Below are 137,809 nucleotides of genomic sequence, written 5' to 3'. Positions count from 1 at the left end.
TGCGAGGGAAAGATGGAGAAAAGCAAGAAAGAAGAGCACATTGGGCGGGATAGAAGTCAGTGGGGACCGATACCTTCCCATATATCTAAGACTTTTGTTTCAAGGGAATTGTCTACCCTGAAGAGAAGGATGAGGTACAGAAGGAAGGATGAGAGGTTGGACATCAATGCCATATCGCGGAAGAAAGGGTGGAAAGGAATTTATCGGGCATTCGTCCTTACGAACCTGGAAGTGTTTTGAATAACTGGACTGCAGAAGAGATCCCTGTAACATTTAGAACTAATTCAGAGTAATATTCAGAACACTTGTTGCCCTAAGCCTGGGGGTGATAAGAATCTTTGTAAAAGGCACATGTCCAAATCTAATTTCAGTGAAAACTTATCATTCAGTTTCATCTTGAGCAAATATTCTTTCATTCTTTTCATTCCCTTTATAATCATAGTATGCATACAAGTATTCTTAGATTCTTTTATTTGGGCCTCCATTTGTTCCAATAACAGGTCTTCAGATATCAACGAGATGAGCGACTCTGTTACTAATTCAGAGTCTCTATTTGAGCAAGACATGAGTATAGATAATCCTCAAGATTTTGAAGTGACCAAGACAGCGTTTTATCTCCGGATTTGTTAAGAATGATGGAAGAAGAGGAAAAACAAATTCTACCTATAAGAAATCAGTAGAAGTTGTGATCTTAGAAGAGGCAGAGAGGTAAAGTTGGCGCTTGCATTGCCAAGGAACAAGGCGAGACCTTGTTGAGTTGCTTCAAGAGTTTAAAGATGTCTTCGCATGGTCCTACCAAGATATGCCAGGTTTAAGTACTGATATCGTGGTGCACCGATTGCCTATAAAGGAAGAATGCAAACCAGTCCAACAAAAGCTTCGAAGGATGAGGCCTGATGTCTTGCTAAAAATAAAGGAAGAAGTCAAGAAGCAATTCGATGCTGGTTTCTTACAGGTGGTCAAGTACTCAGAATGGGTAGCCAATATAGTCCCTGTTCCTAAGAAAGATGGGAAGGTGCGAATGTGTGTGGACTACAGAGACTTGAACAAAGCCAGCCCAAAAGATAATTTCCCACTGCCTCATATCGATACCTTGGTAGACAACACGGCCGAATACTCACTGTTCTCTTTCATGGATGGTTTCTCCGGGTACAACCAAATTAAGATGCTTTCTGAAGACAAGGAAAAGACACATTCATAACGATGTGGGGACGTTTGTTATAAAGTGATGCCTTTTGGATTGAAAAACGCGGGAGCAACATATCAGAGAGCCATGGTAGCATTATTCCATGATATGATGCATAAAGAGATAGAAGTTTATGTTGATGACATGATCACAAAATCCAGAACAGAAAAGGAACACGTGCAAGTTCTGAGAAGACTGTTTCTGAGGTTAAGGAAGTTCCAGCTAAAACTTAACCCAGCCAAGTGTACTTTCGGGCTAGATCAGGAAAACTGCTAGGATTCTTAGTCAGCGAAAAGGGAATTGAAATTGACCCAGACAAAGTTAAGGCCATACAAGAATTACCTCCGCCAAGTACTCAAAAAGAAGTTCGGGGTTTCCTAGGAAGACTGAATTACATCGCTCGATTCATTTCACAATTAACTGAGAAATGTGACCCCATATTCCGCCTTCTTAGGAAACACAATCCAGGTGTATGGGATGAGGAGTGCCAGGAAACTTTCGAAAGAGTTAAACATTACTTGTCCAACGCCCCAGTACTGGTGCCACCTTGCCCTGACAAACCACTGATACTATACTTGGCAGTATTTGAGAATTCCATGGGGTGCGTGCTCGGCCAACATGATGAGTCAGGACGAAAAGAAAGAGCGATCTATTATCTCAGTAAGAAGTTCACTGAATGCGAAACGAGATATTCGCCAATTGAAAAATTATGTTGCGCATTGGTTTGGACTACTCGGAGATTGAGACAATACATGTTGTACCATACGACTTGGTTAATCTCAAAGTTAGACCCTCTGAAATACATGATGGAGTCAACTGCTCTAAACGGAAGGATGGCCCGATGGCAAATTCTACTATCTGAATTTGACATAACCTATGTGAATCAAAAGGCTGTAAAAGGGAGCGCGATAGCAGATTTTCTAGCAAGTAGAGCCCTGGACGATTATGAGCCTTTGAACTTTGACTTCCCAAATGAGGATCTGATGTATGTGGCAACTACTGAGCGAGCACACAAGAAGGCAATACTTGGAAATTAAATTTTGACGGAGCCTCAAATGCCATGGGCAACGGGATTGGGGCAGTCTTGGTATCTCCAAACGGTGATCATTATCCTTTCACCTGTAAACTAGATTTTGATTGCACAAATAACATGGCGGAATATGAAGCATGTATCATGGGAATCCGCGCGGCTATGGAACGCAAAATCAAGGTACTTGAGGTATATGGGGATTCGGCATTGGTAATTTATCAGCTCAAAGGCGAATGGGAAACAAGAGACCCTAAGTTGATTAGTTACCGAAGGATAGTCCTAGAGCTGATTGAGGAGTTTGACGATATCACTTTTTGTTATCTCCCACGAGACGAGAATCAGATGGCCGACGCTTTAGCTACATTGGCTTCCATGATCAAAGTAAATAGACCAGAGGATGTGAAGCCTATCCAAATGAGCATTTATGATGCTCCAGCCCACTGTTGTAATATTGACGAGGAAGAAGAAAAGGACGACAACCCTTGGTATCAGGACATATTGCGATACGTGAAAAATTGTGAATACCCAAACCAAGCAACTGAGAATGACAAGAGAATGTTGAGGAGGCTGGCCAGTGGCTACGTCTTAGATGGAGAAATCCTGTACAAAAGAGGAAAAGATCAGGTGCTGTTAAGATGTGTAGACGCTGTGGAGGCTAAGCAGATCTTGGAAGAAGTCCATGATGGTATTTGTGGAACACACGCTAACGGTTTCACAATGGCCAGACAGATCATGAGATTTGGATATTATTGGTCTACCATAGAAGGAGACTGCATCAAGTATGCTAAGAAGTGCCATAAATGCCAGATTTACGGAGACAAAATTCATGTGCCTCCATCACCTCTTCACGTCATGACTTCCCCATGGCCTTTCTCCATGTGGGGCATGGACGTCATTGGGCCGATATCGCCAAAGGCTTCAAACGGACATCGTTTCATTTTTGTAGTGATTGACTACTTTACTAAATGGGTAGAGGCTACTTCTTACGCCAACGTCACAAAGACAGCTGTCAGCAAGTTTTTAAAGAAGGAAATCATATGTCGGTATGGAATGCCTGAAAGGATCATATCAGACAACGCATTAAATTTGAATAATAGCACGATAGCAGAGGTTTGTAATCAATTCAAGATCAAGCACCACAACTCATCGCCATATCGTCCGAAGATGAATGGTGCGGTGGAGGCAGCCAATAAAAATATCAAAAGGATTGTAGGGAAAATGACTGAGACCTATAGAGATTGGCACGAGAAGTTGCCATTCGCCCTCTATGCTTATCGAACATCCGTCAGGACTTCTACCGGGGCAACACTATTCTCTTTGGTTTATGGAATGGAGGCAGTGCTACCAATTGAGGTTGAAATTCCCTCTCTCCGAGTTTTTTCAGAACTAAAGTTAGACGAAGCAGAATGGGTCCAAGCCCGATATGATCAGCTGAACTTGATTGGAGAAAGGAGGTTAAGAGCTATCCGTCATGGTCAAATGTACCAGAAACGAATGATGCGAGCTTACAATAAGAAAGTTCGTCCTAGAAACTTCCATGAAGGGGACTTGGTACTGAAGAAGATCCTTCCCATACAAAAGGACTTCAGAGGAAAGTGGATGCCAAACTGGGAGGGACCTTATGTAGTAAAAAAGGCTTTTTCAGGAGGGACATTAATTTTAACTGGGATGGATGGCAAAAGCTTGCCCAATCCTGTGAATTCGGATTCAGTGAAGAGGTACTTTGCCTAAAAAAAAAAAAAAAAAAAAAGGGAGAGGCCAAGGCGAAAACCCGCAAAGGGCACCTTGAGACCAAAGGGGCTTTGAATTGAAAACCCAGGAATGGGCAATTCGAATTTTCGATCAAAGTTGAGGCATAGAGTAGTTTTGTCTTCTCCGAATTAACAAGAAGGAGAGATGCTACATCTTGGGGCATCAACAAAGTCTTTTAGGATTTCTAAACACAGAGTTTGTGCGGAGAAGCTCACGCTGCGATATCTGGGGCACCTGTTTTTTTTTATCTTATTTACATCTTAGCAAAATTTGCTATTTGTTCATTTAGAGCTCTGCTCTCAATAAAATTCCATCTTATTCATTGTGATAATCTTTTTCATCATATATCAGCAAAATTTGCTATCTTGATTGATTTGTTCATTTCGAGCTTTGCTCTTAGCAAAATTTTATTTTGTCCATTTTGATAATCTTTCAAGCATTCTTCTTTGAAATAACGATTAATGGATTGACAATACACATGCAGAAGGAGTTCTGCATATTACTCTGAAAGTTTCTAAATAGCACGAGGACCTGAAACAGGACTGTTGTTTAGAGCTGACCAAACTTAAGGGTTAGAAGCATTGGAGGAAGAATAGTCCAAATTATATCTATTTCTTTAGGTTTTCTGTCAAAGGTACTGGCTGAACAAGAAGACATCAGTGATAGAACCTTGATGAACAATGAGGAATGACAACCTAAGCATTAAAAATGGATCATTCTCATGACATTCTACAAATATAATACATACACATCTAGTTAGGAGCGTTTGATTCATTCTGATCATGTCATCCTAAACACTAGGCATAAATAGGTCCATGAAATGGATTTTGCAGGTCATGTTCCCCAGAGAACAGATCAAAGAGACAAATCCTATACCCCTGAAGTTACAGTGGGATAGATTGAAGTCATTAAAGTAGATCTTGTCTTCATGTATTGGCGTGAAGTAGATCGAATGTAGCAGATCCTATCTTCCTATATTGGTAGGAAGTAGATCGAAGAAAGCAGATATTGTCTTCATGTATTGGCGTGAAGTAGATCGAAGATAGCAGATCCTATCTTCCTATATTGGTAGGAAGTGGATCGAAGAAAACAGATCTTGTCTTCATGTATTGGCGTGAAGTAGATCGAATGTAGCAGATCCTATCTTCCTATATTGGTAGGAAGTGGATCGAAGATGCAGATCTTGTCTTCCCATATTGGTGGCGAAGTAGATCGAAGAAAGCAGATCTTGTCTTCATGTATTGGCGTGAAGTAGATCGAAGATATCAGATCCTATCTTCCTATATTGGTAGGAAGTGGATCGAAGAAGCAGATCTTGTCTTCCATATTGGTGGCGAAGTAGATCGAAGAAAGCAGATCTTGTCTTCATGTATTGGCGTGAAGTAGATCGAAGATATCAGATCCTATCTTCCTATATTGGTAGGAAGTGGATCGAAGAAGCAGATCTTGTCTTCATGTATTGGCGTGAAGTAGATCGAAGATATCAGATCCTATCTTCCTATATTGGTAGGAAGTGGATCGACGATGCAGATCTTGTCTTCCCATACTGGTGGTGAAGTAGATCGAAGAAAGCAGATCGACAATGGCGGATTTTACCTCCCTGACTACAGTGGAGTACATTGAAGCCAATAACTCTATCTCCCTGCATTCAACAGTGGAATAGAGTGAAGAGCACAAGTCTTATCTCCCTAAGCAGTAGTGGAGCAGACTAAAAACACAAATCTCATCCCCATAGAGTCGTAATAGAGCAGATTGAAGCTTAGATCTTATCTTTATGAAGTTACATTGGAGTAGATCGAAGCTACAAGGCATATGTCAGAAAATGTAGTAGATTGAATCTAAAGCTACAAGATGCAGTGGATTGGAAGAAGATTATCTGAACCAGAAGAACACCAATGAAGTCAAGACCCAGCAAGACCAGGCAAAATTGTCCTTGCATTATGTCTTTGCTCCATTCCCGTTACACGACAATGAGCAAAGAGGGGCAGCTGTACAGGCCAATTTTGGGCTAAACCCAAAACCCAACTAGCCTAAACCCAAACTACCCAAAATTAACCCTAAACCCAAACCAATACCAAAACCCTAGCCCAACTATTCCAAATTTTTTTCAGCCGTCAACCCTCAGCCGCAACTCAGCCCCCCAGTATGCTACCGAACCTCTAGGCCAACCATTGGCCACCTTGCGCACTACCACCGTCGCACGCCCCACGCATGCCCCTCTCCTCCATGCGTCTGACACCCCACCACCAACACCGGCCATACCCTGCAAACACAAACAACAAGAAGGCAGCCACAACAGAGGAATAGGGCATTTTTTATTTGTTATTGTAATCGATTATAAAACGGGGGGGGAGAAACTTTGAAAGGGGGGACGGTATTTTGGCAAAGAGGGGATTTTTTCTTGGTAAAAAACGCATATCAGAGAAAATTACAAAACAAAAGGTTGTTGTTTTCTTCTTTTTTCTTTGATTCATCTATTTATTTTATTTATCTTTTTTAAAGAAAAAACTATTAATAAAGAGGATAAAAAAGGGAAAGGAAAACTCACCTGAATCGGCCCCCGAAGCCGTCGTCGTCGTCGACCCTTCGCTGTCGTCGGACGCGAGTTTAGGAAGGGGCGAAGACTTCCCGTTTTCCCCTCGTTTCACCGTTTCAGAGCCTTGGTCTCTGAACGCACTCCAAAGCGCTGGTGGGAGACGCCCTCGCACGGCTCCGGCCACCGGGCAGTAGGGAGGCGTGACGGCGGCGGGGCTTCTAGCCCTAGAACCCTAGCAGAAAAGGATTCTCCCTTTTATTTTTTTGTTTTTTTGGTGATATTCGCAGCAAAAATGAAACTGCATAAAGAAGTAAATTTTTTAAGCTTTATCTTAATTGAAACGGCGCCGTTTGAGGAAGGGAGACCCGCGCATTGCCCTAATGGGTAATTTGCGCACTTGGTCCCTCCATCTTGCGCTTGAAGCGCAATCTGACCTTTCATTTTTTTGATTTGGGGTTGCAAATTTTGATTCCGTTTCAATCTGGTCTATAGACCATGCGCAGTCCCTCACCGCGTTTAGGGCTGTGGAATATTTCCCTATAGGTCCCTCACTCTTTGAGCGCACCCCAATTCGGTCCCGAACTACCCTCTTTTATTTATTTACAGTTTGGACCCCAAATTTTGGTTTGATTTCAATTTCATCCTTTAGTTCATTTAATTTATTTATTTATTTTTAAAAAAGAAAAAAGGGAAAGGGGAGTTCCTTTATTATTTATTTTAAGTTATATATATATATGTATATTTTATTTACCTAATATTTTTTATTATTTGTATTACTTGATTTAAGTCATTATATATACATACATGTTTTAAATACACATACACGTACATATTTTTCTATAATTTATATATATACATACTCATATACATTTCTTACTATATCTTATAATTTATATATATATGTACATATTCTTTATTCATTTTAAATATATCTTTTATGTTCTATGTTTTCTACATGCATATATATATACTCATATATTTACATATTTTAATTCACATACTTATAAATGTATGTACATACTTACGTTATTTTATTTTTTATAATATACACATTTATATCTTTTGTTGTCTTTATGTAATATATACACATATATATATATATGTATAGACATACATATTTTCATTATATATATATACCTATATAGTTTTTTTTAAAATTCTTTTTCATACATACGTTCTTAAAATTTTTTATAATTTTATTCATTTCTTCATTATTATTATTGTTTTGCTTTATGTTTATTTATTTTTTTTGTGTCCATTATTATTTTTAAAAAAATGTTTTAGGTTTTTTTATTTTGTTTAGTTACTTGTTATTGTATACAATTGATTTTTCATATATCCATTTTTGTTATTTTCGCTCGTATTATTTTTACTCGCATTATCGTAATTGTTATTCCGTCATATCAATTTTTACCCAAATTCGTAAAAAGGGGAAAATTTTGGAAATAAAAGCAATACTCGGTACTTGGGATCTTCGAGAGAATTGGGCCCTAACGTGCTGGGTTCTAATTTTCTGTTGAATCTAAATACTCGAGAATGCTCTTTAATAAAAACATAAATAAAAACTCATTATCGGAATTTCAATATGTTATGTCCTAACGCATTGGATATGACACGTGGTTTTCTCGATATGAGGATTTTCCGAAAGATAAGGCAATATTTCGTATTTAGAAAATTCGAGAAATCGTGCCCTAACTTACTGAGCTTCAATTTTTCTCGTTGATTCTAAGTAATCGAATATCCTTTTAAAATTAAAATAAATGAGGTTTAAACAAAAATAAAGGTAAGCTTACTCTCGAAAATACGATGTGTTGTATCCTAACTTACTGGATGTGGCATCTTGTTACTTCGAGATAAGAAGGCATTTTCATTTTGATTTATTCGAGTAAATTTTAAAATAACACAATATAAAGAGGGATCGTATTTTTAAATTCTTTTCGAGTTTTTATTTTCGACATCAAGACATTAAGTAATCAACTAGGTACCAATTTTGGGCGTATCGAGGGTGCTAATCCTTCCTCGTGCGTAACCGACTCCCGAACTCATTTTTCTAAATTTCGTAGACCAAAATCATTGTTTTAATAAAAATTAAATCGTTTATTAAAGACAACCACTTTTCAAGGTGACCCGATCACACCTCATCAAAAAGGATTGGTGGCGACTCCCATTTTTCGTTTTATTTTCAAAATCTAAGTCGACCCCGTTTTCATCAAAAAAATGGTGTCAACATAGTTAATCCGATGTCCCCTCCTCTCCTCTCTTTGCTATATAAATATTGTAGTTTGGTTAGACAAACGTGACACCAACCAAATTTGATAAGTGTTGTGGGAAATTAAAGCTGTTAATTGGATAACAAGTATTGAATTCAAGAGCACGGTTTTGAAATGTTTGGGGGAAAAGAAAAGCAAAAAGGGGAGTTATATGCACATGGACGGCGTTTAGGGTATTAGCAACAGTCAATTACCCATAAATTATTTGCTTTCAATCGAATGATGAATTTAGAAATGTTGACTCTAATTCGTGATAATTAAGCCACTTTGCTTTAAGAGGATTATCTCATGCTAAAAGATATGGTTATTTAAATCCCATTTTCATGTTATTTTATTAAAAAAAATTGAAAGTGTTGAAATAGATTGTATTTTGCTTTTTGCGTTTTGCATAATCATCTCCCCCTATATTTCAAAGAATTCAACTTTTGCTTTTATAATTTGATTGCGAGTCCGACTACCATGATTAAGAGTACAACAGGTTTTTTAATTTAGAAATGATTCTTACAAATCAAAATTCACCCATGAAATAACAGCCAAAATATCATTCATTAATTGAGATTATATAATATTGTTTTGTATTATGTTTAGTGAAGTTTTGTCTCTTGATTCGAGTGCTTTATTGAGTGATTAAGAAGACAAACCATGTGCAATCATACATGATTTAACTTAAACCCATATCCTATAATTTATGAATTAGCTAAATATATTTAAAAACTACTTCCAACCAAAAAAAAAAAAACTTTGTAGTTTCAGTCTCATTATAAAGCTGACGAAAATTTTCAGAAAAAAACAAGTAGTATTTTATTGTACTAAAGCTAGGTTATAAGTTTTATGGTAAGCATACTAATTACTCTAAAAGAAACGTATCATACGTTAATATATAAGATTAAGATTAACAATCCATATGGCTGAGCATCGTATGTGCAAAATATTAGAATCAATTCATGTTTTAAATACTAGTTTTTCACATTTAATTCATTCATTAAAAAAATTGAAAAATTTCCCACTCATCAACTTGTTTAGGGATAAGTGTTGGAAACCTTTTTAACTCAACCATGGTAGCTTGTGGATCGAACTATGTTTAAAAGGCATATAGCTTTGCTTAGTGCTGAGTGTTGACCCCATTGCCAAAGTGCAATATAGAGAGAGGGTAGGCAACACCAAATTCATTTGGATGGGATCCATATGAATTAAAAATGGTAATTCGCTGTATTGAAATAATTAATCTAATGACCTCCCATTTTGTATGAGAGAATCTTCCCTCCATCCAGCCAAGGTCCCCTTCAGACTTGAGCTACATATGCTGACTTCGTTTCTGTTTATTTATTTATAGAAAGGTCTTATGGTTATTGAGTGTTTGACGTGTCCCAGAGCTATTCTGTTATTTAACAAATAATTTTATTTTTCTCCAAATCAGCAGCAATATTTGAGTTGGGTGTCTCTAAGTCACGCTGTTGTGGTTGTGCATTAATTAGTAGTATTATCATTAATAGCACTATATTATTCAAGTGTTGTATATTATATTCATTTACACAAGTCAAGTGCTTATATAATAATCTATTGAAATTGGAATGAAGTATATTCAATATTTTTAAAAAATTAGAAGATGAAAACCCAGTTGAAGTGAAAGGGAAGGCCCAGTCTATGTCCAATCTAAGACACCGAGCATAGGTGCATTGTTTAAGATCACCATCAATACAGCTGTTTCTCATACACATATAGAGAGAGAGAGAGAGAGAGAGAGACTAATATCATCTAAACTTAATTACCAATGTCCCGACCATCCAACTCCATCAATGGGTCGTATGTACGAGATGACGAGAGAGTATGTAATAAACTAGTGATCTCTCATTTTATGATTTTCTTCTTTTTGGTTATGAGGAGTACATAAATATAGTTTATGTATAATTTAAGAAGGTTCCTAAGTAGCTTTCCTGTATGATCATATAATTCCCAAAGTGGGACAGACTAGAATACATGGTATCACGTGCCGGTCCCTCTCCACTTGTTCTTATAATAATGATATTATTTGTTCCCTAAAACCAAATCTATTGTCATCATCCCCAATCAATTTGTAATTTCTTTCATTACAATTAATGCCTTTCATTGTACTACCGATCTCTCTTAGTTGCATGCAGCCTGTTTTCATTGTCAAACACACAATTTTTTGTCTCTAAAATCATTGAATTTTTGTAACTCATTAACATGGGGGATGTAGATGTGTGGTATATAATCTTAATCTTTGTAGGACATTTTACTATAAGAGGACAAACCTTACAGCAGATATATATATAAAGATATCTATCTCTACCTCAAAAATTATTGTTCCAACCCAATACGGTGCAGCCACCACTGTTTTCCAAGGATTAACTTCCAAATTGGCTCCAACCCCACAAACCAAATGCTAAAGTTGACACTGTTTTATCTAAGATAATGTTTGATTACCTACTTGTTTAATCCTAGATCCTCGCCCAAAATATTTTGATTTCCTTCTTTTGGCTTTTAAAGTAAGTGGTCTAGCTATGATTTGCTAACTTCATTTTGTCTTTTATTTAATTCCTCTATAAAAGTGTTGTCACATCAATATTTAAAAAAAAGAGAGAGAGAATAATTTCAATTAAGACTAGTGTCATCCAATCATGCTAATAAAAAGTTTGACACATAAATTTCACCTCAATTTCTTAGATGGGTTTTATTTTTTCCAGCATGTTATTGATTTTTTATCCATTACTAATGGAAATAGATGAAGATAATATATAGTGAATTGACATAATAAAATTTCCCATTTAAACCCCTCCTTTTTGGTACGTAAAAGAAAGGTGTGGGGAGGGGTAAATGGATGAAGGAAGGGGCATTGTAAAGTGATGGGGAATGGAGGATGGAGTCGCAAATTGAGGCGTAGTTGAATCCACGAGACAAGGGATTAAAATGATAGCTCAACCTCAGCCATCAGCTACAGTAATGAAATTTGCTTTGGTGGAATATATCACGAGATGAGAAGTTGGAGAGACGTGTTGTGTTGGATGGTGGGGGCATTTTTTTTGGGGGGGGGGGGAATTTGATTTGATATAAAAAAGAGGTCCAATGACACCAATTCTCATTCCCCTCACCTTAAACTTTTGGGCTTTGGTTTTTCGACAGAGTACTCACTGTCCTCTCTCTCTCTCTCTCTCTCTCTCTCTCTCTCACACACACACACATACACAACAAATACCATTCCTTTTGGCTATCTTTTCTCACACCTTCAACAACAACAACAAAGTATCTCATTGAAGCAAAATCATAGTGGTTTGAAGGCTTTCCTATCATGGAAAATCAACAACTCCACCTCCATCATCATCACCTTGAGTACCAGCAACAACAACGTCAACCCAATTCCATAAAGTCAAGATTCAGACGTGTCTGTGTCTTTTGTGGTAGCAGTCCAGGCAAGAATCCTAGCTACCAGCATGCTGCTATTCAGCTTGGCCAACAACTGGTACAATAACACACTATAACCTCCTTACCATACCTTATCCTTTTCATAAACAAACAGGGACACCAAAAGCCTTGTTCCTTTTCATTTGTCTTTTAATCATCATCATCTCTTCCTAGGTTCGAGCAGTATGTCTGAATCAAATTGGCATTCAAGCAATTTATCCCAATTATTTTAAGTCTAGTCTGCCTAATGAATAATATCATATTCAGACAATGACCAATACTTGCTTCAAAAGCTTCTTTTTTTTTTGTAAAGGACGTATAAATTCAAGAGTTTTACCAGTTTGAGCAAAGAAAAGATTATATTGATAACCCGAAGTTCAAAGCTATCCTTTGTTTGCTCTGTTTTTGTTTTGATTAAAACTTGGAGCTTGAATTGAATAAATTCAAAGTCTAAAACTTGAAAAGGCTGAAACGAATAAAATAGTGTGTGATGTAATATGGAAATGGAGTAATTTCAGGAATAAGTTTAAATTAGACACGTAAAGTTTAATAATAAAATAAAACCTGCAGGTTGAAAGGAACATTGACTTGGTTTATGGAGGAGGAAGCATTGGCTTGATGGGGTTGGTCTCTCAAGCTGTCTTTGATGGTGGTCGCCACGTGTTGGGGTAACCCATCCCTCTCTTTCTCTTTCATTATATCTGGTCTGGTCCTCTCCAAGTAATCTCTAACTTTCTAACCCTTTGCTTCCATTTCCTTGTAGGGTAATTCCCAAGACTCTCATGCCAAGAGAGGTAAATAATAATAAGCATAATTTCAGATTCATGTGAAAACTGCCATTGCATGAAACTTAGATAAGTTTCTCCTCCAAAAAGTTTTGTATTCAACTCCCATATGAGGATAATTTAAGATTCAAACAACTCCACATTCTACCTCACTGAACTAGGGCCCCATTTGTTTATTAGCAGATAAATAATAAAAAATTGAATTATTTAATCTTAAAAACTGGAATGTGGGGTTAAAAAATTTCAGATCACAGGCGAGACAGTAGGAGAAGTAAGAGCTGTGTCAGGAATGCACCAACGTAAAGCTGAAATGGCTCGCCAAGCTGACGCCTTTATTGCCTTGCCAGGTTCGTTTTTCTTTACTGCTGTAATTAACTATTATTTTAACTTACAATATCCTAGGTTACTGTAGGAAATAACTGTCAACCAACTTTTCTTTACTAATAATTGAGATGATGAAATTTCAACACACAGGTGGTTATGGAACCTTGGAAGAACTCCTGGAAGTGATCACTTGGGCTCAGCTAGGAATCCATGACAAACCTGTAATCTACTTTCTTTTTCTCCAACTTATTCAATTTTTGGGTTTGAACACAATTATTAGAGAGGTTCACATGCAAAAAACGTGGATATATAATAATAAGCCCAAATTGTAATTTTTGGGTGAAAATTACAGGTGGGACTGTTGAATGTTGATGGGTATTACAACTCGCTTTTATCATTCATAGACAATGCGGTGGATGAAGGTTTCATAGCCCCAGCTGCCCGTGACATAATTGTCTCTGCCCAAACTGCCCAAGAACTCATGTGCAAGCTCGAGGTATACTTACTTTTTCATCTCTCCACCTGCAACACTGTTGATCAACAGCCTCAGCCCTCCATTAACCCTCTTTCTTTTTCTTCTGACGTACACCAGGAGCATGAACCTAAACATTCAGGGGTGGCCTCCAAGCTCAGCTGGGAAATGGAGCAACAATTGGGTTTCACTTCTAAATCTGACATCGCTCGTTGACCCCACCACCAACATTCACACATGATCAACAATTTTATGACCGTAGATTCTTATTACAACAACAACAACAACCACCTTGTAGATGCAAGCACCACATAAAACCCCACAGTTCTCTTTTATTCAGCTGTGGATCCTGCTGTGAATTTCCTTTTTTTGTATTGTTGGTTTGATTTAATTAGAATATTCTGACCAGGACAAACAGTGTGAGTGACTTTATTACCTTCCCAAGTCGGTGATTGCTAATTGTGAATATTTTATTATGGCTTTACTTTGTTGAAGTGATGGGTTGTTACAAATTGCTTTCAAACAAAAAGAGATTGATAGGGATAGGGATAGGGATAGGGATGTTGGACAAGGAAACAGGGCAGAAGCTGCAGATTAATCAACACTGCAATATCTCCTGCATTTGGATATTCTCTCTTCCTTTCCTTTATTATCTTTACTTGCATTGATTCTACTTTTTTGAATCATCAATCCAATTTTAACATCCCATACCACACCATCTAAAACAATCCATTTCCCCAAACTAAATCATTGCCCCTCATCCCATCATCATGAGTTATTCAACGAATCATCACTTTCAATTCTTTACTGATAAATTCTGATCTAGAATTGAGATAACTTTCATATTAACAAACCAAAAAACAGTATTTGCTTTAAATCCTATCTTTTAAGAAAGAAGACGACACAGTCTATATTGTTTATAGGATAATAAAAAAACTGCTCTTATAAAACGATTATCACTCTCTACATCTGAGTGTTAAAAGGGCATATGGATCCAATCTCAAAATGGGACTTTCATCGCGTGTAAGGCTTAGCTTAGCAATATTAAATCATCTAAATATAATTTGTTTATGCAAATTTTTTCTAAATTTCAATTAGTATTCAACATTCTCCTTTCTCCATTATTTAATAAATTACTTAATGAATTAGAACATTTTTAAAAATAAAATATTAATAATTATAATAAAATAATTCATAATATTAAATAATATAATTATACTATCAAATTTAATTTTAAAATACCTCATAAAATCATTTCATCTTAACAATAATCTTATTTTAATAATTTTAAAATTTGTAAAAGGTAAGTATTTGATAGCAGCTGTGACTATTTCCTTTGCTCTGAGAATTCTCTCCGGAAATGTAAACGGCTCACCAAAAAGCAAAGGTTAACAATCCTTAAATCCTCTTCCCAGTCTGCTCCCAAATGCAACTCTAAGAATCAAGTCGACAACAACAAACATATGCCAATTTTTTTCTGTTATAGTTGATACCAGTCACCAATCACTCTTTTCTTTTATCTTAATTTAGCAATGTGTAGCTATCACGGGATGTGGATCAAAATTTGTGACAAATGCATACAAAACGTCCGATAGAGGTCAGCGGATTAAATAGAGCTCATTTGATCCACTTGAACTGGCCCAATCCGTAGAACATGTAGAGAAATTTATCTGCTTGAAGCCTTAATTGCCTAGTGAAACACTTAATAAAACTAGAATTACCATGATTAATATTTTGTAACCTTAGAGGATCTTGAAAAATCCCTTCAAGAATCTCAATTTCTAGATTATCTTTGATCTCAGTTACGTATTTAAACTAGACCGTTGGATTATTGAGAACTCAACTATAAATAGAGTTATTTCTGTTTTTTTTTTCTATTCGCTTTTTGCTTCTTCGTTTTCTTATGACTTTTCTGTTCATTTTTTGCTTTTCATTTGTGAATTTGTTTTCACTTCATTTTAATTTTTAAAAAAATTTTCATTCGGAATTTTAATCTTTCAATAGTAATTAAGTAGAATTAAGTAGATTTAAAGCTAAATTTTTAGCTATGACCGCACAATTTGTGAAACTTAAATTTTAAGCTCGTGATATAGCAAATACTTGGATTCCTATTAACCACATGGTACTTGCATGGAAGTTAGTATCCAAATATTGCGTGCCTGAAATATTAATGATAGATTGGTAAGAGTGGCGTGCAAATAGCCAAGACGCTAGGCACAATAATTATTCATCATAGATTGTTTTTAACGAGTAAATAGGGGGGTTTTGACCAAAAAAGAAAAGGGGTGGTTGAAACTTGAAAGGATAGATCAGAGGGTACATTGGGTGATTTTCGACAAAGGTACAAGACACCTGTGCTTGACCGTACTGCTAGGACCGGGGACAAACTGCTCTGTTGGCTAAAGGGTGAGTACGAAAGTTATGGTGCTGGAGACTGATGACAGAGGGAGTGGGACTTTCTTTATCAAATTTTGGGCGATGCGTAGCTTTTGATGGTTGTCGGTAGATAAGACTGAAAGCCCTTAGGACCCCCTGCGGTGGTGACTGATGAATGGCCTTTTCACGTGGGCCATTTCCATACCATACTTGGACTCCCAATCGCATTGTTGTGCCACTGTCTCACCTCTTTTGCCTTGCAACATTCCAGCTTTGGGTAAACATAAAACATGTCGAAAATCAATTTGTTTTGTAACTTTGAAAAATATGTGAATGCTTATCCCAAGCCCTTGGATCATATATCTATGATGGCCTGAATTAGAGCAAACATGATAACTCTGCTCTGGATTTTGGATTAATAGTAACAATTTAAGTATCTCATCTTCACTTCTGCTACATAATTGAAACATGGAGGGAATTTAACTCTCACATAATCACCAGTTGGACAAAAAAAAAAAAAGAAAAGAAACGATGCGGCCATGCCTCTAAGATACGACAAAAACTTGGTGCAGGCGACCCGCATCTAAGTTCACCTGTGTAGAACAAAATACTTAAAGAACAAGTTTTATAGGGAAACGTGGTATTGATACAACTGCATATAGGTACAAAAGTGTAATCAGTTACAGGCTATGGCTACTTTTACTTTTAGGTGAAGGATTTAACTGCAGATGAGGTAGTGACCAAACTTGAGAGAAGGCCAACAATGAGGGCACTGTTATATGTGGTCGGCTCGGCTTGCATTGAGTTGTTCCGGGAATCGATGTATGTTTCATTAAGGAAAGGCCCACCCACAAGGCCTCCAACAGCCACATTAGGATTCGGTTCAGTTGAATCAAGCCACTTGAAGCCGTCGGTGCAACCAGTAGTCGCATCAGCTGGAATTGAAGCTCCTCTATGATGCACATATTGTGGGTACTTATCCCCATACCCCACAAGAAAGCTCATTTTCAAAGGGTTTTTGCCCAATACATAATCAGCCTGGAAGCAAAAATTATTATAGTATGATTATTTAAGTGAAATATGAATCAATGCTTTTCGAGGAAAATTTCAAATCTTCAGCTGCCTCTTTTATGCAACACGTTTATCCTACAACATAAATGGCGTACCTGTGATTTGGCAAACTTTCTAAGATCCGACGGTTTGAATGAATGGTCACCACAGGTTATTTTTGCAGTCTGTGATGTAAGCATGTAATCACTGTAAAGAGCAGCTAAAAATGCAGAGGCAACAGGGTGCTGCAGAGCATTCCATTCACTGATCCATACAAGACCACCTGCACCAGAAAGTCTGACCGGTGAGCAAAAAGTGATCCCAAGGTTCGAAACGAGTTCAGTTCATATGCAGCTTTAGTGATCTGAGAGGCATGTGTAATCCCCTTAAAGAATAGCTGGAGTAAGCAAATAAACATCTGGAAGCAATATTTTCAGTCCAAATTAGGGTATGAAATTGGCAATCTAGACATACCCTGGTATCCAATCTCAAGCCAATCAACTTGGTAAAACTAGTATTAATCGTTTTACTTGATAAGGAACTTTCCCTTAACCCATTTCTTTTTGTTGAATCAAAGATCTACATATCACATGTATGAACCTAATTTATTTAGCTTTAAAGAAGAATTACCATCTGTTCTGCTGGATGTGGCTGAGGGAGACTTTGGCAAAAGACCACACATAACACCTTCAGCAGAGCTCCTATAGTTTCTGAGGCCAGAGTTCCCAGAGACTCCTTTGGCACCAAACAAGCTTAACCTGGAAAGCAAGACCTGCATAGATGTAGCACCAAACAAGTTAATTCTAACTACTTTCTCAAAAGGCTCACAAAATGTGCGCAACTTTCAAGAACTCGGGGTTTCTTATATTATCACAATGCTTGAAGCATGTCTATGTCTGTAAAATGAAGGTAAAAGAAAAACAAGAGAGGATAGCATCTTTCTTCAAAATTTTGCTAAAAGGGAATCTTACCTGGGTTCCTGCATTTTTATTATCCCAGCTAAACCAGGTTGGACTTCCCCATGAAGCAAACTGTTTCCCATTTTCACCAGTCGCATAGTCAAGGTACGATCGATCACCTGTTGCATGATAGAGCCAGCTTGCTGCCCATAAGAGCTCATCTCCATACCCTGTTGAATTGTAATATGTAGCAACTTCTGGGATGTTCTCACTATAAGAAGCTGGATATTTGTCCGCGAAATTAAAAAGTTGCTTGGCATGCTTAAGAAGTGTGCTTGAGTATGCCGAGTTAGATGTCTTAAACACCAGAGATGCTGAAGCCATAGCAGCAGCAGTCTCAGCTGCAACCTCTGTCCCTGGAACAGTTATGTTCACCTGTGTGAGAGGCCTCTTCTCTTTCATGTTTTCAGGCCTTTCCCAACATTTATGATCTAAGTCGGGATCACCCACCTGCCATAATGTTGGAAGAGAAAAAAAACGTTAGATGTAAGTATACTTCATCAGCTTTTTTATTAAAGGATTGTGCAATTAGATTCCAAATCAAGTACGGTTTGCAATACAACCATGGAAATGGCATGAGGTTTCTCACTCGGTGAAACAAGACTATGAACAAAAGTATGCTCATTATAACATACAATCCAGTCATATTTTCAATGCAATCCATCACAACAACATGAGAAACAACAAGCTATAAGGTAGAGAGACTAAGAAGCAGATGCTAAAATAAATATCCCAGATACTCCTGATCTAAAACCTTTGGTTAAAGCCCTAAGCGATTTGGATACTTCATAATATAAATTTCTAAGGCAAAACCAACAAACTTAAATGCAGTGGTGCATGCAATGACTCGTGTACAAATGACATACGCATAATCCAAAAGAGTGGGTTGCAGTTAAAGACAGAAAATAACCTGAATATAGAGAACGTTGTCTTTAGGATGAGCATTTATAAGGAAATCAGTAATCCACTTGAGAGATTGTTGAGCAGGTTCCAGTTGATTCACTGCCGCCATCTGATCTCCATACTCGAGGATAGCCCATGATAACACAGTAGCAGTAAATGCCATTGGAAAACCAAATTTCATGTGATCTCCAGCATCATACATCCCCTTGGAAAGATCCAAGTTCGCTTCATTTCCATCCTTAAGTCCCGAATCTCCTCTCCATGATATCTTATTATTCACTAACTTACCAGCTGCAACAACCACCCCATCTCAGACATAATTATATACCAAATTAAAGCAGTAGCAAATTGCTAATACTATAATGAAATTAAGTAACTAAATACTGTTGCTACTTTAAATCAGGGTCCATAGGTTAACGGGTATCCTTAAAAAGAAGCAAATTTCAACCCAAGAGAGTAGGAAACAGAGTAAAGTGAAAGAAGGTACATTTTTGAATGTCAAAGAATTGCATTGCGATTTTGAGAGCATCGGCATACTTCTTGTCAATAGCGCCTGGAGGACCTGGAACGGGAGATGGCTTATTATCATTGGCGTGATCGATTTTCTGCTTCACTGCATAAACAATGGCTCCCACAACCAGAGCCAATATTACTATCGCCAGTAACCACCCCAAACACCCTCCTGACTTTGATTGTTTCCCCATTCTATTTTTGTCACTAGAAAACCCCCACACCAAAGCACACACAGAGACTCCGAACCTAAGATCTATAGATCAAAACAAGCGCATTGAACGATGGATGTGTTAAAAGAGAAATGCAGGGTTCAAAATGCTAGCGGCTGGATCTGGTTCCAAAGCAGCAAAAGAAGTGTTCTCATCGGACAGTCGTAAAAAAAAATTTTAACTGGTAACTACTTGCAAGGACAGAGGTCACCGACACTAGGAATATATTTTTCAAGCGAGATACCAATATGAGTAAAGATAATTATTTTTACTTTTATTGCCCGCTACCAGCTGTTTACTTTATGTGTGGATTACGAATATGCCCCCTTTAGTTTGGTTGGAGATAGATCTCATTGCCTCCGAACCATGTGTGGTGAAATGGCTTAATTCCACAATAGACAACTGGCTTACAAGAATTGACGGTTGATCTTCGTTTTGTTTCAGCTCTGATTGTTATTTGGTGGGTAAGTATGTAGTGGGTTAAGCGGCTCCTTTCACTAGTGTTTCCGCCATGCATTGGTCTTATTCATTATATTGTAGATGAAGTGTCCATGTCATGTCTGGGCCTCTGGGACAGACATCTCATGGGCCGAAGATCCTTTCCCCTCTCTATTGTCTTTGTCTTTATGTCTTTTTTCACGACGACTTCAAATTTAATTTTTATTAAAATCCATTTGCCATTTGGAAGTCAGCAGCTTTTCATCCCTTCTATAATTACTGAAATTAATATCTATAAGTTTACAAGTTATTAAATTTCCAACTGCTTACTTAAAAAAATGTCACTAATTGCTTACGATTTTGCTGCTATTGGGGACAGAAATCATGGAAATGTTCTTTCTTTGGACAAAACAGCTTCTTTTAACTAATACCAAATGGAACCTAATTTAACTTAGGAAAGGGAACCTTCTATACTTATTGTTGGGTTTTCGTGAAGTCATATATTGACACTTTAGTCTTAAAATATACATTGTTTCGGCTTTCTTATATTAAGTTTACGTCGTCCAACCCATTAAAAAACTCTTCTTGCTTTCTAGTTGGAACCTATTCGGCCCATTTTCTTTTCATGCTTCCGCTATGGGCTTTAGAAGGGCTGCTTCACAGCTTAAGGTACATAATAATAATATTCACATTTTGATTTGCTTTTTCTTGGCATCAATCTTGCTGGTTTTTTATCTTTCGTTCTTTTTCATAACGTAAAAGTTTGTGATGCGGTTTTCTTTTCAGGGTGAAGCGGAAGAGAAAAACTGAAAACGAATCAAAGCTACTTATTGTCATAAATTTAACAAAAATAAAACACCATTTTCTTTCTCTAGTAGCAATTAAATCATCTTTAATTCAGGATCTCTTTTCATCGCCACTGTCACGTGCTTAATGCTTTCACCTAACACATGCAACCTAATTCAATTTTGTGCGGGAATAGAGTCCATCTTAATCAGCTTTGGTGTAAATTTGTTTAAATTAATCTACTGACTCAAAGCTACATAAAAGATAAAGCTGCGTGGTTTAAAGGAGACCGATGCAGCAGGCAGAGTATTCTTGCCAAAGGGACTTTCCATCCCTAATCCTAAAACCTTTTTAGTTCTCTTTCACCAACTCCCAAACAACTAAGCACTAAAAAATTCAAACAAATGGGTACCACAAAAGGCATCAAATAACGGTACTTGAAGACTCTGGAGAACTTTTAAATCAATTGGCCCCAATACCCCATGATATGCAGTTGTTTGAAAAATAATAATGAAGCAACGAATGAAATAGAAACTAGAAAACAGGGAAATTTACATCAATGTCAACAACGATACGCCTACCAATTCAAGTGCTAGTTCAGTAAACTAAAAAGAAAAGGAATTAATACGATCATTTTAACGGGTTCCTGAACGGCTTTTCCTCAATCTACCACGTGTGACTCGAATGCTTTCTTCCATGAGAGTCACTTTTGGGGGAGGGTTTGTGACTTCATTCCGTGTAGAAGGCAACACCGGTTCAATTTGCATTGCTTCTGCTTCGGTATCTGCAGGCTGACTGGTACTTTCAGATGCAGGATCTGGTTTTTGGCTATTTGAGGATGCTGATGGGGTAGCTGATTTAGCCACCTGTGAAGCCACCTTTGAAGGTCCCACCTCTTCAGCTACTTCCTTTGGGTTTTGACTTGAAAATGTGCTTGATGTCGGGGAAGGCGGTTCTTCAGCCTCAGGATGTGCTGCTTGTGCTTTACTAGATGATTGGCGGATTGGCACACCAGAGGGTTGGCGAGCCCTATCAACTTGTGCCTGAGAATTCTGAAGTTATGGAGAAAAGAAAAATTTCAAGATGATAGGCTCGTGTATGGCAACAGACAAATCAGAACAAAAAAAAAGATTAATCAATTGCTAAAGACATTCAATTAATATAAAAACATTACATCTGTACAGAGTTTTGGATGCATTATAGTGAGAGGCCATTTTCTAACTCCAGGGCAACCATTTTCACATAGCATCCAATTTGTGGTTTCATCAAATTAAGTTTGTAGCAAAAAGAACTCATATGTAGGTGAAGGCAGCACAAACTACAATTGGTTATAATCTGGTAATTACCTTAGCATGGTGAGGTCTTGGGGTTGACTGTGAAGCAACATATTGCAGGATCTCAAAAACTCTTGTCTGGCCGTAGCTAGCAACTCTTTGCCAGTAAAGAACTGCCATATCACCAGCTCTAGTCCTTAGTTCCAACAAGTTACAGTCAATTTCATTTTCATGCTTTGCAACATATGGTCTAAAGAAGGAGTCATACACATAAGAAGTTCCCTGACAAAAGTGAAAACACGGGCAATTAAAGCAAACATCAACATGTAGATGGACAAGTAAATGTTCCTTGCTTCTTTAAAACTGATACACCTACCCTTGTTTTCGGGTACCACAAGTAAATAAAGAAAGCCAACTTAGCTTCACTGTACATTGGAACCCTAAAAAAGAGAGCACAGAAAAGAGCAAAGTGAGAAACACAAAAACACAAAAAATTCCTCGTGCTAATTCTCTGTTTTATGATTCCATACCATGAAACAAAAGCATCACCAATTCTCTCACTAACCGTCAAAACAGCCACCAATATCCTGAAACCAGAAAAGAAAAGGGTGGAAATAAAAGAAATTACATAAAATTAGCAATATCTGAAATGAAATGAATAACAAATGAATAACTACCAGTACTGGCACCAAAAGCGCAGTTCCTCAACGTCAGGCTTATTCATTTCAACAGTTTTATAACATTCATATGCTGGAAAAGCATAGGCAAAAACCGTCCTACCAAATCAAAACTGAAAGATTAATTTCAAGTAAAGTAATAAATTAAAACTAAAATGAGAAACAGAAACAGTTGTAAGGTAAAACATACACTAGTCCTCTGGTAAGAAAGGATCCAATCATTTTGTCTATTCCCTGGTGAAAGATAATACTCCCAGGGTTAAAAGCCAGCAACAAAATCAAGGTTATCAATCCCAGAAAACAAGAACAGTCAATACATATGCTAATTAAAGCAAAAGATCAGCCACAGACACAATATTATATTTAGCCCTGTCTTTCAGCCTCTATACATATCCAGATTCCTCAAAAGATTAACAATCCACTTCCTCACTGTCCATGGCACATTAGGAAAGTGATGATTTCTAATGGAAAATGTAACTTTGAGTTCGAAAGTAAAGAAAATTAGTAATAGTTTGTAGCATCTCCAAATCTCTTCAAAAGAAAACCTAGAAAGAGATTGTTACCTAAGTTTCTCCTCCTCTTTATTTATTTCCCTGATGAAATACAAAAGAAGAGGAATTCCATCAGTTCTCTCAATCCAAATATGTTATAATCCTAGTCAAACAAGGCCTAATCAGGTTGGAACTTAAAATTTTCTTGGCCCCATAAATCGACCGAGTAAAAGGTATACCAAAGGGTCTAAAATTTTGTCCTATTCACGACTTAATGGCAGAGATCCCCTTAAGAGCTTATGGAAAGACTCAGTTGAGCTAGAATTTTCAGATACCGGAACTGAAAACAACATAAAACCTGCTTAGATGTCAATTTATCATCTTTTTTTTCCCTTACTAACCAAACAAAGGAGTACGAGTAACGTAACGTTACAAGTTCAGAAACCAGAATGATTTAGCTAATCAAACCCCAAACCTTCCTTAGTACGCAAGTCACAACAAGCAACATACTAAGAATTAAAAACACTAATTAGATCCCAAAAGTATAGGACACCGTACGGAACTATTTCAAGTATTCAAAATTGAAGCAACATAATCGCACCGAGAAGCAGTGAAAACGAAGAAATCATCGAGAAAAACGCAAACACCGTTGAGTTCAAAAAATAGATAAATAACAAAATTGAAGAAAATCATATACAGGAAATACAGGAAAATTTTAAAAACATGTTCAAGACCCAAAAGAGATCCTTAGATAATATCGTTATCAACATTCAACAATGTAATGTCAGATAAATCTCGACTGCGATGTGCGGAATCAATCACCGAAAAAGAAGGTGGAAACGGCAGAGTGATTGGTACCTTTGAAAGATTATTTTCAATAAGATAAAGCAAACAAGAACGCAACACTATTAAACTCAGAAATGATAGTTAAAACCAGAGTTCCAAAGCGATGCACTTGAGGAGGAAATAATAAAAGAGTACTTTCGGAGAAGATCGCCGGGAAACAGGAAAATCGGCGCCGCCAAAATACGACGGCTAACCGTTATGAAGTCGGCGGTAGCAGTGAGAGAAGAGTGAAAAAGACTTTTGAGGAAAAATAATAAAAAATATTGAAGAGAGAGTCAGAGAGAGAGAGAGAGACAGCATTACAGACTTTTCATTCTTATCGTTAGTTTTCAAATCCCCATTACGTCCGGCTTTGTTTTTAAACTTTGTTGCCTATTATACCCTTTAGAGAAAAGCAAAACTCTATCTAATTTCCAAGGGCGGAATACACTAACATTTTGAAGAGGATAAGGATTAATAAGGAAAATAAAATCAAATAGAAAGAAGAAGAATCAGTAGCCGACTAAACTAATGGTTTAAAGTAAGTGATCATTATGGATAACGATCAAAGATTTATTACTAACACTAATTATGTTTATGCTTCTGCGACACTTTAGCCTACAAATAGCTAATCAGAAACAGATGAAGGAGGTTGTTAGCTTTGGAAGTGGGTGAGGCTTCGAAGAAATTTGAGTTGCCAAATTAGCAAGCCCCGTTACCAGCCTCCGACTGGGCCTCCAAAGTCAAAAGGATTTCCGAAAATTAAAATTATATTTGTTTTGGTAAATTTCATAGAAAGTCCCTATACTATATGTTTTTATTTTTATTATAATTTAAATATTTCTTTTTCTTGTTCATTAATTTCATCATTTAATTAAATTTGATTCTTATTTTTTCTAAATATACAATGACATGACATATAAACATCAACTTTTTTTTAGTAATTAGATAAATATTATACTTTTCATGCAAAAAAAATTATCTGACCAAAGTGTGTATGTCATATCTTTCAAATTATTTGATGAGAAAAGAGACTAGAACTAATTAATTATAGTACATAAACTAAATCTACCAAGGGACCTTTTATAGAATTTGACATTTGTTTTTATTTGTATTTTGCGTTCAGTCCCCAAAATACTTTTCAAGGGACTTAGCCCTTCAACTTTTCATATTTAGAAATGCAAGTCCTAATTGTGAACACAGTTAAAACTTTTTTGCTAAATTTAAGTTTATTACAACAGTTTTTTTGGTATATGGTTACTTAAGTAATTTTTTACAAAAAAAAATATCATGGCGGCAAATTGAACAGAAGAATTTGAGTGCGTTAACAATTAGACCTAAATTTTAAAATATGAAAAATAGAGAGATTAAATTCCAAAAATACAAAGAGCACAGGGACTTGGAGGATTCTTTAACCTTTTCTAATGACGTTTCCTCTGTTTTTAGTTGCTTTCATATAAAGAAGAGAAGCCACCCTTCAGCAGTTCAGCTGATTCTCGACTCTGACGAGCTCTCTCCCTTGGGAGAGGGGGCAACCAGATCCAAACCGGTTGAGGAAGATGAACTGTGGTCACCGTTAACCAAATGAATGTACATACGTGCAGTTGTAGCCCAATGCAAAAGGACGATTCCACTATCTGCAAACTTACATAAATATACACGTGCCTGCGAACATTGGTAACCCTACAGCTAGAACATCTCATCTATCAATCTGTACTATGTAACTACTGTTTGACCAAACTAGCTCCCTAAGATTAAACAATTGCAGTCAAGATCCTAGCACTTACAAAGTAGCCAAAGATTCACCCTTTACCTTCGACACAGGTCATTGCAGGTTTCTCACACTTCTCTTGCAACCATGTCAGCCTAATCTTGCCACCTTCTAAAGAGATAAAGGTTTTCCTTAGGGTGGGGTCTTCGAAGAGGTCAAGAGATGCAAAATAGAGCCACTCTTCAATGTCTTCTATCTCATCCAATGCTTTAATGCAATTAGTTATGCTAAATTTCTCATCACTTCGTTTTGTGGCAATTGTACTCCTTGACCTCCAAGCCGCAACCATATCTAACAAGGCTCCAGCCATAGTCTCAGAGATTTCTTCATCCTTTCTGCTCTGATCTAAACAAGATTGTGCCTCAGATGGTCGTCTTCTTTTTCTCTCTGCAATACTCTTAGTCAACTTTTCAGACAATGAACCGCTTTGGGTTAACCTTGAGGTGAGTGGATTATCATCTGGGCATGAAATTAAGACACTGGTATCATTTCCAACAGTTTTTTCTAGTCCCTCAAAGTGACTTGATTGGGCATACTTCCCATCAGCAGATGAATCAGTAAATATTGTACATAGTTGCTCATATATGGGGCAGTCCTTGATTTTGATTGGCTCAGGCCTAGGCTGTGCCTGTAAAGTATAAACACAATCTCTCAGGAACATACAGTAAAAGTGTCAGAAACAAACATTCATTACATTGAGAGGAAATTTACCCCAATGTCTTCCCACAGGTCAAACCCGATGCAACAAGAGTCCTCCATGGATGCAAAGTCATTTTGATCATAAGCTGACTTGAGGTTATAGAACCGTATTCTCAGAACATCCAGGTGCTTTCTCAACTGATTGTTATTGAAGTTAAGATCTGTTTGCTTGTTGAATTCATCACGTATGATATTCCATGTTTTCTTGTCAAAAACATTGTTTGGCCTGCTTCCCAATTTAATTTGCTTCACTACCAAGTCTGCAAATATCCTATCAAGGGACGCAGTCCACCTTGTTCTTGAGCGCTCCTGTTTTGGCTGACCGGCTTCATGATCCATCTACAACTACCACACTGATAATGCCATAAAGTTTCAATTCATTGCCAGTGCTTGGCTGGTTGCCAGAAACAATCTCCATACTTACCGATTCACATTGATGAACAAAATGGTGGTTCGCTAGTCATTGAGAAATTTTAAGCAAAAAATAATACTACCTAAAATTTATGTACCCTTTTAGAAAGAAATATGTTAATATTCTTGTAAATGTTAAACAATGGGGGGGGGGGGGGATCATATATTAATAGCGAGCCTAAAAGCACTACAATTTATCATGTATATATAATTGCAAGTCCCCTCAAAAGCCAAAAAAAAAAAAGAGAAAATTATAAATAAAATGCATCTGATTTTCAGCTAATATCACCCGGCAAATAGGAATCAAATAAGCAGTTTAAAACCTATTGGAACAAGGATAATCTTCAGTTACTGCCACTCTGCCACCTTTCTTTTACAACTTACAGTCAAGTTAATCAACATCACGACCTTCTAACAACTTTGGATGATGTTTCTAACACTAAAATCACGAAGAATACCAATGGGGAAAAAAGGAATAGAGAGATATTGGAAATGATGAACAAACTGTGATTAACTTAGATTATAGAACAACCATTTGTCAAACTAAATATCAAGTCAAACCCGTACAAATTTTACTCATCAATACTTGTTCACTAGTAAGTCGTTAGTTTTGAGATCAGTTACAAACCCAAAACCCAAATTGATTTATCAATAACTTCAATCATGAAATTGAAAAGAAAAGCGATGCACAAGAAGCTCTGTAATATTACCTGACAAACTCAATTCACTGAATCTGGCTGTTACCGGTTCATCGCAAAACCTAAAATGAAGAATGAGGAAGAAAACCCAGAAGACTTTTTTTTTTTCTGAAAGAAAGACGATTCAGTAATCGTTCGTTTTGTTTGCTTATTGGGCTCTTCCAAGTTCCAAAGGGCTTCGTTTCTCTGACTCATTTCAACAAATATTTCAAGCCCATTACAACTCTAATTATGATTTTCTTGGGATGAACTACAAATTTAGTAGTATATGCTTTGTGTAAATTCAAGATTTCCTCACTCAACTTTAAAAATTACTATATTAGTAATATCAATTTATGTTAACATCTGTGAATTCAAGAACCGTGCGAACATAAATAGAGAGTGGATATCAAGCAGATATTAAGGGTCTTTTATGAAACTCTTTTAATGATTGCTGATCAGATACGGTTAGACAAACATATTCGATTGTCTACTCCTGCTGCTACCGTTATTTCTTAATTGATAGTTCTGATGTAATGTCAACACTCAATAGGAGTTAAGAGTGTAAATATAAATAACCAATTTTATAATTTACCTTTTCTTTTGATATTTTAAATAAAAACTGTAATACTAGAAGATTAAATCAAACTGTCAACACGACAATCTTACTTCAAGTATGACATTAAAAGATGCATGAGCTTAGTATGACGTTTGAGCTGCTTCAGATTAAATTAAATAAAAAAAATAGCTCACTGAAATTGAGCAGTTAATAAAATTCCATTTGGAATAAATAGTTTACATTTAACATTTGCCACAATAGCATAAATAATGGTTTGTTAGAAATCGAAACCTAAGTAGCAACACCAAAGAAAACCATATAAAATAATGATCCAAGTTATACACATGATAAATTTGGTTTTAGGCGACCATTTTGGGTTACTAATACACAATAATTTTCCTTAATTAAAATTTAGGAACTAGGATTGACTTGTATTAGAATACGCCCGAGTACCACTTAGGATGTAGCCGCCTGATCCACTCATCTGCATGCAGGGATGGGTTCTTGATGGAAGTACCTGCATGATAATCATGTTATTCTCATAAATAAAGCATTACATATTCTACAAGTTTATAAAGAGGAATAAGAAGAAGACCTGATATTCCCGTAACCAAGGTTCTGAAAGTTGCAACCCAATTGCCATTTTCTCAAGTTGTAGATTGTTCATGCATGTTGCAAGAGGCTGTATTTAGACATATAGTTTGATCGAGTTAGTTTTCTAGGGGAATGATTGGTTCCACATTTTTAACAACAGAAATACAAAAGATCGTTCAAAACTACCAACTCAATTATTAGTTTTATGGAACAAATAGAAGTCTAAACTTGGTTCCTTCCAAAATTTAGAGCAGTAACAAGGGATGAAACCAAACCTGCAGATACTGGTGATAGATTGCAAAAGGAGCTGAGTATGTTAGAAGGGGCAGCAAATCCTTAACTAAGCTCCAGGCATCCTGCTCCGGTGCAGCAATAATTAGGCTACACACACACATTGGATTTAGGATTATGGATATATATATATGGTTCTAATATTAATACAGCAATTGTTGAACTTCTGTAGATTACCTGGAGAAACCATTTTCTTTCCATGATTGAATTGCTTCTTTTGGTGCTTTTTCCCCAGCTTTTGGGGTTTTGCAAGTTTTGCCTGTGGTAGAAAGTTCATTCTCAGGAACAAGATCCGAAACACCATTCTTGGATGAAAGATGAACCTCTTCGGTGCTAACTGATAAGGATATTTTCTCCTATAAATAAAGCATCACAATACATTCAGGGTGATTCAGAAAAAAAGAATAAACTTAATCACAAGGGAGCATGACTAACATCAGATTGACTCTCCATAGTACAGACATCTTCATGTTGGCTGACTTGCTCACTGGTTTCATTTTGGACTGCACAAAGGTCATTGACTGAACACCGCAAAACTCTGAAACAAATAAGAAGAAAGAGTAAATATTGCATGGCATGATTCAAGAACATAACTCCGTATTTATACCTGAACTCCATGTAATCCTCCTTGGAAATGAGATTACAGTGCCCAGCTTTTACATGAGTTTGTAATATGATATTTCATGTAAAGTGAGGAAACTCAAAAAATAGCAGCATACCTCTTGCAAATTTCATTATTGAAGTTGAACATCCTTATTATCTCCATAGGATAGGGTTTCCCCCCAAGATAAGTATTGCACACACTACCTGTACCTGTTCACAAAAAGGTATTGTGAGACAATGGTTCCAACATTACTCTTCCATAGATACTTGAGAACATTTAAAATATTTAAAATACCACTATATTTTATTAGAAATGTTACACTGGCCGTATTCATTATAGGTCTTCTTGTTTCAGTTACAATATCAAATAACTCTTAAAAACATGTATCATACCTCCTAAACGCTCTGCCACAGCACCAATAACAAGTCCACCAACCATATCCAGGACAAGGACATCCGAGTTTGCAGTAACATTAGCCATTGATAGCAACAAAGATAAAGCATCCACTCGCAAAAATCTGAATCATAGGAAAGGAGATTACAAATTATTTCTAATCTATGTCTGCAGAAATAAATGATCAAAAACACAGTTAACACAATATGATGATTACCCGATTCGAGCTGGATATTTCTTAAAGTATGCCTCACATATACTGATACAATAGTAGTAGCAAAACACAAGTCAGCAAGCAGAGAGATAAAAACCATTTAAAAACGACATCCCGAAAAAGCAGCTCAGATATAGAATCATTGACATACCTTCTAGAAAATGGTCGTCTAAGAAGCACTCTGGGCGCATATTTCTTTTGCTTCTTAAGCCTATATTTTTCCTACAGATACAAACACAAAAACACTTACGTTACCCTTTCATTCTTTTTCTCCTCTTGCTCTTTTATTTGTGTACCAAACCAGCTTATGTTCGAGATTGTGAACCATAAATAAATGTCAGACTCTTAAGTGTGAAATTAACTAACTTGTGAGAACTGTGTTTTCTTATCGAAAGTTGCACTGTTAGCAATGAGGGCCTCAACAATTTCATTCCCCGTTGCCCCCTCTCTGCATCATAAGAGAAAAAAGCAACCAATGAAAAATATTGTACACAAAAAAGGCTATAAATAACCACAAAAAACACAAAGTCTAGCACCTCCGCATTGCATCTATATCATCACCGGTGAGGCTTTGAGCTTGATTATTATCAATTATTGCTCGGTTGTCACGGGATTCTTCTTGTAATTGACAACCTCCTTCATCTTGAACATTATTCTCTGCAAAAATACACCAAAAGAGTATCATATAGAATGAACTTGAAATCAATTAAGCCACAAAAAATAAGCTTTCAAGGAAAAAATTAAACCTTCGGTGGGTGGAATAAAGCGGGAAAGGTAAGGCTTTTCCTTTCCGCTTTCAACTTGAAACAGAGACCCAAAGGGACATCCAATCAATGGCTGCAAAGAGAATGTCTTATTCCCAATTTTCAAGGTCCTGAAACAGTTTTAAACGGCATAAAAATTAAAATTTGATAACCAGTAGAGCGAACTGTTAGGAGAAATAGGAGCTTACGAGCCGGCAGAGAGACGAGCGAAAACAAGACGATCGCCGTCGTTAATGTCGAGCAATACGCTGCAACCTTCCCAGGTTACTCTAGGATTTACAGTTGGACCCGATTCAGGTTTATTTTCGGACATGTTAGATCCTTTATTGAACAATATATTTGCTCTTATTCCGCGAGTGTTAAAAAAAATTGCACTTTACGAACCAGAATCTGAAACAACTTGAGTTCACTTAAAAGCATAAAATCTTAACGTCTAGGGTTTAAGATTAAAAAGTTCAAACCGCCACAACAGAGCAACGAGGAATGTTTTGTTTATCTTGGATCTGAATCCTTGGGCTTAGCCCAAACCGTAAAACAAAAGGAATGTTCAAAATGGACCATGAAACCGAGCCCATTTTAACAGTCCCTTGCGTTTGATGATTTTATAACATCACACTTTTGAATTATTTCAATTTCCAAACGACAGATAAAACATGAGATCAGCTGTGAAGTCAGCTTCTTGTTCCCACTCTATGAAAAACGCAGTAGTGAGAGGATGTCTCCGTAAAACATCACGACAACCGCAATCCTTGTAACTTTAGTTTTTGTTTTAGGTTTTTTTATCTATCTCCAAATGTGAGAGGGGAACATGGTCGGCCAACTCATATGAGCCAATTAACCCCCACAAGTTGCACATGGGTTTTTGTGCTAGATTTACTAACCCTCTTGCATTGTTATAGCTTCAGCATCTTAGCCATTAATTTTTTTTTTTAAATCTCTGAAGCTTGCACATGTAATTTAATATTGGGAGTTTCTTTTTTTCTTACAAAATTGGGATATTTTTCATTAATTTTTAAGATACAACAGTGTAGAACATACGTATAAACTTCTCATTACTACCCAATATAATAATAATAATAATTAAGATATAGTTCTAAATCTCATATCTGGTAAGTAATTTGTGGTCACATAATAAATGAAATATAGAACTAAAACTTAGATGTTATATATTTACTTTAAAAAGTATATTAACTACTTTTGCATTGAAAAAAAAATGAAATATATAAGGTGAATTGTATTTTAGATATTAAAATTAATATATATATTCAACTTACTTATAAACTATAACGTAGTAATGTTTCAGCTGTACTTGCAAAGAATCATTTTTTTTATTAATAACTTTCATGTGAGATTTATTAGTTGGTTTATGTTTGTTTGTTTGTTTGAAATCAAAGGTTCCCATGATAATATCCGATGAAATACTGTAGCTTTGTTTGGTTGCACACACCATTTTCTTGTGGATGACAATGGATGGTTTCTTTTCACACTAGCTCCAGGATTTGTCTAACTAAGAAGGCTAAATGGATACCAAGTTCTTGGTTATTTTCAGTTTTATATCTTTTGTTAAAAAAATTTCTCTAGTTATTCTCAATTTTGATATTAAGTAAATTGAGTCCTCTCAAAAAAATGGAATAATTTAGTCACTGCCAAATTTAAAATTAAGCATATAAAGACAATTAATGACAACATTAACTTTTTCCACCCAATTATCCTACTTTTTGGAATCAAGATCAATTTGACAGAATACGTAAACGTTGAGAGCTAAATTTATAATTATGCCAACTAAAAGTAGGATAATTTGATGGAAATTTCTAACACCATTATTAATTGTCACTAGTTGCTCACTTTCGATATTATTAGGGGCTAAATTGCTTCGGTTTTTTAGAGGGACCAATTTTGCTCAATATCACAATTAAGAATAACTAGAGAGGTCTTTTTACCTATTTTTTTTTAATTTTAAAATTTCATCATTTACCCAAATGGTAACCGTTACATTTGATAATTTAAGGGTAAACTAGATAGTTGGTCACCCAACTTTTAGAGTGTTTTCATTAATCACTAAACATTAAATTTCTAACGATGGTTAATGGTACACGCCACATCATTTTTACACTTTCATTTTGGTCACCCAACAAATATCTTTTTTAAGTATTAATTGAGGTAAAAAAATATAAGATTAAAGTAAAAAAACAGTAGAAACTAAAATGTCAAATTGTCAAATTTGTTGATACCATTGTCAAAAATTCTATTTTTTTTAATACTGAATTTTTAAATTTCAAACATCAAAACAAATTAAATAAATTGTTGAATTTTTTTTATGATCGCTTAATAATGTCAACCAATTTGTTACTGCTATAATATTGAAATTAATTAATTAAATCTCCTTCTAAAATTTAATTTAAAAAAGTGAGTTATTTGAGTTTATTTTAATTTGAAAACATAAAATAAAATTTAAAATATTAGAAGGAGATTAAATTATTTAAATTAATTAAGTTCAGTATTATAGTAACAAAACATTTGACACAATCAAGGATAAAAATTTTCAACAATTTATTTAATTGATTTTTGTGTTTTGAAATTTCAAATTTAAATATTGAAAAAAAAATAGAACTTCCGGCAAGGAAGTAAACAAGTACAATTTGACAAATTTTTAACGCATTATTTTAGTATATACCTTTTTTTACCCCAACCAATATTTAAAAAATATATTTTGTTAGTGACCAAAATGACAGTGATGTAGAAGTTAGGTGACTAAATAAAAGTGTAAACATGATGTGGCGTGTAGAGTTAACTGCTGTTAGAGATTTAACCATTGGGTGACGAAAATGAAAACGCCTTAAAGTTAGGTGACAAAATTGTAAGGATTTCATTTTGAATGACCAAAATGAAAGCGTCCTAAAAATTGGATGACTAATTAAATAGTTTACCCTTAATTTAAATTAGGCTTAAACTTTAAAATGCTACGTAAACTATATCATTTTTCCAAAGTTGGCACATAGACATTTTTATCACAATTAGTATCTAAACTATATTCTTCTATAAATTATCTAAAAAATTAATAGGTTAAATTAAAATTAGATTAAATTAAATTAAAGAATATAATTAATCAAAATTAATCAACTTGTGGTAATTTGGTAAGTTACAAACAAAATTCATAACTTACCCTTAATACTCATTATTAGAAGAATATAATTAATTAAATTTCCGAAAGTAGAATAATTAAAATTAATTAAATTAGAGCAAATAAACAAAACTTATGCGCAAAAGGTATTACATTTTCGGGGAAAAAGAGCTCGTACATGACTACTCTTGCTGAGCCCTACATTGCCAGTACTGCATACTGAACTTAGTCATCACTCATTACGAGGTACCGAAAGCAACTAGGGTTCAACACCAAAAGAACAAATAAGCTTACACCAGAACTCATCAGTTCCACGATCAACATTCTTCGTGAGTGAGTCAACTGGTGAGCCCTACTGCCTGGTTGTGAAGCATATGTGTTGACGCCTGGGGCTACCTAGTGATGGCAAGTTATATAACCTAGCCCATCCATCTTGGATTCGTTGAAAATGGGATAGAGATAGACATTTGTAGTCATCACCAGCTCAAGCCGTATTAGGTGGATATTACATGGAGCAGGTTGTTTATATTTTTTTGTGCACCGCAAGGGAAGGGACATGTCAAATTGGCAATTTAGCCAAGAGACATTGGGAAGATGCAAATTTGGCGCAGAGAGTTTCCTATTCTTTCTGTGTGTCGTATATGATGTTCTCTTTAGTTCATGCACTTTTTTCTTTTGCTAATTTTTAGAATCTCTGGATCCCACTTTCAATATTAATAATATTATTTATTATCATACACTAAATAATCTCATTATTCACCTTCCATTTCTCCCTTAATATTTTAACACAGTCCGGGCTGTTAACCTCACCATTTAATCCAAAATTATCGTTAAAAGGAAAAACGAGAACAAAAAAAACTTATGTGCTTGTTAAAAGAATACTACCATGAAAATGGATGGATCATTGACTCAAGCAGTGGTTAGCCGTTTGATGAAATCAAACTAGTTTTTGCATTCACGTCGGGATTTATATTAAGTGGTCCAAAAGTACGAAAGTAGGGGAGGGAGTTAAATCATAAAGTGAAGAAACGTAAATGCAATAAATAAGCTGAGACCCCACTCCCACCATCCTCACTGTCCCTCCTCCGTCTTTAGTCCGTATTACCCGTCTCGGATCCCTCTCCATTTCCCCACCCCCAAAAAATAAAACTACCTCGCTTCTCCAAGTTTTCTCAAAAGCTCTCATCTTTTATAAAAGAGAGCTAAATCTGCTCCTACTTTTCCTTTTTATTATCATTGTCTCCTATTGCTTTGTTTTTATTTTTATTTTTATGGCTCTCCTCACTTTCTTACCGGAACCGGCGGCCGAACCCATGAAAGTGGAACAGCCGTCCAAGCGTGGAAGAAACCCGGTGAAAAAGCAAAAGGAAAAGCAACCATCTTCATGGGACCAAATCAAGAATCTGCTCAGTTGCAAACAAATCGAAGGGTCGAAAGTTCATGACCCTTCGAAGAATAACCAGCTGCCTCATCATCACGGCTACTCGAAGCTGGGTTCCTCTTGCAAATCCATCTGTAGCTTCAACGACGTCGTTCACGGCAACACCAGGGTTGTTCACAGAGCCGACAACTCGCCTGAGAGTAGCACAGTGGGTCAAGAAACCGGGCTGCTGAGACGCAAAGCCGGGAATAGCTCGTCAACGCGGTCGTTGTCAGGGTCAACAAGAACCAACAACAGCAGCACGACTTACACGACGTCATCTTCATCAAGAGCTATGCAATTCAGGAAACTTTCTGGGTGTTACGAGTGTCGTATGATCGTTGACCCCAGCAGGTATATTAACATATAGTTTAACTCAATTTGTTTTTTTCTCATTTTTTCCAAAAAATAAAATTGGCTTCTTTACCTGAAAAAAAATGAAATGATCAGGTATCCATCCTCAAGAACAACTATATCTGCCTGCTCACAGTGCGGAGAGGTATTCCCAAAGATTGAAAGTTTGGAGCTCCATCAAGCTGTTCGCCATGCAGGTACATTAATTTCTATATCTATGGAGTACAATTTACTCTTAAGCTTATCTTCTAATTTTAGACCTTACACACAATTTTTTTCCCCAAGTACTGTACAATAATTTCGTTTAACAACAATTTTTTTTTTGAAAAACTACTATTTACTTGATTGTATGACCGCTTTTTTTAATCTTTTAATATCAATTGTTTGAACTTATTACAACACAGAAAAGCTAATTCTCCATGTTTTTCGCGTCATTTTGTCTCAACTATATTAAACTCGAAATAATCCAAAGGTATGAACTTTTTTTTTTGTCTAAAAAAGTACACATATTTTTTCTCTTTATCCGAAAGAAAACAAGTACAATATTATTAACGACCACTTATTACTGTCAAATGGTTTTACTAATTATTTCGTTACCACTTTATTTTCACTTTGCAAAATTTTGACTAATCATGTTCTCATGCTTAATTTACAACTGCTTTAACACCTATTAACTGCACCAACTGGTGTTAAATATCACAGCTGTCACTTTTAATATTTATAGTAAACGTGGTGCCTTTTCATTAGTGCAATACTATCCCTACTTGTGAGGCTAAATTTGCACGGTTTGTGAGGACCCTGACCCTACCGACCACGACAAGTCGAATTAATTTTCCCATTAATGCATTTGATTTGATGCTTTCGGTGCTGCAGTTTCGGAGTTGGGCCCAGACGATTCGGGCCGAAACATTGTGGAAATTATCTTCAAATCGAGCTGGTTAAAGAAGGACAATCCAATCTGTAAGATCGAGCGGATACTGAAAGTCCACAACACCCAACGCACCATCCAACGGTTTGAGGACTGTCGCGACGCAGTGAAAACACGTGCTCTCAACAGCACCAGAAAGAACCCCAGGTGTGCGGCTGATGGCAACGAACTCCTCCGGTTCCACTGCACCACATTGTCGTGCTCCCTCGGAGCGCGCGGCTCGTCCAGCTTGTGTGGTTCCATCCCCGGCTGCGGCGTCTGCACCATAATCAAGCAAGGGTTCCAGAAAAAAGGTGGAGGAGCCGCGGCGGCCGCAGAATTCAAAGGGGTTTGCACAACGGCTAGTAGCGGGAGGGCCCACGACTCACTTAAATGTACGGACGGACGCAGGGCCATGCTGGTTTGCCGTGTGATCGCGGGGAGGGCGAAGCGAGTGACGGAAGATGCGCCGCCGTTTGAGGAGGATAATAGCGGCGTCGCAGCGGCTGCGACTGGCTCATACGATTCTCTAGCGGCGTACGCCGGGGTCTACTCCAATCTGGAGGAGTTGGTTGTTTTCAATCCAAGGGCCATCCTTCCTTGTTTCGTAGTCATTTACAAAGCCCATGAATCTTGACTCGGCTGACAGCCAAATATCAACATCAATTTCACATAATTACCAAAATCAAACGATCCACCTTAACCGTGTACATATATTTTGATCTTACGTCGTGGCACATGAGATCAAAGCCTCGGTTTGTTTTGTTCTTCTTCTTTTCTTTTTTTTTTTTATTAAATAAATTGGATTTTAATGTTTGTTACCGCATGCATGGCTGATAAATCTAAAAATTTAATTTTGTTGGATGAATGTTTAAATTAAAGGCATTGAAATCATTGATTGCTCGTTTATGATGAAGACAGGTAGGCATTATGTGTAAGAAATTTACATAGCAAATAGCAAGGGGAAATTTCTATTTACCTTTTGTTTTTGGAGGGGGTTGTCATCTTCAATGCGCACCTTTCACCGTCAATTCGCTCACCTACAACATTGTGCTTTCTTAGTGGAGCAGTGGTACCATAAATAATTCGTATAATAACACCCATGCCATATTTTACCCCACAATCTAATTAAAGTAGTATCTACCACCACACAAAATGGGGATAATTTGGATGTATATATCATTTTAAGATTCTTTTAAGTCAACGAGATTTTAATTTAAAAATAGAATCACAAAATTTCCAGAGCTTCAATGAATTCAAGATTATCTCGAATTAAAACGAAAGGAAGATGATTTTGAAGGGAGTTGGAGCAGAATTATGAACACTCGCCCACCCACCCACCCACGTGAGATTATCTTGGAATAATTGCAAAGGGGAAGTGCGAAGATCTTGGTGGACTTTTGACCATGCAACTAAACCAACTAGAGGCCAAGGCAACCTGCCTGGCTGAGACGAGGACTGAAGGGTGGATGAAATCATGAAGGGTTTCTGTAACAAAGTACAATGTGGGCATTTTATAATTTCAGCAGACATCATTGCATATGCACATTCATTGCTTTCTTCTTGTTTCAAGTGTTTGGATTTTATATTATAATGTTTTGGTTTAAATTATACTAAAATACTATACGACTTCCCTAAACCGTATTACTTAATTAATGCAATCTTTGTTGAGATTACTGAAAAATCTTGCACCATATTAAAAACTATATTTTAAGTTTCGGGTCATCCATGCTTTAGTCATAGGAAGTTTCTTAACAGTCAAAATCAAATCTAATTTCAATGTAAAGTTTGCTAATATCGACGGGTTCGTTTTATTTTCAATGAAAAATATTTCATCGCAATATTAGAAATTATTATCCTTTTATGATTCCATCGTAACCAAACACCAATGGAAATGCCACCAGGCTGGCTCTATCGAATAGTCGATGATTGCTCAAGGTTCCTAATCAAAATAGTTGGTGAAAGATACCATTAAGCTTAAATAGAGTAAATTGGTTTTATATTTGATGAATTCAAGATTTATTTCTTAATATTGTTCATAGATATGAATTTGAGTCGAATTGTTAGGTCATGAAAGAAAAAAATAAAGAGAGAAAAATGAACTATGAGAGCATTAAAATTGATATTGATACTCTTTGATGTATAAATCGATTATAGTTTTAAGGTTATGAAAAGAGTAAAAACGATAATTAATAGGCTTAACCTAAAAGGATGCCTCATGCTTTTTTATCCTTACCTCCCTTTTACTTCTCATATGACAATGCTCTTAGCCGTGGAACTCAAGATGCCTTGGAATTGGTTTGACTTCCTGCTTTTTTTGTTTGCTCCTTTGGTCTTGTTTTGACAGTGTTAGGTTTTATCTCCATTTGATCCTTGGAGACGTCAAGTTTCTTTTGCTTCCTTGCCAATTTGTCCTTAACAACTCCTTCTTTTGCTATTAGTTGTGTATTAGACATTTTTATAATATAAATTTTTTGGACCTTCACTTTTGGCAAGTCAATCACAGTTTTAGGGTTATGGAAACTTAAAAGGATTCTTCATAAAACTTTGTATGCTTACTTCTCTCTTACTTCTCATATGACAATCCTCTTTGCCTTAGGATTGATTCATCCTCTTGCTTTGTTCACTTGCTCTTTTTATCCTATTTTGACCATGTCAAGTTTTGTCTCAGCTTTGTCCCCGACAGTGTTAGGGTCTTTTCGCCCCTTTCCCATCCGTCCTTAACAGGTCATTTTTGTTGTTATTTTCTATTAGCTGTGTATTACATTTTTAATAATAATTTTTTGGTCCTTCAATTTTGGGCTTTGTGGTAATAGGGTAAGATATAGGACATGGATTTGAATATTTAAATTCGAGTTTTTCTATATATAATTGTGCTGTGTGAATCTTCAGTCTCAACATAGGTGATAAGGTGATAAGAATGAATTTGTATTTTTATTTATACTATACGTGTAAATATATTGTATTTGTAAAAGTACTATAACATTTAAAAGAAAAAAATTACTAATTATCAGGCCGGTAGCTCAATTGTGATTTGTTTGCCAGCAACGTCTATAATAGTTTCGGAATTGCTTCTGCAAATGACATAAAACTCAAACAGACTACCCACACTATGATTTGGAATTATATTCAACTTAATAATATTATTATTAGTATTAATAAATAGGCTATGGATAAATTTAATTAAGGATGGTGTAGGTTGAATAAAAATGCGAGATGGGTTTAACCTAACACCAAAATTAAAAATAAAATAAAATTCATAATCTCATGGACATGCAAGCTGATAAGCAGGTGACACCATATTATGTTTAAAGTATATTATATCGATTGAATTCAAAACTATAACAATTGCAACATTAATTATTAAGAAGGAAAACAGGGTGTAGAAGTTTGTTGGTTAAACACCCGTTCAAGTCCTAATAATATAGTACATGAGTCATGATGAATGGTACAGTTCTAAGTTCTATCTTTTAAGTTTCAGTTGTCAAATTTTGCAACCAAGTAAAGCGTTTCCATTGTTACATGAGAGAAAAGGGTGGTTGCCTTTTTACCCAACATGCTGATGTTTTAGCAGGTTCTCGACGCCATATCCAGTCCATCAAGCAGGTTGGGCCAACTAAGCTTAAAGGTCAACCCATAAACCTGAGTTCAGTTCCTCTAAAGGCAACGACCGAAATATGGTCGGGTAGAGGTCCAATTAGCCTGCAATTAAATAAGAAAATCTGTTGAATTCTGATGTAAAAACAAAAATCTCTTCTGTTGCGTTGTGTTCATTTTTCCACTTTAAACAGCAATGTGGTAAACCTCATGATTGCTTCACTTGTTAGTTTAAGATGTCAGTGTCAGACACAATGATGTTTGTCTTAAACAAATCCTTATCCTAGCCTTCCACAGATCCATTGTTAATGATGTCATCTCCTGTTATTATATTCCCTGTGATTGGTCCATGTACGGGATGATTTTATCTTTGTTAGGACCACAAATTGTTCGCTTAAAAAATCTCATTAACTGATTTAGTTTATTTAGCTTTACACACGTGTCAATAATCAATGAAATTATCATTGCTTTGCTAATACAGGCCGCCAAACAACATGAAAACATGGTACAATTTTTATGTCTGGCTCCATCACTTTGGATGAAGATAAGAATTTGTGAGGGGGAAAAGATTTAGCTTAAAATTTGAACGACGGGTTTCAAGTGCTTGGTCCATTATAAATATGTAATGACAGTGAAAGTGAACCAATGTAATGGCAGGCAGAGACAGTATTATTCAAGTATATGAGATTAATAGTAATACCTTCTATATAGGCCCCAGAAATGTTCATTTCATCATAGGTTAAACATCCTTTTCTAGGGTTTTTTTTTAATGGAACAATGAGGGTCACTCATTATTCACCAGCAATATTCTAATTTATACTTTACAAGTTCATTGCATGGATTGACTTACTTCAGACTATAAATTTCTTTTAATATAGAGTGGGCAATAATATACATACATTTAATATAAATTAACCCAATACTCTTTTAGCACCAAAAATGAAAATTCGGATGCATTTTATTGAAATAAACAACTAATAATTACTTAGAAAAATAATATATTTGAATAGAAGAAATGATTTTTCTACGCTTGCAGAACCTAATTTAAGTAAATTTATTATATTTAATCTAATACAATAAGTGATTTAAATTACACCTTACTATAGCAGTTTTATTTTTATAATTAAAGTTATAAATCACTCACCTCTAAGATATTAAATCTATTACACTGATAACTGTTGATACTTCGCAAGACACTTTCAACACTTACCTCAACATATTTCAATATTTTCTATTTGAGTTATTTTTGCCTTTTACCGAAGAATATACTTACATGTATTTATATATAGTATATTGGATTGCTGTTTCTAGTTGAAGATAACCAATCAAATTAGTGGTATAAATAAACTACATATCGAGGACAGGTGAAGCCCAATACGAAATGATTTGAGCATATGGTCTTTATTACCAACCATCTTTTCTTTTTTTGCCTTCAAAATATGCTATTTGAGCCTTCCAAAACAGAATAAAAACACGTAAGATTCTATTGAAAACCTCGATCTTTCTATATCTTCACACATGATAGCAATTACACTTCCCGGAGGGCATCTAGCTAGTAAAGTTCAATTACTTCGTATTTACAAGATGCGCATTCCACCAAGTGACAGCTTCGTTATTCAAGTAAGAGGCAGCAGCACCCAAACCCTACACCAACACCCAACCCTTGAGCCTCAACCCACTTCTCTCTCTTCCAAGCTAAACTTCTCTGCAATGAAGCTCTTTAATCGGTTCCGCAAGATCCTTGTGCGGCTCTTGTTTTCTCTTCCTTCCGCTGGATCTTCTGGCACGTCGAGTGTGGCTCCCAAGCAAAAGAACTGCGATTGGTTCGAGCCACCCAAGACTTCGTGCAGCTCATCGTATTACTCGTCCCACTCGCATTACACCGAGGCCATTTCTGATTGTATTGAGTTCTTCAACAAGTCATCGCAAGAGGGGAGTTTGGATGGTCCAAAATCTGATGTTTCGGTTTGATTATATAATATATATACCTTTGTTACTCAAAACGTTAAATTATAAATCTTGGGTGTAACAGTACTCTCCTTCATTATATTTTCTTCTCTTTTCCTTCGGTCATCATTTTGTTAATACAGTTTCCTCAAAGCACTTGATTGGTCTCTTCCTTCTTGGGGTGTTGGTTCTTTTGTATGTACAAATAATCTAAAAATATGTATACGTTTGTTTATTTAATCATTACCTGGACTAAACATTTTAATGGGCTAATTGGGCTTCTTCTTTCCATAGAGGAAAAATCAATTATGTTTTTTAATTATTTTATCAGTTGAGCGTAAAGGCTTCAAGCCCAAAGCAATTAATTGATCCTATAATCCAAGTCTCATCGAGTCGACAAGTGGCATGAGGCGATTAAGCAATATGACCTTGACAAATGTCAAACAATAAGACTAACAAAGAAGCTGAAAATATAGTGCAACGGCAGGGCAAGGACATCCAAATGTACTAGTCCCCACGAGCACCCGACCCATTGCTTCAAGGTACAAAGGAAGACGGAGGCCTTAATCTCATGCATGAACACAATATTATTGCCTTTCTTGCCTCTATCAAAGTATTCTGCCGCATAATTATTTGCAAGCCTCGTTCATATTTAAGCCAGAATCTTTTTGATTCATCGTCTCAAAATAAATGAAACATAAATAAAATTGTGAACTTAACGAACAGAAACAAACAACACTCAATAAATTAGCGTGAATTGTGATATACAAGTTGCTTATATCTTATGAATTCTAAAAATGTAAACGGAACTTGAGTCCAACCTAAATTCGGAAAACTAACTGTGGTGGCAATGGATGAAGGCTTGTATTTTATTTAAGTGCAAAAGATGCTTAAAAGAATTTGTTGCAAAGCTTCTTGCACCTGAGACATCGTATAAAAACTTTGTAATAGAGTAGAATTGGGCTTGTTGTACAAGTAGCTACAAAATCCAAGTATGACACCACAATAGATCAACCTTATAGTAGTGTTGATACTAGAGAAAATGGTGGTGTCTTAGGACGGTTCACCCCATCCGAGACATGGACGGGGGAAGAGCTGAATGGTAATCGGAGATACTCGATTTTAGGTAATGTTTGAGATAAACTGGAGGAGTACGGAGGGCCTTTAGTTAGGAAGTTGCCTCTTTGGCTCATCAGGGTTCTAGCTCAAGTTTCAGTGTATGCAGGAATTTTACTGTTCTTTAACTTCGTTTCGGGTAAGGTAAGCCTTTTTGCAATAACAAAAAGATCTCTTCTTGGTGTTTTCTCAGATAAACTCCATGATGAGCTACCCATCCATTGAGGCTTTCTCCTCTCTCGAGGTTCTATCCTATATTGAATCTTAACCAATAAGTACACTTTATTTTTTTATGTCCAACACAACTCTAATTTTTGCTACTTGATTTTTTATTTTCGTCACCCTGGTTATGATTTCTACTATTGCCTGATTCAAAACCTCAAACTGTTAATATCAGACTAATAATACAAAATGTCTTACTAATCATTTCCCACATACCCAATGGAGTCCTTGAAATGATACTTTATTAATATTGGATTAAGCTTTCTATTTGTATTTGTTTTTTGTTTCGAGGGAACTGGTTTGCATGTTATTTCTATGTCCTACATTTTTTTGCTTCAAATTGACCAATAATTAAGCAAATAACATAACTAGGGGGATTTGAAAGAAAGATGCTTTTATAATAGAACAAAAGAAGGAAGAAAAGGTTAAGTCTAAACATACACAATTAGCCATTTTTAAATCTTTTCACTATTAAGAGGTGATAATGAAGCAATGGACATTAAAATACCCTTTTCTTACTAATTATCTTATCAGGCAGTGTCTCATTATATTTCATACAGTTGAAAGAATAAAATAGAGTTTACTATGCATCGTATGTGGAAGAGAGCTTCTAATTCAGACGCGTTCGTCGCAAGGTAACTGCAAAGGCAATGGTCTACAAACACGAAATCTATCACTGCTTTCCTCATAAATGGATGAAAGATGTGTTAGAAAATTGATTTAAAAAATAGTGCTTTTAGGCACAATGAATGTTTAAATTTTTTTTCTAGTGATATTTATAGTAATAAACCCTAATTAAATTATTACTTGTACTTTATGCGAAATAACCTAAGTTGTTTCCTAATATTCTACCAAACGATCTTCTCTGCTATCCTCAAATCTCGAATTGCTTTGAATATGGACTCAAACAAAATGAACTGAACATATAGATTCAAAACTTTTATTAACTTTTACTGGAAAAGTTAATTTCTTTATGTGAGAACTAGATTAAACATCCCAAAAAAATTTCGATTTGACATGTGGCATTATTTTGATAACAAATACAGTGAATTGATGAGAAAATTTAAAAAATGAGTTAGATAAAGTAACCTTATGGAAACACAATTGATAATTGAGATGAAAAATTATGAAAATAATTTTAGAAATGAAATGTGATAAAAGGACTAGATCTCAAATTTCGAAAAGTTGGAGTAAAATGATATTCGACCAAAAAGGAAAATAAGAATTTTTATTGGTTGTTTGACTTGAGAGTAAATTGGAATATGAATTAGTGAGATGAAAATCACCTTTGAGATCAAATTAGAAATATTTGATAGTATAGAGATTAAATTGTAAATTTAGTAATTTTATCGAAAAAGGATAATGATATGATTTTTATCGAAAAAGGATAATGATATGATTTTTAGTACCCAAAGAGGTTACCAAGTATTAAATGAGAATTTTGGAATTTTGGTTTGATTAATGATGAATTATTGTAAAAGAATTGAGCATTGAGGCAAAAATGGGTAAAAGAGAGTATTTTTATCATTTCAGACTATATTATAATTGATTTATAATATTAAATTGATGTTAAATTATTGAAATTGAATTTATTGAAAAATGAATTAGCGAGAATGATTAGAAATATGAAGTTACGAAAAATTAATTAAATTGGGTGTTTGAAAAACATACGAAGACTCAAAGCGTAAATATTTTACAAAAGGATATTTTGGACTTTTGACAAGAGATTGAATTTTTATTTTAATTAAGAATAATTTGTAGATCACCCAACAAATCAAGTTTCAATTTTTTTCTTACTCCTTGCAGGATTGGATGTTGGTAAACTTGAGGAATGCTTTTGGCTTAGAATATCAGGATGTGATGTGGCAATCTCTCTTTAGTATTATCTACGGGAAGCTTTGGAAACAAAGGAATCTCATGATTTTTCAAGGGATCCCTTGTGATGCTGCCAATATTATACAATCATGTGGTGTTAGATGAGTTATATTGAGTCAAAGCCTTGCAGACTTGGTGGATCTATGAGTAATCGATGTGCAACTTGTAGGTGGATCCCACCACTTACTGGTTCTATTAAAATAAATGTTGATGGTGCCCGCAATCCGTCTTTAGGCCTTGCATCTTCGACAACAGTGACAAGAGATGAACATGGTAGATGGCTTTGGGGGATTGGGAGAAATATTGGAAGATGTAAGGTTAAAAAACCGAACTTTGGGCTATTTATGACGACCTTGATCTTGCATGGGGATTTTAATTGGAAGGAGGTTATTCTTGAAACTGATTATGCTCAGACTATTAAAGGTATTCATAGGGGTTTTAAAGGAAAATAAAATAGAGACTTGATATTACATATCCAATAATTATGCAGGTGTAATTGGCAAGTGGTCATTAAGCGGATTCCAAGAGAAACAAATTTTGCCTTCCATATCTTGGCAGATCTAATGAAAGGGTTTTCACTTGGGTTCCGTGTGTCTCATGATGCCTCTACTAAAGTTGCTTATCAGCTCCGACTAGATAATATTTCTATAATTCTAATGTTGTTGTAATTGATTCTATTTTTCTATAAAAAAAATCAAGTTTCAACTTCTTCTTCTTCTTCTTATGTTTAAAGAAGTGTATATATATGTATGTGTGTGATTGGTGGGGCATGACTTTCACTATGGCCGTTTAGGCCATAGAATTAGAAAGCTCGATTGGCTTTTTGTTTAAGGGGTCATTCGGCCATTAAGAAAAAGAAAAGAAAAATTATATGTTGATTCGAGGGGGGAAGCAAGAGAGTGCTCTTTCCCTTCCCGCTAACTTTTCCTATTTTTCTTAAACTTAAGTAAAATTCAACCCAAAAATCAAGTGGAGAATCAATTTTTAAATTTAGTTCTTTAATTCATTGCACAATTTCAAGTTTAGGATTTATGGGAAAGAGAAAATTTAAATTAAGGAGAAAAAGCTTTTATTGATAAGAAATTGTATTTTTTTTAATATTGAGTTCTATTGTATGAGAGAATTTGGGAGTCTTGTATGTTAATATTTGATTGAATTTTGGTGTAGTAAAAATGACGAAATGATGAGAAATGAAACTTCTAAACTACTGTGAGAATGATTTTAAGTGGATGGAGACTTGATTTTTGAGAAAATGTATAAGAGGTAAGTACTATTGGATATTCATACTTGCCTATATTAACAATTTTACGTTTTAGGTTTAGGGTTACATCGAGCAAGTGAAGGGACTGATTAAATTTATATAATTAGGACTTAAATAATTTGTAATTAAGTTCAGACTCTTTATCTATTAATTACAACATTATTTAATCATGGAATGATTAATATGCAAAAATTAAGCTCCCGTGTCACTTAACGAGCTTGTTTTTAAGCAATTTAAGTGATTTTTAGTAATTTAGCTTAATTTTGGTTTTTACAATTGAATAAGTGTAAATATCTCCTTTTCCTTATTTTTGTGATCCAAATTGGCCAATTATGTCATTGGGGGCCCTAATGGTTGATTGAGTGTTGTAAGAGCTTGTTTGTGGCCTGAACTTAAGCTAAAACATCACCAAAGGCAAGGGTATCACGACATCGAAGTATGGAAGTTGCAACACCTCAGACATGCCTAAAATGAAGAGAACGAAGACCACCTACAGTGGTATTGTGGCATCCTCTTTGAGTATCATGATATCCAATATCAAGGAAACCCCCATTTGGGGACTATCAGTGATATCGCAATATCCGAGCCCGACGTGACAAAAAATGATTGTAGGGGTAATTTTTGTTCAACACCTACACCAATCAAAATTAAACGTTTAGAGGCATTTTGGTCCAAAATTTTGAGTTGTAATCAACTGTTTAAAGTCATTTTTGGCTGAGTGAAAGGGGGACTCCTTTTGATTTAGTTTTTATCAACTTTTCCTTAGTTTTAGGTTAGGGTTAGGTTAGATTTTTTTTCTTTTTCTTTTCATTTTTAGTTTAAGTTTTCTTGTTTCTTTTTAGGTTAGATCTTAGTGTGACAATTTTCTTTCTTCCTTATTGTTAAATATTTTGTAAATAAGGATGAACAAACTCTTGAGTTTCAATTGATGAAATCAATTGAATAAGCATTTTCTTAAACCCTCTATTTTCATTTTATGCTTACAATATGTTGGATGCTTACAATAAAATGCTCATTTGGATTCTGAGTTAGAGTATGTGCTAAATTTTTTGGATGGTTGGTTGATTAGTTGTTTGCTAGCTTAAGTTAGTGTCTATACTTAATTGATTGGTTGTTCGGTTATATCAGAATGCTTAATACGTTAGAATTGACGCCTCTAGCGGAAAATCTAGATAAACAAGACCGAGAGGAGAGTTTATCCTTAGATAGTTTGATATAATTGTGCCGAGTAGTGAGATTGAGAGGTAATCTATATGCCTAGGTGAGATCGAGAGGTAATCTTAGGTGATAACTTTTAGTCTAAGATGAGACTGAGAGGAGATTCCTAGCTAAGGGTGATCAACAATATAATCAGTGTAGGTTCATTAGTTTAATAGCACTCAACTAATTAATCGACCATCGTTTAATCATTTACATTATCTAAAACAATAGGAAGAAGTTTTAGCTTAGTTATTTTATTTAATAGGTTAATTTTAGTTAATAAACAATTTAAAGTTGAGTTTGCACTAATAATTTCTTATTCGATTAGATTAGTAATTACTCACTTGGAAATCCTTGGGATATTCGAGTGTCCCATTGACACTACAAATATTACAACTGACACTGTACGCTTGCAATTAATACCACACTTTTAAATTGCTTTGTAAAATTGTTTGTTTTCTATGCACGCGCACGTGCGGGTTAGTCATTCTACTAAAGTACCATGATTGAACTTTCCCTATTACAAAAGCAACTTAATAAGTGCTTATTATCTAATGATATTGTCATAAGTGTGTTACCATCATGGGATATCCTTAATCTCTTTGGATTAAATTTGTTTATCAGATATGATTTTATTTGATCTTATAATAACTATTACACCTTCTTTCATGAAAAAAGCAATTACTAACAAATAGTAATTAAATTATTTGTGTTAAACAAATGATCCATGACCACGTTACTTTGTCATTTATCATGTAATGTTAATGAGTGAACACCATCTACCCTTTATTGGGATATAAATTTCACTATTGTAAATGAAACTACGTCATACAGAAGTCGTATACCTAACGTACCAATTTTTGAGTCTTTAGTTATTTAAATTCAAACCTCTAATACTTCAAAGTATACAAGTAACACACACATAGTTACTTATTTAGGATTGAGGTAAGTTACATTAAAAACATCACAAGTGAATTAATCTATAAATTGATCTAGAACTAATTTTACTTGTATCTAGAATTATTAGAATCAATATTGACAATTATATTTATGTTTCTATCTTCTGAAATTAACCACTTTGATACTCGAAACAAGGTATCTACTTATTTAGATTTGATAGACAACATAATAATCCTTTAACTAATTTGCTCAATTTCAATTTATCATATTATAAACCTTTAAGATTACCTATTGATACAAGTTATCTGTTTGTATTACTATTCAATCACGTAATAAAATTTAATTTTAGTTAAATATTAAGTAATCAAGGAGTTAATATTTACGAATAAAAAAAGCGACCAACAAATTTTCAGTAATTAATGCTGACTCTGCACTCTCCAAATTGTTAGTGCTTCCTCCATTCAATACTACTAATAAATGCTTTGTTATCGTTGGGACAGTAATCCCCAGTAATCCTACGCATTCCATCAGTAGTGGGGTCAAAAAACATATTTCCGACACACCATATATATATATAATCCAAGAATCACTTGTAATTAAAGACAAAAGGTAGCGAGAAACATATGTATCTTCACTATAATTAAAGCCCAAGTAGTTACAACCATGCCTTATATTGTGATTCGTTATTATGATCATCACATTCTTATTATATAATTTACTACGAGTTTGAAGCACGACAGGCTGATGAAGAGGAGTTTTAGGCTATGGGCATTTGTGTCTGCCGCCATGGGTGGTCATGTCACGGTAGCAAGGACACACATCATAGTTATCGTAGGTGCCCGGAGGAACACATTTGCAACGAGAACAACATGTCCCACATGCTCTCTTGCAAAGGTTAGGCCTTGACGATAACTTGCATCTCTCAGCACAAGCCCTACCGCAATCTAATTAAACCATAAACATATGCAACAATATCACATACTTAAAACTTAAATAATAACCGAATTGTTATTATTATAAGATGAAGAAGTAGGTTATGATGATTACCTATTTTCTTATCATTGAAAGAGTTCTCCTCCACCATGTTCTCGATCACCTGTAAACTTACTACAAGTGAGCCCACAGTCTGAAACTTCATTCAATGGTGACTGTAAGCACATAATTTAGAAATGCTAGTACTTTCACTTACCAGTGGATCGGATGACTCAGCAAAGCGAAGTAAAAACAGAGAAAGAAGCAGGGAAGTCAAAAGAGACTTGAAGATGGCCATTTGCAGTTGGATTTCAAAAACAACAGCTAACTTGTAAAACCACAAGTAGGTGGGTAGATCCACACGGCCTGGCCTGGTATTTATAGCAAGAGAAAGGATTGAATATTAAGCGGTAGTGAAAAAGTTTTGTTGGTTTCTCACCAAAGTTATAGCCTTAAAAGGAAAGGTATCACACTAGTGGATCAATACGCATGGTGTGAGTTGTGTGTAAACATGGCATGGCAGAGTGATGAAACAAAAAAGGGTAGATCAACATACATCATGTACAATATATTCCATTCTCGACAAGATTATACTAATAATATCAACATATCAAACTTGTGTTTCGCTTTGAATTTTTCAACACATTCCCTTACGGGTTCCAACGTTGATGTCAAGTCATGTGAAGAAAAACTCTCAGACAAGATTTCTTTTTTTCCCCAAATAACACGACGCCCATGTGGAATGTCGTCTAAATAAAACTTCAGTTATTACTTGCTTGATCGTTCAAGAATCTCATTGTTTTAGGGGATGTCTTGTTCGCATGAATTGGTTCAATTCAATCTGTAAGCTGTCACATTTTTCTTCCACACTTTTTTCGTAATTATATGACATTAACAACTACTATAATAATGTGATTCATTTTTATCCTAATAAGATGCCTCTGAATTTGAAGTCAATCATAGTCTTTGAAGGCCTCTGACATGCGCAGGAAAAAATCCCAATGGAGCGGAAGAAAATTCCAGGTTCAGGTTTGCTGCTTAAACTTAAAGCGTATGTATTTTTGAAGTGGTTGACATGGCAAAAGCAAACATTTTTCTAGTGATAAGTCGTGATCATACATTTTTGCTTGCTCCACCATATACGTATTTTTAGATATCTTACACGTGCTGTTGTTAAAATGCGACATCCCCAGGATTTTTTATCATAAATCCTTATCAGTTCTTTTTTTCTCTCACTGTACTCTTTCTTTTGTTTTCTCGGCAACAAATCTTTTATTTTTCTTTGAGATAACTCAACATCCAAATTTCTAATGACAACATTTAACAATAATTTCAATGCTCTTCTAAAATGATTTCTTAGTTAGTTTCCACCTTCCAAGTATCAAGTCCCAAGCTAGCTGGTCCAAAACCCATGAAGAACACACGTATGGAATTTAAATTCAAGGTAACATAATCGAAAGCAAAGAGAATTATACAAACTTCTTTATTATTTCACTATTATATACTCAAACTTGATACAATACAAGCAATCATCAATCATAGTAATATCACGCCAAACAAAGAAAGAAAGGAAAACAAACCATTAACTGAATGACTTTAGCTTTATATATATATATATATATAGGACGTTCTTTTATTCATTCTTACCCCATGCATGCATTAATTTATTTTACCACGACTCATTTAATTATCATTTAATTAAGGAGAGGCTCGTTTCAAGTCGATATCAACTCAAGGGCACTTGCGTTTGCCACCATGGGTGGTCAAGCTAGCATAGCAGGGGCACATTTCTTGGTTACCGGCAGTTCCTGGAGGAACACAGTTGCAACGCGCGCAACATGTCCCGCATGCCCTCTTGCATAGGTGTGGCCTTGATGATAACCGGCACCTAGCTGCACATGCTCCACCACAGTCTGAAAAAACCAGACAAAAATATAAATATCAAAAAAGGGTCTTACTTTAATTGTTTCACATCTCAGTATCTTATTAAACGTGTTAAAACATGTACCAATTTTCTTCGGGGGAGAGGCTCCCTTCCTAGCATCTGTCACCTGTATTTCACAAGAACCTTTCATTATCGAAGAGCCAAAGGAAGTGAAAACAAAAGAGCTTAATAATGATCCAAAGTGGTCAAAGCTTTACCAGTTGATGATCAGCTTCAACCAGTTGAAAAAGGAGAAGAGAGATGAGAAGTGAGGCAATCAAAGCTTTAGAAACAATAGCCATGACTGAAACCTAATTATAAGAAAGAAACAGATTATTGTTTACGTTTCAAGTGTGAATGCCTTTTCCTCAGTGTTACGTATTTATAGCAAAAATCTTGCAGAGAGAAAACAAGTACTGATAGTACTTAATAATTGAAAGGGGTTAGTTGTTGCATGTTAACACCCGAAACAATCTGATAGCAAGTACGCAGAAGAGCGGAGAAAAAAGAAATGTGCGGTGCTGAGTTGTCAGTTTTCACGTTTCAGGGAATATCTGTGGATCGAAAGGCCCCATTAGAACCATCTGGATCGATTAAAGAAGCAATTTTCTCACAGTTTTTTGATAGATGGTGTTTCGTCTATCTAGTAGTGGCTTTGCCAAGCATGGTTTTTGGTGCTTTTCTTACTATCGTTTTTCTGTGGGGTTAATGAATAGACCATAAACTTAGATTCTTTTGATAATCTTAAGTCGGTTGGCTTAGCTGAGTCTCAGAAAAATTATTGGAGGAGTAATAGAAGCATCTATGATTGATTCATGAATCATGATTCTTTATGTTCATTGGCAAATTGACTTCCATTTCTCTGATCCGTAAGTTCAAGAGACAGAGCCATCTTTTCGAAGCTTGCTTTAATTTGCAATTAAGTTGATATTGGCCTGAGATGACAATTGACAAAAAGGTCTAATTAATTAAAGCATACATGCATGCATGCATTCTACTTAGTACCATTATTGTTCAAAGTCGGTAAGATTATTCAACATACCCTGTAAACTATAGATATGAATTATTGTTCTTGTTTCCCTGTATTAATTAATTGACTAGTTTTCGTTAAACCAACCTTTATGAAGTCCCTTCTCGTTTTCATTATTTTTTCTTTATACAATTATGATTTGCTACCTAATATAACCGGATTATATGTCTACAAACCAAACTTGAGGGGAAATGACATGCAAATATCGGAGGCATGGGAATGTAAAGCCAACATGTCTTGGAACTTAAAAATAGGAATAATTCAACCACCGTAGCCCCTCGACGGCGAATAGTAGGCCGGTGGATTCAAAGATGGCTTCCACGAAAACTACTATATATATTATTGGGATATTGGGAGAAATAAACTTGTTGGAATATGGTTTACCCTTTATCTCTTGAAACGAAAATATCTGTGTTTAAAGTATATATCTTGTGCAAAAGAACAGCATTTTCCTCCTGATTTTAGGATTAAGTCATTCAGCTTGATTACATGTCTATATTTGAAGGTCTATGTTTCATTTAAAGATTAAGAGATAGTAACTGTGAAGGAAAGAAAGGGGTTTTGATATTCTCACATCGCAACCAAAATGAAAGTGAAACTGAGAAAAGCTGACAATTTGATTAACTAGATTACAATCCTCTTGATGTCCCACAATTTCACTAAACATGGACGTATTAGATTTGGAAGCTTGAAATTATGTAATTGCCTAATCACCAATTGTTCAGTCGGAAAAGGATGGCTACTTTGTCACTTTGTCCACATATTCATATTAAACATGAGTCCAAGTACCCAGCCTAATCTAAATCAACCAGACAGCTGTTCGAAAGCCACTTTCCGACAACAGCTGTACCCTGCTCACACCTCACGCACCTATTGCCACAGTGCCTCATATCCATCATTTCTGCATTTTTCAAAGCCTTTGCAAGTGTTTGAATTCACTGAATTCTTGCTTGCACAAAAAATGAAGGGTTATCAATGATCTTCATGCGTTGTTTGACAATATGAAAGCTAGTCTTATCTTTAAGCATATTTACATATTATCATTGTTGAATTACTACCAACAGGGCAACAGCTAATAAATTTGATTCCCATGTCCCACTAACGAATGCTACACATCTAATTTGAAAAGCAACCACGCAAGGAAAGTCCCAATGATAATCAAAAGAGAAAGCTGATGTTTTGGAGAAATTATTTTATGGACGGTTCTCGTCATATTATGGTTTTTTTCAATTATTTAATATTATATTAGTAATTTATTTCGATGTTATTGACATATAATTTTGATGATTTTTTTAATTTTAAACTCGGAACCCTGAACCTCGAACTTTGAACCCAAAATCTCAAATCCTAAACCTCGATCCCTGAGTTCAAGGTTCAAGGTTCAAGATTCAGGTTCAAGTTTAGGGTTTAAAATTCAGGGTTCAAGATTCAAGGTTTGGATTCTAAGTTCGAGTTGGGGTCCAGGGTAAAATATTACCAAAATTATGTGTCAATGACATAGAAAAATTTCGGTTAAAACTGAATTAACTGGTCGAACCGATCTAATTCGATTAATAAATCTAATTCGGTCAGAGGTCGATTAATGATTTTCTGGAAGTTTGGTCATCGATTAATTCAGTTCGAAATCGTGTAATTAACTGAATTAACCAAACTTAATAATTAATAATACAAATTATATGTAGTTTTAATTCGGTCAAATAAACATTATCAATTTATTTTTTGATATTTTTTATACTTGTTTTAACCAAAAATATATAAATTTTAATTAACCAACCGAATTAACCGAAATATTTTGGTTCAGTTATTTTTTTTTAAAAAAATTCAGTTTAATTAAAAAAATTAAAAACTTTAATTAATTCAATTTAATTAACCATTGGATTAACTATTTTAACACTCGAAAAGATACATAAAATAATTCACAATGTTTGATTGTTTATAGATTACCGACCAATCAGCTTTAGCACAAGGAAAGGTCCAAACTTTTTGGCAGTTTATCCAATTAAGAAAAATATTTTATTGACCAGTGCTTTTAAAATATATTTTACGATTTCTTTAAAAAAAAAGATTAGTTGACTAATCATTTATAATAATATTTTTGGTGTTAAATATAACTGTTGATAGATAATGTAAATGAAGAGATGTTTAGATAAAATCTTGTTTAAAGTTAAAAAAAAAAAGAAAAAAAAAGAGGAGTTAACTAATGAAATCTTTAGTTTAGTTGGTTGAGAGTATTTTAAGTTTAAATCCATCTAGGGCCATTTTTATTTTTTTATTTATATTGTTTTAAGAATTAAATCTTGTATTATTTTTAATTAAAAAGCATCTTTGTGTTGAGTCCCATAGTAATAAATTTTATATTAATATTTACATATAATTATTAATTATTGATTATAAAATATAAATTTATATTTATATTAAATAACAACTATTAATTTTAAATATTATTGATAATTATATATTAAAAAATTAATAATTTATATCTATACTTATCACTGTCATGCGTTCAACTAATTTTGAATGGAAAAAAATAATCAAATTAAAAAGTAAAACAATTTATATGTGAAATTATATCAATAATTCCATTTGAAAGAAATGAAAAACAATTTTGCTTGTTTTTCCATTTAAAAAAACAACTCTTTTATTAAATATATCGAAAGCTTTTATAAAAAATAAAAGGAATAATAATAAATTTATTTCTCAAAGCTTCTTTTTTTGTCAATTTGTCCTTATTCTTTTTTTTTCTTAAATTTGGCCGTCAACCATTCAAAAAGTATTAATTTTTAACGATGTTGGCATGACAATTTACGTGACAATCTACGTGTACTTCATACTTACATGATACTATTTGTCTTATATGGCACGTCAACAAATAATTTTAAATTATAAAAATATTAAAAATTTTATATAAACTTCATAAAAATTCAAAAAAGTTAACTTGAAGTAAATGTGAATTGCCATATGGACTGTTGTATTTAAAAATTTAATGATTTAGTCAATATTTCTATTAAAAAAACAATTCGATTTGTTTTGAAAAGTTATTGGTCAAAATTGACTCTTTTTAAAAGGTTGAAGGCTAAATTTGGCTCAAACAAAGAATAAGGGTCAATTTGACCAAATATGTAAATGTTAAGGCTAAATTTTGTATTATGTTGAAAAGGTTAGATTATGCTATTAGTCCTTGTACTTTGCAAATTTTGTGGATTTAGTCCCTATACTTTAATTTGATTAAATTGAGTCCCTGTACTATGGGTACATTTAGTCCAAATTCTCTAATTAGATCATTCTAAGTCCCTATGTTATTCAAATTTTGAATTTTCAATGTTGGCACGAATGACAATTGTTAATTCATTAATTGGATTTTTAGGGAGAATATGTGAAAATAACAAGTTGACATTGTTGGAAAAATATGAACATCACATATTTAACAAAAATAATTACATTTTATTATTTTACTATCATAAAAAAGTTATCCCAGATTAAAAGTGATCTAGTTTGATTAAAGTTTTATTATGCTTTAATTATTAAATAAAGTATGGGTCAAATATGTGTACATACTCTAATTACTAATTTCTGATTGATGATGAATTAATTAGAAGTTCAGATTAACATGCAAAAATTATATATTAGAATTATGGTCTCAAATTACACATATAAAACTTTTTTGACATCGCATCTTCAAAAAGAAAGAGTCACATTCTCTAAAATATTTGTGTGTTAATTTGGAAGATCAAAATCACAAGATTCAATGTTTCAATAGATTTCAAGTAGGCTTCCGCATTTAATTTTGTTTTTGATGATTTGACTTGACAGATCTTATTTATTAACTTTTGTATCAAAATTTTACAGTTCTAACAAGTGACATTCGAGCCTCTTCATGTAGGATTATTTAAAATGACTTAATTTATTATTATTTTTTGGATTAATTCGTTTTTAATATCTTATGAATTTTATATAAGAATTTGATATTTTGATCATACAAATATTAAAATTTTTAATTTATATGAAAGTTTTAGGGTTTTGTTTTTTAATTTTCAATTTTGATTATTTATGATAATATATTTATATAATTGAAGATTCCCAACATTTAAGCTGTTTGATATCTTGATATGATATTATATATATAATAATATATTTACTGTATTAAATTTTAAAAATAGTAGAATTTAATTTTTATCATTTCGTGAAAATTAAAATTTAAAAATTAAAAATAATTACAGCAAAAGTAATAATCAATAGTGGAATTAAAAAAAAAAACTATGGAAGCCTAGGACCCCTACCCTGGCAAAAAAGGCTCAAAAGCCTCAAGATACGCACGAGTGAAATCATTGTCGAATTTGGGATGGGACTAAACTTGAGGATTCAGCTTGGAACCAAGCCTTGTCGGGGCTTGGGACAAGACAAGGGTTTGAGGATAAGAATATAGGACAGCTGGCAGGCTACTCCACCAATCAGGAATGTTTTATGCGTTTCAACCCCCTGATGATGATCCCCCAATTCCAAAGCCACGTGTTTTATTTAAAATTTTGCAACCTATATTTCAGTGTTATTATAGATAAGTAAAGAAAACTTTCAAATATATCCAACGTCACCGGTTTGTCTTAACTATTAAAGACATTGATTGTTTTAATCCTTTATTTAATTTTTATCTTTTATAATTCTTAAATTTATTGTATTATTTTTTAAATCACCTTAAAATAGATAAAAAATTTAATGTCCGTTAACTTTGTTGACGTAGTATACACTTGAATTGTCACGTGAATTCCATATCAACAATTAATTTTTTTAAATTTAAAAAATTTAAAAAAATATAAAAATTATTTTTAAACCATTAAAAAAGTATAAAAATATATATTTTTTAAAATTTTAATTTTAAGAAATTAATTAATTGCTAACGGACATACATGTAGACTGCACATCAGCAAAGTTAACATGTATTAAGTTTTTCATTCATTTTGAAGTAATTTGACAAACAATGCAAGTTTAATGGCTAAAAAAGGCAAAAAAAATAAATGGAGAGCTAAAATGACATTTTTTTGTAAAGTTGAATGGCCAAATAAGTGTAAAAGTACTATACAGACCCTTGTACTAGAAGTTGAATTGCATTGTGCTTTTTGTACTAAGAAAAGGGGCAAACTAGTCCTTGTATGTTAAACCAAAAGGTAAATTTGTCTTTTTTGTTAAAATTTCGTCCATTTATACTGTTAAAAACTGACGTAGCTAACGAAATAGCCAGATAATTATATTTGGTGTGCCACGCGTACCTCAAGCTAATGTATAGGGACTAAGTTTTAATGGTAAAAATAGATGAATTTTTTAAAAGAATGACTAGTTGACTAGTTTCTTCTTTGATTTAATGTATAGGGACTAATTTATCCCTTTTTTGAGTAAAGAGACAAAATACAATCTGACTTCTAATATAAGAACCTCCATAATATTTAAAGTTAAATATTATTTACTTAAATACATAATATCTGAAATTGATTATATTGCAATGCAAAAATTCTATATTTCAAAAAGTAATCTCAAATAGATTATGTATTGATAAATATTGTTTCATCCATTATTTTATATATAAAGAACCTACCCCACCCCTAAAAATGCACCATTGATGTGTGGAAATGTGAATAAGGGTTTCTACGTGATTCATTGAGGCCCCCGGGTCCTTTCAATGCTCAAAGCAGAGTTTCACTTTGAAGACGCAAAGGCACAATAATAATTGTGTAATGCTTGGAAAATGGGGGGTACGTAATCAGATAATAGACAAGCATGCAAAGCTAATAGGGCCATCAACATAGTAGCAAACAACCAACTTTTATGTATTGTTGTTTTACAGCTTATTCATTCATCCATTCAAAACTAGTTGCCGGAAGTATGGGTCGTGATAAAGCAGAAAACCAGCCAAATCAAAAGCCCCAAAATGCGAATACTAATTAACGCTGATACGAAACCTGGTGAACCAACTCTAATAAATTAAACTACATATGTTCGGAGGTGGCGGAGCCTCCAACAAGTCAGGGAGTTTTGTTTAGAATTGTTCATGAGTCAGGTCGGGTTCTAACAAATTTTTAGCCCCGATTGTTAAATTTTTACTCAAGCCCGACTTAAATTAAGATACTAAAATATGGGTCCAGCCCGACCCTTATTAAATTTTTTAACTTTATTTTTTATATAAAAATTTAAACAATCTAATACATCAAATACACTAAAATATTAAAACAAATAATTCTCAACTGAAAATAAATTTTTTTAAAAAATCTTTATACTTAAATAACATTAAGATAAGTGCAACTTCAAGCAAATGCCTATAAAATAGTAGCAAAATTAATAATAAAACAAGTGTTATACAATATCCAAACATTAACAATAAAATAGTAGCAACATAATAATGAAATGGTAGCAAAACAATGACAAAAAGTGGAAAAACAATAGCAAAACATGGAAAAACAACAAAAACAGCAGGGTTTTTTTATTGAAAATTCGGGGCGAGTCGGGCATGGGCCAAAAAAACTTAACCGAGGCCCGGCCGGTTTTCCAAATGGGCCTTGTTTTTATGCCCGAGCTCATTTTTTGGGCTTATGTTTTTGCCCAAACCCTCCCATTTTTTGGGCGGGCTTTCGGCTCAAGCCACACGTCCTAGCCTATGAGCAACTCTAATTTGGTCCCAACATCTTTGAAATATTAGCAAGTAAACATTGCTTTTTTTTCTTCTAATTTTTAAATTAAGGTATAATTCACATCTATTTTACAATTATGGAGACTAATCCTTTCAGAATTTATAGCTACATCTTTCAACAATGTTATTTCTAAGATTTAAATTTAAGTTCTCTTCATGTCAGTGCAATGTACCTTACCAGTATAATATCATCTCTAAGATTTGAATTTGAGTTCTCTCCAATATTTTTTTATAGAATTAAGGTATCGTTCATGTCTGATTTACGGTCCATGAAAATTAATCCTTTCAGAGTTTTTGATTGCCCCTCCCAATAATATCATCTCCAAGATTTGAATTTAAATTCTTCCCATAAAAGTGTAATGCATCTTACCATAGCAATTTCATCTTCAAATTTTCAACCTTTGGTATTTTCCAAAGTTATTGATTAATTCAAAATATATTACGTTAAATTGAAATCGCCCCCTCCTAAATAAATTTTATATATTGGTTTATAACTTAATTTTGTCTGGATTGAAGCTTAGTTCAATTAGTATCATATCATTGTTGAGGTAAGATGACATAAGTTTGAATACGATAAAATATATTTATTCTCTTATTTAAGAGTTGGGAAGAGATTAAAAAAAACTAAAACACCAGTTATTTATATTTTTCATTTTACTAACCAATCATTATTTTTATGCTCTTCAAATTAATTGAGTTATCATATCAAGTTACAATTATGTCGATTTTTAAACTAAAAACCGAATCAATTTAACGACATCGATTTATTTCGGTCAGGCTTTTAGTTTTGAAAATAGCTTTGGGCCGAATTTAACGGACAAAAGGTTTTTGTCGACGTAGTGTTACAAAAATAAAGAACCCAATTCAGCCCAAGAGGCTTTTACGTACTTTTGTAAGTCAGCGGTGCAAGTTAGCTTCAGCCCGTATCTGCTTTCCCTTGTTAGTCAGAAGTCGACCGTTTGAAAATCCCTCTTCTCGAACTGCAACGATTCTACTCCAACACTGAAACTGAAACTCAATCTTCTTATACTTTTAATTCTGCTCGAGTTTCAACAATGCCCACGAAAACGCGGTCTCAAGTCTCATCGGAGCGTCAGAAATGGGATCAAATCTTTGAAGGTTTAGTTGGTATGCTTAAAACACAGCAACAACAGCTTGAAACACTTACTAAAGAAAGAAAGATCCTCGGAGATCGGATCAATATGCAATATGAACGATGGACCTCTGATGTTCGTCTCTATGAAGATCACATATCTCAGGTAAAAAGAGTTTTGAGTTCAGGATTTTTAGGAGTTTCGATAAATTTAGGGTTTTTTTTTAAAATTATTTTCTTTCCTCCTTAATTGGAAGGCGTAAGATTGGGTTGTTTTGATGTCTTTCGTTCTTTAGATGAGTACTGATCTGGAATCGAAAGAAATGACGCGTTTGCTTGAGGCTGCTAAAGCCGATATGATGGTAGGATTGAAGCAAAGAGAAGCTTTTCTTTGCAAGTTGAAATTAGGTATGCGTTTTGGAATTGAATTTTTCTTTTTAGTAATTGAGTATTTATTTGACGTTTACATTTGCTTGTCTTTGGATTGTTGCAGAGGAAACATCGGATGAATTGACTGATTTCAGAATCTGGTTTGACATCCTCTGTAAAAATTCAAATGTATGTTCCAATAAGTTTTCTTTTCCTTTTCCCCAGAGTTTATACATATGACCATTTGTAAGCAATTTTAACCATTTCACTACATCTAGGATGTTTCTCTTAGGGACCCCAAAGGAACCAAAAAGGGAATGTTGGGAGATGAGGATATCGGTTCAAAGTCTGTTACTTTGAAGACATTGGAGGGCAATTTAAGAAGGCTAAAGCTCAAATATGAAAATCTTGCTTCGGAAAAGAGTTGTCAAATTGCTGCACTTATGGCAGAGAATAAGTTCGCATGGAACCAGTTCAACATTATGGAAACTCAGTTTACAGATAAGTTAAACAGCAAGAATTTTGAACTTGACAAAGCTAACAGGAAAATTGAGGCACTTATTTCCAATATGGAGGAGCTGAGGTCATCAAATGCCGAAAAGGATGAAATGATCCAGATATTAAAATCCGAATTATCTCAAAAGGAGGCTGATGCAAGTAGATTTCATGAAGTTTCTAAAATGTCGAGGCAGGTAGAGTTCTTAAGGAAGCCTAGAAGTTCATCTCATACGCCTGTAATAAAACATTGTACAGCTAGGGAAGGAACTGTTTTGGGAGACGAGAATGGCGGCGGCAACAAATGCAGCGTAAACATGAAGAAAGGAAGCTCCGCTCCACATGTTCATGATTCTCTGAAGGACAATGGAAGGGTAATTTTTAGTCAATCTAGCTTAAAGCTGGATTCATATGTTTTTGAGATGATTAATAATTAGTATGTTTTTGGATTGTTTAATGCACTTGGTTGTTTCTGCCTTTGTCCAAAGAAAAGCATTTTTGTCCCCTTGTTTCATCGTATTATATAACAGGTACATTGTGGCCATGAAGGAACAGCTACTATTAAGGGTCCAAAGACCTTAAATGTTCTTCGTTTTTGGCCTCAAGGATCTTAAATTTCCCCAAAATAATTCCACCGAGGAAGTTCTTGTTCTAGATTTCATATATTCCAAGAATTTAACACCAAGGCTATATACATTATATATGTTAGCTTGCTGGTCTAATTAACAAATTACTCTGATGCGTTAGTAACCGTAGTAAAACTAATGTTTGTTTTTAGGTAAGATCCATTCACTGACCAGATTGTATTGTCTTGTTGTTTAGGGAAGCAGAAGTTCGAAGAGGAAAAAGGATGATGAAATTCGTATTTCTGAAACTCCAAATCTATTCACTTCTACGTTTAAAGTTCCCAGATTGAGAGACTCCTCTCCCAAGTCAAGATGATCTTTCTTCTAAATCTACTCATCCATTTGTATCTTTTACCAATGATTGAAATAGTGTCTGTGATCGTGAATTTGTAAATTAGAAATAATTAACTAGGTGGTTTTGAAAGATTATCATAAAAATTGGTATCCAATCTGACCGTCCCTGTCTATTTAGCGGGTGTTTTTAACTTTTGAAAGTAAAACTGAAACTGATCGTTTCTTTATTTGAATGTCTGAAGAAAACCAAACATCATCATTGTCGGAATACAAAGGAACGAACAGAGCAGAAAATTTAGACACACACAGATAGCCACACAGCAGTATATAACTAGGCAAAAGTTGCTGCTATTCTCGAACTTCACGCAGGTTTTGATATATGGTAATTGCCAACGCATTTTAGGTCTCATAGTTCTCATCAAGACCCTCTTCCCCCTCGTACTCTTCCTCATCTTCCACAGTTGCGTCCTGATATTGTTGATACTCTGCAACCAAGTCATTCATGTTGCTCTCTGCTTCTGTGAACTCCATCTCATCCATTCCCTCACCAGTATACCAATGCAAAAAGGCCTTGCGACGGAACATCGCTGTGAATTGCTCGCTTACCCTCCTAAACATCTCCTGGATTGACGTGGAGTTCCCTATGAAAGTAGAGGACATCTTCAGACCCCTTGGTGGGATATCACAAACACTGGATTTCACATTATTGGGAATCCACTCCACGAAGTAAGATGAATTCTTGTTCTGGACATTCATCATCTGTTCATCAACCTCTTTGGTGCTCATCTTGCCTCGGAACATGGCTGACGCTGTCAGGTAGCGACCATGGCGAGGGTCAGCAGCACACATCATGTTCTTCGCATCCCACATCTGCTGAGTTAGCTCTGGGACAGTGAGAGAAACGTACTGCTGAGAACCACGAGATGTAAGTGGTGCAAAACCAACCATAAAGAAGTGAAGACGTGGGAACGGGATCAGGTTCACAGCCAACTTTCGGAGGTCAGAGTTCAGCTGTCCGGGGAACCTTAGGCAGCATGTTACACCGCTCATAGTAGCAGAAATCAAGTGGTTTAGATCTCCAACTGCAAAATTAAAAGTGCAGAGTTAGCTACACTATGTTAAATTGTATCATATTAAAGCAAACCATCGGTCAAGATAAATGTTTTATCACTTACAGCTTGGAGTAGTGAGCTTCAGAGTTCGGAAGCAAATATCATAAAGTGCCTCATTGTCAAGAACCATGCATTCATCAGCATTCTCTACCAACTGATGCACAGAAAGGGTGGCATTATAAGGCTCCACAACGGTGTCAGAGACTTTGGGTGAAGGGAAAACAGAAAATGTCATCATCATTCTGTCGGGATACTCCTCTCTGATTTTTGATATCAGGAGAGTTCCCATGCCAGAGCCTGTGCCTCCTCCGAGTGAATGACATACCTGGAAGCCTGGTCCAGAAGTAACAATGTAAGCAAGTGAGCTTCATCAGACAATTCAAGGGGAAACCAGGAAATTGCCATTATTTAACCAATAAGGATTATTATTGCTGAATACTAATAGTATGACGTAAATATCATGCTCTAAAACATACTTAATAAGAGGATCAATAAAGGTTGAATAAATAAATAAAAAGTAATTTAGATTGACCTGTGACAATTTACATATTTCCTATTTTTAGCGACAGACCACTAAGTCACCTACTTGAAACTAGTCCAGATAGTTAATCGAAAGTAAGAAAATCAGTTATTCAAAAAAAAAAATTTTTTTGTGGCAAATCTGAACTCATTGGAAAAGTTTCCAGAACAACTGAGCCACCAGAAAAGGATATTAACATATGACGAAGCCATTATCCTTCCTTTACATTAAACCACAGAAGGTATGGGTTCCCTTAATGTGGAACTTAGTTCAATGATCCACCATTATCATAATTCATAACATAAATATTACTATAATTAGAATAGAAACAAACTAATTATTTGTCCTTTTCATATAGATCTGGATCTAGAGTCATGGTTTTCTCTTTCCATTTTTTAATAGGTTTATACCTACTAGTCCTCAATTTTTGGATGGTATATGGTACTCGAGCCAATGTTACAGCTTACTGTGTGATTGTCATAATTTTTAGATAGATACTGTAATTAGAATTTTTTTGGTACATTGATACTATAATTAGATAGTTGCATGTTAGTTATCATTTTCCATGCTCCTTTAAAAATCTTTTACTTTTCCTATAGGTTCATGTATTAAAATATTGATAAAATCATCGTAATAATGCAAGGATTCATATATATGCTGATGAGCTGGTGAGGGCCCCCAAGGCTCCACCTTATTCATCGAAAAGTTTATCAAGTGGTGTAAGATCTAACTTTTTGTTAATTTTTGGAAAGAAAAATAGAATACAGAAAAAGATTGTCGGTATAAGGAAGATAAAATGAAAAATATCATATAGAAAATATAGATAATCTTCTATCACATGTCTATAAAACCACATGCTCACTGCCTCCATACCAGATAAAACGAAGCTTAATAATTGAGCAAATTGGCAGACCTTCCATGCCAGTTTCACAGTGAATTATTAATCTTAACATTCAAGATCTTTCTCGTCTTTATTGCAGTTTATTGGATAGGAAAAATGAGATTATTTCACCTTGGTATTTCCATCCCCGAAAAGAAAATGAAAAGATGAACAGCAGAAAAGGTTTTATATCGTTATCATGAAATTGACATGGTAACTCAAATGGATTGGAGTTTCAAACTTCGAGGTGAAAAAGAATAGAGCGGAGTAATTATGTTGGAATGGATCAAAGAAAAATACCGCATTAAGAAAGTACAGATAGAACAATTTCACGAAAACCAACGCAGATTTAGATTACGAGGGAAACATAAGTAGAGAAAACAACATATACCTTGCAGGCAATCACAATTCTCGGCCTCTTTACGAACAACATCAAGAACAGCATCAATCAACTCAGCTCCTTCAGTGTAATGACCTTTGGCCCAGTTGTTTCCGGCACCGGATTGTCCAAACACGAAATTATCAGGTCTAAAGATCTGGCCAATGGGACCGGATCTGATACTATCCATGGTACCGGGTTCAAGATCCATGAGAACCGCACGAGGGACGTACCTTCCACCGGAAGCCTCGTTGTAATACACATCGATCCGCTCCAGTTGGATATCGGATGATCCATCTCCATTGTACTTTCCGGTAGGATCAACACCGTGCTCGTCGCAGATCACTTCCCAAAACTTGGATCCGATTTGGTTCCCGCATTGGCCTCCTTGCACGTGAAGGATTTCCCTCATTGTTATTTCGTCGAAAATGAAACGAAAAAAAAAAGGCAAAGAGGTTTAAGGGTTTTCTTCAATCTTGTTTGGAGTGGAGAGAAGGAAATGAAAGGAGTATTTATTGAGGGGAAGATGTTAAAGAAGGAAAATGCGAATAATAATAACAATTAATAGAGTGGCATGATATTTTTGAAGGATTGTCTGTTTGTCTGTTCTGTCATGAGAAGGACAATTGAGAACCAGAGTTAACAACTAACCGCCCATACGAAGCAATTGAAAGGGTAAAAGAGTGAGTCAATCGAGCGTGGTGAGGCGCCATTTTACCAATTTGTTTTTCAATTGAGCTTGTATTTAGGAATTTCTGTTCTTATTTTTAGTTTTTACCCGCCGTGTTCGTGACCCTGAGTTGGATAATTGTGGTCCGGTTATTGGGTTATTGGTTAGGTGTACTATTTTGTTGTTTTTCGATGAAGTGTATAATTCCGTTCTAACCTAATAAAAACTGAATCAAGATTTAATTAATTTCGACTAACCGTTTAACTAACAAAATTGTCTAGTTTGTAATTGTAGGAAATAAAAACTCCTAATCCTGATTAGTTTGAAGGGATGCAGATTAGTTTGGAAATGGCACTTTGGACAATAGGTCTGCAGCCTCCGGATTGCTTGATTGGCCCTTAGTTGAATATCAGGTAGAACCATTGGAAACTCGAACCTAACTTTAAGGAGATTCTTATCTTGAAACTTTTTTTTTAAGTAAAATCTAGTTAAATTGGATGAATCGGAGGTATTGGTTTAAAGTAAATTATTAGGTCGGTTAATCGGAGAATCGACACTTACCGTTTGAATCGAAGAAAAATTTTGGTTAATTTTTTTAAATATTTTATTTATTTATTTATTTATTTATTTGAAATGGTGTTCAACCACTGTTTGGTTTTAAAAACCTTGACAAAAATATTAAGCTTAAAAAATAAGTTTGAGTAAAAAAAGTTAGATCCATTTAAAATATAGGTCATGCTTGAACTCTTAAACCCGACTCAACCTATTTTCAAATTTTATGTTATATGATGTTAAGTTATTTTTTATTTTAGTTTATATGTTGCGTAATCTATCATATGAAAATTAATAAATATTAAAATATGTTAAATTGTGTATGTTTAAATTTAATAAAAAAATAAATATAAAATCAATTAAGCATTTTAATAAATATGAGCCTAAATAGGCTTAGGTTCGTCAATTAGAAATATTATGAGTGGACTTGGGCAATTTTTGAAGCCCGAGTTGAGTTGTGATTGGACAATTATACATTATATTAATAACATTCATAGGCTTGATAAGAATTTGGTTCAATCTATTCAAACTTAACCTATGAACCCCTCTAATTAAATCTCTATCCAATTCAAACAACATGTAATTAACAAAAATAATTTTGCTAACAAAGCATGGTAAGATTGAAGTCCTCAAAAACATGATGTGTCTTGTTTGAGTCCTCACCATTCATAAATATTATGTGATAACCTTATTTGATTATATTTTGATTTTCAAACTAAGTTTGTTATCAACATAGTACTATCTTACATATACAATTGATTATTTTTAGGGTAAACTATGCTAGTGGTCACTCAACTATTACTATTTTTTTTCGGTTTTATGAAAAGTTACAAAATGTCACCAAACTATTAGTAAAATTCTTTTTTGCTCACTTAACCATGAAAAGTTACAAAATAGTCATCCAATTATTCAATTTTGTCTTTTTGGTCACCAGTACTTCGTAGACTTGATCATGGGTCGAGCCACTCGATCCGGCCCAAAGGCTCGCCCAAAATATGGAAGGATTTGGGAAAAAATATAAGCTCGAAAAATGAGCTTGGACAAAAAAATAAGGCCCATTTAAGAAACGGGCCGAGGTCGGCCCAAATTCACTAAATGACAAAAAATCTGCTTTTTTTTGTTTTTCAATGTTATTTTCTTGTTGTTTTCACCCTATTTTGCTACCATTTTTCTATTATGTTGCTGCTATTTTGTAGTTATTGTTTGGATATTATATAAAAACTATTTTATTGTTAATTTTGTTATTATTTTAGAGGCATTTACTTGTTAAGTTGCATTTATCTTAGTGTTATTTAAGTCTACATATTTTTAAAAATTTATTTTCAATTTGTTGGGAAATATTTATTTTGATATTTTTAGTATTTTTGATGTATTATATATATTTAAAAATTATATAAAAATTAATACGGGTGGGCCAGGTCGGGCCCGGGTTTTAGCATTTTTATTCGGGTCGGGATTGAGCAAAATTTTAAGCCCATTTTTAGGCCCAGGCCTAGTAAATGAGCCTGAATTTTTAGTTGAGCCCCGACCCGAACCCGGCTCGGCCCATGAGCACCTCTACCAGTTGGCTAATGGTGACAACTTTTAAAATTGACATAATAGCAACTTTAACCCCCAACATTTATAAACTATATGAATTTAGTCTTGAATCTAAAAGAAAGACCTTCAACATTTATAAATGATATCAATTAAGTCTTTTTTTTTCTGTAGTTTTTGTTTTGGTGACGTTGAGGATTTATTTTAAAAGAATGAGGAAACATGTTTTTTTGTATATTTTCAATCAAATTTAGTTGATAAATTTATTTTTTTAGCTTTTTAGGTGAAAGGGTCACAAAGAAAAAAAATACAAAAAAAAGACCAAATTACACAATGAATAGATGTTTAGGATTAGATTTTTTAGAATCAAGGCTAAATTAACATAATATAAATGTTGAGGATTAAAGTTGTTGCTATTACGACAATTTTAAAAGTTGTTAGCTTTCGAGCTAGTGACTAAAAAAAAATAAAACTGAATAATTATATGACTATTTTGTAATTTTTCATAATTAGTTGACCAAAAAAAATACTAGTAGCTGAATAACTACTAGTTTAATTTACTCTTGTTTTTATCCTACATAAAAGTAAATAGATATAATTATATTTTAAATATATACAATTAAATACTGGCAATAGAGAAAACAAGTTTGAATATTAAAAATAATATTGTTGGATGGAAAATCACAAATTCTGAAAAAAAAAGATAATCTTCGTAGATGGTAAAACCAACATAAATGAAACTTTAATTATTTACAATAAAATAAAAATAAAAATTTTATTAATGAAAATTAAGAAAACCCATCAAGTGTCAAGTTTCGATGAAAGTCAAAATCCCAAGTCAACGGGGAATCATTTAAAAAAAATCTCTCGGCGCCTGCAACAACGAATAAGAAACTCACACGCGGGTTTCATTGTTTATAACAAACTTTACTTTCAACCCCCAGATGGCAACAATTCGTTCCTCCTCCTCTTAATACTTTTCCTGTCCCATTGTAGTTGATTTATCCAACTATAGCCATTGACTAGTCTTTCTTCTGTCTTTTAAGTAATCTTCAAAATGTTGGGTCGGAGAGTGAGGAATATAATATATCAAATGGAGCCTGTGCTACTACTTTTCTATTCAAACAACATTTCATTTTGCATTTCCTAAAGGATTATTTTTTCTCCGAATTTTTAATGTTTTTATTGAAATAAACATACTTTCTCTAACTCAGTTAACAGGACCTGATTAATAATTTTCTTTGACGGTATCCCTATGAATCCGTCATTAAGATAAAAACGAAAGTAATTTCAGTTAAACATTTTAAAATCAATGGCCTTGGAATCTAGTAGTACTGAATTTTTTTTTAAGCAACAAAGATAGGTAATCTCTAATGATCTTAAACGTAACCAAAAACAAAAGAATATCACATAAAGAGCAAGTTACTAACATCTCGCTATTATCTACTACTTTTTTAAAAAGAAAAATTGAAAAAGGGCAAAGAAATAAACGAGGGAATATAATTTAGGATTTGATTTATTTTAAATGAGAGAGAGAGGGAGGGGCAAATCAGAGAATGTGAGGGAACCAAAGAAATCAAAGCCCAGACGGGTCGCTTCCATGCTTTCCAAGGCTGCATGTTTCATACTAAAAGTCTAATTCCAAAATTCAATTCTCAGTCAAACTACAAATCTCCTGGAAACACCACCACATTTCCATCCCTTGCCTTTGAAACTTATTTACGCGTCTTTTCGATCTTAAGGGAAAATATCGCCTTGATTCTGTGGAGTTTCGTGTCAATCAGAGTAAATCTTTTTCAGTCTCCTGTATAACCCTGACTCTTATCTGTTTCTTCTTCATTTTACCATACCAAATCTTATCTTTGGTTTTTCTTCCATCTTCTGCAGTTCCTCTCTGTTTAGCAGGTTTGTTATTATTGGTTTGGAAACTGTTCCATATCATCCTTTATTTGATTGTAGAATCATCTAGTGGACACGTTTTTTTTCTCCCGTAAAGTTTGATTGGAAAAACCCAAAGATTCTTTGGTTTTATCTAATTCTAAATATTGGTTTTAGCTTTTGTCAGGCTTTTATACAGAAAATCTTTGATTGCAAATTTCCTTCTTTTTTATTTTATTTTTTATTCAGAGATTCATCACTAACAAACATAGCCTGGATTAAGGATGATTCTGTTTTTTTTTTCCAGTTAAATTCTCTGTGAGATATAGACTCGGGTATTGTTTGAGATAAAACTAAGTGCTTGAAGAATAATGGGAGGTGTTTGTTCTTCTGGAACAAAGGAGCGGAATACAAAGCTTGAACAAAAGACCACAACAGGATTTTCAGGGAAGCTCAAGTCCAAAAGGAGCTTTGGTAAGCAAAAAGGAAATTCAGATTCACATTCCCATGCAAATGGCAGTGGTTCCGACAAAACGCGACAGTGGGACGATTCTGGTGACTTGGGATTACAATTTTCCCGGGAATTGAAGTCATCGACACCCGCCAGGATTGCATTTTCCAAGGTATTGCTTGCTTTACCATATCGTTTCTAGTTGTAATGAGCTTTCAAGGTCGGAAATGTATGGACTGCAACGATTTAAATATTGACCGAAAGAGCAGCTAATGGGCAAATAAACAATGTTGATGATACAGTGTCCAAATTCACGTGTATCCATGGAACCTAAATATTCCTTTGTTGCAGCACATAAGATGTTATCAGCTAGAATCTTGTGCTGGCCAACTGAATTGCCAGATAAACTAAAGTTTCAATTATATTGGGCTTATCTCTAAGAATGCTTTTTTTTTAGAAGAACAATGGCATGAATTAAAATGCCGAGATCAATTTATGTAGGGAAAGTGGCTTCTATGCAATTCATTTTTATTTTTCTTTTTGTAGGGTTCCCAGAGGAACTCATATCTTGGAAAAGCCGGCATTGTTGGATTAGAAAAGGCAGTCGACGTTCTAGATACACTTGGAAGTAGCATGTCATATTTGAATGCAGGGAGTGGCTTTGTTACGGGCTTGGCTTCAAGAGGGCAGAGAATATCTATGTTGGCATTCGAAGTGGCTAACACAATAGCTAAAGGAGCAAGCTTATTGCAGTCACTTTCAGAAGAAAACATTCAGTTCCTGAAAAAGGAGGTCCTACAATCAGAAGGGGTGCAAAAGCTAGTTTCTACAAACATGAATGAGCTGCAAAGTATTGCAGCAGCTGACAAGAGGTAGGTTACTTGTTAGAGAAAATGGTTTCTTTTTCTCTATATGTTAGTTCTTGCTCTTTGGTCTCTTTTCATAACACTCAATCGTTTGGGAATTCTAGGGATGAATTGGATATTTTTTCGCGTGAAGTAATAAGGTTCGGAGATCGATGTAAAGATCCACAATGGCACAACCTCGGCCGATTCTTTTCAAAGTAAGATAGTTTCTTTTGGTAGCATTACTTCAGCTTGCAATGCTCTGATGTTTACTGACAGAGAAATATATCTCTTGCTACTGTCATTATCTGTCAGACTGGATGTAGGCAATTCACTTCATAAACAAGCTAGAGCTGATGCAGAGCAGACAATGCAAGAACTAACTTCTCTTGCTCAGTATACCTCTGTAAGTTTATCCTCCTTTTAATTGTTAGCTTTGCCTCTCTACCTTTTATGTTTTTCCTATTCCATGCATTAGGACTTTTAGATGCTTTCGTTGTCTTGTATGAATGGTTTGGAGTGCCATGATATATTCTACATGAAAGAATGTTTAACTTTCTTGTTTGCAATAAAGCTTTGCCACGTAAATGGGACCTTGAGTATCTCATTTTTAGGAAGCCTGTCTGATACCTTTGAGATATTATCCTGCATCGTGTATTATGTTAAAGCTGTGATATCAGAGTTGTTCATCTATGGGAATGATTTATAGCTGTATGTTGGTTTCTGGTTTTGAAAATTTCTTATTACGTGAATTGTCCACCGAGAATTTAACGTATAATTACATATGTAGGAATTGTACCACGAATTGAATGATCTGGGCAGATTTGAACTAGAGGTTAAGCGAAAGCTGGAAGAAGCGGAGTCCTTAAATCTCCCTAAAAGAGGTTAGGCTTAGACAATCGGTTTCTCTTTCCAGAGCTTTCTTTTATGTATGCAGAAATTTGATCCATTTCCAATTTTGTTTCAACATTAGTACACCATCCAAATGATTTAAATATGCTAACTTCAGAGTGGTCGAATTTCTCTTGTTAACAGCTTCCTATTATTTCTGTGTTTCTGATATTAGCCAGGGAGCTGCTAACCTGGATTGCAGTTGTTGTATTAACAGCTCATTCTTTTGAATTGTAGGACAAAGTCTCATGATTTTACAAAGTGAGTTAAAACAACAAAGAAAGCTTGTCAAGAGTTTGAAAAAGAAAACACTTTGGTCTAGAACCTTGGAAGAGGTATATAACTATGAGTTGAACTGATATTTTCAGAGTTCTCAGTGGATCTGTAACCCTTAAATATTCTGTTGTTCATGACTGTTATGTTTGATTCACTACTGCCTTTTTTTCAATGTTAATCATGTCTGATTTTTATGACTGTTAACACTCGCAATGGTCTGAAATGCTATGGAATCTATTTTGCTTTTTGGATTATGCATATGAAATAAATTTTGCTTTGTTTCAGGTCGTAGAGAAGTTTGTGGATATTGTTACTTATATGCATCAAGCAATCTCTGAAGCCTTTGGAGGTAATCATATAGACCCGACTACTATCAAAGTATTAGTGAGGGCTATGTCAGTTTACAACGTTAACAATATAATCTTCGACATGTTACAGTACCGGCGTCAGTTACAAAGGAGACCACTGAAAATCCTCAAAGTTTAGGTGCTGCTGAACTTGCACTACACTATGCTAATGTAATTCATCAGATTGATAACATTGTAAGTCCTTCTCCATTTCCTCATTTCTGCTTTATTATTTGCACACTTAAATATCGCATTTGTTTAAATTGGATTTATATGTTATAGGCAGCTCGCCCAGCCTACCTTCCACCTAATATCAGGGACACATTATACCGTGGGTTGCCACCCAGTGTTAAGACATCTTTAAGGTCCAGGTTACAGTCCACTGACACCAAGGAAGAGGTATTGTTTAAACAGACTTTGATCTTCATTTCTTTAATTCATTTCTTTTTTCCTTTCCAGCATCATTTGGCTTGAGGTTATTTGTTACCCTAAGTTCCTGATTAACATTATTCTTGATTCCTTGCTTTTTCCTACAGCGCTCAATTTCACAGGTTAAGGATGAGATGGAAAAGACACTACAGTGGCTTGTTCCGGTTGCCACAAACACAACCAAGTATGCTAAAACTAAAATGCTTGCAAAAACTTATTCTGTCTTATTGATGTCATTTCCTAAGTAATGTTTGTTTCCATGTTTTCCTTTTGCTGTAATTTATTGCAACAGAGCACATCAAGGCTTTGGATGGGTTGGAGAATGGGCAAACACTGGGTTAGTCAAGGCTTCTCTTTATCATTTCTATGTGCACATGGTCATATGCAATGCAATGTAAAAGTTCATTGAATCACTGGTATTACATCATAAATATGAGATTTCCCGGTTGTTTGTTCTTTTTCCACAGCATTGAATTTGGGAAAGGTGGAGCCGCAAATATTACCCTGACCCGCCTTCAGACACTTCATCATGCAAATAAACAGAAGACAGATGCATACATCCTTGAATTGGTGACATGGCTCCATCATCTGACCAGCTTAGCAAAACAAAGAGATCAGAGCTTCAAGCCAAAGCCAGTTCGGTCTCCGACTTATAAAGGCTGTGTTTTTCACTCTAAGATGCAGCGGTTTCTTTCCCTCGAAGATGGTACTAAAGTCCAGAGGATTGAACTTTGTGAAGAAGAAAGAAACTTATTAAACAAGGTGACTGCAAGGAGATTGATTCCGGGTGTTAGCAAAAGCCAAGAACTTCCTTTAGGCAAAAGCAAAGGGATCAAAGTTTGGGCATTAAGCAGGAGTACTGGGAACTCTCCTGATAGGAGTTTTAGGGCAAGAAAACTTTTGAAGCATCCCCATTCAAACATATTGGATGTTATGGATGGTTTAGATCTAGCAACTTGAGAGTGGCATTAAAAACTTTTCACCCTAGCTTCTTGTCATAAACTCTTACTTATTCTATTGTATAGGTTGTCATTTTCCTTGTGAGTTTTGTTTTAGATGTATTTAATAAGTAATAAATTTCAAAAAGTACATTTGCTCCTATATCCATAACTTGATACAAGAAAGGTTCAGGACATTATCATATGAAAAAGTGAATTAGTTTACAACTTTTGAATTGGTTAGGCTAAGTGATACATTCATTTACTATTTTTATATTTAACTTATTAAAATAAGATAAAAAAATTCACATGGTAATGTTTAAAGTCAATAAAATAAAGTTAGATGTGAGTTGTAATAATTAATGTGTAAATTAAATATGTAAGATTTGATTTTTAGTATTGTTAATACTTGAGAAGGAGATAGGAAGAAGCTGGTGGTAGAGATAAAGAAGCCGGTTTACTTGTGACATAACGAGAACCAAAATAAAAGAAAGAAAGATTGACCATTGACTTGGTTAAGGAAAGAAGCTCCTTTCATCCTCATGCTCCATAATTAAATTGAGATAGGGTATAACAAGTATTAATGATTAGACATTTGTTTAATAATAGTGAGGTCCTATCATGCTTGGTGTAAAGATTGACCATTGATTTGATAAATGAATTGTTTGATTCACTAGTGATTACATAAATCCGATGAAAAATATTGTCTCTTGGGCTAGATGATCAGGTAAAAAGTGTAGTGATTTTTTTATTTGACTTCTTTTTATTATATAATTTTGTTAACTTTTGATTAATTTTAATAGCAGATATAAGTTTAATAATTTTTAATATAATATCAATATTCTTTGAAATAGATAATAAGTAGGTCAAGACAATCAAATTATTATAGATTTTAATAACCTTTAAATTTTAAAAGAAAAGAAAAAAAATATCAGCCTATGATCAATGACTTAAGTGGTGGCCGGTGCTCGAATTTAAGCTTTAAGTTGAGAGAGATGAAATAAAATAAGAAAACGAAAAGAGATAAATGAAAAAATATATGTATTAAAATATAATAAGAAGTGGTATTTTTGCCATGGTGAAGAAAATGAACACCACCTGCCTGCTGTCTTTTAACAAAAGCTATAATGATTTTGTATAATAATATTTTTCTCTCTCTAATTTTATATAATAAAAAAAATCATTTTAGTTTTTTATTTAAGTTTATCCTTTGAATTTATAATTTTGTTTTAAATCACCCAAAATGAATGGCTAAAATAATTTGTTAACTTTATTGGTGTGACATAAAGATTTGATTAAAATTTTAAAATTTAGAAATATTAAAAAAATATTTCTTTTATAAATTTTAATGATTTTTAATTTAAAAAGTAATTTGTATAATTTTTTTTAAATTTAAAAATTTAAAAATATTAATTAAATACTAATGTGTCATCTATGCGTAAGTATGTTAACTTTTCCATCCATTTTAGGGTGATTTGACAAAAATATAATTAGTTAAAAAAACGAAAAATTAAATGAAAGACTAAAATAACTTTTTATATAAAATTAGAGGTTCAAATAAGTCATTATGCCTGTGGGCTAAAGTCATAGGTAATTTAAAATTTAAGTATTAAAGGGAGAAAAGAAATAAAAGTGGACGGAATGATCTGGTTTAAGAAATTTATCATGTGGCAAATGAATATGGTGAAATGTACCAAGCACCTAACACCGAAATAAAAATATTAATGATGTGCAAATTAAAAAGTGGAGGTTATAATTTTAGATGGAGCAAATAGAATTTGTTACTATTTGGATTGAAATTGAGAGCAATTCGAAAAAGTAAAACTTCATAGGTCAATTATAATTTTGAGCAAATAATAATGGAGGACCGATGTTGCAGAAAGCTAAAAGTACAGGGACTATTTGTACAATTATGATATTGAACCAATATAAACTACTGAATTCCAGAAAACTTCATAGGTCAGCAGCTCTTCCACATTTGATGACATTATCAGGGATGGGAGCTTCATCCCTTGCAGAAATGTCTGATTGCTCATCCAACCAATTCCAAACACCTTTAACTCTTATGTAAAGCTCTTGCCCTAGATACCCGTTCTCTGCATTCTGAGACCTCAGATTCCACGTCCCTAGGTTGTCCAATTCCATCAATATCGCTGTCCATGACAACGGATAAACCTGCTCGTTCACAATTAACTTTCATCAATCAAAACACGTGTACAAGTTTATGAAACATACATCAACTTAATGTTTTTGTCGGACACAAAACCTGAACTGTTGATCGAGAAACAGCATCAACAATGTTATATCCTGCTTTCTTGCTTTCATCCCACAAGCCCCATCCCATTCTGCAAATAGCAGGATTACATCAGTTTCATTAGATTTACCGATGATTTACCCAACACTATGAGACATGAAAAAGGACCGGTTTTACCCAACGACAAAAAAGTTGTAGCCATCAATGTGCCACGATTGCACTTCTAGCAAAGGATTCTGGAACACAATATGGAAGAAGTCACGGTAAAAGGCATCGACAACGGAAGTGGCTGAAGATGGAAGGGCAGCAGCAGCAGCATACTTGGATTCTTCATTGAGCTGGAAGTAGTCTAGTAGCTTTAATGGTGTATCAGAATGCATAAACGATATTCCATTTATCGTAAATCTTCGTTTCGATCCAATGACCATCACATTATTTTCAAGAATAAGCGTTCGAGTGATAGGGATGGTGCCATAGTGATACGAGCCTTGTGGATTTGGCCTAGCGGCTGATGCTATTAAATCCCACCTATTGAAATAAAAATAAGTCAGAATCAACGATTTGGCCAGTTTTTGGGAGCAAAGCCTGTGTGGTTTACCTCATGGAACGAGCCTGCTCGATCGAGAAATTGTAATTGGACAGGCCTGGTCCTAAAGGAAGAGGACCGACAGGGTCTCCAGCAGCATCTGGATAATGAATGACACCGATGCCGGAATGTTCGAGAATAGTAAAGCGAGAACTTGCAACCATGTAGTAAGACTTGCCATTGGCCTGGTTCTTTGCTGTTACCAATACAGAGTAAGACTGCCCAACATGGATGTCCAGGCTATCATAGTATTGCTGAATCAAGTAAGAACCTTCAGTTTCCACCAACAACATCGGATGGTCCTCGATTCTGAAATTCAAGGATGTCTTCAAGCCTACATTTGAAATTCTTAGCATGTATGTGGCACTTGGTTCGAACTCAAATCTTGCTTGATTAGGCCCTAGTCCATTGATGAGAATCCCATCAGGATGGGGCAAAAAGACACCATTTTCCAGTGATGCTCTCAGGTCCTGCAAAAGGTCACAGATTCAACAACTCCCTGGAATGAAAAAAAGGGAACCAATTCAATTTAGCATACCCTATAGTCGGCATTGAACCAATCACCAATCAGCACTGCATAGTCTTTGTATGGTTGTGGGAATGGAATGGGAATGATAGGGAGATTATTCAAATGAATGGCACCATACCCACCAGCAGCTTTGTGTAGGAGAAGTGAAGGAAAATAAAAGAAACTTCCTATCTGATCCTTAAGCTGAAAGCTGTACGTCCAGTTTTGCCCTGGCAGTATAGGGCAATTCGTCTCTTGCACACCATCTTGCCATGAATTTTTTCTCATTTGAACCCCATTCCTATAATAAAATAAAAAACTCATTCCACCACAAATTATATTCAAAGATCAAGTATTACTAAACATCAATGTCTCCAAGGGGAAAAAGTAGAAAGACTTTGATCTTGATTTTCCACTTTCTAAACTAACCATGTCATGAGAAAGGGCTCTGTCAAGTAATTATGAATATTAACATTCACAACGTCATTTGTTGATGCATACAACACTGGCCCTGGGAACATACCATTGATCACAATCACCTAATTGTCACACAAACAACAACAACATTATAACCAGAATCAAATAGATACTAAAAACTACAACCAGAACTTCTAAGACAATGGGGAAAAAAAGGAACCTGTTTATCAACGCCAAGAGGGGCGAGTTGAGAGTAAGAAACAGTCCAATCATAGAAAAGTTGTGACCAGCCTCTATAAATTAACACCAGTAAAAAACAAGTGCAAAGACAAAGCTCTGACGATGTTAACAGCCTGATGGGGTTCATTGCTTGGAGGTTATAGCTGATCACAAACAAAGCAACCCTAGGCTAGATTGGATAAAGAAGAAGATTTCTAGTTTGGGTTTGATGCGCTTTTTTTGGCAGCAATTCCATCAAGCAATGGGATACATGGATTCAAACACTCGAGTGATATAGGGATGAAGTGAGAGAATGATGGAAAAAGGTGTCTTACTTTTGAAATTTGAATTGTTATGCATATCTTTACTGGTTTAAATTAAAATTCACTCTATCCTTGTTAATATGTTATCATTTCAGTTGTAAAATTTAACATGATAAAACGGTATTAGTTGGTGGATTTAGAAGTTAAACAAGTGAATCATAGGTGACCTAAACTTTGTAATGGTTAATGGGTAAGCCTAGCCATATAACTCAAGTGCAATTCTTTTTTCTTTACATTTATTCAATTTATAATAGAAAATGAATTCCTAAAAAATAAATAAGGAAAATAAGTTTTATTTATGACAATGAGATGAATGGATAAAAAATAATATAAAAAAACCTCGAAATTTTAAAATTTTACATGATAAAACAACATTAGCCGGTGGTTTTAGAAGTTAAACAAGTGAACCATAGGTGACCTAAACTTAATTTTGGTTAATGGGTAAGCCTAGCTATATTAGTCAAGAAAGGGGCATAAAAAGGATAAAATAATTTACATTATAGTCTTTCTGGTTTGGGGTTTTAATTACAACCCATAAAATATTCAATTGGTTTTATTGGGTTTAGGCCTTCCTTCACAGGCTCTTAGACAGCAAATTCACCCAGGACATAAATATCTAACCTGAAAGCTAATGGGCTTCATAAAATTGAGTGGTTCCCAAATGGAATCAACATCTTTAGGAGTTTCCCATTGGCAATGAAGGCCACTTACACCACAAATGCATCTCCCAAGAATCTAAACCGAGAATACTTTCCAACCATAGATACTAAACTGCCACTGAATTTGTCCTCCTCTCTCATCCAACCAATCTGTAATCCTTTCCCATACTTTTTTTGTCTTTTTTATTTCCTTTTTCAATTTGGTTCTACTTGACTTAAGTTCTTCCTCCACTTGAAGGCCTCAATTCAGTCTTCTCTTTTTTTCTGTGCGTGTAAACAATGGCGATGACTGTAAATGCAGCAGTATCTCTCCCATCTTCCAAGTCATCTACCCTGTCATTTAAAAACTCAGTCACTGTCCCTGAAAGAATCAACTTCAACAAGGTATGGTTTCTTTAAGAAGATCCACTCATTTATTTGCATTGACTCAACCTCTTGGTTTCCTCTCCAGAGTGTTTTGTACCCAAAAAATGTCAGCCTTGGTGGAAATGTGGTTTCCATTAGAGCTCAGGTCACTACAGAAGCTCCTGCAAAAGCACCAAAAATTTCCAAGAAAGATGATGAGGGTATTGTTGTGAACAAGTTCAAACCAAAGGAACCCTACATTGGAAAGTGCCTCCTCAACACCAAAATTACCGGAGATGATGCTCCAGGAGAGACTTGGCACATGGTTTTTAGTACCGAAGGTGAACTTTTAACGACTTAGGAACTTGCTTTAGTCATTGAAAATGAGGTGACCTTGTGTCAGCTTTATATGCATTTGATCATTTCAAGTTGGATGGCACAGGGGAAGTACCATACAGAGAAGGACAATCCATTGGTGTCATCCCAGATGGTATTGACAAGAACGGAAAACCCCACAAACTTAGATTGTACTCTATTGCTAGCAGTGCTTTGGGAGATTTTGGCAATTCTCAAACTGTAAGGATCTGATCCCTTCAAATAACATGTTATTAATATATATATAAGGTTTTTGTGCCTTTATTCAGTGTGATATCTAATCTGATCTTGATGAGCTTGTAATTGCAGGTTTCCTTGTGTGTGAAAAGGCTTGTCTACACCAACGAACAAGGAGAGATAGTGAAAGGAGTTTGCTCCAATTTCCTGTGTAAGGATTTTAAAGTTTTTGGTGTTTTTTTTTATTTATTTAATAATTTCAAGGAAACCCTCACTTCGATCAATCTTGTAACATATTTATAATGATCTTCTAAGCTTGTTGATTGTTTAATATGCAGCATGTTGGCTTCTTAGCTAATAGCTACCTCCTTTGTAAAAATGTCTAGCATTATAACAAAGGTTTATCTCTATATATAGATATAGTTCTTTCTAATATTTATGGAATCATCTCTCAAAATGTGGATTGACAAAGCACTGCACGTATCGTTTATATAATGATAAAGCTGGCCAGCAAGTTACTGCAGAAAAAAACATAAATAAACATCTTGCTTTCAGGTCTGTCCATGGTAACATCTTCTGGGTCCTATGTTCAACAGCACCTGACATATTTTGTCCCGTGTAACTATAAGAAACCATTTACTGGTTCAAATTAAGGCATGACAGATAACCGTAATATTTTCCCAAATTTCTGCCTTGGATAAATTTTTCATCTTTTTCATTTTTAATATAATCAACTATAGTAGAAATTGCAATTCTAGAACTTTACATCATTTATCAGTCGTAATTGTTCCATTCAGGTGACTTGAAGCCTGGTGCTGAAGTGAAGATCACAGGGCCTGTTGGGAAAGAGATGCTCTTGCCAAAAGATCCAAATGCCACCATCATAATGGTGTGTTTACATCACAATGGTATCTTTACTATCTTGTTATCTGAGAATTTACTAAGTTAATTTGTGGTTTCCTTGTTGCAGCTCGCAACTGGAACTGGAATTGCTCCTTTCCGTTCATTCTTGTGGAAGATGTTCTTCGAAAAGCACGACGACTACAAGGTAGGCCTGATATCGAAAGCTTAACAAAAAAAGATTAGCCTTTAGCAAGTTATGGAAAGTACTTGACCTGTTATTGGCATGAAATGCAGTTCAACGGATTGGCTTGGCTCTTCTTGGGTGTTCCCACCAGTAGCTCACTGCTCTACCCAGAGGCAAGCAAGCTTTCTTAACTTTCACATCATTCTGTCTTGGTACTGGAACATATTGGCTTAGCCTTTCTACATTCAACCCAGGAATTTGAGAAGATGAAGGAGAAGGCACCAAATAACCTCAGGGTGGATTATGCGATTAGTAGAGAACAAACAAATGAGCAGGGTGAGAAGATGTATATTCAAACCCGAATGGCCCAATATGCTGAAGAACTTTGGGAATTGCTTAAGAAAGATAACACCTATGTCTACATGTGCGGGCTGAAGGGAATGGAAAAGGGAATCGACGATATCATGACTTCTTTGGCTGCCAAAGATGGTAATTTATATAATGGGGTTCAGCATTTGCAAAAATATCATCTCATCTTGTAACTTTTTGTATCTTCCAGGTATTGATTGGATTGAATACAAGAGACAAATGAAGAAAGGAGAACAATGGAACGTTGAAGTCTACTGATCTAGGTGGGATTTTGCCATTCAGTCATTTCCTTGCTTCTCTCTGCACCATCTCTTTTTGAACTTGTTTGATGCTGTAGAAGTTGAATTATCAACTCAACTCATAAATTCTTGCCTCAGAACAGGTTGTATAGTGCAAATTTGAAGGAGATAAGTTCGTATCCTGTAATATCCTTCTTTTTTCTTTTGGTCTAATTATTGTTTTTGTCCTTTTACAATTTTAACATTTGTTTTTTCCACGTAATTTGATCTCCAAATTGATACATTAAAGTGAGTATATTGAAATTATCATTTTAATAGTCAGTTTAACATTACTTCTTAGAAGTATTTTTGGAACAAAAAAAAATACTTTTGAAATAAAAGCATTGCTAAAGAAAGTGTTTTTGGGCTTTTTAAAAGTGCTATTGGGACAAAAAAATACATTACAAAAACACTTTTTTAGCCTAAAAGAGCAGAAAACTCCAACTTTTAAAGTATTTATTGGGCCTGGCTCTAAAACTACTATATTTGGACCCGTCAAGCCCAATGATTCAATACCTCATCTAAAGTCATTAAATGGGAAAAAGCCTAACATGTGAGAAAAGGGTACACAGAGAGTAAAATGGGCTTACGTTCTTTTTTATTTCTTTGGAGTAGTCTGGGGTTGTCCTCTTGTTTGTTAGTGCAAATCACCAATATCTGTAACAAATAATCTAATCAAATTTTCCGAATGTAGTACATCACTTGACTAATGGAAAGTGTATTGCCAATAGACGGCAATGAGAGACAACAACACATTTTTCCTATTAGTAACCAACAAATGCTTGCTTCTTAAATTAACTAATCTTGATAACCTCATCAATAATTGGTGTTATTATTTTTCTCACCACAGGCCAACCTTATTGCATCAGCTGATTTCATTTGATTCTCTTTTTATTCTTATCACCACCTCCCATTGTTGGAATATTACGAATAGCATGATGTCATCTCTTTTTCAGTGCTTCTCATCTTCTCAAATCATATAATATGACAACAACAACAAAAAAAACCATCCCATTAAATGTCGGGGCCTTCAGCATTTTGTTCCTGCCAAGTCTAAAAAATTCAATGTTTCACATTTATAAAAACAAAAACCCTACTTTTCCTTCTCTTTTCCAATCATTCATACAGAAAAACAAGACACCAATGATATACACCTTTTTCATGCTTCTACTCTTGGAATTCTTCTTTGAATTTTCACGCCATTATTTCAACATCATTTGCCCAATCCCTATTCATATTATAGTTCAACGATTCGCATCATAAAAAACCTATCGTATCTATGCGTTATAAGTTAAAACTAGCAATTTCTTTCCTCTTTTTTTCCCCAAACGCCGACGAAGTATTGACGTTTTTCTAGAATGTGAATCTAATTTTATAGCCCAGCCGTGATAGATTTGTATTCACTGATCTTGCTGTGGCCTGTGGTGATAAAAAAACATGTCGTTAATGTCGTTGTCGTTGCTTATCGATACATTTTATCCATAAGCCAGCTGTTGAATACTTTTGACGTTAATAAAAAGAGTATCACATCATTAAAAATAAAGTTAAATTAATATTATGTTATTATTAAGTTGATTGACTGTATATATTATGATATCAAGTATAATTGTATAGCTATATTATTTGAGCACAATTTTATTCGGGTGAAAATAATATCTACGTAAAATTTTCTCAACAAACATATATTTTAATATTCCAACTTGTTGATTCAATAAATTAAATATTAATTTATTTATACGAAAAAAATTATATTTCAATATTTAATTTGTGCTCCAAAATAAGAATGAGAAACCAATAGTTACAATTTAATATTGTACAACTTAATTACGGTGTAATATGTTTGTTTAAATGTCAGTAGCCTAATCATTACCGCTAATATTCAGTTCAATTTTCTACCAAATACCAAGAGGAGTAGCATTTGGATTCTACCTCTCTCGATAAATCACTGTCATTTAATTTAGACCCGTTCATTTGTCTTGTAGTCATAACCAAATTTCATAAATAAAAACTGAGTGATTCAGTGAATATTTCCTAAATATTAATAAAAAAAAATGTAACACAATCATGTAAATTTTAGTATGTTATTAGCACGTTGGCGCCTTTGTTTGTTGTTGGGATTTTTCTGGGTTAGGGGAGACAAACTTCGACGGTTACACGATTGGCCTCACTGAGAATCAAGGTAAATGAATTCTTTTATTTCAGAGGCTAAAAGAATGCGCCAATGCAGACATGTTGATAGCTTAAAATGTGCTTTAAACAATTTTAGTGCCTGCTTTAAATTTATTTGGATTCCACTGAAATTTTGACAGAAGATTTAGATATATATATCTGTCAATGGGTAATTTTCTTTTCGGTAAATTGTTCAGTTGATCACTTGAATTTTTTAGCGTTTTCATTTTAATCACAATTTTAATTTTGATCATTGCGGTTACAATAATTTGTAAGATGATTAGAAAAGTTTAAAAAATGCACTATGAATGGGCATCTTGTTGGTTGTAATTAATTACATTGCTTTCAGAAATCTCAATTTTAGTTTTTAATTTGAAGGGTCTTAGGGCAATGAGTGTGCATTAGAAGCAATCCGCTGTAAGCGAAAACGAGCAACACCCAATAACATAAAAAGTGATGAATTTTGACCGTATCTGGCGTGCCCACCTTGCTAACTGCAAAATTCAACCACACACCTCCTGGTCTAGTGGTTTCAAGTTTAAAGCCGACGGCTGCGCACGAAATACTCCCGAGGGAAATTTCAGCATTTAAGCGTTGAGATATTTTAATTGGGGTAGTTAGTATTAAGATATTTTCGAGGGCAAATATCTTTAAAGTGGTTGCTTTCAGGTTATACCATTTGTGTTCATGACACTTCATTATTAGAAATTGACTCATTTATACTTATTAACTTCAGAGTTCAGACTATTGTTGGTTAATTTTATTTTATCTTCTTCTTTTTGCTTTACCGTGTAAACATAGTTAACATAGAAGTTGCTCAACCAACGCCATACTCTGTCTTGGAGGGGCCAATGGGTTCTACTCATACAAATATTAGTTTAACCAAAAATTGGTCAGTGGGGTTCGTCTTTTAAACAAAAATTTAAATTCAAATAAAACACAAGCCATCAGGATAAAAAATTGTTTCAAATGATAAAATTTTGAACTAATTTTTCATTAATTTTAAGTGAACTTTCTTGTCTGCTCTCTCCTTATTATGCCTGTAGAATCAAGTTAGGTTGATTTTTTTAATTTCTTTGTTCAAATTTTGGGAAATTGAAAATTAGTGTTTTAATTATGAAAATATATTATATTGCAAAATTCGAAACAAATGAAGATAATATTTCAAAATCTTGGTTTTAGACTTGCTGCGACCTTTATGGGTCTAGAAAAAGCTAATCTATGATAAACTATTTTCCCTCGTTGATTTTCTTGTTTATTTTATATCAAAACAGTTCTAAACCGTCTAATTAAGGGACCGGAGCAAGTGAAGATGTAAGGGCTGTAGCCAGCCGCATTTGACTTGGTGTTCTGCATCATCCTCCGCAATGATTTGGCTCTCCCTGTTCATAAGTTTTACCATTCTTCCGGCTTCGAAATACAGTACAAAAATAATTTGTAAAATTTGAGCGAATTAAAATTTTAAAAGTTATACTGATTAATTCTCCCTATTTCTAGTCATATCTATTATGACGTCTCTAACTAGTAACTTTGCACGGCAGATTATTTCAGCAAATGGAGACTATTATGGTTTCATTGTAGTGGAGCCTCGAATTTGTATTTTTATCATCGAAGTTGTTTTACATGCAAAGAAAGCCGAAGGAAGGAAAATAAATTCTCGACTGAGCACTGCAGCTCATCTCAAAACTCGGTGAGGTAGACAAAATAGCAACGTCTAGTTGGGCCCGCCCATCATCTTTCTGACTGTATCTGACGTTAGATTTTTTTGTACATATAGCTCAAGCTCGATTTCCCTTTATAAATACCCATGCTGTATCGCCATTGCATAATCTCACCTTTTCCCGACCACCATTTCTCAAGAAGAAGAAGAAGTGTTGTGTTGGATTTTGGCCTTCCCCAAAACTTCTTCTTCTTCTTTCGCATTATATAAATGGTTTTCCTTGCAAACTTCATGGCCCAACTTCCATTTATTGCTTCGATTTTTGTTCTTATTCTATCACATTCGGTCATATCAGGTACTGATTTGGGAAACATTCAAACATATTTAATCAATTCTATTGTTAAACATCGAGATTTGGATTCTAGTTTGGGTTTTTCTTATAAATTTAGATTTTTCGCTGCATTGTAAACAGGTGTACAAGCAACAACCTTTACCATAGTAAACAAATGCGACTATGTTGTATGGCCTGGAATTCTCACAAACGCAGGTGTTCCACCGCTTCCCACTACAGGTTTCACTCTCCAAAGAGGTGAAACCAAGACCATTGCCGCACCGACATCATGGGGTGGTCGTTTTTGGGGTAGAACCCATTGCTCCCAAGATTCCACCGGTAAATTTTCATGTTTGACCGGCGATTGTGGCTCGGGCAAGTTAGAATGTTCGGGGAATGGAGCTACTCCGCCTGCCACTTTGGCTGAATTTACTTTAGATGGCGCTGGCGGACTCGATTTTTTCGATGTGAGCTTGGTGGATGGTTATAACGTCCCTATGTTAGTAGTTCCTCAGGGTGGCACAGGGCCGAATTGTACCTACACCGGCTGCGCGGTGGATCTTAATGACTCGTGTCCTTCAGATCTCAGGGTGATGAGCGCAGACGGCGGAGACGGCGTCGCTTGCAAGAGTGCTTGCGAGGCCTTCCGCCAGCCTCAGTACTGTTGCAACGGCGCGTATGCAACACCAGACACCTGCAAGCCTTCTTCGTACTCGAAGATCTTTAAGACAGCTTGCCCTCTCGCCTACAGCTATGCCTACGATGATAAAACCAGTACTTTCACATGTGCCAATGCTGATTACACGATTACTTTCTGCCCTTCGCCTAACACCAGGTAATTTACTTTACCAAACTGTTTTTTTTCTTTTTTTGTTGGTGGACTTTACCAACCTTTTCCAACTTTTTCGCACGTTTAACGTCAAAGGGTAATTTTTATCATGAAAAAAAGGTTCTATCCCCAATGGCAGTAAATAATAAATGTGAAAGTTGGCGTTCCATGTAGGCTGTAAAATTGGGTTATGAGAATTAGATAGCCTGCAATCATGTATTTTTTTTTAAAAAAAATTAGGATGCTGATATATTGATGGTTGATATTTTTTATCTAATTAAAAAATAATTTTTTTAGGGGTGTAGTGCTAGCCAATAAATGACCAAAATTACCCAACAAAAGAGGTTGAGAATATTGCAACATAATCCCTCCTTGTTTTCTCATTAATAATAATGTGAGTGATGCAATAATACTTAAAAAATATGATAAGTATTTTAATATTATTTTAAGATATAAAATATATAATTAAACATGAGAAATAAAAAAGATGAGAAAACAATGAGGGATTATGTTGCAATATTCTTAATATCTTTTGCTGGGTGATTTTGGCTATTTGTTGGCCAATATTGCATCTTAAAAAAAAATTTAATCAGATAAAGGGATGTCGACCATCAATGTGCTAACACAAAAAAAATTTGAAAAAAATACATGAATGCCAACCATCTAGTGTCTAAAACCACAAAAGTTATTTTTTTTAATAAGAAAAAATAGTGGGGTCGATCATCTACTTCTCATAACTCAATTTTACTGTTTATTTCAAATCATTTGAGTAAATGTTTTTTAATCAGAGTTATTTTTGAAAATATTATTTTTTGGGGGGGTCAAATGGGTAAAATAACCTTAAAAAAAATGAAGTGAAGAGTCGCTGCATGGCTGCCTCCTGTAGGCATCGCTTTTTGATACCAAACCCTTGAAACCATTGCTCTGCCAGACTGAGCAGTGCACGCCTATCATCAATATTCTATTATTGCAATACTCAAAATAAATGCTTCAATTCCAAGGGTTTTTCAATATATTTTACTCTGACCCAGAGTTCTTTTTTTTTTTTCCTTCTAATTTGCAATGTTTTTAACGTTTTGTTTTGGCACGTAAATTTGCCAGCCAGAAATCATCAAAAGGGGAAAACGGGGAACCCACAACAACAACAACGCCAACGTCACCTCTTATAAACAGCACAATGGTATACGAAGGTGCCTTGAACGAAAATGCAGCATCACCGTCCACGTGCACCCACGTGTTCGTCGGCATAACATTGTTTATGGCTTTTTGGTGGTCATGGCCTATTTCACTAACTTCATCCATATTAGAGGCCATATAGGGCTATAAACTTACGAAAGCCCCATCAATATTTGGGCCTTGTGACCCCAGTAGGCCCATGATCGTGGCCCACTATGACGTGGGATCCGGGCAGGACTTAAAAGCTCATCCGTCAAATCAACGGAAGTTTGCCCAACCATTTGCTTTTCAACTTGCAACGGTCCAATGGAGCACTTGATGGGTGGGGCTGGGGGTGAAGAACCTAATGAAGGAAAGGGAGGCTTTTAGGTTTATTTTAAAGTTATTTTAGGATGAATATTTTTTTATAGTATATATTACAGGAGGGGATGGGATTCTTTCGATTGTTGAATTCATGGAATGTATGGACTATATTAGTATTATCATGTACGCTGCCACTACCAACAACTGCAACATTTGCTTCCAAGCAAAATGAAATTATTTATTTTTATTATGACCTGTTTTATGTCGTATCCATTGGGAATTTGATTAAATTAATTTTGAATAGGATAATGTATTAAATTAAATTAAAAGGATCGAGTGTTAAAGGCGTGCAAAGTGACTACTAATAAACCAGCTAAATAGCAATTATATTTGGGTACTGGAGGGGTTGCAATTAGTGTGGAGGGTGATTGTCAATTTTATCAGTTATTTTCCCACCCGCAATTTTATTTAATTTCTATTATTAGTATACCTTTTCATCGACAACTAGCATGCAGAATATGCAACCTTTTTTAAATTTCCTAATCAAAGCAATGGCTGTGAAGATAAGATCGTACAAATAATTGTTGCTTAATAATTCAAATGTTTGTATGCGCGTAGATGCTCTAATTGGCTGCAACATGTTGACGTCAATTAATCACAACCACAGCGTTTTGGTGGCACAACATTGTTTTCCCTTTTCCACCAATGTTATCTAAATAGGACTAGATCGTCATTCAAATTAAAAATCGATTGAATTTGTTGAGTTGAAATATTATTTTAACGAGATGGATTAAATTGATTGACTAGCAAAACATTTAAAACTGGATGGCTAAATAAATTGAATCGTTTTTTATTTTTTTTAATAATTTTTTGTTAAAAATTTTATGATTTTTATTAACTTATAAAATTAAACCAGACGAAGTAATAATTAATGATTTGAATGCATGTTTTATCCATTCCCCCAGGGCTACGGAAATTGTAGAACTGTTTGTGTGCACTAATTAATTATAATCAGACAGATAAAACGTCTTAGTCAACTAAGCTGGCGAGGGAATCTCCATTAATTTAAGTGGATGAGATCCTTCGTGTAAGTAAACAAGAAATATGAACAATTAATAAATTTTATTGAGTTTCAACCGTCAAATTCAAGGGATGCAATTCTTTTTACATTTTATCACACTGTTATTGTCGAGTGCGAGAGGAGACCTGTGTGGATTATATTCATCTGCAAGTTTCAAAAGGAACAACTAGTTAAAAGTGGTCAGGTGTCTGCCTAACCGTGTTGAACTTTCGACAATCGAATCGATATCCACTGTTTTGAAATGTATAAAACGACATTCCCAGGTCATGAAAAAAAACGACCTCTTATGTTTTGCTGCATTGAACCTTTGACTGTCGCCTTTGATAAATGCATTTTGTCTGTCGAAGTCAATGACACAGCAATTGGCTTGCAAGTTGCAATGGCAGTTGATGAGAAAACATGTTGGTCCATCGAAAAAATCAATAAGGTAAGTAAAACAATACAGAATTTCAATTTCGTTTGGTGACAGGTTTAATTTTAAAGGAAATTATTGTTGATTTGGTATTAATTATTTAATTTACTTTGTATAATATACAATATTTTTAAAACATTTATAAAAATAACATTATTATATTAATTACATTCATCATATAATTAATTTATTTATATGAAGAGTAGAAATATGGTTTTGCAATATGTCTGCATATTAAACACAGTACAAATATATATATTTCAATATTGTATCATTACGTCAATTATGACTCCAACTTTTTTATTTATTAAATATTATTTATTTTAAATATCATTTTCAACTAACAAGAATCTCATTTATTATTAATTATATTATTAAATTAACATTAAAAATAATTTATTATGTACTAAAAAATTAAAAGGCATAATGTCAAATTTAGCCCTTGACATACGTTTTTTTCCTCAATGTGGCCCTTATTCTTTTTTTGAACTAACTTTGATTCTCAACCTTTTAAAAATAATCACACTTAACTATCAACCTTTTGGAAAAGAGTCAAAATGATGTTTTTTTTAATGAGAATACTAACTAAAATGTTAAATTTTTAAACACGACAACCTACATGACATTCTATGTGTACTCTATGCTCTCTTTTTTTTGAATTTTTATGATATTTTTATATTTTTTAATTTCGATTTTGATTTTGATTTTTATAATTTTTGAAATTTTTGTTAACTTGACATATAAAGCAAATGATATTATGTTAGCATGATATGCACATGGACTACTATGCGAGTTGCCACACCAACAATACTAAAGGTTAAATGCTAATTTTATCTCAAAAAAAAAAGATCAAATTGACAGAAAATGTAAACGTTAAGGGTTAAATTTATCATTATGCCAAATTAAAAAATATATATTAATAATTTTTATGTGATAATAACAAATATAAAATTCATTAGCTATTAATTAATTTGATAATATATTAATGTGGTAATTAGCTTGGTCATACCATTTAAATGTTCTACTAACACTACAGCAAAACAGGTTTTTAGTGGCATTTGGACCAAAAATGCCGTAAAAGTTATACATTAGTGGCACTAATAGGAAAACACTATAAAAGTTTAGAGCTATAGCGGCGTTTATGAGAAAAACGCCCCAAAAGGTCAAGCAGTAGCGGCATTTGTGAGAAAAACACCGCAAAATGTCAAGCAGTAGAGGCATTTATGAGAAAAACGCCGCAAAAAGTCAAGCATTAGCGGCGTTTTTGATAACAACGCCGTAAAAAACATTTTATTTTAAACAAAAACGGCGCCGTTTTGCTTCCTATCTATTTATCATTTAACTAGTTTCTTTATATTATATATAATTTATTTTTAATTGAATATTAAAAATATTCAGAAAAAATTAATGACACGTAGAAAAAATTTGAAAGTAAAAACATAGAAAAATATATGTTAAAAATGAAAAAAATAAAATACTATTATTCAAAATAATTTTAAAATTTTTTGGGTATATGACTGATTATTTTTTAATTTATATATTAAATAATTTCTTATATAATTGTAAAAGAGATAATATTAATTTTAATATATTAAAATTATGATTATAGTTTAAATTATTTAAGAGATAATAGATAAACATTATATATATTAAAATTTTAAAAATTACTAACCCATGCATCTATAGAGAAACAAAATTAATGAGTAAATTGAAAAAATTATTTACATTTCCTAAAATATTGAAAGAATATATAGTTACAAAAGAGAATTTTTTTTCTAAAGCTTTTTTTGTTTTTTTTCATATTTTAAAATTTTTTGTTTTTGTTTTTGTTTTCTTGCATAAAAAATTATATAAAAATTTCAAAATTTATCTAATTCTTTTAAATATTACTTAAATTTTCAAAAATTATTTATTTAAAATTGATATGAAAGATATAATAATTCAATATAAGAAATGTAAAAAAGTCAAACATTAGCGGCGTTTATGAGAAAAACGTCGCAAAAGGTAAGCAATAGCGGCAAAAAATCATTTTATTTTAGAGTTTAGGGTTTAAGATTTAATGTTTAAGGTTTAGGGTTTTAATGTATTAAGCAACTGACTCAATCCACGTCAACTTCCTCACCTAGCTGACATGGCTTGTTTCTTGTTTTTAATTCAAATCAGTTAGGATTGGATTTGTTTATTTTTTGAATAGTTTGAAAGATTCAAACCACTGTTGTATTCTATCTCAAACACCTAGTTAAACACTTGTATTTATTTGTAATGCAAAGCAATGAAAAAGTACTCTTGCCATTCAAACCAAAATTGCTTCTTTTACATAATGTTCATGGTTTAGTGTTTTTGGGATTAGGGATTAGTGTTTATGTTTTAGTGTTTGTTGTTTAATGTTTATGGTTTAAGGTTTATGTTTTAGGATTTTAGGGTTTTGGATTCATTGTTTATGTTTTAGGGTTTAGGGATTTTGATAAAAATAACAAAAAATCAATTTATTTTAAGGTTTAGGTAAGCAATAAAATTCTTTTTTTAATTACTTGTGTACCTTGTAATATATATTATTAAATTAATATCAAAAGCTTATATAAGTAAAAAGGAGAGAGAAATTCATTATTCCCACAGTTCTGCATATAAAAATCCACCTCTTGGTAATTTAGAATTTGGGAAGTTAAGCAGATTGAGTCTTAGCTCAATTAGTGTGAGCATTGTTGTCAATATAAGAGAACATGAGTTTGAGTGTGTTGAAATGTATTATCCTCCTGTTTATGAGTTGGGAACGAATTATGAGTAGTTGTAGACATAATGTCAAAAGAGAATTTGAGAAGTTGAATTTTATCAAAATCAATTTGGATAAATTCTATCAGTTGCACAAAAAATTAAACTCGTGGATACAAACTCTTCGTAAGGAAGTTTGGTTTCACTTTTTAAAATTATTTTCGTACACAATTATAAAATTTTACAAATTAAATATACAGTTTGAAACAAAACAAACTTAATTTAAAGGAATTTAAGAAATAATTAAACCATAAATATTTATTAGTATCAAAGGCATTAGTGGCGTTTATGATAAAAACGCTGCAAAAAGGTAAGCAATAGCGGCGTTTTTAATAAAAAAGACCGCAAAAAAAACATTTTACTTTAAACAAAACGGAGCCGTTTTTAGTGGCATTAACAACGCTAGGTGAAAAACACCGCAATGGATCGAGCATTAGCGGCGCTAGGTAAAAGACGCTGCAAACGGTCATTTTGTTTTAAACGAAACTACGCCGTTTTGCTCTCCTCCATTTTATCCCAACCCATATACATGAAACACCTTATTTTTTCCCCCTAAAAAATTTCCCTAAATCCCTAAATTTTCCCCAAATCAAAATCCCAACCCATCTGTTGCATTGCCGTCAACCCGACTATCTGCTGCATCGCTGTCGACTCGACCATCTGCTGTATTACCGTTGACTGTCCCCTCTGCTGCATCACCGTCGCACTCCTTTGCCATAACCAATCGATAAATTTCACTCCTCTGTCGTCGCTTTCGATTCTCTTCTAACATTCTTCAATGTTGTTTTAGAGAAAAAAATGTATAAATTAGATTTTCTTAGATATAGACGAAAAAAAACTATAGTTTAGTGAAATCACTTTTACAGTAATGGGAAGGAAAATGGAATCTATTGCGTGGGTTGGAATGAATTTTATAGTTATGAATTTTATAAACGATATGATTGTTAGTAGGAAAATAGATTAGTAGTTGATTATTGCTTCTTTTCCATAAATTCATTGTTGTCCATGGGCTTAATTTATTTTGTAGCCTTAGTTTGGTAATAGCTTGTAGAGATTGTAACATTTTTTTTGTCCAGATTAGTTCATTAAGTCTCAACGTGAAAACAATTGAGGCTTTTAGCTCAAAACAGAGAAGCTGCAAAGAAAAGCCGTCTTAGAAAGAATGTAACATAAAAAAGACATATATACACTGAAATAAACACATACATTTGCATGTGGTTTCTTACATACGTGTCTATAACATATAAACTGATGCATATATATATGTTTAAACAGGCATATGTTCAACAACTAGAGTCGAGTAGAATAAAGCTAACTCAACTTGAACAAGAACTTCAGAGAGCACGATCTCAGGTTTTTCTTTTTTCTATATTATATTGATTTCGATTTATTTATATTTACTGTAATTTTCAAAATTTAAAACTTTAGTCTCAACCAAATGATAGTAGTTAAATCTGTTTGGAACTTTGAAACTTTAGTCTCCAGTAATTTACACTGTTATCTGTTATCTGCCATCCAGTTTTCTTGTTTATTGCATTTAGAAGTCCTTTCTTTTCTGATTTTGTCATTGTTCTTCTATTTTAGTTGCTTTTGACATTGAGAAGATAGCTTTTTGGTGTGTTTGCTTAGCTTTAATCCACATTGTCTCAAGTAAGACAATTCTGATTCATTTCTTTCTTTGTTTTTAATTTTCTTATCTGAATTCTGGATTTTCATTGAAGTTTCAATTAAGTACATTGTGTTATTATGCTGGTTGTGGTGACAACTTTGGCGTAACTGGTTTTCAGATCACTTATTTAGTTTTTTATGTGATTAAAATAGCAACATATAGATATGTTTGTGAAATTTTTTATTGTTTCATTAGTCCTGTATTACTTTTGTTTATTTCATTGATTTGGTTTCTTGGTGGTGACAGCTTTGATTTGAAATTTTCTTTTGTTTGTGATGTGATTTAAAACACACAAGTTTAAAATTGGTTAAAATTGCATGACTATTAGCTAGGGGACCCTGGAATCGGTTCTTCATTGGCTGCTTTGCTAAGGTAAAAAATGAATGTTAACAATGCTTGATAAAGGAAACTCGAACTTTAGTCTCGACCAAATGATAATAGTTAAACCTGTTTGGAGTTTTATTTTGCTATTAGTCTTGTATTGCTGATTTTTCTTTCAAATATTGGATCATTTTACTTACTTTAGATTTGCCATCCAGTTTTTTATCATCCAGTTTTTTGCCATCTAGTTTTCTGTTATCTGCCATCCAGTTTGCTTAGCTTCAATCCACATTGTCTCAGGTAAGACAGTTTCTAATTTTTGCATGCTTTGCCATTTCATGAAATTATAAAAAATGATATTGTCAAACTCAATTCCCTATTTGCTACTATTTGTATAATATTTGTAACTAAAGTTAATATTATTTGTATATTCGATGTGATTGGGTTGATGTTAATACTGCTCACAAAATTAAAAAAGATCAATTTGGTTTTACAATGGTGAACTTCTCTCGATTAATTCACACTAGACAATAGTTAATAGATGAGACGTATGTATTTTCTTCTCAAATGAAACAAGTTTTTTACTCGAAAGATCCAACTGATTAGGGTTTGTATGTTGTACTCCGTAACACCCCTAGAGACTTATTTGACATGGGCAATGGAAGTAGAGATGGCATCGACGAAAGATCAGAAACTTTACATTTTTCAGAACAAAGCTTAAATGAAACTATCCCTAGTACTAGTACACAATTTCAATGGGTTCGCCAGGATGTGGATGAAGATATTTATGAATTATGATGTAGTAAGATTTTATGATTTTTTTAATTATATGTAATATTATAATTTAAATCTTGATCTTGTTAAATATTTCAACTATTTTATATGTACTATTATTGTTGTTATTAGTTACTAAAATTTCAACTATTTTATGTATATTGCAGATAAAATGCCTAGAAGAAGATTGTGAGATCTAAGTATTGTTCAAAATCCTCCAAAATCGGAAGAAACAAATAATGAACAACAGACTGCTATTGGATCTTCGAATGTTCCGAATACAACTTACGAACCTGTAGAAATTCAAAGTAATGTTAAGTTTAATTTACATGCGTGTTGACTTTTATTATTGATTTCTGTTTCAAATTCTTATATTATAATATACCATTTTTAGCTGAAAGTGGTGGGACGTTCAAAACTCGAGGACGTATGCTACTAAAAAATTTATATGAGTTAAATTCTGTAGAACGTGTCAAAGTAGCTAGAAACAGTCTTGGTCAACCTATTAGATCAGAAGCTCGACTTTTAGCAGGATACCTGGGTATTATAGCACAAAATGCCAATCTGTTGCCTATCAACTACGAGTTATGGCATCATATGCCTGATAGTAACAAAAATAAGCTATCGATAATATTAAGGTAATAACATGAATGTAATTTATAATATTTTGGTTTAAGTTTCATTTATATTTACTTTCTAAACTTGTTTTTTTTTTTTGCAGGAAAGATTTGCTTTAGAGGTCTCAGATAATTATGTGAAGAAGGCATTAGGAAAAAAATGAAGAGACCATAAAAGTGCTTTAAAGAAGGAATATTTTAAGAAAAATATAAGCCTCGAAGAGAAATTGCGAAATGTCCCGCTAGGAATGCTGAAGTGCCAATGGGAAGATGCAGCTAGATTTTGGAATTCAAAGAAATGAGAGGTATTACGTACTTCGAAACTCTTATAATTATTTCGGTTTATAGTATTTACTATATACATAATAATAATTTCATAATGTAGGATTGTGAGCGAGTTGGAACTACAAGTAGGCAAAAACAAAAATTCACGCACACAGCTGGGTTGAAAAGTTTTGCTTATGTAGCTAAGGCCGAGGTATTTCGAATTTATTAATTGTTTCAAATATTAATTACTTTCTACTAAATAATATTTCTACTACTATATTGTAGGAATTGTCGTCTTGTCAAAAAGTTGGATACCTTCAGCTTTTTGACATTACACATAGAAAGAAAGATAGATCTCCTATGACTACTGAAGCTGTATAAATTATGGTATATTTACTATATATAATTTGAATTATTTTAAATATTTATCATGTTTAATTATAATGGTTTAATTCGTTGTTCATAATGCAAATAATGTTAAGTTATGTTGCATTTGTTTTTATTATATATTTTGTTTCTAACTCTTTGATTGATTTATTAGGAGAAACTAAAGGATAAAAAGGCGGAGTATGAAGCGATCGCTTCGAGTGATAGTTCTGTTAATCTTGATGACATTGATAACTGAATTATTACTAAAGTTTTGGGTCTTGAAAGGTATTGTCGAGTTCGATCTCAAGGATCTTTTGTTAACCCAAGCCAATATTTTGGATCCAGCTCATAGCAATACATGCCTTCAAGGAGTCAGACTCAAGCTAAAGTTCAGAGGTTAAGAGACCAAATGGCTCAGATGCAAGCGAGCACAGTTAAGCAAATTGTTCAACTTAAAGTGGAGACAACATCGAGAGAAGTAGAGGCTCAAAGAAAATATAAAGAACTTCAGCTACAACTTAAAGCGGAGGCAGTAGCGAGGGAAGTAGAGGCAGCAACGAGGGAAGCAAAACAAAGCAGAAAATATGACGCACTCCAGCTACAGCTTCAGAATATGATGAAGAAGTTTCTACACTCGCAGAATCCGCCATCTTAGACATTTTTTTTCTTATTGTAAGAATATTTTAACATTATAACTTTTGAAAATAATAAATTTTGTATTTCATTTATTAATTTAGATCATATAGCTTTTTGTTGAGATTTGAAGTATCATTTAGATTTGCAGTTTTTGGTTAGATTTGATGTTACAGGAAATTATGTTGACAATTCGGGTTCTTTATGAATGAAAATAGGATGTTAAAAATCTGCAAATGTTAGTGCGTTTTTCCACACACGCCGCTAAAGAATAAGACTTTTAGCGGTGCTTTTACTAAAAATGTAACAACCCGTTTTTAGTGAAATTGGAACAGTGGTTTCGAGACCACAAATCTAAAGTTAAAAAATTATTTTAATATTATTTTGTGATCAACAGCATGATAGAATTATGGGATAAAAATTTTGTTAAGAAATTTTACCGTTTGTATGCTCAATTTGTGAAAAATGACTAAATCGCGTAAAGTGCGAAAGTTGTGTTCTATTAGCTAAATGTGTCAAATAGCTATAGAACATTAAAGTGGAGGTCCTTATATGGTAATTATACTATTAAAGGTGATAGTGGATGTAAATAGCTTGGTAATTGAGTAATTTTTAATGTTAGGTAAGTGTAAAACGATAACTAAGTAAATTAATGATAAAATAAATAAAATAAAGACCAAGCTACTATGTTTTTCACTTTTGTTAAGTGAGTTTTAATGAAATTGTCAATTAGGGGTTAAATTGAAAAATGTGCAAATTCTGTGGTAAATGTGTGAAATTGTGAAATTTTTGGGCTGCTATATGCATGTATAGAAATCTCCTAGGGTTGGGTATGGATGGAACTGGATGAATTTCATTTTACGAGCCTAGGGACTAAATCGTAAAGAAGTTAAAAGTATAGGAGCAAAATGGTAATTTTTCCATAACATGAATGTTGAATTGAATTGAATAGAATAAAGATTAATTTGGTTAAATTTGATTATATAGGTCAAGAAAAAAAAGTATGGAATTAGATCGGGGGAAAGATAAAGTCGTGGATTAAACGATAGTATTTTCATCGTACGAGTTTAAGGTAAGTTTGTGTAATTAAATTGTGCATTTTTATGCTTTAATTGAAATATATTTATGTGAATGGTTTAATTATTATGTATAATTATCTAGTGCATAACTGATGATGTACGATGAATACCGAGCCCCGTTTGAACCTTAGGAATTCGTAGGATAAAAATGACATGTTATTAGGGTTATGGATTCCAGCTCTTATTAGCTTACCGATACTCAGCTCGTATGAGCTTACCGTTATTCAGCTCGGAGAAGCTTACCGTTTACCGCTCATATGAGCATACATGTACAAGAATTAACAGATTACAGTTCAGTACACCTCGTGTGTACCATCCGCGTATCTAACGATATTCTAAGTGTGTCAACGGGCATAATGTTATTACGAGATTATACAAGTTTATTACGAACTAATATAGGTATTTACATGGAAATGGTTTATATATGATATACGGATACATGGTATAGATTCTACTTGTACATGGAATTGATTAATTGTTGAATTCATAAATGATTCACGGTTTTATATGAATACACAGTTAACTTGGTTATTGATTATGTGATAGGCATTGGCCAAATTGAACTGTGTTATGCTTTGAATTACTTACCTAAATTGTGGTTTAATGGTAAGTTTAATTATGTGTTATACGAACTTACTAAGCTTAATTGCTTACTCAGTTTATTTTTTCGTGTTTTATAGTGTTTCGAAAACTCGTTCGGATTGGAAGTTGTCAAAAATCGCATCACACTATCAAACGTTACTTTGGTACTTATGACTTTACATTTTGGGTTAAATGGCATGTATATGTCTTTTTGGCTATTGGAGGCCTTTATGTTTTATTGTGTATTTAGCCACTTGATTTGGCTTGAAGTTAGTATATTTTATTATGTAAATATGTAAATAACTTTATTGTATATGATGTATGATTGTCATGTGAATGCCTTGTTTGTGAATTGGTATTTTGGGTACCAAATGATTGAGATTGATAAGTGGTATGCATGATATGTTTAAGCACAATGATGCATGTAAGTATTTGACCATTTAAGTATGTGTTGAGATACATAGGTTGCTTAAGTATATGTGGTTAATTGAAGTGCTTGTGGAAATCATGTTGTATGTGTTGATATTACATGTTATAAACTTGATATTGGTTGGTATTGAATGCCTATTTATGCCATGGTTATATGCAAATTGATGTGTGTAGGTTGGTACCAATTTGGGTGGGAAATATGGCTTGAAAAATGACCTATTTTTATCCACACGGGTACAGACACGGACGTGTGTCATGCCATGGTTAAATGTGCTGTATCTCTTCTAAAAAATGCTGCATACCAGTGGTGGAGCACTTTAATTTCTGTAGTACCTAGGAAACGTGTTACATGGAAATTCTTTCAGATAGAATTCAGAAAGAAGTATATAAGTCAACGATTCCTCGATCAAAAGTGTAAAGAATTTCTAAAGCTGAAACAGGGTCGTATGACCATATCTGAATATGAAAGAGAGCTTGTCAGATTAAGCAAGTATGCCCGTTAGTGCATTCCAACTGAAGTGGTTATGTGCAAATGTTTTGAAGATGGGTTGAATGAAGACATTAGCTTTTAGTTGGAATACTTGAACTGAAAGAGTTTGTTGTGTTAGTCGGCAGAGCACACAAAGTCGAGAACTTAGTAAAGAAAAGAGAAAAGCTGAATTTGAAGATAGAGATTCGAGAAAGAGATTTACGAGAAAGTTGTAAAACCCCTTACCCAAGACCATCGCCGGAATCAAGTACGAGATGTTATCCAACTTAACTTACCAATTCGGAGCATAAAAATTTGCTTTTAAAATTAAATTCACTGTTCACAGCAAAATTGTCCATTTACGCGACTGTCACTAATTTAATTATATATCGAGTTAAAAAACTCAAAATTTAAATCCGTAAATTTTCCCTGAAACTAGACTCATATACCTTCTTACCATAAAATTTTTAGAATTTTTGGTATAGCCAATTAGTACAATTTATTCATTGAAGTATCCCCTGTTTCACTACTTGACAGTTCTGACCTCTTTGTACTAAAAATAAATTATCTCATTGTACAGAATTGATATAAGGTTAAAATTTATTTATTTTTAAAATATGCTCAATAAGGAATCTAGACATATAAATTATGACCTATAATTCTTTCTGTGCAATTTATAATGATTTTCTAAAGTTAGAACAGGGGACTTCAAAAACCATTCTGACCCTATCACACTAAAGTTAAAATATCTCAGAATATAAAATTTCTTTGCCTATACCGTTTCTTTAATGTAAAAATAAACTTGATAAGCTTTAATTCTATATATCATTCACTCTCTAATTCCATTTATACTATTTATGGTGATTTTTCACATTCACGTCACTGCTGTTGTCAAAGAAACTGTTTCTTTGTATTAACTACCATTTACACATATATAACACCAAAACATAATCTTTACTAACCATTTCAATAGCTAATCTTAGCCATATCATATGAACATACTCAAAATGATTAAGACTCTATACATACCATAGTTTTAAACATTCTGAAAAACACATAATACCGAGATGGTTATGATAGTGTGATACGAGCTCCGACGATCCCCAATTCGAGCAAGCTTAAATCACTATAAAACAAAGGAAAGAAAGAAAGGTGTAAGCTACAATTAGCTTAGTAAGTTACATGTAAACAATAAGTACTCATTTAATAATTGACATTTCTCTCATACAAGTAATCAAACATTTCTTAGCAATTTCAATCACTTACACATGCATAATCTTGCCCATTTCACTTGCACATGCACTCATACACTTAACATTTATCACATCTGCTCATTCTTTTAAAACGTACCTGCATACACACTTTATTTCATATTCACTTTAATTCATTATTAATCCCGTTGAACACTCGGAATATACACAGATACGTAGAGATTTAGCACATAAGTGCCACACTGATAAGTAGTCGAAGCTACCACTGATATGTTGCCGAAGCTACCACTGATCAATAACACTGGAAATGTCCACGGGCTTGCTCACACAAGCTGTCAGGTGTCTGCAACACATGCTAGATCACCCAGCACCCGGGACTCACTGTAACACTGTAACACTGATCTCTAGTGACATGTCACTTGTATCCACTTCTATTCTTAATTTCAACCGAGAATTTACACTTAACACTTTATTTTAAACACTTTATCACTTAAATAATTCGTGAATAATTTTCCTTCCACATTCAATATTAATTCACATATCAAATATAATTCACAATTTATAAAAATTTAACTATTATTTACACGTAACTTACCTCGGATGCAAAACGACTATTTTTGTAATTTAGTCGATAACTTTCTCTTTTCCCCGATCACTTCCACTATTTCTTCTTTCTTGATCTATATTAACACAATTTAATATATTTTATCAATATTCCATTCAAATACAATTCATACACAACATGTTGGCAAATTTACATTTTTTCCCCATAACTTTTCAAAAATTCCACTTTTGTCCCAAAGCTCGTAAAAATAAAATTAACTAAATTCTTAAATTTCAAATTTCACTAAATCATATTTTATGCTCATAACAGCCATCAATTTCACAAAATCACAACTTTATGCACACTTTACCATCCTTCACAATTTAGTCCATTTTCAACATTTTCATCGAAATTCATCTAGTAAAACTTGTAATTAACACTTCAAACATTCATTATCTAACATCACTAATCAATTTATAATTATATCATGAATGGGTCAATTTTTAAACTTTAGCTTCATTTAAATTAAATGGTAGAAACATGAAATTCAAGCATCAATAAGTATAAAAATATGAAAATAATTAAAAACGGGGCACGAAATCACTTATAATTGAGCTTAGAAAGATCAAGAACCCTAGCTATGGTGACATGAATTTTTTTGGCAGCAAACGTCTGATTTTGAAGAACATGGACACTTATTTTCTTCTTATTTTGTCTTTTTCTCAATTTGGACAAAAATGCTCTTGACCCATTACTTAGATATTTTTTTCTAGAATTACCCTTTTGTGTCCATATCACTAATTTATGGTCTAATTGCCACATAAACACTTCCAATTACATGCAATAATTCAATTAAGTCATTTAATCACTAATTAGACACACTTTGCATTTTTCTCAATTTAGTCTTAAAAATTCAATCAGGCACTAAATTATTAAAATTACCTATCCATATTTTCACACAATATTTCAATCAATCGAAAATTAATAAAAATTTATAAAATTAAACTATTTCACTTCGGATTTATGGTTACGAAACCACTATTCTAATTAGGCCCTATTTCGGGTTATCACAAAAGTCTTATCAGTCAACATCGAAGAAATCTAAAGAATATCACTACCGTCCTACTGTGTTTGCGAGGCATTCTAATAGAGATAGAGATGTATGACACTCCAATCCTAAACCCCAGGTTACATCTGTAGCGAGTGTGGGTAGTGTTAGAAATGCTAGACCCGAGTGCAAATACTGCAACAGGCCACATTATGGCGAGTGTCAAGTGAAAAGCGGAGCATGTTTCAGTTGTGGTTCCTTCGACCACTATCTTAGAGATTGCCCTGAGAAGTCTGAGAAAGAAAAAGCACAAACTGCGAGGTCGAACAATACAGCTGCTAGAGGGAGACCACCCTGAAATACCAAAAATATTAGTGGTAGTCAAGGTGCAACGACAGATTCTGCAGTGAGATCCGAGGCATGGACGCCAGCCAGAGCTTATAATATTCGCACTCGCGAAGATGCATCTGCACCAGATATTACTCCATAGGAGTTTTTCTTTCTAATGCAGATGATGGCAACGATTAAAGTGGCCGCGTATGTCAGTAGCCAAATTGATTGCAACCCATTGGATACTCGAATTTTTCGCAATTTGATTCTACGTATGAATCCATTTGATTGGGTTATGTGAATGTCGACTTTCATACTCTTACAATTGAAGAAGGCATTTTTATTGCTCCATTGTCCGTTTGAATCCGATTGATTTTTTGCCATTGGTTTCGATCTGTTTCCATATTAGAAAAATCTAGACTTACCTTATTTATGGTATACTAAATTCTGAAATCAAAAAAGTCAAAGTTGTTTTGTCCAATGAGGTGTTTGGAAGGACACTCTGAGTGAACATATTAAAATGCCTTTTGTATTATGGATAGCAGTACCGAATTTCACTCTCTTTTGCTTTCCAGAACAAATGCTCGCAAATTTTAATTTGTAAGCCTTTGCATTTCAACATCCTTGTTGCAGAATTTGTAAGGATTTTGCTGGCATGTCCACCGATTTCTCGCCTTGGGTACATTTTTTGTTAAAGAAGATGGATCAATGAGATGTGTATTGACTATCGTCAGTAATAAAGTTACGATCAAGAATAAGTACCCATTGCAGCGAATTGATGATTTATTTGATCAGCTGAAAGGTGCAACAGTATTCTTAAATATTGATTTACATTCTAGTTATTATCAGTTGCGGGTTAAAGATTCAGATGTGCCGAAAACTGCGTTCAGAACCAGGTACGAGCACTATGAATTTCTTGTTATACCATTTTGGTTAACTAATGCTCCTGCAGTATTCATAGATTTGATGAATCAAAATTTTAGACCGTATTTGGATAGATTTGTTGTTGTATTCATTGATGATATCTTGATTTATTCTCGAGATGAGTCTGAGCATACCCAGCATTTGAGAATTGTGTTACAAACTTTGTGAGATAACAACTGTTTGCTAAATTCAACAAGTGTGAGTTTTGGCTCTGAGAAGTTAGGTTTTTAGGACACATTGTTTCGGCGGAAGGCCTCAGAGTTGATCCGAGCAAGATTTCAGCAATTGTTGATTGGAAACCACCAAGAAACATATCCGAAGTCAGAAGTTTTCTGGGATTAGCTGGCTATTATCAGAAATTTGTAAAAGGATTCTTGATGATAGCTACACCGATGACTCGATTGTTGCAGAAAGATGTAAAGTTTGAGTGGTTTGAGAAATGCCAACAAAGTTTTAATCAGTTGAAAGTACTGTTAACCGAAGCACCAATTTTAGTTCTGCCTGAGTCGGGTAAAGAATTTGTGATTTTTAGTAATGTGTCATTGAGCGGTTTGGGTTGTGTTTTAATGCAATAAGACAAAATGATAGCTTATGCTTCCAGACAGTTAAAGCCGCATGAAAAGAATTATCTGACACACAACTTGGAGTTGGCCGCAATTGTGTTTGCATTAAAGATTTGGCGACACCATTTGTTCGGTGAGAAATGCCACATATTTACTGATCACAAGAGTTTGAAGTATTTGATGTCACAAAAATATCTGAATTTAAGATAGCGAAGATGGCTCGAACTGTTGAAAGATTATTAACTAATTATTAATTATCATCTGGGTAAAGCGAATGTAGTCGCAGATGCTTTGAGTAGAAAATCCTTATTTGCCTTGAGATCGATGAGTACGCGATTGACTTTGTTAGATGATGAATCGATATTAGCTGAGTTAAAAGTTAAACCGATGTTTCTTTAGCAAATCTGCGAGGCTTAGAAATGTGATAATGACTTGCAAGCTAAAAGGTATGCTCACTAGTTTGGACACGGGTGAGGACACGGGCGTGTGGCCTTATTTCGAATGCCCACACAGCCTGGCCACACAGGTTTGTATCCCCTGTACCTTTGAAAATTTTACATGTTTTTCGAAAAAGTTCTTGAGTACTCGGTTTAGTCCCGAACCATTTTTAATATTTATTTTGGGCCTCGAGGGATCGTATTAGGGACTATATGAATGAATTTGAATGGTTATTGATTTAAATGTGAATTGTAGATGAGTTGTTTGTTTAATCTCCGTAACCTTGTTCCGGCGTCGGATTCGGGCTAAGGGTGCTACAAAAAACGCCGCTAAAGGTCATGTTCTATAGCAGCGTTTGTGGGAAAAGCGCCGCTAAAAGTCATGTTTTATAGCGGCGTTTTTCCACGTAAATGCCGCAAAATATAGCAGCGTTTTTTGTGGCGCATGTAAAAACGCCGCTAAAAACATGTTGTAGTGTAAAAAACATCATATATATTATAAATTAATAAAAATTTTAAATTTATAAATTAATTGAATATATTTTGATAAATTAAAAAAATAATAAAAGCTTATTTGTAATTAAATCAATCTAATTTTATCTATAAATCGAAATTTATTTTAAATACCATAATAATTAAATCATGTTATCAAAATTCTTCATAATTCATAGAAATTAAATGCTTTAGATAAACATTATATAAAAATAATAGTAATATATTGATAATATGCTTTAAACTAAATATATTTTACACTTATTTACTATATTTTATAATTATATGAAAAGAATTATTGATAAATATGAATTCAACCAAATTCAATCGGTTTCATTCATATAAATAACTTGACTCAAATCTATTTAAAAAAAATTAATCTAAAAAAAGTTCAATTAAGAAATTAATATATTGTGTTACTTATATCTTTCATAGTTTTTAAATCTATAAAACCAATTAATTGTAATTTTAATTGTTTATTAATAATGTCTTTAATTATTATCAATATTGATATAAAACTATTATATGAGTTTTACTTTGATTTTCGATAACAAATTATCAATATAAAATATAAAATAACTACAATTTCATTTATTTTATTAATAATGTTTTCCTTATGCTATAGTTATTATAATTTAATTAGACTTTGTATTCATAGTGAATTATATTTATTATTTAATACTAATTGTCACTTAATTATAGCATAAAAATTATCATTTAAATTAATATTATAGTTATATACCAATTAAAATTAAGATTTGACACTATACAAATTTAATTTACTTTCTAATTAATGACATTGTTATTTTATTTTAAATAGAAAAAAATTTAAAATATAAAATGTTAGAAAATAGTTTTTAATGTTAAAACTAAAACTAAAAATTGAAAATATGTTTTAAAATTAATAATTAATTCGATAATTTTAATATATTATAATCATAATTAATTTTATTTATGCTAAACATCAAAATTAAATCACACTCAAATCTCAATTATCAAAATAATATTGATTTATTGAAATTCAATCTTTAATTTATATAAAATTTTAAGATAAAATTATTCTTTTAACTTTATTCAAACTCGTAATAAGTGTTAAAACAATCCATCTTCAATTATAAGAAATAAAAATATTTCATTAAATAATATATATAAAAACACGAGTTTGGAAATACTTTTGAATTGTCATAATATCCTTTATTTTCTATCATATTACTAAATTAACTTTAAAAATGATTATAATTTAATTTAGACTTATTAGTTAAAAATTGTGCTAATTTTAAAATAAATTTATTACTTGAATAGAACACTAATCATAAAATATAGAAAAAGATTGAATAATTATAATAATTATAATTATAATTTATAATGATTAGTTAAAGAAATGTGCTAATTTTTAAAAAATATTTATTATTTAAATAGAACTTTAATTAAGCATAAATATAGAAAAAAATTGTGATAATTAATTAATTTTATTAATCTAAAATAGAGATATTATTTGAATAGAATTCTAATCATCTTAACTATCACATAATTAATATTAGAGTTATGTACCAATTAAAATTTAAGTTTAGTTTTATATCTAACTTGTAATAGTTAGATATATTCAATCAACAACTAAGAAAAAATATAGGTAATAAAATGAAGATTTTTAAAATTATATAAAAAATAATGGAGAATTAAAGTAATGGTTCTTCGAAGAGCAATGTCGAATCATATTCGAACAACAATGACACTAAAAAGTGATCGAAAATTATTTTTAATAGATGATGAAATGATATAATATCATGATATTATTTTTTAAAAATTTTTCTAGAAGTTCATGTCGTGTGAAGCAAACGCTCTTAAAATCGTTGTTTTGTTTTATCTATTTGTTATTTGTTTGGTGCATGAGAAAAATATTTTGTATGTTTATTTGGAAAAATAAGAGTTAAATTTTAATAATTATTTTTTAAATCATTATTATTAGATGCGTTTATTAATTTAATTTAAATATATTTCATATTTATCATGAATTGTTATTGTAATTGTTGTATAATTTTAAATTTGTATATTATTTAAAAATAATATAAGTTATCATAACAATAATTAAAAATACAATATTTAAAAATTAAATGCGTAAAAACATGTAAGATTAGAAATTAATACAATAAAAATGTATGAAGTAATAAGGATAATTAAGTCTTTTAGATTTAAAAACAAATTTATTTTAAAGAAAACTAAGTTAATTTCTAGGAAACAAAAAATCTCCCAAAAATTTCAGTACCTTTTCTAGTAGCATCTTTGTAAGCATCTAGTCAGATTGCTTCACCGAAGGTCATGCCAAAGTTAAGGTGATTGATGGAGCAAGGGTCCCTTTCCATTTCTTAATTCGAACGAGTTTTTCCACATCGACTATCTTTTGGAGATCTTAAATTAAAAAAATTTAGGCTTCGTCGTTGTTCTAAATCTCTTTCGTTTTCAGTAAATAATAAAGCAAAGGTTCGAAAAATACTGAGACTTTTTTTTTTTTTTTTTTGCATTCCAGAGAGATAAATTGGGGATAATGTTCAACATAAAATTTGGGATAATTTGCTTTAACTCCTTTCCAATTGTTCTTCCCGGTCATATTTGCATCCACGTCATTGATTGTCCTTTTGACATCTTTCCCATATCTCTTTAACTAAAAAACTCGTGCATTCTCGAAAGAAAAGTTTTTTTTTTTAATTAGCTTAAAGGTTATGAGGCAAAAACTTTTGAGGTCCCATAAATCTATGAAATTTCTAAAGCTATCAATTTATATGATTCAACAACTTGGATATTGTGGGGATCCCTCGATGATTTTTGCCCTGAGAAAGTTGTGCTTCTTTGGTCCCGCCCCTATACAACATAATATCTAATCAACATGGCGGCAGTTATCCTAATCGTAATCTTCTACTTATCATGGATTGGGTACGAATCATCTTGACTATTCTTACGGATAATGTAAAGTCCAGAAAAAGAAAAGGAAAAAAATAAAAACGAGCAAAAGTTACTGCTTTTAGAGGGCCTCAAATCAGATATATAGGCTTCTGTTGGTATGACGCAAATCTTTACTAAAGTAATAGAATGGTGATAAAAAAGAAGTGATGGGGAAAATAAAAATTAAGTGAATAACAGTAAATGGTACTTTACACGATGGATAACATGTCAAAGGATCACAGATGTTGAATCTTCATAGAATTTCTTTTGCTATATCTAGTTCTGATCACTTGACTCCAGAGAGATTGAGAGTAGTTTCTTAGCAGAAAAGTTGATCACTCCCCATGAATTCTAGCACGTTTGCATTATCCTTGGCTAGTTGACAACCAGACTACTTTTAATCTGTCATGAAAATTTCTTAGTTGATGACAAAGTTCACACACAATATCCTTTAAAATTTAACAGCTCTTCAGTCTTACCAACGGTGGAGAAACAAATGGACAACGTTGTACCTTTGGCTTCAGGTTCATGGTCAGCTCGATGCTAGGATTGTTGAGTTGAGAGATTGCTTCTTTATGGATGAGGTGTCTAAAAGAGGAAGCCAATTACTAGCTAGTGCCGGCTAAGCATCGAATACTTTTCCTCTGGTTATGTACACATGGGAATTAGGTTAGCTGCAGAAATTTTGGAACATGCAACGTAGACATTCCACTTTTGCATGTAAATGCAAGGAAAAAGAAATAAAAGTCGTGCATGCCCAACCGCTTGTTTAGGTACGGTAACTGTAATATCCTGGTTAATATCAGCCACAAACAATTTTATATATATGAAAAAGGTTCTTCCCTGAGCAGCGGCATTTGGATGTCTTTGAGCAGCTTTAAGTGAAGATGTACTTATTCTGACTGTGCAATGCTCTCAATCTATAACCATTTTCGTGAAAACCTGTTTTCTTGGGTTATTGGTTTATAGATGAAAAGGAAAAAGGGAAAAAAGTGAATTTTATATACAAGGGTCCAACAGAAGGGGAAAAAACCCGAAATAGAATCGATAAATTACAGTTTGACAGGCTAAACATACATGATGTTGGCAGATGATGTAGGGAAAATCTAGCTTTCCTGTCAAAACAGAATATTGGACTTATAAGGTACACATCTTCCTGTGTTTTGATTTCTTAAAGGTTAATCTTCATAATTAATTTGCAAGGTTCTGAATAATAGTTCATGGTTACCATATAGCATTATATGGAACGTTTTACGTATGGCACTACGTAGACGTATTTAATGGAAACAGATTTTGAGTTTTTTTCCCCCTCAGGATGAACTTTTACGCATGCAACGTAGGCATTTTCACTTTAGCAAAACATTGGCATGTGCATTCAGACACGCCATTCATTTTCCAAAGCTTTCTCTTCTTTTCTTAAATGAAAAGAAAAAAATAAAAAGTTTTCATATTTTAGTCCAGACATCATTGAGTATTTTATTTGTTTATGAATGAATCAATGGGCTGCAATTGCCAATATTACATAGGCTCCCGCTCTTTCGGCCCTTAGTTATCATTTTCGACTTTAAACGGGGTTTAATTTGTTGTAGGAAATTGAAAATACATCATGTTTTCTTTTCCATCGCATTTTGATGGGCCAATAATAGCTAAAAGAACAATGAACAAAGGATAATGAGAACCAGCACTTATGTGTGGAGCTTTAGAACACTGTAATCGAGTCGAGTCGATCTAAGCTCGAATACTGTTAAATTTGAGTTTTGATTTAAGGTTTAAAACTCGATTCAAGTTCAATCGAACATCTATTTTTAAATACGAACTCGGCTCGAAATATAATCGAACTACTCAAGTTCAATTAATTTCATTTATCAATTTTTGTACTCAAGCTCGAGTTCAATTTAATAATTAAGCTTAGTGTTAATAATATATATTAAAGGTAATAATGCAACTTAATAATATGAAAAACTTGATAAGACTTACAAACTGTTGGCATCAAGTATTACAAAACTCGAATTCAACTTAAATAGTTCAAACTTAACTCAATAATTACCGAATTAAATCTAAATTTTTTTCAAATAGAACTCAAATAACTTATTAATATCAATATCTCATTTATACCGTTAATGCTAATAATTCGAACGCTCTAATGATCCAAGCCCCACCAAGGCGGCGGCGTTGTTAATGCTGAATGATGGTGCGGGTGGGCAAATGATGATTGTAAGGTCCCACAGGCAAGTGCTTTCTAGGGCAACACGTATCCGTTGACGCGGATTAGCATTAGCATCGGCATGACCAACTATTATTATACTGTAATTGCTTACTTAAAAGCAAAATCGGGTTCTTACTTTTCTGCAGTATTTAGCCTTTTAATGGCCTCGATCCCTAGGCTTCATGTATCCTCGAATAGATCCCAATGCCCAAATAAACTTTCAAGTACCAACATATATTTATGAGATTTATTATAATTTTCTTAGTTAACATATTAGTGGGAAATTTTCTAATGATCCAAAGCTCCAAAGTCGGAAGAGAAATTAAAGATTAGTGTTAATTAATTCACGTGTGTTAACCTTGAATTGGCGGGGAAAGTGGATCACGTAGATGAGTTTGTTGTTGACGGCGCTAGAAACGGGAAAGGATCTGCAGTGTCAAGTAGGGATGGTGTCGGTATAATTTTTGCAAATTTTATAATGATTAGTATTAATATTATACTGTAAAGCAACGGGTAAAGAAGGCAGGCAGGCTAGGTCTGATAGCGAGGAATCTGATTCCTTTGTGTTGAGAAGTTAATGTAGTTAGCAGTTAGCAAAATTAGGCAGTTACAAGATTAGTTAGTTAGTTAAACAAATAGTCTATAAGTGTAAACATACTCTGTGTATTAAACAAGTAAGTGAGAATTTTCTCAACATGGTATCAGAGCCTATGGTAGTCGTTTTTTCTAATAATTCGTTGCTTTTTTCTTAAGCTAGTTATTTTTCATTTGTGTCTTCGACGTTTTTTGGATTGCTGGTTATCTTTTGTTTTCTTTTTGGGTTCTTTCAGTAACAAAGAAGATGAGTCTCTCTGATTCTGTTCTTGATTTCAATCACCCGTGTTATCTTCATCCATCAGATACTCCGGGTACATTGCTCGTCGCTCATCAGTTGACAGGTGTTGAGAATTACACTGTTTGGAGTCGGACGATGAGAATTGCGTTATTGGCAAAAAACAAGTTGGGATTTGTGGATGGCACCTGTTCTAAAACCATGGTACCGGAGGATATGGGTCATCAGTGGGAGCGCTGCAATGCGATTGTCCTTTCTTGGATTCTAAATACTGTTAGTAAAGAACTCTCGGTGGGGATTGTTTTTGCGTCCAGTGCGGCAGCAGTTTGGAACGATCTTAGTGAACGATTTCACAAAATTGACGGTTCAAGAATTTATTTCTTGCATCGTGAAATTACTACCTATTCTCAAGGTACGGTCTCAATCTCTGCCTATTTTACCAGATTGAAGTTACTTTGGGACGAATATGATGCCCTTGTACCACCGGTTTCTTGTGATTGTGGTCAGTCTCGACAGATTGATGTTCATGTTGGACAGCAGCATTTATTCCAGTTTCTTATGGGATTGAATGAGTCATATAGTGCTGTGCGTAGTCAGATTTTATTGATGAGTCATTTACCGTCTGTTAATCACGCGTACTCGATGATTATGCAAGAAGAGTCGCAGAGAAAGCATAGTTCTAGTAATGTTGGGGATGACTTGGTTCCTTTTTCTTCAGTTCAGATGGTACAGAAAAAACGATTTAATGGTATTTGTGACCACTGCAAAGTTAAGGGACATAAAAGAGAGACTTGTTATAAACTCATCGGTTATCCTGCAGATTTTAAGTTTACAAAGAGGAAAATGAATGTTTCTTCTTCTTCGGCAGTGAATAATGTTTCTACCCCTGACTCTGCTTGTAATAGTGAAGTACTGGACTCTAGTGGGTCATGTCCGCCAGCACCTATGTTTACATAAGATCAGTATAACCAGATCATGCGTTTGTTGAATAAAGACCCTGTTGTCGTTGAAGCTGCTACCAGTATAGCAGGTATGGTGGATCTTGGTAACAAATGGATCATTGACACTGGGGCCACTGACCATATACTGTCGGATCTCCATTTCTTGGAATCTCCTGTTGCATGTCCATTAGGGTCACCAAGTGTTAGGCTTCCAAATGGGTCTTCAGTCTCCGTTACTCATACTGGCACTTGCACAATTTTACCTAACCTTTCATTGACAAAAGTTCTTTATGTTCCGAATTTTCGTTACAATTTACTTTCTGTTTCCAAACTTACCACCGATCTTCATTGTATGGTTTCTTTTTATCCTCATTTTTGCCTTATACAGGATCTCTCCAGTGGAAGGATGAGGGGGATTAGTAAAGCACGAGGTAGTCTTTATATCCTGGATCCGTCTCAACAGACTATGGTTTTACCTCCTTCTTTTGTTGTAATGACTTCTACAGATTCATCCATTCTTTGGCACCATAGACTTGGTCATGCGTCGGTTTCGAGACTGAACAAAGTTCCTATTTTTTCTTGTACAAAATCTGCTGTTGATAGTATTCATAAGTGTCCTGTTTGTCCACTAGCTAAACAAACCAGACTTCCATTTCCTATTCATAAGTCTCGTGCTAATACTGCTTTTTCTCTTGTGCACATTGATTTGTGGGGACCTTATCGAGTTTCTACTCATAGTGGTCATAGGTTTTTTTTAACGATTGTTGATGATTACACACGAATGACTTGGGTTTATTTGTTGCGCTCTAAGAGTGATGCTCTTATATGTCTCAAACAATTTTTTGTGTTGGTTAAAAATCAATTTTCTACTGTAATCAAAACTGTTCGTAGTGATAATGGGTATGAATTCTTTAAAAATGAATGTACTGAATTTTTTAATATGTCTGGAATTGTTCATCAAAGTTCATGTATTTATACTCCTCAACAAAATGGAGTTGCTGAACGAAAGCACAGACATTTACTAGAAGTCGCCCGATCCTTAAAATTTCAGTCTCACGTGCCTAGCAAATTTTGGGGTGAGTGCGTTTTAACTGCCTATTTTTTGATTAATCGTCTTCCTACGCCTATTTTAAGCTGGAAATGTCCTTTTGAGCTATTGTATCATAAGTCACCTGATTTTTCTCGATTAAAGGTCTTTGGTTGTCTAGCTTATGCTACTAATCCTAGCTACCATGATAAATTTTCTCATAAGGCTATTCCATCTGTATTCATAGGTTACTCTCTTGTACAAAAAGGATACTTGCTGTTTAGTCTTGAAACCAAAACCTTTTTTGTTAACCGAGATGTTGTTTTTCATGAAACCATATTTCCTTTTAAGATTCCCACCAAACCGGTTTTGCCTTTTCCTGATGTTGATCCTTCTATTTTTCTACAACTTGAACCTTCCTCTTCCTTGTTTATTCCATCTTCTTCATCTTGTGTACCCGAGCCATCTTTTAACCCTTCTATGCCTACTGCTGTTCCTTTACGACGTACTACGAGGTCTGTTAAGCAGCCTCCTTGGATGAAGGACTACGTCTGCTCTAACCAATCGTCCACTTCTTGTGCCACAGGTTTGTTTCCTATAGTTGCTGTTTATTCTTCTTCTCATTTGCCTATTCATACTCAATTGTTTGCTGCTCATGTTTCTTCTTTACTTGAACCCCGTACTTATGATGAGGCCCTTTTGGATCCTCGGTGGGTTGATGCCATGCAAAAAGAGATTCAAGCTTTGGAGGCTAATGGTACATGGGAGATTGTTCCTTTACCGCCTGGCGTTGTTCCCATTGGCTGCAAGTGGGTTTACAAAATTAAATATGCTTCTGATGGTTCGGTGGAACGCTTTAAAGCACGGCTTGTTGGTAAGGGTTATAATCAAAAGGCTGGTATTGACTTTCATGACACTTTTTCTCCGGTCGTTAGACAAGTCACGGTTCGGACGGTGATAAGCATGGCAGCCATTCATAACTGGCCTCTTTTTCAGATGGACGTATACAATGCGTTCCTTCAAGGAGACCTATTCGAAGAAGTTTATATGGAAATTCCAGTTGGTTTTCGCATCCAGGGGGAGTCTCATGTATGTCGTCTGCGTAAATCGTTGTATGGTCTGAAGCAAGCGTCCAGGCAGTGGAACTCGAAGCTTACAGAGGCTTTAATACGAGGAGGATATGTACAAAGTAAATACGACTATTCCTTGCTCACAAAGAGGGATGGAGGTAACATGGTTGTTCTACTCATATATGTGGATGATTTATTAATTACAGGCAGCAGTGCTAGCATGATAGATGAATTGAAGCAGTTTCTGCATTTGAATTTTAAGATGAAAGACTTGGGTGTATTGAAGTTTTTTCTTGGAATTGAAATAATGAGATCAAATAAAGGGATTATATTGAATCAAAGGAAATATGCTTTGGAGTTGATAGCTGATTTGGGATTAGGAGAAGCGAAGTCAGTATGTACACCGCTGGAACAGAATTTGAAACTCACATCAATTGAGTATGATGAGTCGGTACAAACAAAGGTGGATGGAGATGATTTAGTCACGGATGTTACAATGTATCAAAGGTTATTGGGAAGATTGATATATTTGACAAATACACGACCAGACATAACGTTTGCGGTTCAACATTTGAGTCAGTTCATGCACAGACCAAAAAAATCGTATTTAGAAGCTGCTTTTCGGGTGGTACGATACATAAGGAAAAATCCTGGTCAAGGTATTCTATTATCTGCAGCAAGCAAGACACAGTTGATTGCTTTTTGTGACTCTGATTGGGCTTCATGCCCCATGTCTAGGAGATCGGTGACTGGTTTCTGTATAAAAATTGGAGAATCCCTTGTTTCGTGGAAGTCAAAGAAACAGACCACAGTTTCCCGATCATCGGCAGAAGCGGAGTATAGAAGTATGGCAATGGTTGTAGCAGAGGTTGTATGGTTGAACGGTTTATTGAAAGAAGTTAGTCCCAATCAATTTGATAAATCATTGGTTCTTTCAGATAGTAAAGCAGCGTTGCAAATTGCTGCTAATCCCGTTTTTCATGAGCGGACAAAGCATATAGAGATTGACTGCCATTTTGTAAGAGATAAAATCAAGGATGGAACGATTCAGATGCAGCACATTAGAACAACCGAGCAACTTGCTGATTTGATGACAAAGGCCTTGAGCATCAAGCAACATGAGTTTTTAGTATCCAAGTTAGGGGTTAAAGATATATATCAACCCTCAACTTGAGGGGAAGTGTTGAGAAGTTAATGTAGTTAGTAGTTAGCAAAATTAGGCAGTTACAAGATTAGTTAGTTAGTTAAACAAATAGTCTATAAGTGTAAACATACTCTGTGTATTAAACAAGTAAGTGAGAATTTTCTCAACACTTTGGAAAATCAATATAGTTTGCAAAACTTTAGCCAAGAATGATAGCTACATCCATCATAATTTAAACCTCGGAAGCTTAGATTCTTTGCCATATATATTTCTTCAAGCACGTAGGTTTGTTAGGTTTGATCATAACTTAACCAAATAATTAAGATTCTTAATTAGGCCAATTCATCACTAGATCCTATTCTAAAGGAAATCTCTTGTCGACCCAAAATTGGCCAAAACAATTATATATATGTATAGCAGTTGAATTTTAGCTACTGGGATTCTCATTGCGGAAGTCGAGAAAAAAAAAGAAGATTTTCACATTACCAGCCAACAGAAATCCAACATGTTTGCAAAGCAAGACCGAAATTATATGTAAGGAAAGTAGTGTCCGATATGTTTTACATTTGATAGACCGCAAACAGATCATACAATTGAAGTTTTACTATCCAAACACACTAATGCTTGGTAAATTCGGCGGCGTTTTGTTTTCGTAATTAGGAATTTATTTATAAAATTTAGAGGCGTTTTCTCAATACAAGTCACTGTAGTTTGTGCATCTAAAGTATTTTTTTAAATACAGCTATCCATATGCACATCACGATGATTAATATACATTAATGTATGGGGTTATATAACTTTATTAAATTATCTACATTAACAATTTTATATTATTGAAATGACACATTAAAAAATTCAATGAAAGTTATTATCAATTAGATTGTAATTTCAAAATGAAAAAAAGTAAATAACAAATTTTTTGGAATAAAAAGTAGATTTCGAATGTCTTGAAAGTATAGGGGCTTGGACCAGAAATAGACCAAAAAATATGAAAACAAAATTACTTACTAACTATTATTGATAAAAATATAGCCGGTTTATTGATAAAAAAATTACATTAAAAAAAAGTGGAAGTGGTTTTTAAAAAAAATTAAATTATTTATTTATTTTTGTATATAATATTAAAGATACATGATAGAGATAACTTGATTCAAATTCATGCTAAATGAGCGTCTCATAAAAATTTTAATCATCACTCTATTTAAATTAAAATAATTATTTAATTTTATTTATTGGTGTATAGTGTTGATTTAAAAGACGGACCAAAGTTGATTTTTGACTTTAAATTCCTTTTCATCTAAGAGCAAAAACAAATGCCGATTGAGTCTTAACTCAGTTGGCATCGACATTATTGCCAGTGTAAGAGGACGTGGATTTAAGTGCACTAAAACGCATTATCTTCTTATTTAAGAATTAGAGAGGGATTATGAATAATTCTAGGCATCATATAAAAAACTAAAGACTAAGAATCGTGATGCTACACTCATATGAAAAGAAAGGGAGGAATAAAAAAAATTCTCAACCTGCTTACTTTATTTCACTGTTATAAAATTAACCATTTGTTAACAAATTAGTTACAAAAATATATTAGTTATTAACATAAAATAATTTTTAAAATTTATTCGGATGGAATCGAAATTGAAAATTTGAAGATTAAATTCAACTTAACTTGGGCTGAGTTGACCGGGCCGGATGGATCGCCCGGCCACGAAGACCGTTACTGCCAGAGTTTAGTTGCACCAAATAAATTCATTACTTTATTCAACGTTTGGTATTTGGTCAAAAATATTCGTCACTTAGAATGGTTAAAATCTTAGTACTAATAAATTTTGCTTTGAATTACAGAAATAAATACCGAAATATACTTTTTTTTTATGGAAAATATCAACCTTTTAGAAACTCTACCAAAATTAACGTGGTCGATCATTTTGTCCTTGTATAACAGTAGATTTTATTCCACTTTCTACCCTATTATCAAATATAATATTATCCATCTATATATATAGGACATAAATTTTTTTTCCTTTCATCATCTCATAAGAGACCTCAAACTTAACCCATTTCTTTTTGGGATATATGAAAAATCACCACCACTGTTTCAGGTGATGATCCCCAAACAACACCATTAAACCAACCCTTTATTTCATTTTCCCTTCCACTGATTATCATCACACTGGAAATGCAACCTTTTCTTCCTAAGAGAAAGGTATAATCTTTTCATCAGCATTCACCCGCCCCTTTTTTTTGGCGTAGTGAAATTTAAGTATTTAGTTGTACCCTCAAATTTTCATTACAGATGGATCTGATTTTCTCCGTTGGTTTATTATGTCTGAGCTCCCTCTTCCCAGGTAACATTTTCAACATTCCATGTTTATATAACATAGAATCAATATTAGCGGCCGTAATATTAACACAGTCTGCATATGTACACATATACGCAGGGATTTCAGGGACTACATTTACACTGGTGAATAAATGTGACCACACAGTTTGGCCTGGTATCCTTGGCAACTCCGACTTAGGTAGCACCGGGTTTGAGCTACCGTCTGGAGGGTCCAGGCCGTTTCAGGCACCGTCTGGTTGGTCAGGTAGGTTCTGGGGAAGATCAGGTTGCGCATCGGACCAAAATACTGGTCAACTCACCTGCCAAACCGGTGACTGTGGCTCAAACCAAATCGAATGCAATGGCAAAGGTGCAAGTCCCCCAGCCACCTTAGCAGAGTTCACAATCGGGTCAGGCACACAGGATTTCTACGACGTTAGCTTAGTTGACGGCTACAACTTGCCAATGATCGTGGAGCCAAGTGGTGGTTCAGGCTCCTGCTTGTCAACAGGGTGCGTCAATGACTTGAACCGGCAGTGCCCGGCGGAGTTAAGGGTCGGTTCCGGTGAGGCCTGTAAGAGTGCATGCGAAGCTTTTGGGACTCCCGAGTATTGCTGCAGCGGCGCCTACGCCACCCCGGACACCTGTAAACCGTCTGTTTATGCGGGGATGTTCAAAGCGGCTTGCCCAAGGTCGTATAGCTACGCGTATGATGATGCTACGAGTACGTTTACATGTACCGGCGCTGACTATACGATTACATTCTGCCCTTCATCAACAAGGTAAGCACTATCGACTTAGAAATATTCCATTATTTCTATTTTTCTTTTAATTATCATATTTTTAAGTTGAAGTTATTTTAAAAACATTACAAAACTTTATCAGCGTTGTAGTTGGGGGTGAGATTCTCATTGAATCTGAAAGTGTGTTCTATAGTTGCTTTCATACCATTTTTTTTCTAAGCCTTAAATTTCCTTCTGTAAAGCACAAGTTTACAGGTCATGAGTCATTTAGTCATTGCCATTAGCTTGTGGCATACATTAAGGATCTTGCTGTCAATTGTTTAGCAATATTATGTCCAAAACGAGTCACTTTTTTAGTGTATAAATTTATTGTGAAATACTTTTCTGATTGATATATTAGAACCCATGAAAAAAAGGAGTATTAAAATAAATACAACTTTGTTCCATTTGTATCAGAACAGAATCTCCTTTTCAACTATTTCATTGCTGTAATTTTTAAAAGCTCCATTTAGGTTCAAATTCTATGTTCTCTAATATTTTCTCTTTCTTTTCACTGTAATTTTATTTTCTACAGTCAAAAATCTGCAAGCAGTACAAGCCCAACAACAGGCACAGCAAACACAACATATGGATCTATTACAGGGACAGGACAGGTTCCAAGTGATGACAATAGTTCATGGTTACCAGATTTTCTTACAGGAGAATCTTCCAGGACTCTTTCTTCTGGTGTTCTCCATACGACATTGTTGGCTTCAGCGATTTCCTTTATCTGCCTCTTTAGATTTTATTCATAATTTCAACCATCTTCAAACCTGAAATGAAATTTTTATTTGGGATTTTTCTGGGGAGTACTACCATTGAAGATAGGATTATAAAAGCCCAAATTTCATGGCCATGTGTATAGAACAATAGACTACGGTTAATTTTGTTTTCCTTTACATTGGAAGAGTTGTACACCTAAAGCAACAGATTAGAAAAAAGAAAAGGAAGAGCTTTAGTCATTATTTTAAATTGATTAAGAAGGCATTTGAAGTAATTTAAAAGTGTGTTACTTTACTGTGAATGTGAGCAATCTGGTTGGTTTTTTCTTTGTGGGTAGCTGATAAAGGAAGCCCTCCTTTGCTGGATTTGCAAGCTTGGTAGTTGGATTATTTATTTTAGCCGCAATGGAGTTTAGCAATTATGGTGTCCATGACAATGCCATCTTTCATATTTGTTTTTATGCATTTAAAGGTTGTGGTTATATATGCATGTCGTTTTCTTATTATTTTTTATATTATTATCGTGATTTTATTTGAAACTCTTTCATATTAAGTAATTACATTAAACTTCAATTAAATTAGAAGTCGAGTTGGGTCGAACCCATAACTAAAAGACAATTATTTTTTTTATATAATATTTAAATTTAAAACTTTGTTTAAGGGATATCACTTGATCTAACAAGTATGAGTGATGAATAATAAATTAATAATTAATAATATGCGTGTCAATTACTAAAAAAACAGTTCCTTTATCATAAAAACTCAGAGGATGACAAAGGAAAAGGAATCCGTTTTGCCTTTTCTGACACTCCTTCTAAAGCAGTTGCCTTTTGATCACTTGCGGATTGAGGTTCTTCCTCGAGGCTTTAACTGCATGAACGTTAGTATCTTGCGTATATTTTTTGAGAAGAACAGAGTAAGAGTTGGCCGAAATCAACCATGGATTCTCTCACCAATGGTCTCTTTTTTTCTTTTTTATCTTTATCAGGAAGTGAATGAACTAAATCACAATCCAAGTACACGAAACTACGTAATGAACCCCTGAATTTATTGTTATATCTCAGTTTCAAGTGACCATTAATTAAATTATATTAAATAGTGTGATGGGAGTGGTCATCAGTCTAGCATTTTGTCCATGTGAATGTAGATATGCCAGTTGAATCTTGGGATAGAAAGGTAAAGATACCCAAATTTGGTTGGTAAAGCTTGAAAAAGCTACCGTTAAGATGCTATATTCAGTGGGTTGAGAAATTGGCAAAACCTTCGAGGGAGACCCTTCTGACCTCTCGCCTAGATTTTCCAAAGGAACAAAGCGACAATTCGTCTAGGAGTCCTTTCTAATTTCTTAAGAATGTCGATTACCATTTATTTGCCTTTGTTTAAAAGAGTCCAAGTGGTCCAAAACCAAAGCCCCGCAAGGAGAATTACGCCCGTGCATGACACTCAAAAATGGTTCCGTTCATCCGCTGAATGACATAAAATTGGAGGAATCGGAATAAACCTTTTAATTACAGATAAAATCTAAAGCAATGGCAACTGATTAAAATCTAATCTCTAACGAATCAAATCTGCCTCTTTTAAGCTCTCTTTCGGTAGTGCTTCTTTTCATTATTCGTTGGATGGTTGCGATGGAAAGCCAGGCTGCCAGCCAGCCAGCCTATGAGTAAAATTTGCCTGTCGAACTTTGTAATTTAGTAAAAACGTGGAATCTTTGTCGTCCAAAGCTTCAGTTCACTTCCATACAGTATTAAAAGGTATTATTCTTTCCGTAATCTTAATCATGAATAATTTCGGTTTTTAAGTTCATTTTGATAATAACATTCATAGTTATCCAAGGAAAAGAAAAAAACAGAAATCCAACAGTCTTAGTTTTCATACCGCTTGGACCTGCTGAGTTACTAAAAGCCGACACGAAGAAGAATCCTCAATGTAGTTAGGCATTTTAAGTATATAGCGAAGCCTGCATGGCTACCGAGTAAAATTGGGAAAGCCTGTTATTGAGGGTCACAAGCCCAAGGTCCATTTATATGACACGTGAGTACAAATTGCACATAGCTTAATTAATTACAGTACCTCAACAACAACTAAAGACAAAATTCCTGGTCGCTATTGTTATATTAACTCTATTGTCTTTAATGTTTTTCTTTTATCCAAGTTTCAGACTTAAAAAGGCTTGATGATGCAGTTTCTTCAGGTACCAATGACTGAACAAAAGTAATTACGAAGGGGAAAACTCAACAAAGTAGTATCCCATGGTTTCACGATACAACTCATCCTTAAGATCGGAAGCATCCTCTTTGACAGTTTCAGCTTCGCCTGTGGGACTGCCTGCATCTTCTTTTGTCCCAGATTGCGTCTCAGTTTCTTCTACATCATTTCCTCCTCTACTGTTGCATCAGGGCTGATGTATAGGCTAGATTTAACTGAGCTGTAGATGCGTGAGGCGAAATCCTTGGGGTCATGTAGATTGAAGCCACTCTCCATCAGTGCTGTCTGGTATATAAGCTGAGCTGTTTCCTTCACACCCTCATCCTGAAGATCCAGAAAAAAGGTTCAGTTGAAAGAGAGACTAGCAGAATAAAAAACGGGTTCTATATTTTAGTTAAAAGAGTGCATGCAGGAAGAAACAGTCCCGATTTCAGATTTCACAGACGAGCATCACTTTGTGGCACATACCATGAACTCTTATAGTGCCATGGTGAAATGCTCCTATGTACTAACTACACATTCATGCTAGATTACTACAATGCTTGGAATACGATGTAGAGAGGAAAATTACTATAGCAAATGAATTATATAGTGTCATTGAACATGCATGTTTCCGCTTGCATGTGTACATACCTCAGGGTCCTTGACAACTCTCTCACGAAGCTCCTTGATGATTGGGTGCCTTGGGTGATCTCAAGAACCCGCTTTCCGCGCATGTATGCTTGCTTGCTAGCATCTGATAGGATTTGAGATTGCATGATTCTCTCCATATTAGCGCTTCAGCCAAACTTCGATGTAGCAACCACACAAGGAGTGTTGTCCAAACGGTTGCTAATTTTTACCTCATCAACATTCTCGCGGGAAAGTGCACTCTTCCACCATTTGGTTAGTTCTTTAAATGACTCCTCGAGTTCTTCGTTCTTGGAGTCTTTCCCAATCTTTAGGCCTTCCTTGGACACATTTTGGAACTGCTTTCCTTCTTAATCCATCAGGTACTGCATCAGGTACTCATCATCGCCAGACTTCTCAACTTCTGCATCACCACCGATATTCAGTATCAATCATTAACCCAGAAATAACTTGGAACAAAAAGAGTTTCATTTGAAGGGACATTAGGCCACAGTACAGGATGAAGTGTTCGCAAATTAAATTCAAAGTAACTACTAAAGAAACAATTATAACATACCTTTATCATCTTTGCCACTGGACTCATCAGGATTCTCAGCTATTTTACGAATCATATCAAGGGCCTTCCTGATAAGAATCAACAAGACACATTGAGTGGTAATGTATCAGAATCAACAAGACCCTACTCAATAGGTTATCCAATAAAAAACGAATCAGGTCACAAGAAAATAACTCAAAAACCTCATTAATGCATATTCCAGCCAGCTATGTAACTTGGCATGTCTTCAATTACCTTTAAAAACTCAAATACTTGGGCAAAGCTCATCAAATTCATTAGAGATAAAAACTCGTCTAACATACAACTTCAACTTCAAGTTGGCTTTGTTGGAGTTGTAGTAACTCTCATACAGATCATGAGGAGCCTAAGGAGACACAAACAGAACAGTCTTGAATTCAATATCACCTTCTGCAGTGAAGTGGCTCTAGGCCATGGGCTTCTCATGGGTAAAGTCCTGCAGAGCACAAGAAATTACATTTACAAGAATAAATAAAAGTTACAAACTTCTCCATAGTATTTGAAGCATTCTAGAGCTAGGGCATCTGGTAAATTACCTTCGCTAAAGAGTGATAGAATTTCGTGTATTCTTCCTCTGTCACATCCTTTGGACTGCGCAACCATATAGCCTTAACATCATTCGGAAGGGCTCAATGTGTTTTACAGGAATTCTATACTTATCATGGTTTGGAATTAAATGTTGTTCCAATAGGGTCGGAAGCGTGTAAATTATTGTACTAAAAAATCACACAAAGTTCAATTCCCAGGGAAGAGAGGTGGATCACAAGGATCTCTTAAATACCAAGTCTTTCCTTAGTCAGAATATTCCTTCTAACGTAATTTAATAGCACAATTAAATACTACTATTATACCCTCAAATATTGAAAGAAAAATAGGACAAAAAGAACATAAGAGTTTTAACGAGGTTCGGTAAATTATACCTACGTCCTCGGGCACTAACACCAGATGATAACTTTACTATCTCCAAAATATTACAAACAAATAGAATTCCTTAAGAATTCTCAAATGGGAGAAGAGAGAAAACTAAGAGAGAAAGATTGGTTGGGATGGTGTAAATGAGAAATGGTTAGGCCTATTTATAGTTGAGGTTCAGGGACTAACTTGCAAATGGCCTAAAAAATTAGGGGCCAAAATTGCAATTATCCCATTCAAATTTAAACAACTTGCCTACCATTTTTTTCTTTCGGTGCCACTTGCACCTCCCATTTTTTGACTTTTCAACACCCCTTTTAATTTGTCTTTTCAACAATCTCCACCTTGAAGATTTGATTAGGATAATCACATCTTCACATACTTCCTTCAACTCCCCAAATTCGATAAAGCTATCTTTTGTAGTGCCTCCAAATGCGCTCTCGAGCGCCATACACCTCAAGGTGCTCAAATTCTCAGGATGTTAATCAAGTTCAAACAATGATTAAACTTGATTGTTGTTACCACCTTGGTCATCATATCTGCGGGATTATCTGCTGTCGGAATCTTCTGAAGTAGAATTTTTCCTTTTTCAAAGACTTCCCGCACAAAGTGATATCTTACGTCGATATGCTTGGTTCTTGAATGATAGACTTGATTTTTCGCTAAATGAATAGCGCCCTGACTGTCACAATATAAACTTATGTGACTTTGAACAACTCCTAAGTCTTTCAACAATCCATTAAGCCAAATAGCCTCCTTAACAGCTTCTGTAACTGCCATATATTCTGCCTCTGTAGTAGACACAGCTACTGTAGACTGTAAGGTAGACTTCCAACTCACTGGGGCTTTCGCAAGAGTAAACAGATACCCCGTAGTTGAACGACGTTTATCTAAATCACCAGCAAAGTCGGAATCAACATATCCAACTACAAACTGACCAAGTGCTTCATCCTGTTCAAAAATTAAACCAACATCTACGGTTTTTCGAAGATACCGTAGAATCCATTTCACAGCTTGCCAATGTCCTTTTCCAGGATCATGCATATACCTGCTCACAACTCCAACAGCTTGTGAAATGTCAGGCCTCGTACACACCATCGCATACATCAAACTCCCAACTACATTAGCATATGGGACTTTCGCCATATATTCTCTTTCATCTTCAGTCTTCGGAGATAATTGAGCACTAAGTTTCAAATGAGAAGCAAGTGGGGTACTTACATGTTTTGTGTTTTCATTTACACCAAAACATTGTAATACCTTTTTCAGATATTGCTTCTGATTTAAACAGAGCTTGCTTCTCGGTCTATCTCTACTTATCTCCATGCCGAGAATCTTCTTGGCCTCACCTAGATCTTTCATATCGAACTCTTGATTCAACTGAGCCTTCAGCTTATCTATCTCATTTTGGCTCTTCGAAGCGATTAACATATCATCAACATACAAGAGTAGATAAATGAAAGATCCGTCATGCAGCTTCTGCAAATATACACAATTGTCATATTTGCTTCTTGTGTACTTCTGCCTTCTCATAAAGCTATCAAATCGCTTGTACCACTGCCTCGGGGATTGTTTCAATCCATATAGCGATTTGTTCAGCTTACAAACCCAATTTCTACCACCAGCATCTGTGTATCCTTCGGGCTGAGTCATATAGATCTACTCTTCTAACTCACAATGCAAGAAAGCCGTCTTAACATCAAGTTGAGCTAGTTCCAAATTCAACTGTGCTACCAAGGCCAACAAAATTCTAATGGAGGAATGCTTCACAACAGGGGAAAATACATCATTGTAGTCAATTCCCTCCTTCTGAGCGTAGCCTTTAGCTACCAATCTTGCCTTGTAGCGAATATCCTTCTTGCTAGGAGATCCATATTTCTTTGCGAATACCCACTTGCATTCGATTGCCCTTTTACCTTTCGGTAATTGCGCCAATTCCCAAGTATTGTTCTTCAGGAGAGACTGCATTTCTTCATCCATGACGCTTTTCCATTTATCACTTTCTAAGCTTTGCATTGCTTCTTGATAAGTGATAGGAATATCATCAACAACGGGAAGGGCGTAGGCCACCATATCAGTAAATCGAGCAGGTTTACGAATTTCTCTCTGTGGCCTTGCAACTGCAACTGGTTCTGGTGTACTTAGTGGTTCTTGGGTCAGAACCTTTTCAACCTCTAATTCCTCCATTGTGGCTGGAGAATTAGACTTATTAACTGGGCAAATCCCCATCTGCTCAAACTCCACCTGTTTTGGAGTACACTCCACCTGCTGTGGAGTATTGCTCGTCTGAATATCTTTATCTGCTACCTTTTTCAATGTGGCAGATTCATCAAAGGTAACATCTCTGCTACAGATCATTTTCTTTGTGCTTAAGCACCAAAGACGAAATCCCTTCACTCCAGAAGTGATTCCCATAAAGAGAGCTTTCTTTGCCCTCGGATCTAACTTTGACTCATTCACATGGTAATATGCAGTGGATCCAAACACATGTAAGGAATCATAATCTGTAGCCGGTTTTCCAGACCATACCTCCATAGGAGTTTTTCTTTCTAATGCAGATGATGGCAAACGATTAACAAGATGGCCAGCGTATGTCACAGCCTCAGCCCAAAATTGATTGCCAACCCAACATTGGACAACATACATCGAACTTTCTTCAGCAATGTTCGATTCATACGCTCTGCCAATCCATTCTGCTGTGGTGTATCCCTAACTGTGAAGTGTCGAACAATACCATACTCTTGGCACACATCGAAGAACGGATCACTTTTATATTCCCCTCCATTGTCCGTCCTAAGCCGCTTGATTTTCTTGCCAGTCTGGTTTTCGATCATAGTTTTCCATTTAAGAAAAACTCTAAGCACTTCATCCTTAGTTCTCATGGTATACACCTAAACTCTTCTGGAAAAGTCATCAACAAAAGTAACAAAGTAGTGTTTTCCTCCCAATGAAGGTGTCTTGGAAGGCCCCCACACATCTGAGTGAACATATTCCAAAATGCCTTTTGTATTATGGATAGCAGTACCGAATTTCACTCTCTTTTGCTTTCCCAGAACACAATGCTCGCAAAATTTTAATTTGTAAGCCTTTGCACCTTTCAACAATCCTTGCTTTGCCAGAATTTGTAAGGATTTTTCGCTGGCATGTCCCAACTTCATATGCCACAACTGCATTGAGTCCAATTCTTTGTTACCGGAAGCTGTAGCGACTGCTCCAATAACTGTACTACCTTGGTAGTAATACAAGTTATTTTTCCTGATGCCCTTCAATATCACAAGTGCGCCAGATGTCACTTTCAAAATCCCATCTCTCATAGTAACAACTGAACCATTGGATTCCAAGGCTTCCAATGAGATGAGATTTTTCTTCAAACTGGGCACGTACCGAACATCAGTCAGAACTCTGGTTGATCCATCTTGATTCTTTAATTGGATTGAACCTATCCCAACAGTTTTACAGGCATTGTCATTGCCCATATAAATAACTCCTCCATTTAGTTCTACTAAATCAGAGAACCACTCCCGGTTAGGGGACATATGATAAGTACAACCCGAATCCAATATCCACTCATCTGAATGGAACGACGATGATGATGCAACCAGTGATAGTTCAGAGTCACTAGTATCATGCTTAGCAACACAAGCATCTACAACAGCTTTTCCCTTATTCTTCAGCTTTGGACAATTTTTCTTCCAGTGGCCTTTTTCATGACAAAAAGCACATTCATCTTTCCCGAGTCTGGACTTTGACTTTGATCTCCCCTTTTGAGTTTTCTTCCGAGTGTATGAACGACCTCGGACTACTAAAGCTTCTGTATCTCTGATTGAGTTTTTCTGTTTGTCCTTCTTTCTCTGTTCATAACTGTATAAGGCCGCACAGACTTCGCTCAGATATATATCACTTCTGCCATGAAGTAGAGTAGTTTCTAAGAACTCAAACTCCTCAGGAAGTGACCCCAACAGCATCAAAGCCAAATCTTCATCTTTGAATGTCTCATCCATATTCAGCAAATCAGTGACTAACTGATTAAATTTGGTGATGTGATCATTCATTGTGGTACTTGGGACGTATGTGAAGTGAAACAGTCTTTTCTTCAAGTGGAGCTTATTTTGACTGTTTTTCTTCAAAAAATTTTCTTCAAGTGCCACCCACAACTTATTTGCAGAAGTCCAATTTGAAAAAGCATACCTCTGCTCTCGAGAAAGGCATGATCGAATTGTGCCACATGCCAACCGATTGATCGCCTTCCAATCTTTCTCATGTACATCATCTGGTTTCTCTTCATCAATGGCAATGTCTAGACCCTGCTGAAAAAGGTCATCTAGAACCTCACTTTGCCACATACCAAAATGGCCCGTGCCATCAAAGATCTCCACGGCCAATCTTGCATTTGCAATTGTCGGTCTTGTCCACATGGACGATGTTGAAGCTCCTACACCGACCGTTTTCTCCATAATCTTTCAATATACCTAAGGAAATCTTTTCTGATGTGGAAGATCAGTTTAAACTGCAACCACAGAGCATACTACGATTAACCTTCGGCTCTTGATACCACTTGTTGTTCCAATAGGGTCGGAAGCGTGTAAATTATTGTACTAAAAAATCACACAAAGTTCAATTTCCAGGGAAGAGAGGTGGATCACAAGGATCTCTTAAATACCAAGTTTTTCCTTAGTCAGAATATTCCTTCTAACGTAATTTAATAGCACAATTAAATACTACTATTATACCCTCAAATATTGAAAGAAAAATAGGACAAAAAGAACATAAGAGTTTTAACGAGGTTCGGTAAATTATACCTACGTCCTCGGGCACTAACACCAGATGATAACTTTACTATCTCCAAAATATTACAAACAAATAGAATTCCTTAAGAATTCTCAAATGGGAGAAGAGAGAAAACTAAGAGAGAAAGATTGGTTGGGATGGTGTAAATGAGAAATGGTTAGGCCTATTTATAGTTGAGGTTCAGGGACTAACTTGCAAATGGCCTAAAAAATTAGGGACCAAAATTGCAATTATCCCATTCAACTTTAAACAACTTGCCTACCATTTTTTCTTTCGGTGCCACTTGCACCTCCCATTTTTTGACTTTTCAACACCCCTTTTAATTTGTCTTTTCAACATTAAAGTCTTCTAAGAGTGAGATTTTCTCCTATCGCATCTCAGCAAATATTCTTCGCGAGATTCATAAGCAAATTGGCTTTAAGCTTGGGGTGCTTCCTATTAGATAACTTGGAATTCCTCTAGTCATAATGAGGCTTACAGAAATGAATAGCTTTCCTCTGATTGAAAAGATTAAGGAATTCCTCTAGTCATAATGAGGCTTACAGAAATGAAAAGCTTTCCTCTGATTGAAAAGATTAAAGCTCGAATACATGGGTGGGCAACAAAGAAGTTTACTTATGCATGTTGACATCAACTCGTCCAGTACCCGGGCCTTAAGTGGACAACAATAATTAGACCAACGTCGAATTCTTTTCGACAGCCATGATAGCTGTAAAATTGAAATCAAAATTGAGGGAATAATCGACAACCGATTTGAAGAAGGTTGCGCACCAATAATAATTTAACGATCCAAGTAAAAAGCATTGGAAAGGCTGATTAGTAGCAAGCTGCGACCATTGAGAACAAATTGAAGTCATTTTGATAGTAACTAGAAGACAATTGAAGATGGCATAAGGCTTGCGGCCAAAAGGAAAAAGTGGAAGGAAGGGTGACGGCATGCTTAAATAATAAGAAAGAAGGGATTTGAACGTCCACGCTCAACCAACCATTATGGTATCTTGGGATAGTTATAAAAGAGGTGAGGGCCAAACCAGGTCCAAATTGTAGTAGGGTAGTAGGGATATAACAAATGTCAACCATTTATTTTTCCCAAAGCTATTATTAAAGCCCTTGATCAACTCTGAGAAATAAAGTAGCAACAAGTGTCAAGGTTAAAATGAATATTTGTAAGCCAAATCGTGAAAGTGGTTTGAGGGTTGAACTAGGTTTAGAAAGCTGGAATCAAGCAAGAGCGATGCAACAATTGTGGAGTATCTTAATCAAAACAATACATCTTTAGTGGCCTGGGTTAAAGCTTATGTTCTAAAAGGTAGAATTCTATTGCAAATTTCTCCAACTCAAGGTTGCAATTGGAGTTGAAGGAAATTTCTTAAGCTAAGGTGCAAATTGACCATATCATTGATCTAGGGAGTTGATTGTTTCCAACCACAAGTATCCAGTTGTTGCACGGAAGTGTGTAAAAGAGTAAAATTATTGTACTAAAAAATCACACTAAGTTCAATTCCCAGGAAAGAGAGGTGGATCACAAGGATCGCTTAAGTACCAAGTCTTTCCTAGCCAGAATATCCCTCTATCGTAATTTAATAGCACAATAAATTACTACAATCACACTCGCAAAATATGCAGAATAAACAATAAAGAACACTAGAATTTTAACGAGGTTCAGCAAATTTTGCCTACGTCCTCGGGCACTACCAAATATATTTCACTCCAAAATACAAGTGAAAATTTACAAATAAGGAGAGAGAATAATGCCTTAAGTAGAGAATGGCATTTGTGGGATGGTTAAAATGAGAAATAATTAGGCCTATTTATAGTTGAAGCTCAAGGATCAACTTGCAAAGTCCCTATACAATTAGGGACCAAAATTGCAATTATCCCATGCCAAAATTTCAACCCAATTTCGGTGTCTTAAATGCTCAGATTTTCGGTGCCAAAATCCTGACACCCATATCTTTGAAAAGTCAAAGATTGCATGCTTGCCAATAATCTCCACCTTGAAGATTTGATTAGGATAATCTTATCTTTACACAATTCTTTCTGCCTTTGACAATAATACTTGATAGTGCCTTCTTCAACTGTTAAACTTGCAGAATATTGATCAAGTTCAAACAATGTTCGAACTTGATTGTTGTTACCACCTTGGTCATCATATCTGCGGGATTATCTGCAGTCTTGATCTTCTGAAGACGAATTTTCCCCTCATCAATAATTTCCCGCACAAAATGGAATCGTACGTCGATATGCTTTGTACGTGCATGATAGACTTGATTCTTTGCTAAATGAATAGCACTTTGACTATCACAATACACGTCAATATGCTCTTGAACCAATCCCAAGGTTTTAACCATACCTTGTAACCAAATAGCTTCCTTTACAGCCTCTGTTACAGCCATGTATTCGGCTTCTGTAGTTGACAACGCAACTGTAGACTGCAGTGTAGACTTCCAACTTATTGGTCCTCCAGCAAGTGTAAACACATAACCGGTGGTTGATCTTCGTTTGTCCAAATCACCGGCATAGTCAGAATCAACGTACCCAATAACACCTTTACCAAGTGTAGTATCCTGCTTGAACAGTAATCCAACATCCACGGTCTTCAGAATATACCGTAGAATCCATTTCACAGCTTGCCAATGTCCTTTTCCAGGATTATGCATATACCTGCTCACTATACTAACTGCCTGTGAAATGTCGGGTCTTGTACACACCATTGCATACATCAAGTTACCCACTGCATTAGAATACAGAACTTGTAACATGTATTCTCGTTCTGTATTCGTCGAAGGAGATAGTTGTGCAGAAAGCTTGAAATGAGAAGCCAACGGGGTACTTACAGGTTTTGTCTGCTCGTTCATGCCAAACTGCTGTAGTACTTTCTTCAAATACTGCTTCTGAGACAAGCTAACTCTACCATGAGCTCTATCTCTACATATTTCCATGCCAAGAATCTTCTTAGCTTCACCCAGATCTTTCATCTCAAACTCGAGATTGAGTTGAGTCTTCAATCTCTCAATCTCAACTTTGCTCTTAGATGCTATCAGCATATCATCAACATATAAGAGCAAGTATATGAAAATTCCTACTTGTAGCTTCTGAAAATACACGCACTGATCAAATTTACTTCTTGTGTACCTTTGCCCTTTCATGAACTGATCAAATCGTTTGTACCACTGCCTCAGAAATTGTTTCAATCGATAAAGCGACTTCGTCAGTTTGCAAACCCAATTTTCTTTATCAGCAACCTTGAATCCATCAGGCTGAGTCATATAGATTTCCTCTTCCAAATCACCGTGTAAAAAAGCCGTCTTCACATCAAGCTGAACTAGTTCAAGGTCATATTGCGCAACCAAGGCTAGCAAAATCCGAATAGACGAATGCTTCACAACTGAAGAAAACACTTCATTGTAGTCTATTCATTCTTTCTGAGCGTAACCATTTACTACCAATCTAGCCTTGTATCGAATTTCATTTTTACCAGGAAATCCTTCCTTCTTTGCATATACCCATTTGCATCCAATTGCCTTCTTTCCCTTGGACAGTGTCACCAACTCCCAAGTCCTATTTTTATGAAGAGACTGCATTTCTTCATTCATAGCTTGCTTCCACTTTACACCATCAGGGTTACTTATTGCTTCTGTGTAAGTAGAAGGAACATCATCATCTGCAATTGGAAGTGCATAGGCCACTATATCATCAAAGCGAGCAGGCTTACGAATCTTTCTTCTTGGCCTCCTATATGCAATTGAATCTTGTTGCTGTAGAAGTTCTTGGGTCGAAACTTCTTCATCATTTGTTTCTTCAATATTAGCTGGATCATCATTAACCTTTTCAAGCTTCACCTGCTGCAAAGTGCCACTGGTTTTGTCATCATTTTGTGAATCCTTGTTCTTCATCATGGTTGATTCATCAAAAGTCACATCTCTACTGAAAACAATCTTCCTTGTATCAGGACACCAGAAACGGTATCCTTTTACTCTACCAGTTATACCCATGAATAATGCTTTCTTTGCTCTTGGGTCTAACTTAGATTCTTTTACATGATAATATGCATTGGAACCAAAAACATGTAAAGAATCATAATCAGTAGCAGGTTTACCGTCCACATCTCCATAGGAGTTTTTCCCTTTATTGCAGCTGATGGCAACCAGTTGATTAGATGGCACGCATATGTAACTGCCTCAGCCCAAAATTCCTTGCCCAATCCAGCATTGGACAACATACATCGAACTTTCTCCAGTATAGTCCAATTCATACGTTCTGCCACCCCATTCTGCTGTGGTGTATCCCGAACAGTGAAGTGTCGCACAAAGCCCTCATCTTGACATACTTGAAGAAATGGGTCATTTTTGTACTCAGTACCATTATCTGATCGAAGTCGTTTGACCTTTCGACCAGTCTGAGTCTCCACCATCTTCTTCCACTTCAGAAATGCATCCAAAACTTCACTTTTTCTTTTCATTAGATACACCCATACTTTTCTCGAATAATCATCAACAAAAGTAACAAAATAGTGCATACCTCCCAAAGAAGCCATTTTGGTAGGTCCCCACACGTCACTGTGAACATAGTCCAGAATTCCTTCCGTATTGTGAATTGCTAAACCAAATTTTACCCTTGTCTGCTTGCCCAGAACACAATGCTCACAGAATTCCAATTTGCAAGAATTTGCACCTTTCAACAAGCCTTGCTTCGCCAAAGTCTGCAAAGCTTTTTCACCAGCATGTCCCAATCGCCTATGCCATAACCTGGTAGCCTCTGAATCTGCATCTTTCGCAGAAGCTGTTGATGTTGATCCAATAACTGTACTTCCATTTAAATAGTACAAGTTATTTCTTCTAGTGCCCTTCATCACCGTCAATGCCCCAGCTACTACATTTAGTAATCCATCTCTCAAAGTGACTGTGAGCCCTTTAAATTCTAGGGCCCCTAATGAGATGAGATTTTTCTTCAAGCTAGGTACATAGCGAACATCTGTCAGGACTTGGATTGAGTCGTCGTGATTCTTCAATTTGATTGTACCTACTCCCATTGTCTTACAAGCACTGTCATTGCCCATAAAAACAACTCCACCTTCTAGTTCTTCAAGACTAGAAAACCAGTCCTTATTAGGACACATATGGTAAGTACATCCTGAATCCAAGATCCACTCATCCGTATGACATGTCATTGCCATACCAACCAAGCTAAAGTCTGACTCCTCATCATGCTCCGCTACACATGCATTAGAAATAGCCTTGCCCTTTTGTAACTTAGGACAATTCTTTTTCCAGTGCCCTTTCTCACGACAAAAAGCACATTCATCTTTGGCGGGTCTCCCTTTGGACTTGCCCCTTCTACTAGGTTTGTTGCTGTGTGAACGACCTCTTACTGCTAAGGCTTCTGCAGTTGCATCTCTGTGATCTCTTTTATCTTTCTTTCGAGTCTCAGATCTATACAACGCGCTGCAGACTGCATCAAATGTGATCGTATCCTTCCCATGAAGCAATGTGGTGGTAAGATGATCACATTCATCGGGAAGAGAATTCAACAACAATAATGCCTTGTCTTCATCTTCAAACTTCTCATCCAAATTTAGCAAGTCCGCTAAAATTTTATTGAATGAGTTCACATGGTCATTCATCGACATACCGGGTGCATATGTGAACCGAAAAAGTTTTTTTTTCATATAAAGCCAATTTTCAAGACTTTTCGTTAGAAACTTTTCTTCCAGTGTATCCCACAACTTCTTCGCTGATGTCTCCCTCATGACAGAGTACTTCTGCTCTTTGGCCAAACATAGGCGGATTGTACCACACGCCTGTCTATTGATCTTGGCCCACTCCTTGTCATCCATCTTGTCAGGTTTTTCTTCAAGAGCTATATCCAACTCTTGTTGACATAAGACATCCAGGATCTCACATTGCCACATACCAAAATTATTGGTACCATCAAATTTTTCTACTTCAAATTTTGCATTGGTCACGGTAGTCTTTGTTGATGACGATGCCTCTGCCATTCTTCTCCTCGATCCCAACTACTGTATACGTGAACAGTACCGTCTACGTGAATAGTGCTGTGGATGAACAATACCGTATACGTAAATAGTATCGTAAACGGTCGTATTCCTCAAGTACGAATCTAGCTCGGATACCAATTGTTGCGCGGAAGCGTGTAAAAGAGTAAAATTATTGTACTAAAAAATCACATTAAGTTCAATTCCCAGGAAAGAGAGGTGGATCACGAGGATCGCTTAAGTACCAAGTCTTTTCTAGCCAGAATATCCCTCTATCGTAATTTAATAGCACAATAAATCACTACAATCACACTCGCAAAATATGCAGAATAAACAATAAAGAACACTAGAATTTTAACGAGGTTCAGCAAATTTTGCCTACGTCCTCGGGCACTACCAAATATATTTCACTCCAAAATACAAGTGAAAATTTACAAATAAGGAGAGAGAATAATGCCTTAAGTAGAGAATGGCATTTGTGGGATGATTAAAATGAGAAATAACTAGGCCTATTTATAGTTGAAGCTCAAGGATCAACTTGCAAAGCCTATACAATTAGGGACCAAAATTACAATTATCCCATGCCAAAATTTCAACCCAATTTCGGTGCCTTAAATGCTCAGATTTTCGGTGCCAAAATCCTGACACCCATATCTTTGAAAAGTCAAAGATTGCATGCTTGCCAATACCAGTGAATTTAGTACTCGAGAAAGGAATGTAAATATCACATGGAGTAAGCTCCTGTAGTTTCCTTTTCACGTTTTTAAGCATTCATTTAGTGGGGCTTGAATGACAATTATGAATAGGTTGCCAACCAAAGACAAGTTTACTGGCTTGAAGTTTGCAATGTGATAGGTGTTTGTAGTCTTGCTACTTTGAGTTGGAGACAAGGAACCCACCTGTTGTTTCAAATCCAATTAATTGTATGGAGAGGGATTTTTAAGTTCGGTTCCATATAGAAGATTGTGACTTATTAAGAATGACACGTTTTTTAGTAATATTTTACATACAAAATAATATCTCTTACAAAAAAGTCAAGGAAATAGTTTTAATTTTGATTAATAAATGATAGAATTAAAAAATATGGAGTAGTGAATAACAAAATTTATATAGCTTAAAGTATTGATTGATTCTATTGTCACTCAACTTTTAAAAAATAACATATCAATCACTACGTTATCAAAAAGTGACAATTCAGTCACCCACTAATATTTTCCGTTCAAACCTAACGGGACAGGTAACGCGGCCAGTTAACTTGCTACGTTTGATGTCACAGTAGAAACCCACCCAATTTAAGAAGAAATTGTGAAAAAAACCCCAATAACAGAAGAAGAAGAGGATGAGGAGGAGAGAAGAGAAAAAATTATAAAATCCCTCTTAAAGTCTCCAACGACCCCAATATAACCGACCCACTAATAAACCAGCAACATTGACGACAAGTGCTCCGACCACCACCATTTGCACCACTATTAAACTGGGTTAGGATTTTTTTTCCCCCAATATTCTTCTTCTTCTTCCCTTAATTTCTATTATTGTAGATAAATTTCAACCTCCCCCAACACTTGCTCAGCTAAATATATACTTCACTAAATTTTCCAAGGCTAAACTTTGTTCCACAAATTCCTGAGATACTAAATCACAAAAAAAAGAGCATTCTTTACCTAATTTTGGTTAATAACAATTCATAAGTAATTAGAACACAAAACAAAGATTGAAAAACAATAAGAAGAATAAAGCAGGAGAAAGAGAGAAAGATATGAGTTTGTAGTATTTTACCAATTTCTAAATCCTAATTTTGGTTTCAATTTACTTTTATTGTCTTCTCTTTTCTTTTCTGCCTAAGAAACAAACAAGGTGAAAAAGAAAAACACTCAAACAAAGAAGAAGAAAAAAAGAGCTTTTAAATATGGGTTTGCCCTTTTATCTTTTGCTTCCCCACTGTTTTTTTTCTTTTTTTTTTCTAGTCAAATACTGCAAATTAATGAAGGTGTAGAGCTTTTAGATCTAGGTTTCCCTTTTCATCTTTTGCTTCCCCACTGTTTTTCTTTTTCAGATTTGTTTTTTTTTCTTTTTCGTTGTTTCCACGTGGGATGCCAATGGGATGCCAACATGGCAAGTTAACGGGTCACCTCAGCTTTTTGTTATGTCTGTAACTGTAGTGATTGTTTTATTATTTTTTGAAAGTTGAGTGATTGAATTAAAATTAAAGTGACTGTTTTGTTAGTTACTCTAAAGTTGAATAACTGTTGGTGTAATTTACCCTTATTTAAATCAATAATTTATCAAAAAAATCAAGTTAAATAATAATTAAAAACTTTTATATTTTTAAACGACAAAATGAATATTGGTTTTTAGTTAAAATAAACATAAATAATGTCTATTATGAATAATAAAAATAATTTGATTTAATATAATTTTAATAAAAATACACAATAACATATTTATTTTTACCCTAAAAGAATAAAAAGTAAGCTACCATTATTTGTTAAGTTTTTCGTTTTGGTTATTCAATTAAAAAATATTACAATTTGGTTATTAAATTATTCAAAAGTTTTTATTTTAGTCATAGATTGTTAAGATCGATACTATATTATTTATTTTATTTGCACTAACTACATCAATCGAAACTTTTCTTTCCATTTTTCTTATAATTAAGTTTTTTTTCATGAAATAGCTTTAGACGTCACGAATATGCAAATAAAAATTCAAATAGTTTTTTTTTTATCTCCGATACTGATTATTAAATCAATTTGAATTTAAAGTATGTTCTTCTACTCGTCAATCATACTGATTGTCGAATCGTTACTTAGAGACTACTCGTGAAACATTTAAAAAAAGATTTAAGAGTCTAGTAATTTAAATAAAAACTTTTGAATAATTTAGTAATTTAAATAAAAATTAAAGAATGAAAACAAAATTTATATTTGAATAATTAAGTGATTTAAATGAAATTTATGAATTTTTAATTAAAGGATGAAAACGAAAATTTATACACTGTTTAATGTAGTTAAAAAAAAAACTAGCTTTTGTCTCTAGGGTTTAGGTTTAAGCGAATATAGACACCTGGTGGAGCCAGTTTTTGGTTTCCATCTATTCTCCTTTCGAAGAGTTGCTTCCAGGGAAAAACACAAACTCCCTTGCTCCGAATCAAAACTCCATGGCTCCAAGCTTCATGTTCGAAGCCCCCAGCGACGAAGAACCCGAACTCTCTGAATCGAAGGATGAAGATAATGAAGAAGCTGAGGAGGAAGAAGAAGGAGATGAAGCAGAAGACAAACCTTCCAAACCAAAACCCAAATCCCAATCTCCATGGGACTTTACTTCTTACTCTGAATCCGTC

At 34.5% G+C, this 137,809-nt stretch overlaps 16 protein-coding genes, 1 long non-coding RNA gene and 1 pseudogene across 25 annotated transcripts in view; 9 read left to right on the top strand and 9 right to left on the bottom strand.

Moving 5' to 3' along the window:
• The first annotated feature begins 11,868 nt into the window (after positions 1–11,868).
• Positions 11,869–14,259, top strand: LOC107905499 (cytokinin riboside 5'-monophosphate phosphoribohydrolase LOG1). Of its 2 annotated transcripts, none has more exons than XR_005913988.1 (7): positions 11,869–12,252; positions 12,765–12,862; positions 12,958–12,988; positions 13,227–13,326; positions 13,454–13,524; positions 13,708–13,799; positions 13,896–14,030. XR_005913988.1 is itself a non-coding variant. In XM_016832156.2 (7 exons), exons 1-7 carry the CDS (start codon positions 12,082–12,084, stop codon positions 13,989–13,991), a joined length of 711 nt encoding a protein of 236 aa, XP_016687645.1. In that variant the 5' UTR covers positions 11,871–12,081; the 3' UTR covers positions 13,992–14,259. The 2 variants fall into 2 exon arrangements, 1 of the variants encoding a protein (XP_016687645.1); XM_016832156.2 differs by having other exon boundaries at positions 11,871–12,252; positions 13,656–13,799; positions 13,896–14,259.
• Positions 14,260–16,856: 2,597 nt separating this feature from the next.
• Positions 16,857–19,767, bottom strand: LOC107905501 (endoglucanase 10-like). The gene is made up of 6 exons (NM_001326954.1): positions 19,551–19,767; positions 19,071–19,354; positions 18,173–18,610; positions 17,832–17,973; positions 17,318–17,484; positions 16,857–17,189 (listed from the first exon to the last, which is right to left on the bottom strand). Exons 1-6 carry the CDS (start codon positions 19,765–19,767, stop codon positions 16,857–16,859), a joined length of 1,581 nt encoding a protein of 526 aa, NP_001313883.1.
• Positions 19,768–21,520: 1,753 nt separating this feature from the next.
• Positions 21,521–28,024, bottom strand: LOC107905503 (putative HVA22-like protein g). 7 transcript variants are annotated; one of them, XM_041094044.1, is made up of 9 exons: positions 27,868–28,024; positions 26,759–27,099; positions 25,693–26,675; positions 23,151–23,194; positions 22,961–23,059; positions 22,814–22,870; positions 22,660–22,723; positions 22,356–22,565; positions 21,521–22,061 (listed from the first exon to the last, which is right to left on the bottom strand). In XM_041094044.1, exons 4-9 carry the CDS (start codon positions 23,180–23,182, stop codon positions 21,645–21,647), a joined length of 879 nt encoding a protein of 292 aa, XP_040949978.1. In that variant the 5' UTR covers positions 23,183–23,194; positions 25,693–26,675; positions 26,759–27,099; positions 27,868–28,024; the 3' UTR covers positions 21,521–21,644. The 7 variants fall into 7 exon arrangements, with proteins under 7 accessions (XP_040949978.1, XP_016687651.1, XP_016687652.1 ...); XM_016832162.2 differs by lacking the exons at positions 25,693–26,675; positions 26,759–27,099; positions 27,868–28,024 and adding exons at positions 23,524–23,553; positions 24,310–24,719; XM_016832163.2 differs by lacking the exons at positions 25,693–26,675; positions 26,759–27,099; positions 27,868–28,024 and adding exons at positions 23,524–23,553; positions 24,433–24,719.
• A 568-nt stretch (positions 28,025–28,592) lies between these two features.
• On the bottom strand, positions 28,593–31,721 carry LOC107905504 (tRNA (adenine(58)-N(1))-methyltransferase non-catalytic subunit trm6). Its single transcript, XM_016832164.2, has 13 exons — positions 31,442–31,721; positions 31,236–31,363; positions 31,026–31,146; positions 30,856–30,937; positions 30,641–30,711; positions 30,493–30,534; positions 30,275–30,399; positions 29,998–30,091; positions 29,714–29,816; positions 29,456–29,634; positions 29,263–29,368; positions 28,989–29,075; positions 28,593–28,910 (listed from the first exon to the last, which is right to left on the bottom strand). The coding sequence occupies exons 1-13, from the start codon at positions 31,564–31,566 to the stop codon at positions 28,812–28,814; spliced, it is 1,362 nt and encodes a 453-aa protein (XP_016687653.1). The 5' UTR covers positions 31,567–31,721; the 3' UTR covers positions 28,593–28,811.
• A 3,588-nt stretch (positions 31,722–35,309) lies between these two features.
• LOC107905505 (uncharacterized) lies at positions 35,310–37,881 on the top strand. Its single transcript, XM_016832165.2, has 3 exons — positions 35,310–36,148; positions 36,245–36,345; positions 37,022–37,881. The coding sequence occupies exons 1-3, from the start codon at positions 35,646–35,648 to the stop codon at positions 37,690–37,692; spliced, it is 1,275 nt and encodes a 424-aa protein (XP_016687654.2). The 5' UTR covers positions 35,310–35,645; the 3' UTR covers positions 37,693–37,881.
• A 4,179-nt stretch (positions 37,882–42,060) lies between these two features.
• Positions 42,061–42,772, top strand: LOC107903177 (uncharacterized). Its single transcript, XM_016829218.2, has one exon. It carries the CDS (start codon positions 42,171–42,173, stop codon positions 42,621–42,623), a length of 453 nt encoding a protein of 150 aa, XP_016684707.1. The 5' UTR covers positions 42,061–42,170; the 3' UTR covers positions 42,624–42,772.
• Positions 42,773–49,746: 6,974 nt separating this feature from the next.
• LOC107903178 (gibberellin-regulated protein 1) lies at positions 49,747–50,804 on the bottom strand. Its single transcript, XM_016829219.2, has 3 exons — positions 50,363–50,804; positions 50,221–50,269; positions 49,747–50,117 (listed from the first exon to the last, which is right to left on the bottom strand). Exons 1-3 carry the CDS (start codon positions 50,441–50,443, stop codon positions 49,936–49,938), a joined length of 312 nt encoding a protein of 103 aa, XP_016684708.1. The 5' UTR covers positions 50,444–50,804; the 3' UTR covers positions 49,747–49,935.
• Positions 50,805–51,614: 810 nt separating this feature from the next.
• On the bottom strand, positions 51,615–52,815 carry LOC107905506 (gibberellin-regulated protein 1). The gene is made up of 3 exons (XM_016832167.2): positions 52,288–52,815; positions 52,154–52,196; positions 51,615–52,058 (listed from the first exon to the last, which is right to left on the bottom strand). The coding sequence occupies exons 1-3, from the start codon at positions 52,369–52,371 to the stop codon at positions 51,877–51,879; spliced, it is 309 nt and encodes a 102-aa protein (XP_016687656.1). The 5' UTR covers positions 52,372–52,815; the 3' UTR covers positions 51,615–51,876.
• A 7,873-nt stretch (positions 52,816–60,688) lies between these two features.
• LOC107905508 (uncharacterized) lies at positions 60,689–62,876 on the top strand. 2 transcript variants are annotated; one of them, XM_016832171.2, is made up of 5 exons: positions 60,689–61,031; positions 61,162–61,273; positions 61,359–61,423; positions 61,513–62,103; positions 62,560–62,876. In XM_016832171.2, the coding sequence occupies exons 1-5, from the start codon at positions 60,828–60,830 to the stop codon at positions 62,581–62,583; spliced, it is 996 nt and encodes a 331-aa protein (XP_016687660.2). In that variant the 5' UTR covers positions 60,689–60,827; the 3' UTR covers positions 62,584–62,876. The 2 variants fall into 2 exon arrangements, with proteins under 2 accessions (XP_016687660.2, XP_016687659.2); XM_016832170.2 differs by having other exon boundaries at positions 62,552–62,804.
• Positions 62,851–66,270, bottom strand: LOC107905507 (tubulin beta-6 chain). The gene is made up of 3 exons (XM_016832168.2): positions 65,553–66,270; positions 63,825–64,094; positions 62,851–63,731 (listed from the first exon to the last, which is right to left on the bottom strand). The coding sequence occupies exons 1-3, from the start codon at positions 65,950–65,952 to the stop codon at positions 63,049–63,051; spliced, it is 1,353 nt and encodes a 450-aa protein (XP_016687657.1). The 5' UTR covers positions 65,953–66,270; the 3' UTR covers positions 62,851–63,048.
• Positions 66,271–69,827: 3,557 nt separating this feature from the next.
• Positions 69,828–74,516, top strand: LOC107905509 (protein PSK SIMULATOR 2). The gene is made up of 13 exons (XM_016832172.2): positions 69,828–70,203; positions 70,484–70,799; positions 71,174–71,499; positions 71,598–71,690; positions 71,788–71,878; positions 72,263–72,356; positions 72,601–72,698; positions 72,925–72,988; positions 73,078–73,181; positions 73,269–73,385; positions 73,523–73,599; positions 73,708–73,752; positions 73,883–74,516. The coding sequence occupies exons 2-13, from the start codon at positions 70,548–70,550 to the stop codon at positions 74,373–74,375; spliced, it is 1,854 nt and encodes a 617-aa protein (XP_016687661.1). The 5' UTR covers positions 69,828–70,203; positions 70,484–70,547; the 3' UTR covers positions 74,376–74,516.
• Positions 74,517–76,166: 1,650 nt separating this feature from the next.
• LOC107905510 (L-ascorbate oxidase homolog) lies at positions 76,167–78,867 on the bottom strand. Its single transcript, XM_016832173.2, has 7 exons — positions 78,339–78,867; positions 78,131–78,240; positions 77,732–78,002; positions 77,206–77,663; positions 76,785–77,135; positions 76,620–76,698; positions 76,167–76,528 (listed from the first exon to the last, which is right to left on the bottom strand). The coding sequence occupies exons 1-7, from the start codon at positions 78,483–78,485 to the stop codon at positions 76,307–76,309; spliced, it is 1,638 nt and encodes a 545-aa protein (XP_016687662.2). The 5' UTR covers positions 78,486–78,867; the 3' UTR covers positions 76,167–76,306.
• Positions 78,868–79,300: 433 nt separating this feature from the next.
• LOC107905511 (ferredoxin--NADP reductase, leaf isozyme, chloroplastic) lies at positions 79,301–82,038 on the top strand. The gene is made up of 9 exons (XM_041094042.1): positions 79,301–79,703; positions 79,771–80,005; positions 80,107–80,240; positions 80,349–80,427; positions 81,014–81,105; positions 81,187–81,264; positions 81,354–81,416; positions 81,498–81,732; positions 81,803–82,038. Exons 1-9 carry the CDS (start codon positions 79,599–79,601, stop codon positions 81,868–81,870), a joined length of 1,089 nt encoding a protein of 362 aa, XP_040949976.1. The 5' UTR covers positions 79,301–79,598; the 3' UTR covers positions 81,871–82,038.
• A 3,818-nt stretch (positions 82,039–85,856) lies between these two features.
• LOC107905512 (pathogenesis-related thaumatin-like protein 3.5) lies at positions 85,857–88,608 on the top strand. Its single transcript, XM_016832174.2, has 3 exons — positions 85,857–86,074; positions 86,192–86,885; positions 87,981–88,608. Exons 1-3 carry the CDS (start codon positions 85,990–85,992, stop codon positions 88,195–88,197), a joined length of 996 nt encoding a protein of 331 aa, XP_016687663.2. The 5' UTR covers positions 85,857–85,989; the 3' UTR covers positions 88,198–88,608.
• A 19,877-nt stretch (positions 88,609–108,485) lies between these two features.
• Positions 108,486–109,559, bottom strand: LOC121217779 (uncharacterized). Its single transcript, XR_005913987.1, has 2 exons — positions 108,795–109,559; positions 108,486–108,717 (listed from the first exon to the last, which is right to left on the bottom strand). It is a non-coding gene; the product is annotated as an uncharacterized lncRNA (long non-coding RNA).
• Positions 109,560–117,555: 7,996 nt separating this feature from the next.
• LOC107905514 (thaumatin-like protein 1) lies at positions 117,556–119,868 on the top strand. Its single transcript, XM_016832175.2, has 4 exons — positions 117,556–117,741; positions 117,832–117,883; positions 117,977–118,640; positions 119,176–119,868. Exons 1-4 carry the CDS (start codon positions 117,715–117,717, stop codon positions 119,393–119,395), a joined length of 963 nt encoding a protein of 320 aa, XP_016687664.1. The 5' UTR covers positions 117,556–117,714; the 3' UTR covers positions 119,396–119,868.
• A 1,341-nt stretch (positions 119,869–121,209) lies between these two features.
• LOC107902651 (endoplasmin homolog) lies at positions 121,210–123,268 on the bottom strand (annotated as a pseudogene).
• A 14,197-nt stretch (positions 123,269–137,465) lies between these two features.
• LOC107905517 (DEAD-box ATP-dependent RNA helicase 28) overlaps positions 137,466–137,809 on the top strand; it is a 6,364-nt gene continuing 6,020 nt past the window's right edge. Inside the window, exon 1 of the mRNA XM_016832178.2 lies at positions 137,466–137,809. This exon is cut by the window's right edge and continues 120 nt beyond it. Coding sequence (XP_016687667.1) covers positions 137,627–137,809 — 183 coding nt within the window. The 5' untranslated portion in view covers positions 137,466–137,626.

Source organism: Gossypium hirsutum, chromosome D05 (genome assembly GCF_007990345.1).
Source record: "Gossypium hirsutum isolate 1008001.06 chromosome D05, Gossypium_hirsutum_v2.1, whole genome shotgun sequence".
Taxonomy (NCBI): Eukaryota; Viridiplantae; Streptophyta; class Magnoliopsida; order Malvales; family Malvaceae; genus Gossypium; species Gossypium hirsutum.
The sequence above is the reverse complement of the archived record's forward strand: the minus strand, read 5'-3'. Positions and strand labels throughout refer to the sequence as shown.

What these genes read in the sequence shown, in the direction of transcription:
- LOC107905499 (XM_016832156.2), top strand. Translation starts at nt 12,082, where the DNA reads ATGGAAAATCAACAACTCCACCTCCATCATCATCACCTTGAGTACCAG. An exon ending in GGTGGTCGCCACGTGTTGGG is followed by an intron (nt 12,863 to 12,957) that starts GTAACCCATCCC and finishes ATTTCCTTGTAG; the next exon opens with GGTAATTCCCAAGACTCTCA. An exon ending in TAGGAATCCATGACAAACCT is followed by an intron (nt 13,525 to 13,655) that starts GTAATCTACTTT and finishes TGAAAATTACAG; the next exon opens with GTGGGACTGTTGAATGTTGA.
- LOC107905501 (NM_001326954.1), bottom strand. Translation starts at nt 19,767, where the DNA reads ATGGGGAAACAATCAAAGTCAGGAGGGTGTTTGGGGTGGTTACTGGCG. An exon ending in ATAAAAATGCAGGAACCCAG is followed by an intron (nt 17,974 to 18,172) that starts GTAAGATTCCCT and finishes ACATCTATGCAG; the next exon opens with GTCTTGCTTTCCAGGTTAAG. An exon ending in GAAAGTTTGCCAAATCACAG is followed by an intron (nt 17,190 to 17,317) that starts GTACGCCATTTA and finishes TTTTGCTTCCAG; the next exon opens with GCTGATTATGTATTGGGCAA.
- LOC107905503 (XM_016832158.2), bottom strand. Translation starts at nt 27,085, where the DNA reads ATGGATCATGAAGCCGGTCAGCCAAAACAGGAGCGCTCAAGAACAAGG. An exon ending in ACCTGTGGGAAGACATTGGG is followed by an intron (nt 26,676 to 26,758) that starts GTAAATTTCCTC and finishes TATACTTTACAG; the next exon opens with GCACAGCCTAGGCCTGAGCC.
- LOC107905504 (XM_016832164.2), bottom strand. Translation starts at nt 31,566, where the DNA reads ATGTCCGAAAATAAACCTGAATCGGGTCCAACTGTAAATCCTAGAGTA. An exon ending in CTTTATTCCACCCACCGAAG is followed by an intron (nt 31,147 to 31,235) that starts GTTTAATTTTTT and finishes GTATTTTTGCAG; the next exon opens with AGAATAATGTTCAAGATGAA. An exon ending in GATATAGATGCAATGCGGAG is followed by an intron (nt 30,938 to 31,025) that starts GTGCTAGACTTT and finishes CTTATGATGCAG; the next exon opens with AGAGGGGGCAACGGGGAATG.
- LOC107905505 (XM_016832165.2), top strand. Translation starts at nt 35,646, where the DNA reads ATGGCTCTCCTCACTTTCTTACCGGAACCGGCGGCCGAACCCATGAAA. An exon ending in ATGATCGTTGACCCCAGCAG is followed by an intron (nt 36,149 to 36,244) that starts GTATATTAACAT and finishes TGAAATGATCAG; the next exon opens with GTATCCATCCTCAAGAACAA. An exon ending in TCAAGCTGTTCGCCATGCAG is followed by an intron (nt 36,346 to 37,021) that starts GTACATTAATTT and finishes TCGGTGCTGCAG; the next exon opens with TTTCGGAGTTGGGCCCAGAC.
- LOC107903177 (XM_016829218.2), top strand. Translation starts at nt 42,171, where the DNA reads ATGATAGCAATTACACTTCCCGGAGGGCATCTAGCTAGTAAAGTTCAA.
- LOC107903178 (XM_016829219.2), bottom strand. Translation starts at nt 50,443, where the DNA reads ATGGCCATCTTCAAGTCTCTTTTGACTTCCCTGCTTCTTTCTCTGTTT. An exon ending in CTGAGTCATCCGATCCACTG is followed by an intron (nt 50,270 to 50,362) that starts GTAAGTGAAAGT and finishes GTAAGTTTACAG; the next exon opens with GTGATCGAGAACATGGTGGA. An exon ending in TTTCAATGATAAGAAAATAG is followed by an intron (nt 50,118 to 50,220) that starts GTAATCATCATA and finishes TGGTTTAATTAG; the next exon opens with ATTGCGGTAGGGCTTGTGCT.
- LOC107905506 (XM_016832167.2), bottom strand. Translation starts at nt 52,371, where the DNA reads ATGGCTATTGTTTCTAAAGCTTTGATTGCCTCACTTCTCATCTCTCTT. An exon ending in TTGAAGCTGATCATCAACTG is followed by an intron (nt 52,197 to 52,287) that starts GTAAAGCTTTGA and finishes TGTGAAATACAG; the next exon opens with GTGACAGATGCTAGGAAGGG. An exon ending in CTCTCCCCCGAAGAAAATTG is followed by an intron (nt 52,059 to 52,153) that starts GTACATGTTTTA and finishes TGGTTTTTTCAG; the next exon opens with ACTGTGGTGGAGCATGTGCA.
- LOC107905508 (XM_016832170.2), top strand. Translation starts at nt 60,828, where the DNA reads ATGCCCACGAAAACGCGGTCTCAAGTCTCATCGGAGCGTCAGAAATGG. An exon ending in ATGAAGATCACATATCTCAG is followed by an intron (nt 61,032 to 61,161) that starts GTAAAAAGAGTT and finishes TTCGTTCTTTAG; the next exon opens with ATGAGTACTGATCTGGAATC. An exon ending in TCTTTGCAAGTTGAAATTAG is followed by an intron (nt 61,274 to 61,358) that starts GTATGCGTTTTG and finishes GGATTGTTGCAG; the next exon opens with AGGAAACATCGGATGAATTG.
- LOC107905507 (XM_016832168.2), bottom strand. Translation starts at nt 65,952, where the DNA reads ATGAGGGAAATCCTTCACGTGCAAGGAGGCCAATGCGGGAACCAAATC. An exon ending in GAATTGTGATTGCCTGCAAG is followed by an intron (nt 64,095 to 65,552) that starts GTATATGTTGTT and finishes CTTCTGGACCAG; the next exon opens with GCTTCCAGGTATGTCATTCA. An exon ending in GAAGCTCACTACTCCAAGCT is followed by an intron (nt 63,732 to 63,824) that starts GTAAGTGATAAA and finishes TTAATTTTGCAG; the next exon opens with TTGGAGATCTAAACCACTTG.
- LOC107905509 (XM_016832172.2), top strand. Translation starts at nt 70,548, where the DNA reads ATGGGAGGTGTTTGTTCTTCTGGAACAAAGGAGCGGAATACAAAGCTT. An exon ending in CTTAAATCTCCCTAAAAGAG is followed by an intron (nt 72,357 to 72,600) that starts GTTAGGCTTAGA and finishes TTTGAATTGTAG; the next exon opens with GACAAAGTCTCATGATTTTA. An exon ending in TTCATCAGATTGATAACATT is followed by an intron (nt 73,182 to 73,268) that starts GTAAGTCCTTCT and finishes TATATGTTATAG; the next exon opens with GCAGCTCGCCCAGCCTACCT.
- LOC107905510 (XM_016832173.2), bottom strand. Translation starts at nt 78,485, where the DNA reads ATGAACCCCATCAGGCTGTTAACATCGTCAGAGCTTTGTCTTTGCACT. An exon ending in GAGCAGGCTCGTTCCATGAG is followed by an intron (nt 77,136 to 77,205) that starts GTAAACCACACA and finishes TTATTTCAATAG; the next exon opens with GTGGGATTTAATAGCATCAG. An exon ending in TACAACTTTTTTGTCGTTGG is followed by an intron (nt 76,699 to 76,784) that starts GTAAAACCGGTC and finishes TGCTATTTGCAG; the next exon opens with AATGGGATGGGGCTTGTGGG.
- LOC107905511 (XM_041094042.1), top strand. Translation starts at nt 79,599, where the DNA reads ATGGCGATGACTGTAAATGCAGCAGTATCTCTCCCATCTTCCAAGTCA. An exon ending in CAAATGCCACCATCATAATG is followed by an intron (nt 81,106 to 81,186) that starts GTGTGTTTACAT and finishes TCCTTGTTGCAG; the next exon opens with CTCGCAACTGGAACTGGAAT. An exon ending in GCTCACTGCTCTACCCAGAG is followed by an intron (nt 81,417 to 81,497) that starts GCAAGCAAGCTT and finishes CATTCAACCCAG; the next exon opens with GAATTTGAGAAGATGAAGGA.
- LOC107905512 (XM_016832174.2), top strand. Translation starts at nt 85,990, where the DNA reads ATGGTTTTCCTTGCAAACTTCATGGCCCAACTTCCATTTATTGCTTCG. An exon ending in ATCACATTCGGTCATATCAG is followed by an intron (nt 86,075 to 86,191) that starts GTACTGATTTGG and finishes CATTGTAAACAG; the next exon opens with GTGTACAAGCAACAACCTTT. An exon ending in TGCCCTTCGCCTAACACCAG is followed by an intron (nt 86,886 to 87,980) that starts GTAATTTACTTT and finishes TAAATTTGCCAG; the next exon opens with CCAGAAATCATCAAAAGGGG.
- LOC107905514 (XM_016832175.2), top strand. Translation starts at nt 117,715, where the DNA reads ATGCAACCTTTTCTTCCTAAGAGAAAG. An exon ending in CTTTTCTTCCTAAGAGAAAG is followed by an intron (nt 117,742 to 117,831) that starts GTATAATCTTTT and finishes TTTTCATTACAG; the next exon opens with ATGGATCTGATTTTCTCCGT. An exon ending in TTCTGCCCTTCATCAACAAG is followed by an intron (nt 118,641 to 119,175) that starts GTAAGCACTATC and finishes TATTTTCTACAG; the next exon opens with TCAAAAATCTGCAAGCAGTA.